Source organism: Musa acuminata, chromosome BXJ3-2 (assembly GCF_036884655.1).
Source record: "Musa acuminata AAA Group cultivar baxijiao chromosome BXJ3-2, Cavendish_Baxijiao_AAA, whole genome shotgun sequence".
NCBI lineage: Eukaryota > Viridiplantae > Streptophyta > Magnoliopsida > Zingiberales > Musaceae > Musa > Musa acuminata.
The window spans coordinates 23,555,197-23,695,883 of record NC_088350.1 but is presented as its reverse complement, the minus strand read 5'-3'; the positions used below and the strand labels follow the sequence as shown (position 1 = coordinate 23,695,883).

The window sequence follows — 140,687 nt, the reverse complement described above, 5'->3', positions numbered from 1 at the left end:
GTCGAACACTTGATGCTGTCCTCTGCAATCAGATGAGGTCAAGCATCTCGTGACTGTGATCGAGGATACTTTGATCCGTGACAAAGGACAGAGACAAGCTATGATCGAAAGTGCAAAGAATTTGCATGCGTGAGAATGCAGTCATCCATGGTCGATGCCCAAGAGAGTTCAGATGCACGCGTGGGACACAGGTGTTGCTGCCATAAGGTCTCCTCGCTGGGAAGGAGTAGGTGATGACTGCTGTATCAAGTCATAGCAGTGGGAAGACATCATTTTCGTTATTACGGCTTATGATATACTATGCGCAAAGCATCAGGTGGAGCTCTAAATTAGATGTATGTCCTGTCAATTAGCGCAGCATCAATCGTCGCCTGAACTGCTCCGGCGGTGTCCCCGACCGCGGGAGCTCCTTCCGGGAGGCTTCTCTGCTTGGTGAGGCTCATGGCATCTGCGACCTGCTAGGCATCGTTGACATACTTAAGGGCAGACCAGCAATCGTATGATAAGACCCTAAAGTCTTATCGTGGAAGAAAGGAGAGAAATGGGGATGATAATGATCGCTTCGAGGGGATCGGCCTCCTTGATCGCTTCGAGGGGATCGGCCCTCCTTGATCACTTCGAGGGGATCGGCCTCTTAGGGTTTGTCCAAAGACAGAATAGTATTTTTCATAGATTACTGAAAAGAAGCAGTTACATCCCTATTTATAGAGTTCCACCCAGAGTCCATCAAGACTTGAACTCTAATAATAAATAAATATTAGATAAACCTCTACTTGACTCTAACTGAACCAAACCGACTCAATAAACAAATGGACTAAACAGACTCAATAAACATTATTCAAAAGCTCAGAAAAAAGGGTCCTAACAGTTCTTCCCTCTTCAAATCAGCCTTGTCCTCAAGGCTGCGCAGCATCAATCTCTAGGAGCTTCTTTTTCAGCACTTTAGCCATAGACTATCTGTAACGCATAACAACTCGTTGATCAAGTAAGTATGATCTCCACTTTTTAATAGTATAAGCAACAAGTCGGTCTTTCAATGTAGCAATCGTTGCATGAAACTTCTGGCCCTGTATAATCAATTTTATCTTTGAACCTTTGCTATCACAAGTGAAAATCCGTCCATCAACGATCTTTACTTCGAATCTGTCATAGTCTTCAATGTGGTGGGCCAATCGGTCAACAGTCTCACTATCCATAAAATTGTTAGTGCTACCAGTATCAATCAAAACTATAACAGGCTGATGTTCCAGAGTTTCACCAACCTCAATAGTTTGCGGGTTAGAGTAGTCGGCTAATGCATGCATTGTATATATGGTAGGTCCAACATCGTCATTAGAATTTATACCTTCATGATCGGAGTCCACATTCTTAGCTTTCGGTTCCTCTCCAATTGGTTCAATCATCAGAAGTTGCCCTTGTTTACATCGGTGCTCCATACTCCATTTTTCATCATAATACAAACCCCTTGCTGATCTTTCCTTGCTAATTTTTTTCTCATGTAGATTTGCAAATGAGATCGCAGCTATCATAGTACGGGGTTGACGAGCCTTAACTTCACATCGGATCTCTGGAATAAGCCCTTCAATAAATGTATCCAGAAGTTGTCGGTTCGACCAATCTCTAGCTTGATTTGATAATCAACATTCTCTGATACCAAATGATAAGATCCTAAAATCTTATCGTAGGCTCTGATACCAAATGATAAGACCCTAAAGGTCTTATCGTCGGCTCTGATACCAAATGATAAGACCCTAAAGTCTTATCGTAGGCTCTGATACAAATGATAAGACCCTAAAGTCTTATCGTGGAAGAAAGGGGAGAAATGGGGATGATAATGATCACTTCGAGGGGATCAGCCTCCTTGATCGCTTCGAGGGGATCGACCCTCCTTGATCACTTCGAGGGGATCAGCCTCTTAGGGTTTGTCCAAAGACAGAATAGTATTTTTCATAGATTACTGAAAAGAAGCAGTTACATCCCTATTTATAGAGTTCCACCCAGAGTCCATCAAGACTTGAACTCTAATAATAAATAAATATTAGATAAACCTCTACTTGACTCTAACTGAACCAAACCGACTCAATAAACAAATGGACTAAACAGACTCAATAAACATTATTCAAAAGCTCGGAAAAAGGGTCCTAACATCGTACTGGTAGAGTTCCGCGTGGGTGAGCAAGATGGAAAGAGGAGGGGAGTAGGAAATCGGTCAGTAGCGCAGAAGATAGAAAGATAGAAATTGTAGAAAAAACTATAAAATAAATAAGATATAATTGCCTAGTTCATTTTGATAATGAGCTCTTAATAGCTATTTATACACACTCAGTTATACACATTCAGCATGGAGGATTTTTCTCACAGATTAGCACATAAGTAGGAAGGGTAATTTGCGAAACGGATGATCACTTATAAATGTTGTCTTTGTTCTGGTCCTGAACCAAGGATGCCCCGATGCTCAAATCCTTGACAAGAAAAAAGTTAGAAAAGAATTCAATTGAGGTATTATTTTGTTTACAGAATAACTAAAATGAGGTTTTTTTAATATTAGGTGCACATAGAACATTATTGAGTGTAAAAGTTATGATAAATGAACTAAAGGAACCATAATGAGTAATAGGAATTCTTTTACCGTCACCGATGATGATATCTTCATTTTCGTCATAGTTGTTGTGGATGAACAAGTTTTGAAGATCAAAAGTGATGTGATGAGAGGCGCCTAAGTCCACAATCCAATTAGGTTAGGTAGGAGTTGGAGTAGCCATGAAATTCGCTTAAGGCCACTGTAATGGAGCAGGAAGTCTAGGGCGAGACCGACAGACTTTCGCGGAGTGTCCGACTTTATCACATAATTGGAAAACGACTCGTTGGTGGCTTGTGAAGTCAAGACGCGATAGCTGAGGATTATGAAAGTTACCACCTTGATATGGATAAGGGGGGTTTGTTCTGGGCCCCATAGGGCTAGTTAGCTAAATCATTGTTGACGTACTTATTGTACTGGTTGCTCTTCCTCTTGAATTTTTTATTGACCTGAGCTGTAATAGGTGATCCGGGCAACCTATCATCACGCTTCAAGTACGTCTCATAGTCGATCAACTTATCATAAAGTTCTTCGAATGATATTGGTGAGTCGCATGCCCGAAGTGCTGTTGTCAGTTCTTTGTATTCGTCTCCTAGGCCATTGAAGGTATGAATTATGACTTCTTCATCACTGAGAGAATGACCTATTAAAGCTAAATCATCGATGATAACTTTAATATTTTGTAGATAATCAGTAATAGTACTTTCCTCTTGTTTCATTTCATCAGATTGGAGAGAAGTCCGAGTATGCGAGTACGTGAACGATTTGCCAAAGTTGTTTGTAACTTGCACCATGCTTCTACAATAGTCGTACATGAGGGTATCAACCGGGCAATGGATCCAGCAACGGAAGCTTGAATAGAAAGTTATGCCCGTCAAGATGCATAGTTGCCGTCTTTGGATAATTTGAAGAGAATGAGTGCTGCAGCATTGATGGTGACAAGACTTTGAGAAGTGCTCAGAGTGCAGAAACAAGGACAAGAATATCGGAAGAGGAAAATTAAGACATCCCATATTTTTTTATGGTGGTTTAAGTGATCTTTACAAAAGATGTAAAGATATAGGAGGGAGAGAGGAGGAGAAAAGCAGATCGATGTGCTGCAGAGGAGGTTGCAATGATGAACTGCAGAGGAGGCTGCAGAGATGCACTGCAGAGGAGGTTGTAGCGATGCAGCGATGCACTGCAGAGGAGGTTGTAGCAATGCAGCGATGCATTTAAAAAATAATAAAATTATCTTTTTATTCTTTTCATTCGTGTCACCTGATAACATATATGTCAATTTCGAGCGATAGTGTATGAGGTCATCACAAGGCTGTTCATTTGCCGACATCATGCCTACATGGATCAGTTTTGCGGAGATCCACTGTGTCAAACGTAGACAAATAGAACCTACAAGAATGCATCGTAGTCTTAGGTGCCGAGGTGGCTTAACCTTTTGCTCAAACTATATCTAACAACGAATAAGGAACGGTGTTGGCTAATGTAATCAACAAAAATAAAATTTAAAATTTTTAGCCATTCCTATGTTATGACGGGTGATATGTCCTCCTTGAAAGACACCTACGATATTTTAGTATAACAAACTTTAGAGTTGGTACTTAGGGGATATCAATGTCGGAGGAATTTGATTAAGTTATCCTTAAATCTCTAGGGCGACATTAGAAGACTAATCAATATTAGTCTTACTAAATAATTTAATGTATGATCCTTTCATAATACTTTCTTTAATAAGTGGTATACATTTATAATGTGTGAAACACAATGAATTGAGAGAGGTCTTCACCTTATCAATTCCTCCAACCAGGATTGATGGATTTGAACCCCTAACCCTTTTGGGTTCAAGTCTATCAAAGGTATCTATAAATTTCTAAATTATGTATGTTCATCAGGTTGATTGGAATGATTAGAGGTTACTTGATAGATTTATATTATTTTTGAGGTGCTTGTTTTGGAGGTTACTTAATTGGAATGTCTGTCGTTCAAATATCTAAAACACTTCACGTGTTTATTATTCAATTTTTTTAAACATTCAAATATATATTTTTTAAGTAGTCATCGGTTATCTTTTTCTCTTTTTTTAAACGTGGCTGATCACATGATCACTATTATATTGTAATTCTAAGAAAAATATGTCCATCCGTTATTATATATATTAGAAGAAAAGGATGGATAAGGACTCAAATTTTTTCTTTCATTAATAGCTCCAATATACTTGTCAACTTGATCATCGGAACGACATGGCATGCGCATGAGTTCACATCGACTGGATCCACAAGTTACGTATTTGCAGGCAACCCAAAGGTTAATCTAATGTACGAATGACATGATCAATCTTGTCTCGAAACTTAACTCGTGGTAATCAACTTGTGGTAATCGGCCGACACGACCAATTCAAGTTGACCGGCACGTTTGTTTCGTGAAGCTGATGCAGTTGATGCTTACATGGATACAACGGTATACGAATGTTACCAAACGTGTCATATCGAGGAGGAAGAAACGTCATCTTCATTGGCTGATGGAGAAACACGTCAGTAAGTAGTACATGCTACCACTGTCATGCCCGTGAACCACAAGTTTTTTTGACTTCGGGTTGCGCATGTCATATCAATAAGTAGTAAGTGCTACCACTGTCATGCCGTGAAACACATTTTTTTGACTACGGGCTGCGTATGTCATATCGCTGTCATATTAATGCGTAGATGATCGGTGTGTTGTCCGTCATCTTATACTTGATGTTGTAGCACAGTATAAAGTCACACCCCTTCCTCTTCCCCCGATCCACGCTCAAGTACTATACCCTTCCTCTCTTGCTCTTCTTTGTTTCCCAGCTCATAGGCAATATGCCGGCCACCAACGACGTGCTGCAACTGACCGCAGAAGAGGAGCAGGAGGCGTGCGCGCGCGCCCTGCAACTGTCGTGCGGCGCCGTCCTTCCCATGGTCCTCAAGGTGGCCATCGAGCTCGGCCTCTTACAGATCATCGTCAAGGCTGGCCCAGCCACTCCACTGAGCTCCGAGGAGATTGCCGCCCAGCTGCCGAGCGAGAACCCGGAGGCTGCAGCCGCTTGGGTCGATCGGATTCTCCGCTTACTCGCCGCCAACAAGATCGTCGGCTGCGTCGTCGAGGCCGGCGCCGACGATCGCCGCTCGCGGAAGTACCGCATGGCACCCATCTGCAAGTATCTCACGGAGAATGAGGATGGTTCTCTAGCTAACCTGCTTCTGATGCATCACGATAAAGTCTTCCTGGATTTATGGTATTATTCTCACTCGTTACTGGAGAGAGAACTCACTTGGTTTCAGTAAAAAACGCTGAAGTTTCTGATGGCAGGCACTACCTGAAGGGTTCGGTCTTGGACGGCGGCCTCCCGGTGATGGCCGCCTACGGGATGTCGTCTTTCGATTACCAAGGCACCGATCCACGGTTCAACAAGATATTCAACGAGGCCATGCGGGGCCACACCGCCGTTAACGTCAACCAACTTCTCCGCACCTACGGCGGCTTCGACGACGTGAAGGTGCTCGTCGACGTGGGCGGTGGCGTCGGTGCCACCCTTGGCATGATCACTTCCAGACACCCCCACATCAAGGGCATCAACTTAGACCTCCCGCACGTCATCTCCGGCGCACATCCCCTGCCAGGTCTGCTTATGTTGATCCCTTCGACCATAAACACCAACCAACCTAACTGAGAAGAAGAGTTATTCTCTGGTGGATCTCCGTTCACGTTCATGTTTGGTTGCAGGAGTGCAGCACGTTATCGGAGACATGTTTGAAGCTGTTCCCAGTGGAGATGCCATTTTCCTCAAGGTAAGGATGAACTCTTCTGATCACTACAATAATTCTAATTTGGTTTGTCAAGGTAAGACGACAGGAAGTTGTAGACCCTTTACCTGGGAAAAAGATCATGACACCGACAAGTTCTTATCATGAATCTTGAGAGCAAAATCGCTAACGACGCCCGACCAAAGAGGTAAATCCAACATGACCAACCCTGTGCAGTGCAGAGCGCCAAACCCCACCTGACCGACCCTGTGGAAAGCAACCCAATCAGCCATCCTGTTGACCCACAAGTCAATTTCAACTGTACGAGATTGACATGATTTCCAATCTCTTTCCTACAATTTGAGACTCACATACTAACCTAAAATATCGCAAAAAACACCTTAATCAGTGACTTGGGTTCATTCCGTGCTATTAAATCAAACATAAGTAACTACACTTAAAACTCTACTCAATTTTACAGTTGTAGTCTTATCTTTTTTTAATATATATTACCAATTATTTTGATAAAAAATGTATTTATATGACCGGCTATTATGTTATGAAGTTATAAAAGTAGCAAAATCATTTGATCAATTTTGATATTTTGATCACTGTGTGAAACATGCTACCACTATTTTTCTTTTGGCTTCTGCATCAATCACATGTCTCTGCCAATAAATTAGGGACCATGGACAGTCCCACTTCAACCACCTATGATCTCGATTGATTACAGCAGTGCATCAACATTGACTATTTTTCTTTTGGCTTCTGCATCAATCACATGTCTCTGCCAATAAATTAGGGACCATGGACAGTCCCACTTCAACCACCTATGATCTCGATTGATTGCAGCAGTGCATCAACATCGACGAAGACTCTGATGAAAAGAATAGAAGATAAAGAATAATTACTGAAGAAATTTTATTGAAAAAATAAAAAATACTTTAATACATTAACATATTATTGAAAGTTTTATTGAAAGAATAGAAGATTTTTCTTCAATAGAATAGAGAGATTTTCTCGTGTAGTTAGGGAAATTTTATCTTCTATCAATAACTATTGCAACCCAAAAAAATTCATGTCCGCGAAAATTGATTCTGATTCCGTATAAGATATTTTCTTAATTCATCGAACCTTTAAATTAAGAGAGAAATCAATCGGGGATATCAATTGTTTATCTTTTGAATGATGATTATAGTGAGATTATTCCGACTTATCGTATGTTATTATGGAAACGCAGTGGATTCTTCACGATTGGACCGATGAGCATTGCGCGAAATTACTGAAGAATTGTTGGAAGGCTCTTCCTGAAAAGGGGAAGGTGATCGTGATGGAATGCATTCTTCCAGTAGTTCCAGAGGCGACTCCGAGAGACCAGTACATCTACCAGTTAGATATTTGCATGTCGACCTACAACATCGGGGGCAAAGAGAGAACGGAGCAGGAGTTCCAGGCCCTGGCAATGGATGCCGGGTTTTCCGGATTCAAAGCTCTTCCTATGTTCGCTGGGACATGCATCATGGAATTCACAAAGTAGACTAGGGAATTTGAACTCTCGGCTTGATTGTTGTGCTTCAAGATTCTGTTCTTGATAGAAACTTTTATTTACTAAGTTAAATAATAAACTTCCGATAAGACCCGTTGGATCGAAATGCTCTACTGCTTAGCAATGTGGCTTGATTATTGTGCTTCAATATTATCTTCTTGATGAATACTTTTTATTTGGTATGCTTCAAGATTCTGTTCTTGATGGAAACTTTTATTTGGTGTGCTAAATAAACTTCTGATAAGATCTGTTGGATCGGAATGCTCGACTACTTAGCAGAGAGAGATATGCTTCCCAATGTGACAATCGAGGAACTAAAATTATTTCATCGATGAAATATGTAACTCAAATTATTCAAAGTTAATATATATTGAGTTAGGCATCGATTCGATCTAAAAATTTAAATAATTAAATTATGAGTTAGATTTAAATATGTGTTACTCGACTTTCTCAATATTTATCAACTTGGTATTAATATTTTAGTCTTTTCTTCAATTTCTTCTCACAAATGAATATTTTCTAACATTATCTCCTATGTCGCTCAATTGTCTGTCTTTTGCTTGTAAGGATAGGTGGTGTGGACAAAGTCAAATTAGTCAGAGTTAATATATCGATCAATTAAATAAGATTGTTTGGTATAACGATTGCACGTAAGAAAAAACTATAGAAGTTATAGTTTCCTTTTATAGTTTTCTCATGTTTCTTATTGACTAAAATTTAACATATGATAAATAGAATCCAATTATTGTTTTTGGATATTTATTTAATTATCTATATATATATTTAAATTATAAAAATATTTATTTTTCATATGAATTTATGATTTATATTTCATGATTACAATTATCATATGAGTTTTTTTTTTTCTACTGATTAATGTTCAATAATTATTATGGTTATTATTTTATTATTGAACTGTTTAGACATAAATTAAATTAAAAAATCTAATGAATATTATTTTAATTTATATCTCTAAGTTTTATCTAATTGATAGCTTCCAAGATGACCTGGGGTGATAGACTTATGATATTTAAATTATAATGAAGGTCATATCATTTATAAAATATTTTAAACTATATTTTATATTATTATATTAGTTTTGTAGTCGTCAAAATGGCATAGATTAATAACTGATAAAATTATATTAAAGAATTAATTCTAAATGATATTTAAAAAATAATATTTAAAATGACACAAATGATTATAAGATTTAAGAGAATATATTTCAAATAATTATGTGACGAGATATGATGATACTATTTTAGATATCCTTACAGTTTATAGTTATATACCTAAAGATACTAATCATATTTTTTTTAAAAATATATTGACTATGATTCGAACTTATTTTCTTATGAAGGATTACGTACACTTTTTCTTATAAAAAAAAAAGTGTAAATATTTTTCCTTCATTCTTTTTGATTGTTTGTCCCGCTTGATTTACCCTTTTCATTTGGTTGATTGATATGTCTCGAGTAGTTTGAAGAGTGGTATCTTTCATTAATAACCTTCAAATTTTTTTGATAAGTTCGACATGCTGCCTAACCAAAACCTCAAACATTAAATGAGTTATGGAAAAAATCTAAATGTTGACCTTCATGAAAATGGCGTCTCCTCCACCCGGAATGCTCTCAAACATGTCGCCGCTGACGTGCTCTACATCTGCATGGAGCCAACGCATCCCAAGTTTATGAATTCTTTTGCTTCGTTGTAAGAGGTAGGCACTATGACAGTGACGAATGTCTGATATAAATGGCGAACCTGGGTTGGTCGGTGCGCTGGCGATGACAAGAGGGAGGTCGAAGTTGACGCCCTTGATGTGCGGGTGCCTGGAGGTGATCATTTGGAGCGTGGCGCCGGTCCCGCCGCCGACGTCGACGAGCACCTTGACGTCGTCGAAGCCGCGGTAGGTCTCCAGCAGTTGCTTGATCAAGATGGTGGAGTGGTTCCTCATGCTGTCGTTGAACAGCTTGTTGAACCGTGGATCGCCGCCGTGGTGCTCGAACGCCGTCATGCCGTGGGCCTTCTCGAATGGGATGCCCCCCTCCAACACCGCATCCTTCAGGTAGTACCTGCGATCGTTGTGGAGGCAAAACCAATAAGCTGATTAATCCTTCGGCCAACTTTTTAGTGCGAGAAGAAACGAGTAAGAGTAGACGTTGTTGGCTCCGTCGACTACCAGCTCTCCATGGTGACCTTGTCGTGGACCATCAAGCAGAAAGCGGCCATGGACACGCCGTCCTCGTTCTTGGTCAGGTACTTGCAGACAGGCGTGGCCCCGTACTTGCACGAGGGGCGCCCATCGTCGCCGGATTCCACAGAGCAACTGACGACGCCGTTGGCGGCGAGCAGGCGGAGGATCCGGTCTACCATATCGGCCGCCTGTGGGTTCTCGGTGGGCAGCTGGGTGGCGATGTCGTCGGGACTCAGCTTGGCGCCGGGGCCAGCCTTGACGATGATCTCGAGGAGCTCGAGCTCGATGGCCACATTGAGAATCATTGGGAGGCAGGATCCCGTCACCAGCCTCATGGCGAGCAAGCGTGCCTCCTCCTCCTCCTCGGGGCTCAGCTGCTGCACCACTCCCTTGGTGAATCCCATCCTTACAAAGAGAGATGATGATGAGGGAGGCGATAATGGAGGAGCTCTATAAACCCGGATCAAATTGATAAGGGAGTAATCGTTGGGATGAGATTTATATGCGTCGAAGCACCGAATATCTTAGCGTAGAGGTACGCAAAGTTCAAATGTCTTGATGCATGCATGCCATTGGCGAGAAGATTAAGAGCTCTAGATTTATTGTGTCATATTTTTCTTGCAATGCATACTTTATGTGTAGCAGTTTAGGCAACTATTTTGTTTTCACAGAAGATAGAAAAAGAAAACAAAACAAAGGAATACCTGTATACTACAAGTAGGAGGATTGCTCACGTTGCTTGATCATGACTACGAGATCGCCAGACTATCACGGAGATGACCAAAAGGCTCATTGAAGTCAAACGTGGATATGCTGACTAGTCACACGTATGATATATTTATTAAATAGTAAGGGTTTAAAATGTCAAGTGAAATATTTTGAATGTATATTTTATGTGTAGTAGTTTAGGCCACTATTTTGCTTCGACATAAGATAGAAAACGAAAACAAACAAAAGAATATTTGTATACTACAAGTAGGAGGATTGATCACGTCATGACTACGAGGTCGCAATACTATCACGCAATGACACGCTGACTATTCCTACTTTATGCAATGTTGGAATAAGTATATGATCGGTACATCTTATATTAGTACTGTGATGATGTATCAAATATATTTATCAAAGACTAAGAATTTAAAATTTTAATTGATATATTTTGAATATATTAGTTAGTTTAATTTATAAAGATTTTGATCCATAGTTTATATAAGGTTCTAAGTTCCAATTTTATCTTTATTTTATTTTTTATTTTAAAAAAAGTAAATACTTATCGATCATATCTATCCATCATATCCATGCATTAATACTGATCGATCATATCTACCCATCATATCCATCATATAAATTTCTAAACTATAAATATGTTCATGAGGTTGATTGAAGGCTATTCGATAGATTTATATTACCTTCGAGATCTTCGTTAAAATTCATATCGTTCGAATATCCTTTATACTTGTGCTAAGTTTCCTTCAAATCATCGGCTCTTAGCTCTCTTTTTTATTTTTTATTTTTTTTATTTTTGGAAACATCGCTGGTCACATGCCTACTAGTATATTACAATTCTAGAAAAAAATATGTCCATCCGTTATTATATATATTAGAAGAAAAGGATGGATAATGATTCAAATTTTCTTTCATTATGGGAACGACATGGCATGGCATGGCATGCGCGTGAGTTCACGTCGACTGGATCCACAAGCTGCGTACAGTGCCGTATTTGCAGGCAACCCAAAGGTTAATCAAATGTACGAACGACATGATCGATCTTGTCTCGAAACTTAACTCGTGGCAATCGGCCGACACGACCAATTCAAATTGACCGGCAGGTGGGTTTCGTTAAGCAGTTCCACTTCGACCAATTCAAATTGACCGGCGAACTTGATGAGCTCGCGGCTGAGGGGTCACACTAGATCGGAGCTCCGAGGAAACACCCCCCGCATGAAGAACCTCGAGCTGAGCACCCCGCCGCGACCTCAGAGTGCCATTGGCGGTTATTCAACGACCCGGGCTGGTTGTCGCCCAAAGGAGCCCTAGCCGACCCGTCGCCCATGTCATCCGAGGCCTTTCAGGACCTCGCTCATCATGTTCGAGCTCTGACAGGTATGGTACAAACCATTATCTCGCTCGTTTCTCATCCAGCGCACCCGCTTGCGATCCAACCACTGCAGTAATAGGAGTCGCCCGTTCGGGCCCACACACCACTTCCGGAGCTCCCCACTCCGCCTTGGGTCCAATTGGCCCCACTCGGGGATCGAGTGATGGCAAACCCGAGCGGTCGCTCGGAACCCGAGGCATTGTCTTCGGATTCAACGGACTCCCTGCGAGCCCAGCTATGCTTTGTCAGTCAGCGGCTCGACGAAGTGGAGAAGGAGATTCGCAAGTCAAAGGGAGAGCTTGGGGAGGACGCACACCAAGGGTCTCCATTCGCGCCCGAGATACAAGATCAGGCAGTCCCCCCGAACTTTCGGCTCCCCTCTCTGGACGCATATGACGGCGCCACTGACCCAGCGGACCACGTAACCGCTTTCCGTGCCCAAATGGTGCTATATGGAACCTCTGACGCTTTGATGTGCAGAGCGTTTCCCACGACTCTGAGGGGGCCAGCCCGCACATAGTACAGCGGTCTGAAGACCGGGATGATCGGCTCCTTTGATCAGCTCGTCAAAGACTTCGAGCTTAACTTCTTGGCCTACGCCCGGCCAAAGCCGTCTGTTGCACTACTCCTCGGACTCAATCGAAGGGAGGACGAGCTCCTCTCCCATTTTGTGAATCGCTTTACAACACAAATCTGGGGGTTGCAGGACGCTCATTCTTCTCTGTTAATGTAGGCGTTTATGATAAGCTTGCGACCTTCCAGATTCCTCTGGTCCCTCATGGAGCGACCCCCCACCACGGTACCAGAAATGCTCCAGTGGACTAACCAGTACATCGCGACGGAGGCCTGGGTGGCCGTGAGAAGGGACGACTTTTGGCAGTGGGCTCCATAGAAGAGGTCAAGCACCCGTAGTGGCTATCCGATGTAGTCCTAGTGAAAAGAAATCTAGGCCCCACCTTAGTCTCTTCCTAGCGAAGCCTGCCTGCGCCGTGCTCCTCGGCCGCAGATTGCCTGAGTCCATGCCTGCGCTGCCATCCCGCCTGAGCCATACCCCTCGGCCGCAACCCGCCTACGCTGTGCTCCTCGGCCGCATGTCGCCCGAGACCACGCCTGTGCAGCCTGCCCGCCTAAGCCATACCCCTCGGCCATAGCCCGCCTGCGTCGTGCTCCTCGGCCGCATGTTGCCCGAGACCACACCTGCGTGGCCTGCCCGCCTGCATCGTGCTCCTCGATCGCGTGTTGCCCGAGACCACACCTGCGTGGCCTGCCCGCCTGCGTCGTGCTCCTCGGTCGCGTGTTGCCCGAGACCACACCTGCGCGGCCTGCCCACCTACGTCGTGCTCCTCGGCCGCATGTTGCCCGAGACCACACCTGCGCGGCCAGCCCGCCTGCGTCGTGCTCCTCGGCTCCATGCTCCCAGAGACCACACCTGCGCGGCCAGCCCGCCCGCGTCGTGCTCCTCGGCTCCATGCTCCCCGAGACCACACCTGCGCGGCCAGCCCGCCTGCGTCGTGCTCCTCGGCTCCATGCTCCCCGAGACCACAGCCTCCGCTCAGCCTGCTCTACTGAGTGTGCTCCTTGGTCGAACACTACCCGGGGTCACCGCTGCACATCCAACCCTTCTTAGTTGCTAAACTCTATGATTCCCACACCCCTGGCAACGAACCAGCAAGATGCCCGGCTGGGACAATTTCTCAAAGCCGAAGCCATGCCTCAGACCCCCCTTTACAACAACCGACGCATAGCTTCCTTCGGGGGGAAATATGATGAGGGTAATAATGGTGATAAGACTCGGGTTGACGTCAACTGTCCTAGATGACGCCTCGGTTGACCCGACACCACTTGGTCAAACGGACGGGAATGCCGATTGAGGCACATTAAATATCTTGCTCAGGCTCGGTCCTTCACGCCATGCCAACACCAGTGTCAGACGCTACCAGGAGTACGAGCCTGCCCCTGCAAGAGGGCACATCAGGAAACAGTAAGCTTCCCTATAAATACCCTCGCATTCTAAATGGAAAAGAAGGAGAGGACACCAACAAACCCCCTGTGACTTTTCACTGACTTGATCGTCGAAGGGGTCGAGTCGAGCTCTCCCGACCCGACCTGTGTGCAGGTGCGAAGGCGGAGGCCTCCCGCTAGATGCCCAGGCGAGGAGCCCCCTCTCGGAGGACATGGCGACCCCGTCCCGATCGAACTACCGTAGCCGGCTACCTCAGCAGTCTCGAGGAACGTCCCAGGGAGATCCCCGTCATTCGGACCCGAACCAAGCCGCGTCGGCCCCGAGGCCACGGCTTAAGGTTGTTGACACTAACAAAGCTGTTCCCATTGGAGATGCCATTTTCCTCAAGGTGAGGACGGACTCTTCTGATCACTACAAGAATTCTAATTTGGTTTGTCAAGGAAAGACAACAGGAAGTAGGAGACCTTTACCTGGGAAAAAGATCATGACACAGACAATATCTTATCATGAATCTTGAGAGCAAAATCACTGATGACGCCCGACCAAAGGGGTAAATCCAACATGACCAACCCTGTGGAGTGCAGAGCGCCAAATCCTACCTGTCCGACCCTGTGGAAAGCAACCCAATCAGCCATCCTGTTGACCCACAACTCAATTTCAACTCTATGAAATTGACAGGTCTCTTTCCTACAATTTTGAGACTCACATACTAACCTAAAATATTACAAAAAACACCTTAATCATTGACTTGGGTTCATTCCATGCTATTAAATCAATCATAAGTAACTACACTTAAAACTCTACTTAATTTTACAATTATAGTCTTATCTTTATATATATATATATATATATATATATATATATATATATATATATATATATATATATATATATATATAACCAATTATTTTGATAAAAAATGTATTTATATGACGTGCTATTATGTTAGAAAGTTAAAAGTAGCAAACTCCTTTGATCAATTTTGACATTTCGATCACTATGTAAAACATGCTACCACTATTTTCTTTCTGGCTTCTGCATCGATCGCATGTCTCTGCCAATAAATTAGGGACTATGCACAATCCCACTTCGACCACCTGTGATCTCGACTTATTACAGCAGTGTACCAACATCGAGAAAGACTCCATGACTATTACAGCCCAAAAAAATTCATGCTGATTGATTGTATCGAGGACGAAAGTGATTCTGATTTCGCATAAGACATTTTCCTAATTCATCGAACCTCTGAACTAAGAGAGAAATCAACAGGGGATGTCGATTGTTTATCTTTTGAATGATGATTATAGTGAGATTAGTCCGACTTACTTGTCCTGTATTATTATGCAAACGAAGTGGATTCTTCACGATTGGAATGATGGGCATTGCGCCAAGCTGCTGAACAATTGTTGGAAGGCTCTTCCCGAGAAGGGGAAGGTGATCGTGATGGAATGCATTCTTCCAGAAGTTCCAGAGGTGACTCCGAGAGATCAGTACATCTACCAGTTAGATATCTGCATGTTGGCCTACACCATTGGGGGCAAAGAGAGAACGAAGCAAGAGTTCCAAGCTCTAGCAATGGATGCCGGTTTTACCGGATTCAAAGCTCTTCCTGTGTTCGACTCTCTCAATATTTATCAATGTGATATTAATATTTTAGTTTTTTATTTTCAATTTCCTCTCGCAGATGAATATTTTCTAACATTCTCTTTCTATTCATATGTCACTCAATTATAAGGATACATGGTGTGGACAAAACATATACTAGTACAACTCAAAAGTTACAACTCAAAAGTTTAACAATTAAATTGTAGGCTAGACTCATATATATATATATATATATATATATATATATATATATATATATATATATATATATCTGAAAGGTATATACATTGTGGGATTATTCTTTTAGTTCTATTCTAAATCTGAAAGGTATTCCGTATCTTTTCAATCTCTCATCTGAATATCCTGCACCATAAGTTATTAGGCTCATCTTGACTCATTTTTTCTTTTTTAATTTTTTTTCTCACTTTGACTCAAATATCTTTCTTTCTCTCTCTTTTTATTTTACTGATATACCTTTTTTTTATTCGTTTTTTTTTTTCAATCAACGTTATTTGTCTCTTTTTTTATCATCAATTATCTCTCTCTCTCTCTCTCTCTCTTCTCATTCAAGGTTTTTTTTTTTAAGCATCCTTATTTTTATCTCACTCCTTTTTGTTTTTACAAATCTAATTTAATCCAAGAGGTAAACTGCTATATTTTGAATTAGACTAAAAAATTTATCATCCAACTCGTTCGATATTTACCAATATAAGATTTTTTTTTTAGTTCTATCACACATGAATATTTCTTAATAAATGAAGTATTTGAACATCATAAGCTAATAAAATTAATGTTTTAGCCAAATTTTGTCAAGGCTTTGCTGTGAGTCATAAGAATGATCGGTCCAACAGTAGTAGTGGAAGTTATTTATATTTCGCTCATGAAATGATGTTAATCATTTTTATTTATAATACATGAATGATTTGTCGGTATTGACGATCTATTTTTATATCCAGTCCATCTTATTGCTTGATTAATGACAATGAAAGATTCATCGTGTTTAATCGATGAACAACTATCGATAGTTTTTTGTTGGTAACAAAATTGTTGAGGGCAGCGGACTTTGATGGTTGCTTGCCCAACGGACTTTGATGGTTGTGGCACCTCGCACAGCGGCTGCGGGGGGCAGTCGAGTCACGCGTAGATAGCAACTGTTGCATCTTGCGTAGCGGTTGCGGCATCACTCCTAATGACAGTCATGCACCACAGTGAACTTGTTAGAAATGATGGGCATGCGACTAATTTCTTAACTCGTGATTTGACTTTGTCGGTGTAGTTGGCTGGTTTGACAGTGTGTGATTGCAACTTCTCATAGAACAAATGTACGTAGCTATGTTCTTCGAATTCAACACAATAATAAAAATGCATAATAATCGAATATGGAAATATACATACATACATGACATAATTGAGATATTATACATCTTTTCTATTTTCTTTTAACCACATGAATTAGCAAATAAGATATTATTAATCTTCTTTCATATTCCTTTTATCTTTAAATCCATCGATTATAATGATCCTGTGATTGATAGAAAGAGAGATAAAGACGAGTCTAGTTCTCTTTATAGATCGATATCACTATAAATCTCGGATCTCGGATCTAACGATAGTGCACTCATAGATCAGAGAAAATATTTTTTGAAAAGTATTGAAAGATACGCATGGTACTCTTTAGATCTACTATTATTTGTTTTCGGATTTTTTTACATTAAAGTCTTCTACTTAATAATAATATATTATATTTTTTTATGTTTACAAAGTCATAGTTTTGATATTAAATACTTTAGATCTATTTCTTATATTTCGCTCATGAAATGATGTTAATCATTTTTTATTTATAATACATGAATGATTTATCGGTATTGGCGATCTATTTTTATATCCGATCCATCTTATTGCTTGCTTGACGATAATGAAAGATTTAGCGTATTTAATCGATAGACAACTATCGACAGTTTCTTTTTGGTAACAAAATTATTGAGGGCAGCGACCTTTGATGGTCGCTTACCCAATTACAAAGTGTAAATATTTTTCTTTTAGTCCATCTATCAATTATCAATTAGTATCAAAATAGTTTTCTTTGACTCCATCTCCTCAATCTTAAAGTGTACTCTATACATCGAGCTGATTACTAGCCTTTGCTCACACTTATGAAGCATTCGAAGTGTTTGCACTCCTTGCATTGAGTTAGCTACTATGATTCACTTTCCCAATACTATCGAACTTCTAGAATGTAGGAAGTTTTCACCTCAACTTGGAATAAGTTTCTATTAGTTTTGGTCACCTTTGGGATTGTACCATCTTCTTCATCATCTTTGCTACCTATTTCTTTGAGTTGCAAAGGTACAACATCGCGTACTGCCTACTTCGTTCCTTGGTCGAGCACTCTTACATCGACCCAAAGTCTTTTACTTTCGGCTATCTTATGAGAAGTTCGTTAACACTGATCTTACAAGTTCCCTAGCCTTTGCCCTTCAGCGTTGTCTCAGTACTTGGAGTTTGATTCTCTACCTCCTCGACCCCTTTTATGAATAAGCGCTCTCCCTCTATGAGAACAAGGGGTCGATAACTTCACGAAAGTCTCGTCTCCGCGGTATCATGGTGCTACCATGCCTATGACCCTATTATCCATCACATCGCATTTGTGTCCCTTTTTTCGCAATTAATAAATCTGTCTCTGTGGCACTGTGGCACTCCTTCTAGTCTACCTTTATTCTAATCGATGCTTAGTTTTGGGTAGTTAAGTCTCTCTGGATTCGTTGTCACTTTATTACCTCTTTCGACCCCCTGCTTTAACACCTCTGTGTTCTCCGAGCAATTTCTCTTGGTCGATGGAAAGATAGACTGCAACTCTCACACATGACTTCCGCTATCATGTTGTAGGGTTTACATTGATTTTGTTCTCTTTAGTTTCCTTGGTAGCAATGTTCACTTACTCGGCATTGTCCTTTGACTTGCCGAGCTCTCTCTTAAGTGAATATGAGCTCTAGAACAATCAAACTCTCCAACTGCTCTAATCATACCTCTGTATGATCAAGTCCCCTCCCATAAGATTCACTAGTACTTGTATTCGAAAGTCTCTCTCGATGGTATATATTCCCCATATACTGATGACTAAGGATTTTATTCGATGCAAAATTTGATCCATGCATGGAAGACCCGCCTTTGTGATACCATGACATTTACTCCTTAAATCCATCGCTTTTCTTGTCGTCGTATTATTTACCGAAGTGGAGCTCTAAATAGCTCTCGATCATAACTATGTATGATCTTGTCCCTCGCGGGATAAGTTTCAAGCGTATCGCATTGCCACGAATTGTTACACCATGATCAACTATACTATGTTGCCTCATGATGACATCTCCATTACATTTTGATCATTGCAGGATAAACTCGAATTATGATCCCTCAATGTGTGGCTTTTGTCAACACATCACAAGGCCTCTTCTACCTTCAATTGTGTTCACTCCTTTGGCAATTAACATTCGTCCACTCGCTCTCGAGTCACAGCTAGATGAAGCACAACTCTAGGATAGTCTGTCACCTAGTAACTCCCAAAGTCCACTAACTTTGCTTAAATTGGTGCACCATTGTCTAGATCATTTATAGAATATTTTAAATTATATTTTATATTATTGTATTGGTATTGTAGCTGTCAAAGTGACATAGACTAATAACTTATATAATTATATTTAAAAACTAGTCCAAAATGATATTAAAAAATTATATTCAAAATTATATAAATAATCTTAAAGGAGAGAATAATTATGCGATGAAATAGAATAATATTATTTTGGATATATTGTAGTTTATGATTATAAACCTAAATATAATAACAATATTTTTTAAAATATATTGACTATGATTCGATAGTCTTTTCTTATAAAAAATAGTTTGAGTAGTGAAACTTATTGTTTATATAAGAAAGGTGAGTCGTTCTATGCTAGACCTATTATATATTGTATATGTGAAATTAGATCTTGAACAAAATTTAGTTATGAATATCGGATACACATGGTCGTTGCCTTTACGATATTGGATTGTTTATGAACTCAGCATATGGAAGAATTTTAATTTTGTCAGATAATTACACTTATCCCTCCAATAAATTTTTTCTTTTTTTTAAATGCTATTTGAGTTTGAGCAAAACTGATTAAAACCATTTCGAGAATATTTTTTCTTATCCCTCCGATAATGTTAACAATTGTAGGATAAGACCAAACAAAAAGAACTGATTAAAACTGCTATTTGAGCTCGAGCAAAGTTGATTACAGTCTAATAAAATTTTAAAAATAATTATTAAATTATAAGCTGACTTTATATGATGGTTAGGTCATGTAGAACTATTATAAATCCTATTCAAATCTCTGTTTGAAATGTGAACTTTTTCCAACAACATACGAGCAAAACCTTCATAAACATATAACTTTTGGAATCTTATTACAGCACTGTCGCAAAGTCTGATTTCAAAGCGTAGCAAAGTCCATTCGGAGGTCTCTCGACCTCGTGGTGGCTTACTATAGCAGCAGGGAGCTGAAAGCAATACATAAGGCATGTATACCTTCTACTCTACTACAGCAGCACATGACATAGATCATTCTTTTATCTACTTTGTGAACTCCATAACCCAAGAATAGAGAGATATGTAGGTGGCCTTGAACCCTGTAAACCCTGCTTCCTTCGCCATTGCCTCAAACTCTTCCTGCGTCCTCTCTCTCCCTCCAGTGTGTATCATCATCCCGATGTCCAAGGGAAAAATACCTTGCGATCTGGAATCGGGCTCCGGAATCACGGGAAGCAAGTATTCCACTACTATAACCTTCCCTTCCTCCGGCAAAGCCTTCCAACAGTTCTTTAGTATTCTCGCGCACTGCTCATCAGTCCAGTCGTGAAGAATCCACTGCAAAATAACGTCGATAAAGACTAATGAGTTGTCAAACTTGTTGCGAATAGATGCATAACTCCGCGTCTCCACCCTATGAGGAAGCGGAGGACGATATTTGTGCCTTGTGTGCTTTTTCTTTGACTCCATCTCCTCGATCTTAAAGTGTAAATATTTTTCCTTCATTCTTTTTGATTGTTTGTCCCGCTTGATTTACCCTTTTCATTTGGTTGATTGATATGTCTCGAGTACTTTGAAGAGTGGTATCTTTCATTAATAACCTTCAAATTTTTTTGATAAGTTCGACATGCTGCCTAACCAAAACCTCAAACATTAAATGAGTAAGGAAAAAATCTAAATGTTCTTCATGAAAATGGCGTCTCCTCCACCCGGAATGCTCTCAAACATGTCGCCGCTGACGTGCTCTACATCTGCATGGAGCCAACGCATCCCAAGTTTATGAATTCTTTTGCTTCGTTGTAAGAGGTAGGCACTATGACTGTGACGAATGTCTGATATAAATGGCGAACCTGGGTTGGTCGTTGCGCTGGCGATGACAAGAGGGAGGTCGAAGTTGACGCCCTTGATGTGCGGGTGCCTGGAGGTGATCATGTGGAGCGTGGCGCCGGTCCCGCCGCCGACGTCGACGAGCACCTTGACGTCGTCGAAGCCGCGGTAGGTCTCCAGCAGTTGCTTGATCAAGATGGTGGAGTGGTTCCTCATGCTGTCGTTGAACAGCTTGTTGAACCGTGGATCGCCGCCGTGGTGCTCGAACGCCGTCATGCCGTGGGCCTTCTCGAATGGGATGCCCCCCTCCAACACCGCATCCTTCAGGTAGTACCTGCGATCGTTGTGGAGGCAAAACCAATAAGCTGATTAATCCTTCGGCCAACTTTTTAGTGCGAGAAGAAACGAGTAAGAGTAGACGTTGTTGGCTCCGTCGACTACCAGCTCTCCATGGTGACCTTGTCGTGGACCATCAAGCAGAAAGCGGCCATGGACACGCCGTCCTCGTTCTTGGTCAGGTACTTGCAGACAGGCGTGGCCCCGTACTTGCACGAGGGGCGCCCATCGTCGCCGGATTCCACAGAGCAACTGACGACGCCGTTGGCGGCGAGCAGGCGGAGGATCCGGTCTACCATATCGGCCGCCTGTGGGTTCTCGGTGGGCAGCTGGGTGGCGATGTCGTCGGGACTCAGCTTGGCGCCGGGGCCAGCCTTGACGATGATCTCGAGGAGCTCGAGCTCGATGGCCACATTGAGAATCATTGGGAGGCAGGATCCCGTCACAAGCCTCATGGCGAGCAAGCGTGCCTCCTCCTCCTCCTCGGGGCTCAGCTGCTGCACCACTCCCTTGGTGAATCCCATCCTTACAAAGAGAGATGATGATGAGGGAGGCGATAATGGAGGAGCTCTATAAACCCGGATCAAATTGATAAGGGAGTAATCGTTGGGATGAGATTTATATGCGTCGAAGCACTGAATATCTTAGCGTAGAGGTACGCAAAGTTCAAATGTCTTGATGCATGCATGCCATTGGCGAGAAGATTAAGAGCCCTAGATTTATTGTGTCATATTTTTCTTGCAATGCATACTTTATGTGTAGCAGTTTAGGCAACTATTTTGTTTTCACAGAAGATAGAAAAAGAAAACAAAACAAAGGAATACTTGTATACTACAAGTAGGAGGATTGCTCACGTTGCTTGATCATGACTACGAGATCGCCAGACTATCACGGAGATGACCAAAAGGCTCATTGAAGTCAAACGTGGATATGCTGACTAGTCACACGTATGATATATTTATTAAATAGTAAGGGTTTAAAATGTCAAGTGAAATATTTTGAATGTATATTTTATGTGTAGTAGTTTAGGCGACTATTTTGTTTCGACATAAGATAGAAAAGGAAAACAAACAAAAGAATATTTGTATACTACAAGTAGGAGGATTGATCATGTCATGACTACGAGGTCGCAATACTATCACGCAATGACACGCTGACTAGTCCTACTTTATGCAATGTTGGAATAAGTATATGATCGGTACATCTTATATTAGTACTGTGATGATGTATCAAATATATTTATCAAAGACTAAGAATTTAAAATTTTAATTGATATATTTTGAATATATTAGTTAGTTTAATTTATAAATATTCTGATCCATAGTTTATATAAGGTTCTAAGTTCCAATTTTATCTTTATTTTATTTTTTATTTAAAAAAAGTAAATACTTATCGATCATATCTATCCATCATATCCATGCATTAATACTGATCGATCATATCTACCCATCATATCCATCATATAAATTTCTAAACTATAAATATGTTCATGAGGTTGATTGAAGGCTATTCGATAGATTTATATTACCTTCGAGATCTTCGTTAAAATTCATATCGTTCGAATATCCTTTATACTTGTGCTAAGTTTCCTTCAAATCATCGGCTCTTAGCTCTCTTTTTTATTTTTTATTTTTTATATTTTTGGAAACATCGCTGGTCACATGCCTACTAGTATATTACAATTCTAGAAAAAAATATGTCCATCCGTTATTATATATATTAGAAGAAAAGGATGGATAATGATTCAAATTTTCTTTCATTATGGGAACGACATGGCATGGCATGGCATGCGCGTGAGTTCACGTCGACTGGATCCACAAGCTGCGTACAGTGCCGTATTTGCAGGCAACCCAAAGGTTAATCAAATGTACGAACGACATGATCGATCTTGTCTCGAAACTTAACTCGTGGCAATCGGCCGACACGACCAATTCAAATTGACCGGCAGGTGGGTTTCGTTAAGCAGTTCCAGCTGATGCTTACAATGATATAACGGTATCCCAAATGTAAACATTCTTTCCATCCAACCATTTGTTTCGTATCATCTTTTCATGGGTGTGATGCTCGGAGGAGGGAGAAACATCATCATCATCGGATGAGGGAGAAACATATCAATAAATAGTTCACGCTAGCAGTGTCATGGCCGTGAAACACAATTCTTTTAACTACGGGTTGCGTATGTCATATCGATGTCATATTAATGCGTAGATGATCAGTGTGTTGTTCGTCACCTTATACTTGAAGTTGTAGCTTAGTATAAAGTCCGACCCCGCCTCTCTTACTCTTCTTAGTCTCCCAACTCATAAGCAACATGCCGGCCACCAATGACTGCAGCCCAACCTCTTGTCCGAGAAGACTGTATCGAAGTTTATAATGGTTCTATAATTAAATATTAAAATAAAATTATAATTTTATTAAATTATATATATTTATATCTATGATAAGATAATCAGATAAAAATTAAAATTATCAGATCTGACAAGGATGATAAGTTTTATGATATCGTCTTGATGAATTGAATCATAATTTTATGTCTTTTGTTAGATTATTAGAATAACGAGGTATTTGTGCTTAGTATATCTTATCAAAAGTAACACAACAAAATGAGATTGTTGAAAGACGAAATCATACTCTTATGGATATGGTTATAAGTATTATGAGTTATTCTTTTATACTCGAATTAATATGAGTAGATACTCCAAGGATGATTATATCTTGAATAAAGTTTCTATTAAGTCAATTTCATTATATATTTTTTTGTTATGGACTAGTCGAAAACTAAGATATTTATATATTTATAATTATCCTACACAGATAAGGATCTTCAATTTATATGAAAAATAATTAGATTCAAGGATTATATTTAGATATTTTATTATTTATCTAAAAAAATCATAGGAATATTTATTTTATTAACTTTATCGTAGTACGATGATAATTAAATTTGGTAATACAAGATTCTTAAAAAATAACAAATTAGTGAAAATAAAAATTTTAAAATTTAATCTTGATATTGAAAAAATACATGTTGATACTCTTTTATCATTTTATATTCAAGTGATTATTGTTTATTAAATTACTAAAAGAATTGATGTGGGTGAATAATAGAATAATATTGATGAACTCCTATATGATGTTGATATCAATCGCTAATGATCTTATAAAATAATCACAATCGATAGTTCTAAGAAGATCTCAAAGAAAAATAAGACCTATCATTATATAGTTTATATAGTACATTTGAAAAAATCATATTGTGAAATAGGAATTAAAAAGTTCCTCATTGTAACGATTATAAAAAATAATATAATATATTAAAAAAAAGTTTCGATCAATGCACCAAAATAGCTTTTAAGAAACTCATCAAGTTGTTTTGTTATCTATAAACATTATTCAATGAGTAATATCAAACGATATAAAAGTTAAACTTGTGACCAAGAATTTTACTCATAAAGAATATATCGATCATAACGAGATAATTTTTATAATTTTTTAAATAAACTTGTTAAGAATCATCATAATATTAATAATTCATTCTGATTTTGTATTATATCATATGGATATAAAAGTAACTTTTGAATAAGAATCTCGATGAGAAGATTTATATGGATTAAACTAAACAATTCATAGAGAAAAAAATTTTATATATAAATTTTAAAATATATTTATGATCAGAAATACAAACAATGGTATATAAAGTTTCTTGATATCATTACTTTTTTCGAATCTTAAAAAAAATGATGTCGATCACTATTTATATATAAAAATTAGTGGGAGCAAGCTTATTATATTGATCTTGTATATAGATAATATTTTACTTCCAAATTGTGACCTTAGTTTCTTGTACAAGACTAAAAAATTTCTCATCAAGAATTTTAAGATGATTGATATGAATAAAATATTTTATGTTATTGGCATTGAGATATTTAGGGATAAATATCAAGAATTATTATAAATATCTCAAAAATAATATATTAGACGAGTCTGGAAGAGATTTAGTATGCAACTTTATTTAACAAATAACAAACGTAAAAACTTTCAATCAAAATAAATATTTTTAAAAAATAACTTAAAAAATTATATAAAGAAAAATATTTCTAATGTATATACACATTATAAATCCTATTCAAATCTCTGTTTGAAATGTGAACTTTTTCCAACAAATACGAGCAAAACCTTCATAAACATATAACTTTTGGAATCTTATTACAGCACTGTCGCAAAGTCTGATTTCAAAGCGTAGCAAAGTCCATTCGGAGGTCTCTCGACCTCGTGGTAGCTTACTATGGCAGCAGGGAGCTGAAAGCAATACATAAGGCATGTATATCTTCTACTCTACTACAGCAGCACATGACATAGATCTTTCTTTTATCTACTTTGTGAACTCCATAACCCAAGAATAGAGAGATATGTAGGTGGCCTTGAACCCTGTAAACCCTGCTTCCTTCGCCATTGCCTCAAACTCTTCCTGTGTCCTCTCTCTCCCTCCAGTGTGTATCATCATCCCGATGTCCAAGAAAAAAACACCTTGCGATCTGGAATCGGGCTCCGGAATCACGGGAAGCAAGTATTCCACTACTATCACCTTCCCTTCCTCCGGCAAAGCCTTCCAACAGTTCTTTAGTATTCTCGCGCACTGCTCATCAGTCCAGTCGTGAAGAATCCACTGCAAAATTACGTCGATAAAGACTAATGAGATGTCAAACTTGTTGCGAATAGATGCATAACTCCGCGTCTCCACCCTATGAGGAAGCGGAGGACGATATTTGTGTCTTGTGTGCTTTTTCTTTGACTCCATCTCCTCGATCTTAAAGTGTAAATATTTTTCCTTCATTCTTTTTGATTGTTTGTCCCGCTTGATTTACCCTTTTCATTTGGTTGATTGATATGTCTCGAGTAGTTTGAAGAGTGGTATCTTTCATTAATAACCTTCAAATTTTTTTGATAAGTTCGACATGCTGCCTAACCAAAACCTCAAACATTAAATGAGTTAAGGAAAAAATCTAAATGTTGACCTTCATGAAAATGGCGTCTCCTCCACCCGGAATGCTCTCAAACATGTCGCCGCTTACGTGCTCTACATCTGCATGGAGCCAACGCATCCCAAGTTTACGAATTCTTTTGCTTCGTTGTAAGAGGTAGGCACTATGACTGTGACGAATGTCTGATATAAATGGCGAACCTGGGTTGGTCGGTGCACTGGCGATGACAAGAGGGAGGTCGAAGTTGACGCCCTTGATGTGCGGGTGCCTGGAGGTGATCATGTGGAGCGTGGCGCCGGTCCCGCCGCCGACGTCGACGAGCACCTTGACGTCGTCGAAGCCGCGGTAGGTCTCCAGCAGTTGCTTGATCAAGATGGTGGAGTGGTTCCTCATGCTGTCGTTGAACAGCTTGTTGAACCGTGGATCGCCGCCGTGGTGCTCGAACGCCGTCATGCCGTGGGCCTTCTTGAATGGGATGCCGCCCTCCAACACCGCATCCTTCATGTAGTACCTGCGATCGTTGTGGAGGCAAAAACACTAAGCTGATTAATCCTTCGGCTAACTTTTTAGTGCGAGAAGTAACGAGTAAGAGTAGACGTTGTTGGCTCCGTCGACTACCAGCTCTCCATGGTGACCTTGTCATGGATCAGCAAGCAGAAAGCGGCCATGGACACGCCGTCCTCGTTCTTGGTCAGGTACTTGCAGACAGGCGTGGCCCCGTACTTGCACGAGGGGCGCCCATCGTCGCCGGACTCCACAGAGAAACTGACGACGCCGTTGGCGGCGAGCAGGCGGAGGATCCGGTCTACCATATCGGCCGCCTGTGGGTTCTCGGTGGGCAGCTGGGTGGCGATGTCGTCGGGACTCAGCTTGGCGCCGGGGCCAGCCTTGACGATGATCTCGAGGAGCTCGAGCTCGATGGCCACATTGAGAATCATTGGGAGGCAGGATCCCGTCACCAGCCTCATGGCGAGCATGCGTGCCTCCTCCTCCTCCTCCCCGGGGCTCAGCTGCTGCACCACTTCCTTGGTGAATCCCATCCTTACAAAGAGAGATGCTGAAGTGGGAGGCGATAATAGAAGAGGAAGAGAGGAGCTCTATAACTCCGGATCAAATTGTTAAGGGAGTAATCGTTGGGATGAGATTTATATGCGTCGAAACACTCAATATCTTAGCATGGAGGTAGGTACGCAAAAGGTCAAATGTCTTGATGCATGCATGCCACTGGCGAGAAGATTAAGAGCTCTAGATTTTTTATGTCATATTTTGCTTGCAATGCATACTTTATGTGCAGTAATTTGGACACCTATTTTGTTTGGACAGAAGATAGAAAAACGAAAGAATACTTGCGTACTACAAGTAGGAGGATTGCTCACGTCGCTTGATCATGAGTATGTGGTTGTTAAACTATCACGCAAATGACCAAAGGCCTCATTCAAGTCAAACGTGGACATGCTGACTGGTCACATATATGGTGATAGTATACAAGTTGTACCTATCAAAGATTAAGAAATTATAATCTTAACGATAGTTTGAATGCATGCTTCAGACGACACGTCGGATGATTGCTCACGTCTCTTGCTCATGAGTCCGAGGTTACCAAACTATCACGCAAATGAACGAAAAACACTTGAATGAGTCACATATATGTTGATGGTAAACCGGATAACAAACACAAGAATACTTCGAGGAGGACTGCTCACCTCTCTTAGATCTTGACTGTGAGGTCGTTCAGACTATCGATAATGCAGATGACCAAAAGGCTCTTATTGAAGTCAAATGTGGATATGCTGATTACTCACACATATGGTGATGGTGTAGCAGATGTACTTATCGATTGATAGTTGATATATTATGAATGTGTTAATTAATTTGGTTGGTAAAAATTTTAATTAATCATCCCATTTTTATCACTTATTCTATGCTAAAAATAAATAAATAAATAAATAAATAAATAAATACTGATTGGTCACATCTCTCGATCAGAACGTATTACTTCAGGTGGCAACACAATTGGAATAAGTTTAGGGATGCTTGCTGACTTTGAAAAACGTGTTATTTACTTTTCCAAGTCAAGCAATATCGAAAGTCAATCCTATGAAGGGGGATAAGTACTTATTGTATAACTAGTTGGAGTTGATTATCTAAAAGAATATTCTTTCTTCTTCTATATATATTTTCAGCAAGGAGACAGGATTGCAGCATGCATTAGTTATACAGATCTATGTACTTGTCCTTCTGCCACACCATTTGCATGATTGAATGGTGAAAAATAGTTCGGATGTTCTCCAAACTATATTTAAAATAAGGCATCAAGGATTTATCTCAATGGCTCCCGAGTTAACATCATACTTTTTGATGGTTAATTTTGAAAGATAGTGTTTGGGGTCATCGCTTTTTTATCCTTTGAATGCTTATTCAGAGAGTTCTGCATCTTGTCAATTCCACCAAATGAGGATTGGTGGATTTGAACCTCTAATCCCTTTGGTCCAAGTCTACCGAAGATATTTATAAATTTATAAAGTATAAGTATGTTTATGAGATTGATTGGCATGGTTGAAAGACTATTTGATAGATTTGTATTACTTTCAAGATCATTATTACAATTTCTATCGTTTGAATATTCTCTTCCTACGTAGCATGTGCTAATTTTCATTTGGCGGAATTCTAAGAAAAATATGTCCATCAGTTATTATATATATTAGAAGAAAAAGGATTGCTTGCAATCTCTTTCCTACAATTTCGAGACTCAAAGACTAACCTATAACATTGCACAAAATCATCCTAACCATTGATTTGTCTTCCTTCTATACCATTGAAGTAGACAAAAGTTACTACACTTAAAACTCTACTTAAGTTTACTGTTTTAGTTTTATCTTATATATATATATATTGTAACTGTTATTATTAAATATCTTATTTAATAGTAATATAATCATTCTCATTAAGATTCATAATTCATTATCATGAATTTCTTCATTTATTATGGTTTAAATGATTTCAGTTTTTTATTCATTATACATAAAATCGTTATTATTAAATTAAATATTTAATATCATTAAAATTCTTAATTATGGTCCAAACGTTATAAATTTGAGTTAATTCTTGAATGTTATGAGTTGGTGATAATATATGTTTTTGATGGAAGAACATCTATATAAACGAGGATTTTAGTCCCTGAGCTCAACATCTCTTTGAAATAAAAATGATTTCCTACATCATCTAAACCGAGAGTTCTGAGTCGAGAAGTGCCAAAGTTCAAGAAAAAACATCTGCAAAAATTCTTGACAACAATGGCCGAAGATACGCTATTTCATTTCCGCATCAGTTTTTATTGTGTTTCTATTATTTAGAAACACATTTTGGTATCAAAGATTTCTTACATATATTACCAATTATTTTGACAAAAAAATATATTTATATGACCAACTATTATGTTAGAAAGTTATAAGTAGCAAAATCTTTTTTTTTTTGGATCGATTTTGATATTTCGATCACCATGTAAAACATGCTACCACTGTTTTCCTTCTGGCTTCTTCATCAATCGCATGTCTCTGGCAATAAATTAGGGACTGTGTACAAGCCCACTTCAACCACCTGTGGTCTCGACTTATTACAGTAGTGCACCAGCGTTGACAAAGACTCCATGACTATTACATCCCAAAAAAAAATCATAATTATTGATCGTGTCGAGGAGGAAATTGATTCTGATTCCGCATAGGACATTTTACTAATTCATCATACCTCTGAATTAGGAGAGAAATCAATCGGGGATATCAATTGTTTACCTTTCGAATGATGGTTATAGTGAGATTAGTATGACTTACTTATCCAACATTATTATGTAAATATAGTGGATTCTTCGTGATTGGACTGATGAACATTGCGCGAAGTTACCGAAGAATTGTTGGAAGGCTTTTCCTAGAAAGGGGAAGGTGATCGTGATGGAATGCATTCTTCTAGTAATTCCAGAGGTGACTTAGAGAGACCAGTTCATCTACTAGTAGGATATCTACACCATCGAGGGCAAAGAGAGTGCAAAGCAGGAGTTCCAGGCCCTAGCAATGGATGCCGGGTTTATCGGAGTCAATGCTCTTCCTGTGTTGGCCGACACGTATCACGAAATTCACCGAGTAGACCAAGGAATCTATTCTCTTGCCTTGATTATTGTGCTTCAATGGCTTTTATAGCCGCCTCCCGCACAAAGTTTCATGAATCCTATAATCAAATCCTCAATTTAGGCATAACTTTTTTTTTTATTTTCTTTCATATTAATAAAATTTATAAAATAATTAATCAATATTTCAAATAGATAATATCATTTCTATCAACAAATTAAATAAAAATAAAAATTAAATAAAATATAAAAATATAAAACATCTTATCTTATTTGGAGGACTCATCCTCTTCTATTTGAAGTAAATGTTTCTTCTTCTTCATTCTTCGTCAAGCAAGCATAAAGAAGAAGATGTTACATACTATTAAAAGATATATTCCCTTATTTTTCTGAAAATTAATTTTTTTATTCCTTTAAATGTTTGATATTTTATTTTTATATTAAAATATTTTTATAATTATTCACATTATATGTAATTATAAAATATTTTTTATTCCTTTAAGTGTCTAAAATTTTACTATTAGATTAAAATATGTTATAATTATTCATATTATATGAAGTTTCCTAAATTTTCTTTTATCCCTTTAAAAATTTAGAATTTTATTATGGGATTGACAATTATTCATACCATATGCATTTCTAAAATTTTTATCTTATATGCATGATATTTGATTTCTATTAGATTTATATGATTAGCAATGCTATTTCCTCCTTATATAATTTTATCTAGATGTTTATTATATTTTAATGACTTAATACTAATGAATAAATGTTTTGATTATATTTTTACAATATCATATTTTGAAATTGAGGAAATCAGTTAGAATTTGGATTGATATTGGCCATTAGGATAGGTCTAGGCTATGTCGTTGCTCACAGACTAGGTCCAACCAACAGGTTAGGCTAAGTCAGCATACTAAACTCAATTTATAGGCTAGCTCAACCTAGTCTAACATGGGTAGTCATGTGTGGTGCACATGATCAATCCACGGGCTATGGGCTGACCCAGCTTAGCATAGTGCATGTATAATCATGTGTAGTACACATGATCAATACATGTACTATTCACCACCCGCGCTTGGGGGTAGTTATTCATGTGGTGCTATACGACCTTTGGATCAATACTTGGCATGTCTCCTGGTGACCAAGCGAAGACGTCGATGTTTTTTGTCAAAAAATTAATAAGTTGGACTTGTTCCTTCTTTAGGAGCTCGAACTCGACCTTCACGACTTTGTCTGACCAACTTTTGTCAAGGGGGGTCTCCAATATTTGCTCGGTCGACTCTGGACAAAGTGGCAATTTGGAAGTGTCTTGGGTTTAGACACGGGCGGCTCGGGTTTTGGCTTCATAGGGAACGGGATAGTTACCAAGTAGCATTGCCTTGACTCCCAAGGATCACTCCTTACTTCTCTAACCCCGGTGCAAGTTGGAAACTTTACTGTCCGGTGATATATGGAGATAACGGCTCTTAACTTGTTGAGGGTCAAGCGACTTAGAATGACGTTGTATGCTAAAGGGAGTTTGACCACCATGAAAGTAACCATCATAGTCTTGGACCTCGGCTCCTCGCCAATGGTGACTGGTAAGGTGGTAGTGCCGAGGGGTGAGATAGAATCTCCGGTGAACCTGGTGAGAGTCGAGGCCATAAGGGCGAGGTCTTTTTAGATCAAGCCGAGCTTCTAGAAGGCATCAATGTACAATATGTCAACTAAGCTTCCTGTGTCTACTATTATCCTTTTGATTCGAGCGTTGGCAATCCTAACCGAGATCACCATGGCGTCATCGTGGTCGGGATGCTCACCTTCCCCCATTAGAAAGGTGATCTCGAGCCCATCTTGTTGCCGGGGATGCTTTTCTACAATTGCTCAGGCATAGGCTTTTCATCTTGATGCATTGTCTCCTCTGGAAGTCGAACGTGACATCGATCTATTTTTCAACGGGGGCTAGGGGGTGTGCAGAAGATTCTCGTTGCTTATTGATATAGTATCTGAGATGTCCTCTATGGATGAACTCCTCAATCTGGTTCTTTAGATCATGGTACTCCTCAATGTCATGGCTATAGTTGTGGTGGAACCGACAATACTTGGAGTGATCTCTATGCTCGCACGAGGTCTTTATCGGGTTGGGCGCCCTTAGGAGCCCCCTCTCTCTGATTTGGAGGAAGATCTCCATTCTGGATGAACTCAAGGGTAGGGGAGGTGGCCTCGAAATCGATGGCTCGAGCTGGTTGAGCCTTCTTCTTAGTGGGCTCGAGGGCTATCCTTGGGATTGCTCCATACAAGGTCTCTTGTGCTCTTCGTGCTTTCCCACCACTATGGCTTCGATGCCAATGTATTGGTTCATGCATTGGAGTATTTCGAGGATGGTCGTCGCAGGCCGCTCGACCAATGACCAGAAGAATATGGATGGTTGCATGCCTATCAAGAATTCTTGCATGATCAGTGAGGGGTGGGCATTGAGGACTCCTCGAATTTCGATGACGAAGCGAGCGATGAACTGAGAGAGGGGTTTGTCATCCTTCTGACTTCGGCTGAAGAGCATGGCTATGGATGGTTTTGGTAGTGAATTGGCTAGGAAATTGAGATTAAATTCCTTTGCGAGCAGGTCAAAAGATTAGACCGAGGTCAGCCTGAGTCGATTGTACCACATCCGAGCCGAACCCTGGAGAATGGTTGGGAAAGCCTGGCACATTAGGGCATCGGATGTACTATACAAGATTTGAGCATGGGGAGGTGGAAGTTCAATGGTATCAGTCCATCCTAGATTTCCTGCACAAAGGGGGACCCCACCGAGGAGGCCACCCCGAGCTCTTCTTTGGACTTGTGGAACTCCTTTTGGACCTCGTCCAAATGATGATTGACCAAGCGCAATTGAGCTTAGAGAGAGTCCACTAAATCGAATGATAAGTTGTTAGGTTTAGGGTGGTGCGTCGGAGACCTAGGGCACTGTGCTTTGGTGTTGGCCTCGGGTTCTTCGATTACTCCTTGGGTAACGGATTAACGTCTGCTACTCTAAGTTGTTGAGGGATTGGAGATGGCTCTCGCGGAGTGGTGGTTGGGGTCGACGGGTCCCTTACCTATAACGACGGTTGAGGCAATGCCGACTGCTAGGCAAGTTGAGGGACAAGGGGGAAGATAGCCTGCATCATCCCTGCTAAAGTTTGGACTTAGTGCATGAGACTAAGGAATGCCTCGACTGAGACAACAAACTGCCCTATGGTGGTCCCGGGAGGCGATAGCTCGGAATCATTGAACAACCACCAATAGCGGCTTGGAGTCACGATCAAGGTATTCTCTTCTAGTCTCAAAGGAAGCGGGGGCTATCCTTTGAACCCGAAGGTCAGGTGAGTTAGGGTGGCTCTTCTCCGAGACACTCTCCTGGGTTGCTCAGCTGGGGGCATTCTTGCAACATCGAGCCCTCTTTTTAGTGCCAAAATATTGGTAAACCTGTATGCCTTGGCTAAGGTGTCAGCACAACTTGGTTGGATCTCGGATGCGTAAGGTTGCCCATGCGGATGCTTGGGTAGTGGAAGTGAACGTCGGGTCGGGTTGAGTTCGAGCCTCGTCTCCCATGCACGGATACCTCTCTTAGCGAGTTGTTTGCTTCTCCTTTACAGGGCTCCTGCATATAAGCCGAAGTGGAGAGGGGGATTTCTCAACTTTACCCCTCCAAAGGCTAAGTTAGAGTTGAGTAGAATAAAAGAGAGTTGAATATTCAACCCTCCTACATTGGTCAGGAGGTTATCTTTTATACTTATGAGAGGGGAGAGGGTCATACATGGTCCCATAATAGCTGCCATCTCCTCGGGAGGATGGTATATACCCTGCGGTTGAGCACCAATTGACTCATACGGGTCGATGTCGTTCCGAGTTTTGTAGATATCTCCATGGTGTTCGGCGTTGGACAGGATGGCTTTATCCAACGGACGACCGCCAACTGACCCATACGGGTCGACATCGCATGACGCCATTATGAGATTTACAAAAATGGATCTATGGTATTCGACGCTAAACAATGCAGAGGTCATCTGGTTATCTCGTTCGGGTCCGAGGTGTCGCACTACATCAACCTAGAGGTCCTTTGTTTACTGCCACATGGATTTATTGGATTCAATGCTTGTTCATCGACATGTGTCACGGAATTCACCAAGTAGACCAAGGAATAAACTCTTGACTTGATTATTGTGCTTCAAGATTATGTTCTTATTGGAAACTAAACTTCCAATAAGATTTATAATTCAAATTGATTATGGTTAATATATATTAAGTAGACATCAATTCAACCTAGAATTTTAAGGAATCAAGTTATGAGTTAGACTCTCTCAATATTCACCAATGTGGGATTATTATTTTAATCTTCTTTTCAATCTTTACTCAAATATTTTTAGCATTCTTTCCCTATACTTATGTTTGGTATGGACAAAGTTATACTGATCAAAGTTAAGAGTCAATCATCGATTCAACCCAAAAGCTTAACATTTATTTTGTAGACTAAACTCAAATATATGTTGACATTTACTAACGTGGGATTATTCTTTTAGTCCTCTTTTCAATCTCGTCACATGTGATAGTAAAAGATACAACCAACGTGAGACTATTTTGACTTAATTTTTTTCAATCTAAAAGATTGAATATTCCACACTATAAATTATGACTCTTGAGACTATGTTGATACTTTTTTTATCATTTTATGTTGTTTATCAAATCACTAAAAAAATTAATGAGGATGAATAATAACATAATATTGATGAACTCCGATATGATATTAATGTCGATTGCTAATGATCTTGTAAAACAATCACAATCGATAGTTCTAAGAAGATCTTAAAGGGAAATAAGACCTGTTATTATATGGTTCATATTGTATATCTAAAAAAAATTATATTATAACATAGGAATTAACAGGGTTCCTTATTATTTTCACAAGTTATAAAAACTAATGATTATAAAAAATAATAAAATATAATAAAAGAAGAGTTGGGATGAATAGACCACAATAGTGTTTGAGAAACTCATCAAATTGCACAATAATTGTAGAAGCGTTTGTTTTCTAAACATGATTGAACGGGTAATATCAAATGATATAAAAGTCTAACTTATGATCAAGGATTTTACTCATAAAGAATGTATCAATCATAACAAGATAATTTATGTAATTTTTTTAAATAAACTTGTTAAGAATCGTCATGACAGTAATGACTCATTATGATTTTATGCTAAATCGGATAGATGTAAAAGTAACTTTTGAATAAGAATCTCGGGAAGAAGATTTATATAGATTAACTTAAATGATTCATAGAGAAATTTTCTTTTTGATATGTAAATTTAAAAAATCTATTTATGACCATAAATACACTCATAGACAATAATATATAAAGTTTCTTGATATCATCACTTCCTTCGGATCTTAAAAAAAATGATGTCGATCACTATTTATATCTAAAAATTAATGGGAGCAAGCTTATTATATTGATCATATATATAAATAATATTTTGCTTGTATGTCATGATGTTGGTTTATTATATGAAACTAAAAAATTTCTCATCAAGAATTTTAAGATAATTGATATGAATAAGATATTTGATGTTATTGGTATTGATATATTTAGAGATATATCTCAGGAATTATTAGAAATGTTTCAAAAATTATATATTAGATGAGTCTTAAAGAGATTTAGTATACAACTTTATTTAACAAATAACAAAAGTAAAAAATTTCAATCAAAATAAATATTTTAAAAAAATAACTTAAAAAATCATATAAAGAAAAATATTTCTAATGTATATACACAATTAAAAGTCTACTATATGTTCAAGCCTATACTAAATTAGATATGAATTCTATAATTGAAATATTGGATAGTTATTAGAGTTACCCAAAAATAAAACACTAAAAAATTATAAAAAATAATAAGATATATAAAAGAAAAGAAAGATTATATACTCAATTAGTAAATATACCACTATGAATGATACATTTTATATTGATGTTGTGATGATGTCCCAAATATATTTAACAAAAGATCGAGGATTTAAAATTTTAATTGAGGCATTCTGAATGTATCGGTTAATTTAATTGATAAATATTTTGATTCATAAAGTTTCAGGCTCAAATCCCATATTTATTATTTATTTTTTTTAAAAATAAGTAAACATTGATCGGTCACATCTATTCATCATACCTTTTGTTCTTTTTAAGAGACAAGCTTGCAGCAAGCATTACTTATGCAGATATATATACATGCCCTTCTATCATACTATCTTCCATTACCATGATTCAATGGTGAAAAGTAGTTCGGATGTTCTTCGGATTATATGTAAAACAAAGCCGAGAGGATTTATCTAAACATCTCTTGAGTCGATCTCAAACTTTTTGGTCGTCAATTTTGAGAGACTTGGTATGGGTCTATCCAACATCAGACTGTCGTCCATGTGCCAACATGGATCACTTCTACCAAAGATCCACGATGTAGATAAATAGAATCTATAAGAATGCATCGTAGTGTATGCCAAATTTATAGTCTTAAATGTATCTAAGGAACGGTGTTGGCTAATGCAACCAACAAAAAAAAGGTTTAAAATTTTCAACCATTCCCATTGTATGATGGGTGATATGTCCTCCTTGAAAGATGGCCACAACATTTTGGATTAGCAAGCTTTAGAATTGGTACTTAAGGGATATTCTATCACTGGAGGAATTTGATTAAGTTATCCTTAAATCTCAAGAGCAACATTAGAAGACTAATCGTTATTAGTTTTACTAAATAATCTCTTATATGATCCCTTAACTTGACAATATTCCTCTTAATAAGTGATAGGTTTATAATTTGGGAGAAACAATGAACCTTTTTCTTGTTTCCAAAATTATTTTGGATGATGATTGGAATCTTATATTACTTCAATCGTTTTTTATCTTTGTTTGTTCGAGAGAGTTTTTCACCTTGTGAGAATTGGTGAATTTGAACCCTTAACCCCTTTGTGTCCAAGTCTACTAAATATATTTATAAATTTCAAGGTATAAATATGTTCATGAAGTTGATTAGCAGAAGGCGATTCGATAGATTTGTTTTACTTTCAAGATCTTTATTAGACTTCCTATCGCTTGAATATCTTTTATATATAAAACACTTCACATGCTAATTTTCTTTTGAGTCATCGGTTCTCTATTCTTTTTTTTTTTTTTTTTTTTTAACGTGGGTGGTCACATGGTCACTATTATATTACAGTTCTAAGAAAAATATGTCCATCCGTTATTATATATATTAGAAGAAAAGGATGGATAAGGACTCAAATTTTTTCTTTCATTAATAGCTCCAATATACTTGTCGACTTGCTCATCGGAACGACATGGCATGCGCATGAGTTCACATCGACTGGATCCACAAGTTACGTATTTGCAGGCAACCCAAAGGTTAATCTAATGTACGAATGACATGATCAATCTTGTCTCGAAACTTAACTCGTGGTAATCGACCGACACGACCAATTCAAGTTGACAGGCACGTTTGTTTCGTGAAGCTGATGCAGTTGATGCTTTCATGGATGCAACGGTATACGAATGATACCAAACGTGTCATATCGAGGAGGGAGAAACGTCATCTTCATTGGATGATGGAGAAACACGTCAGTAAGTAGTACATGCTACCACTGTCATGCCGGTGAACCACAAGTTTTTTTGACTTCGGGTTGCGCATGTCATATCAATAAGTAGTACATGCTACCACTGCCATGCCGTGAAACACATTTTTTTGACTACGGGCTGCGTATGTCGTATCATAAGTCGTACACGGTACCACTGTCATGCCCGTGAAACACAAATGTTTTGATTACGGGTTGCGTAATGTCATATGATGCGTATGTCATATGACTATCATATTAATGCGTAGATGATCAGTGTTGTCCGTCATCTTGAAGTTGTAGCACAGTATAAAGTCGCACCCCTTCCTCTTCCCCCAAGACAAGCTCAAGTACTAAACCCTTCCTCTCTTACACTTATTTGTTTCCCAACTCATAGGCAATATGCCGGCCACCAACGACGCGCTGAAGCTGACCGCAGAAGAGGAGGAGGAGGCGTGCGCGCGCGCCCTGCAACTGTCGTGCGGCGCCGTCCTTCCCATGGTCCTCAAGGTGGCCATCGAGCTCGGCCTCTTACAGATCATCGTCAAGTCTGGCCCAGCCACCCCACTGAGCTCCGAGGAGATTGCCGCCCAGCTGCCGAGCGAGAACCCGGAGGCTGCAGCCGCTTGGGTCGATCGGATTCTCCGCTTACTCGCCGCCAACAAGATCGTCGGCTGCGTCGTCGAGGTCGGCACCGACGATCGCCGCTCGCGGAAGTACCGCATGGCACCCATCTGCAAGTATCTCACGGAGAATGAGGATGGTTCTCTAGCTAACCTGCTTCTGATGCATCACGATAAAGTCTTCCTGGATTTATGGTATTATTCTCACTCGTTACTGGAGAGAGAACTCACTTGGTATCAGTAACAAACGCTGAAGTTTCTGATGGCAGGCACTACCTGAAGGGTTCGGTCTTGGACGGCGACCTCCCGGTGATGGCCGCCTACGGGATGTCGTGTTTCGACTACCAAAGCACCGATCCACGGTTCAACAAGATATTCAACGAGGCCATGCGGGGCCACACCGCCGTTATCGTCAACCAACTTCTCCGCACCTACGGCGGCTTCGACGACGTGAAGGTGCTCGTCGACGTGGGCGGTGGCGTCGGTGCCACCCTCGGCATGATCACTTCCAGACACCCCCACATCAAGGGCATCAACTTAGACCTCCCGCACGTCATCTCCGGCGCACAACCCCTGCCAGGTCTGCTTATATTGATCCCTTCGACCATAAACACCAACCTAACTGAGAAGAAGAGTTATTCTCTGGTGGATCTCCGTTCACGTTCATGTTTGGTTGCAGGAGTGAAGCACGTTAGCGGAGACATGTTTGAAGCTGTTCCCAGTGGAGATGCCATTTTCCTCAAGGTAAGGATGAACTCTTCTGATCACCACAATAATTATAATTTGGTTTGTCAAGGTAAGACGACAGGAAGTTGTAGACCCTTTACCTGGGAAAAAGATCATGACACCGACAAGTTCTTATCATGAATCTTGAGAGCAAAATCGCTAACGACGCCCGACCAAAGAGGTAAATCCAACATGACCAACCCTGTGCAGTGCAGAGCGCCAAAGCCCACCTGACCGACCCTGTGGAAAGCAACCCAATCAGCCATCCTGTTGACCCACAAGTCAATTTCAACTGTACGAGATTGACATGATTTCCAATCTCTTTCCTACAATTTGAGACTCACATACTAACCTAAAATATCGCAAAAAACACCTTAATCAGTGACTTGGGTTCATTCCGTGCTATTAAATCAAACATAAGTAACTACACTTAAAACTCTACTCAATTTTACAGTTGTAGTCTTATATATATATATATATATATATATATATATATATATATATATATATATATATATATATATATATATATATATATATATATATATATATATATATATATATATATATATATATATATATATATATATATATATATATATATTACCAATTTTGACATTTCGATCACTATGTAAAACATGCTACCACTATTTTTTTTCTGGCTTCTGCATCGATCACACGTCTCTGCCAATAAATTAGGGACTATGCACAATCCCACTTCGACCACCTGTGATCTCGACTTATTACAGCAGTGTACCAATATCGAGAAAGACTCCATGACTATTACAGCCCAAAAAAATTCATGCTGATTGATTGTGTCGAGGACGAAATTGATTCTGATTTCGCATAAGACTTTTTCCTAATTCATCGAACCTCTGAACTAAGAGAGAAATCGACAGGGGATATCAATTGTTTATCTTTTGAATGATGATTATAGTGAGATTAGTCCGACTTACTTGTCCTGTATTATTATGCAAACGAAGTGGATTCTTCACGATTGGAATGATGGGCATTGCGCGAAGTTGCTGAACAATTGTTGGAAGGCTCTTCCCGAGAAGGGGAAGGTCATCGTGATAGAATGCATTCTTCCAGTAGTTCCAGAGGTGACTCCGAGAGATCAGTACATCTACCAGTTAGATATCTGCATGTTGGCCTACACCATTGGGGGCAAAGAGAGAACGAAGCAAGAGTTCCAAGCTCTAGCATTGGATGCCGGTTTTACCGGATTCAAAGCTCTTCCTGTGTTCGCCGGCACATGCATCATGGAACTCACCAAGTAGACTAGAGAATTTGAACTCTTGTCCTGGTTATTGTCCTTCAAGATTCTGTTCTTGATGGAAACTTTTATTTGGTGTGCTAAATAAACTTCCGATAAGATTTATTGGATCGGAATGCTCTACTGCCTAGCAATGAGAAATATGCTTCCAAATATAACAGTCATTTTCCTTAGGGACTAATTATAACGTTACGGTCCATTGGAGGAATCCCTATGTATACTACAACTACAACGATAATATTATAATTTCAATTAATCAAAGTTAATATATTTGAGCAGATATCAATTCAACCTAAAAAAATTAAACAATTAAGTTACAATCTATGTTACTTGACTCTCTCAATATTTATCAAGTGAGATTATTATTTTAGTCCTCTTTTAAGAATAGATAGTGCAACCAACTTAAATATCCCACACCCCAAGCTACTAAGCTCATCTTGGCTAAATTCTTTTTAATCATTTTTTTCTTTTACTTGACTCAAATCTCCTTCTTTCTCTCTATTTTTATTTTAATGATATGCCTTTTTTTTTTTTTCAATTATCCTAATTTCTCTATCTCTTTTTTTTAATCATCAAAGCTTCTTTTTTTAATCATCCTTCTTTTTACTCACTATTTTTTTTTTGTTTTTACAAACCTAATTTAATCCAAGAGGTTAAGTTGTTAGAGTATGAATTAGACTCAAATATATATATATATCATCTGACTCGATATTTATTAATATAAATCTATTCCTTTAGATTTTTTTTAATCTCTCATCACATATGAATATTTCTTAAGGTAATGAAATTTATGTTTTAGCTAAACTTTGCCCAGGCTTTGTTGTGAGTCGTAAGAATGATCGATCCAGAAGAAGTCGTAGAAGAGGACAAGTAATTTCAATTAGATGTAAGAAAAAAGAGAGAGAAAGAACTGTCTGCATGAACAACCCACATCAATGGAGAGAAGTAGGAGATTGCTCACATCTACCCACGATAATGTATCCTTAGGTGCCTAAATGAGACACAAGTCTGATAACATCAGATGTGAACTTGTAGATTTTGATGAGCCACGTAACATTGCCAAGACAAAACTTTTTGAGGTTCAAACACACAAGGCGACATTTACTCACTGAAAAGACAAGAGGTGCATGTGATCCCCTCCAACATAATTAACTGGATCAAATAATTAAGCGACATCTTCAAGATAGGTAGACGGAATATGATGTTCTCTGCTTTGAAATGATGTGCGTGCCACTAATTTCTTAACTCGTGATTTGACTTTGTCGGTGTACATGGCTGGTTTGTCTGAGTGTGACCGGAAGTTTTCAGAGAATAAATGTTCTCCGTACAGTGGAGGTAAATGGGTTGTGTGTGCAAATAAGGAAACAAAGAAAAAATATTTATGATATGGTACTTTCTATTTAGTGGAAGAATTTTTTATAAAACAATGATATTTTTTCATATAGTTAAAAGAAATCTCAATTGCTATCGTGAGAAATCTTAACAAGTACTCAAATCGATGGTAGATGAGAACGACCCGCTTGGGCAAAGAACACGTAGACAACAATAAGTGCTACTACAAGCTACAGCGTGGACAGCATAGACACTGACACAGAACGACAGCGAAGAATACGATCACTGGTCGCCGAGGAAGTGCCACAGTAGCCATAGGGAAGAAAGCGACTACAGCAAAATAGCTTTCGTTGTTTCAAATTAATGTTGCCGGAGGTGCGCCAAGGTAGAGGAAAGCAGGTGATCGCAAAGAAAGCCGTCGACTCAGGTAGGAGAACATTGGCAACGGTTAATGAACCTGCGATTTGGTTGACAGCGAAGAGAACAGGTTGCTGAGCAGACCAACGAAACATGGGAAGTCCGACATGAACAAAGGCTATGATGGAGAGATCTACCAGTAGTGAGTCGATGGTCGAAGGCTCGACGGAATCAGATCCGAAGATTGGATAGGCAACGATGGCTGAGAGAGAGGCGAGAGATCGCTCTGATACCGTTTGATATGATATTTTTTATTTATAGAGGAAGGATTTTCTCAATAGAGCAGCGATATTTTCTGGTATAGTTTGAGAAAAATCTGAGCTGGGAAAATCTTAGCTTATCTGCTGTCAGTTTCAATTCAACCTGTGCATCTGAGGTTGACAAATCGGTAAAGGTTGGGAAACGACAGTTGACTTTATCGCACGCGAGAAGTAGTCAAAGCCTTATTCAGCGTCACAACATTTCTAGAGTTCGTCAGTTGGCCACAATGATTTTGGAAGTGCAATTGATTTGGTAGACGATTAAGTGTGACATGATCGCTCTGCTCAAATGCATTTCTACAAAGTATCTTATTCTTTGTTTCAAACAGTAGCAAACTTTATTCAGGGCGTCTTCCAATAACGAAGGACAGAACTCCAATCAGAGCACAACGGCAGAACTTGTATAGGTACTGATCTATTTTGTGAACTCCATGAGCCAGGCATACATGGAAATGTAGGTAGCCTTCACAGGTCCTGTGAACCCTGCTTCCTTTGCCAACGCCTCAAACTCTTTCTGTGTCCGTTCTCTCCCTCCAGTCTGGATCATCATGGCCATGTCTACGGTAAAAACACCCTGTGCGATCAAGTTTGACTCCGGGATTATGGGGAGTATATATTCCACCACCATCATCTTTCCTTTCTCTGGTAAAACCTTCCAACAGTTCTTTAATATTTTTGTGCATTGCTCGTTACTCCAGTCATGAATGATCCACTGCAAATTCATTTGATCATGAAATCAGATATTAACGATAACAATGATAGTTGTTGTATGTGTTTAATTTTAGTTATCTTTTGACAGAGGGAATCCTCTGCTCCAAGTAAGAAAAACGTCATTAGCAGAAGTATTAACCTTCATGAAGATGGCGTCTCCTCCACTCGGAACTCTTTCAAACATGTCTCCACTGACATGCTCGACACCTGCAGCCATTGTATCCCAAGTATGTGAGCTAAATAATAGCCAATGGGTACTGTAACAGTGGCGCGTGGGTTGTAAGCTTTGGACCTGGGTAGGGTGGTGCAGTGGATATGACATGAGGGAGGTCGAAGTTGATGCCCTTGATGTGAGGATGCTTGGCGGTGATCATGTGGATGGTGGCGCCGGTCCCGCCACCGACGTCGACGAGCACCTTGACGTCGTCGAAGCCGCGGTAGGTCTCGAGCAGCTTCTTCATGAGGATGGTAGAGTGGTTCCTCATGCACTCGTTGAACAGCTTGTTGAACCGTGGATCGGTGCCATGGTGCTCGAATACCGTCATCCCGTACGCCTTCTGGAAGGGGACGCCGCCCTCCAACACCGCATCCTTCAAGTAATAACTGCGCTCATTGTCGAAGCAAAACCAACCTTCAGCCAACTATTAGTTTGAGAAGAAACGAGAAAGAGTAGTTGATGGCTCTCTGGATTACCAGCTCTCCATGTTGATCTTGTCCTGGTTCATCAAGCTCATGGCGGCCAAGGACACGCCGTCCTCGTTCTTGGTCAAGTACTTGCACACAGGCGCCGCGCCGAACTTGCACGAGGGATGGCCATCGTCGTCGGTCTCGACAGAGCAACTGACGACGCCGTAGGCCGCGAGAAGACAGAGGATCCGGTCCACCATGGCCACCGCCTCGGGGTTCTCGGTTGGCATCCGGGACACCACGTCGGCGGGGCTCAGCTTGGCGCCGGGGCCGGCCTTGACGATGATCTCTAGTAGCTGGAGCTCCACGGCCGCCTTGACTGTCATTGGGAGAATGGAACCCACCACCAGCTGCAGGGCGAACGTGCATGCCTTGTCGTCCTCCTCGGGTGTCAGCTGCAGCATGTCCTTGATGGATCCCATTCTCGCTAAGAGCTGCAACGGAGATAATGATGGACGAGGAAGAGGGGGATCAATTGAGAAGGGAGAGATCCTTGGGTAGGAATTTAATCGTGTCGAAGCACTCACCTACCCTATTAAAATAAATCACCTGAGTGGAAAAGTGGTGGAGGAAGAGAACGAAACCTAACTTTGTTGACAAGGATCAACTGTGGAAGGTGCACTTTTAGAATAAATACATTCCAAAAAGAAACATGGATTGACATGCACAATCCTCTGACGACAGGTGTGCAGTGGTCATCGCCTTCAAATAAAATGTTGACCATCCATCTAATAGCAGTAAAGCAAAGTACAGTATTGTCAAGACACCATATTTGAAGTTTCAATCATATGAAATGACTTATTTTCAGAAAATAAAAGAGGGTGTGATCTTCTTACAAAGAATTAATGTGATTGGTGCAGCACAAAAGGGTAAATCTTGTTGTGATGAACCCATTTGGATTGCTAAGCTGTTCATTCATCACGGCTCTTTGGACCTTCCTTCTCCACAAACCCATAATAGAATTGCTGTGCTGACCTTCACTGCATGTAGCACCAGAAACCAATGTGCCACAACCCTGTTCTTATCATTACGATCATGGTGGTGAGACCATTCAAAAGACAAAATCCAACACTAGTTTCTCAATTGCTAAATTATTCTGCCACAACTTTCCATGGTGCAGCATGATGAATTACATATAACTTTCACGTTGCACACATAGAACAGACATGCAAGTATGATATATATAGTAGCAAGTAGGAGAAAACACGATCAGGTTAAAGTTCTAGGATTAATGAGAGAGGTAAACTGCGACTGCAAACTTAGGTCATCCATTTCCTTCAAACCAAGGAGTCAAATTGGAGAACGAAGAAGACATTGATTCTAAGCTGTTCCCAGTCGGCTGGGTGTAGACAGTTCAAAGACCCCAGCCCAGCATGTAAGTGTTCTCCCCACCAGTGTTCCCTGGGGTGGCTGCTTCAGGAGGAACAAAGTGGTGATACCTGTCAAAACACAATCCTTGTCATAGATACTTACGAGTAGAAGCATAGAAGAACAGAAGCCACAACAGAAGCATACATCTGTAAAGTGGGTTCACATTCCATGGTGTTTGGCTGAAGACGGAAGGAGAATGGATCACTTTCGATCATGGCATTGGGTTCCCAGGATCCTTGAGCGGCTCTCAAAGAGCTAGTCTCAGCCTCCAGCTGCAGACACATGCAGATTTACCACAACCATGATAGTTAAAGAAAATGTCTCAGAATAAGCTTCTTGGTCATTGAAGCAAAACCTTAAATTTGAGCTGCCTGTTGATGTCCTCCAGATGACGCTCCTGCCGGGTGACAGACATAAGGATAGTAAGTAAGCACTCCACGAGGAATTTGTTCATGAAACAACATAATTAGCATCAAGTCAAAGCAGCCATTCCATAGCTTGTAGGTGTAAGGTTCCAATAATTATAAACCAATTAAGGATTTTAGGTAATGCTGTTTTCTGGAATATGTGGAACCATGTCAACTTTATAAGATTCGGATTCATCATCAGGTACAGATGAGCACTAAAAGTTGATGGCACCGAGGATTCCAAGAGAAGATAGTATTAGAAATCCACCACCAAAATAACCAGGCGTACACTGCATCACATATGTAATCACAAGAGAAGATGGTCCTCATTGTCCTTTACTTGCAAAGCTTAGAAAATTATATCACATAGAAAACTATAGCTAATCAACTTCAGAAACTCCATTACAGGATTAAATCATGAATAACTAATTAATTTAGTGCGGATTTTGGCTCATGCCTTCGGCAATACAATGGCTAATGAACATGCAAGCGACTTAGTGACTACATGAAAATTATCAGAAATGTCAGATTCATTGACTTGGTTGCTTGAAATCTGTTTTCTGATTCAAAATCGTGGTGTCTGCATTTATAAACAGCAGAATTAGTATGCCTAGATGTATAGTATAACTCATCTAGTTCGGCATCTGCTCAGGGTTTGAATATAACACTCTCTCAATTGCTGCTTTGAACAATGGAATAATGTTTCGCATTTTTAAGGACCTTAAACACATTATTATGAAACAAAAGTTACTTCTCTTTCCTCAGAAACATGCTCGTTCCCATGTTAATTAACATAAATAGGCTTAAATCAACCAAGCTGATGGCAAAATATCTTATTACTCTAAAAATTAGCATTTCTCACCAGTTGAATATTCTTAATTCATGGTTAAAAACAGTAGTTCATCCCCTTTTTTTGTGATAATAGGAAACTCCAAAATAGATCTGGTATCTTATATTACTTCACTAATGAAAACACTCAATAATCTATATGGGTTGGTCTTCAGTTTTGCTGAATCCCACAAGACTCAGATGGATATACTAATGGATCTCGAAATTTAAATCGATGTACATTAAAAACCTACCTAAGTTTGAACAAGCACTCATGCTTACAGAGGGTCCAAATCTATTTGGGTTATGCTTATTAGCTATTTCAAATGTAGTATTGGAAGAATAGAGTTATTAAGTCAATTAGTGTTGGTAAGTCCCAATAGGGGTACAATATAAGTTATATCAATTAATTTCTTATCGAAATGAAAAATAAACTTCTCATGTTTCGACTGCTATTATTTGTAAGCGCAATTGCAAGTCATTATAACACTTTGGTTAATAATAGGAGTGTAAAAAGATGAGAATTTGCAAAAAGAATTTCTTGCCAATATAAAAGGTTTAAAATAATTGATTTAATCAATTATACTCTATCCATTATTTTTCTCTTCTTCTACCTATTTTTTTTCTCACTTTTCTTTTATTCTTTTTTATGTTTTATGTTTTTCTGTTTATTTTTTTCTTGAAAGATATCGTATTCTATTTAATATATTAGTCTTCAGTGTTATATTAAGTATGATGCATCTGAGAAGACTCAGACCACTGTGATTGATTCCAAAGGAATACTCGATCGCAACACTAAGGAATTTAGCTACAGGGTATCTCTTCTGGGAGTCCGACAAAGGTAATTAACTGCTAGCTTATCGGTACCCCACATCTGCTCACCAGAATCATTTCATGATTTCCTTTTTGACGACGGCTCATTCACCTCCTAAAGAATAGTTCTAAGATAAACAGTAGGGGGAAGAAAAAAGAAAAAATAGCTGCAGAATACTTTTACAGTTCATTAAGAAATAAATAGGAAGCCTCCTAAAATTATGTTACTTTGGTGTTAGTATAGAAAATATGAAAGCATCATATGATAACAGAAGTTATGCTGCAATATCGAAATAAATCATATGGCCTGAAAAGAGAACAGGTATATATAGTTCTTCAAGGTCTATACACTCCAATTCTCTGTGGTTGTTAAGCATTCTCTGAGATGGTCTTCATTAACGAAAGAAAAAAAGAAAAGAAAATTCCTAGTGTTACCTACCTTGCATCTTATTATGACACAATAATAATGATTTTATTTGTTGCAGGACAAGATTAAAGCTCAATGCAAATAGAAAAAAGAACTCTGATTCAAGCTAGTTAGTAAGAAATGGATCATTAGATAAAGTATTTTAATCAATCGCATAATAGTATAAATCAAAGATACAACTTGGGTTTTATGTTTAAGCCTTCAAGATCAGCATAAACTAGGGTTGCTTACTCTTTTTTGAAGTTCTTCCATGTGGTCCAGCATCAGTTGTGTCTGCAAAGAAAAATAAAATCCAAATAAAATGCTTTTTTTCCAAGATACTTTTTCTTTGTGTTGCAGCAGTTCATGAGAAATGCACTGAATAATTTCATAAAAGAGCATTATATTTGCACAGAAATATTTGTATTCTTGTTGTATTTTGACAAATCAGAAGTATTGTAAAGGAATAGGAAAGAAGTCAATGGGAAGGATTAAGAAATGGAACATGTACAGAGCAAGTTAAGAGCCATTTAATGTCGTGACAAGAATAGAGACTAATTATATCAGCTGCTATATGTTGTGAACACATGGATACATCCTTTTCCAGCTAGGATGGTTTCAGAATGAATGATGACTTGAGTTACTAAGTACACAATCCACATGGCAACTAAGAAATTACTGTTGACCACCTAAATCTGCCATTCTCAGTGGACTAAGAAAAATAATATTTACTATTGACCATGAATTCTATCATTCACAGTGACTTTCAAGTACTAAAAAGCTTTACCCTTCTCTGCCTGGCTTGAGATAGTGCTGATTCAAGTTGTCGTTCAAGTTGCTGCAGTTCTTTCAGACTCAATGGCCCAAGGTCCTCTCCAAGTAAATTCCTAAACAGAATTAAGACATAGTGATTCTGTGGCCGAGGAGAAGTAATCACATCGAACAGGTTCAGATGCAGAAAATTACAGGTAAAGCAATCAATAAGCTGAAGCATGATAAGCAATGATCTAGCTTTGTTGGTGGTCATATGGAAGAAAACCAACCTATGGGATCGCTGTAGCGACTCATATTTTGCCTTCAACTTGGAGATTTCCTGATACGTGTTTCGTGCCTCCATATAAAAAAAATCAAACAAGATATGTCATATAAGACTCTCGAGATGAATCTGATAAGGATAAAATAGCAAAAAAAAAGAAAAAAAAATGGTCTAATTAATTTGAGGCAATGATAAAGCACCGCCGAGGAGAATCTAGAAATACATCACACAATAAGCTCAGTTAATTACTAGGCCAGTTTTTATTGTCTGGAAGTGAAATGAATTGAGACCTGAAATGTAATGATCCATCTGGACCTCTATTTGATCTCTCTTTTATGCTTGCAATTTAAAGATTAAAAGGGTGTGCCCAGTACACTTTTTTTGTGGCTATATCACTTTTTCCTTTATTTGAGCTGCAACATTTTGATGCAAAAGTGCATCATAAGATGCATAAGATGAAGAATTGGTTTACATATATTGAAATGCAGGCTAGAATCTGCAGGAAACAAGCAGCCAACTGCATCCATGTTCTACTGCAGAACTATGACCATATGCATCTGCATCTGCAATTGTAAATCTTGAAACAATATTTTTGTTGGTACATGTTGGTCTGTTCTTTTTTATATTCTATTTCTTTTACTTTACTTCATGATCATGTTTTTGTTGGAAGTTGATATACTAGAATAGATTGTTAGATACTTTCCAATTTCTAAGTTGCATAGTTAAATCCTTTTATTGGAAAGTAAGAAACAGCTATAATGTAAATGGGGCTTTCTTTACATGCATAGTTCATTAGGTTCATTTCAATATCCAACAAATACATCAAGAACGGAACAAATAACAATTCATGTATTCTTTATCAATATGATGACATATTATGTCAACTTAGTAGGTTTTTGTGCCTCATTTGACCAGCTTGTATATCTGCCTTTAGAATTTAGTAACTGAACTGCACATACATTTTCTTTTTATTTCTTGGAACTATGGAAAGTCTAACATACTATAGAAGTGGACAACAAACACTTAAATAATAAAGGTTTCAATCTGTTTGCAAAGATAGATAGCTGCTATATGACCATCTATGCAATGTAACTTTTAGGATATACATGTACTCCGACAAATTGACCATATAGTAATTCCACTATCCATACTAAGAAAGGTTATTTATGTAGAATTGAAGAAACATGGAAATACCAACCTGTGTCTCTTGGTCATCTGCAGGGAGTTGTGATGCGTACTGATAGCTTTGATATCGCTCGATTGTTTTAGTTATTCTAGTAAAAGAAAGCTTGTTAGTATATAGAACATAAACATAAACTGTGTCAAAGCTTATCTCACATGATTAACATTATATGTTGTACAACATTTAGAATTATGTATATAAGTGAGGTATGATTACAGCAATAAAGTTGAGAAGGCTGCAATTCCACGAAAATGTATTGATCCTTTTAATCACATACTACAAACCTGATGCAAACTTATAGACTCTACATCACCTTATGTAGAAATGGAACCGTGACAATCTTAAAAAGACAAATCTCTTTAAGCAAGTGTCGACACAATAATGGACCCTTTTGAAGTCTTGAGATCAATGGACCATGAACTAAATCTACAACAATAAATGATGAGCCACACTACCTAGGCCTTGATTCTTCTCGAGAAAGGCACCTGTGTGGTGCGCAAGGCAACCATATATAATGCCTTTGTATTGTCATTTCAAAGATATGGAGAGGACAATAAGGAGAAGAAGTCGAACACTACGGATCCAGGAAACCCGGAGGAAATATTCTTGCAGATGATTCATTCTACGTACATTGTTGTCATGGTAGCTTCCCCCCCCCCATAGTGACATGAGTCTGTTCCCAGAGGTTCACTAACACAGTTATCTGGGAAGGAGGAATACGCGCATGCACAGTCTTATCTCCCTCATTGTTTACAAACAAGGACGCTAAAATGGCTGCATGACCAGATTTCTAGGAAACACATGCAGCAGTCTACATTTTCTTATAGAACAAACATAAGAGAGTTCATCAGGGAAAAAGAATAAAGTTGAGCAGCAGGCTACGGACAGACAGTACCACAAACATAGATTTGCTGTGAAAATTGCTGCTACATGCTATTCCTGCTTTTTAGGTTATTAGACCTTTGGAACAGTGGTCAGGGGACTCTCAAATCAACAGAAAATAAGGAACGGTAAGCTGCTTTGTGTACCACATGCAGTAGTAATGCTCATGGAAGATGAATAAAAGCATTCCTTTCAGGCGGAGGTTCTGTAGGAAGTACCCTAACATGTACTGATCCGTAGTGAATGATACAACGGATCACCAACAGATGGAGATATGGTGCAGTTGATACGTCTAGTCTTGCTTTTACTTGACAAAGATCAGATTGACTCCACTTCAACTGGCGGACCTTCTTGAATCTAATTAACCAGTTCTAAATGACAGATAAGGAGTATGGTTATGTCGAAGTTTGTAAGTCAAAAGATCAGCATGTGTTTCAGTCATGAGCAGCAAACTTTTCTCAGGCACAGTGTTATACTACGAAGGCAAATGGCTGCTGTAGACAACTTTTGTTGCGAGCTGTTCTATCGGTCCATAGATACCATTTGCAAGAAGTTCTACCATGCACCTTTTAATGGAAGAGAAAACATCAAGGTATACTCCCTCCCAAGAATAGCTTTTCTATATACTATGTGTGAAGCTAGTTTTTGTATTGGCAACTGACAATTACTTGTATGTTATCCTCCCCTCGAAACTAGTTGTTCTTTGTTCTTGAGATAAAACATGCTTGTGTTTCTTTATGGTGAAGCCCCACTTGTAAATACTTAGTTCTTGGCAACCCTTGTTTTCTAGCCTTTGGATCAAAGATTACTAACATGGTTCTGTTACTTGATATTAGTCAGGCCTTAGATATAAATTTGCACTAACCACAGATAACATATTAGCATTTTGCTTCACCAAGATCGAAGATGATCAGTAAAACATATTTGAACTCATTGCAGACAAAAGAACATTAAACCAAGCAGTAGAGAAGCATTTAGGTTTCACAGTCAACAATATAAGCATAATCAGCAATCAACAGAAGAACAAGAATGCAGTAATAGCCAAAAGAAATTGTACGAGAATGGCATATTTGAAATGGCACATATCACTTCAAGTCTAGATAAGAAATGTGTGGTTGAACTACAGAAATCTTGCATAGTAAACGAAGGCTTCGTCCAAAAAATTTATATGGCAAGTATTACATACTGTAATGTGAGAAAAGAATAATCCACCACCATGCAAAATTTCTATCACACTATTCATGTAATTCTACTGATCGGTTTATACATTATGTGAGATATGTTATGTATGTTACAAATTGTTTAAATTAAAAAAAAAAAGAATTTTTTTTCAAAAGATTTATTTGAAAAGGTGGTTTCTTTTGTAGTTATTTTGATAGTCATTTTTCAAAGGTTGTGTCTTTTAAGAAAATATCTATAAATAGGTATTTGAGGATAAATCATGTAGACATATCTTTCATACTCTTATTCTTTACTCTCTACGTGATTAAATTAGATATTCTCTAATTCCTTTTTGAAGATTCTTTATTGTTTACTCAATACAGATCTTCTAAAGGTTTGTCATATCTACTAAAACTATTTGCATCAAACCCATAGCAATCTTATTGAAAAGAGGGTACAAATATCATTTTTAGAAAAGTATTTATACACGTTTCAAGCCTAAATATTTCCTATAATATTCTTGATCTTGTGTTTGTTATTTGTTTCCATAGTGTTTTTCACCTAAGGCAATAAAAGTCAAAGCCAAATGCCAAATGCATATAAGTTAAATGTCCTAATGGCTCTTACTGAGCATTACCAAAATGCTTGACATTGGCAAAGAGCTTTTCCTATTTCCATGAGATAATATAAAAAAATATTGACTACAAAATGAAGTTTATGATATGAGATAATGCCACTTTTTTTCATTCTGTATTAAGTAATAGATGGTGCTCTTATGAATTATTAATTATAGTGATACTTCTATCGAAATAACCTAAGACTAGAGACATGACATGTCAATTTCAACTAAATAAAACATGAGGATAACTCTATAATCATTCATCAATCTAATTGTAGAACTGTAATGCATGAATACAGTATATTGAACGAAGAGATTGTAATACATGAAACAAGTATGTTGAGTAATAAGATCCAAATATCCTAGAAAACCATCTATTCCTTGAAAAATAAAGGTGATGTCTGCTTCAAAATGAACAAAACATATGGTTTACCTAAAGATATGCAGAGATCTTAAACTTCATCAGTCAATTTGCCAAATTTGTTGGATATGTTAATAGTATCATTTTGCAAATATGAGTTTCGACCCAAAATCTAGATAATCTTAAAGTTTTGCCTAGCAATCTTTTATCCATCAATTAATTTCTAAAAGCATGCACCTCTAATTGTTCTTCCAAACTTCTATTATTAATTTACCAATTTATGTCTCCTAAAACAATACAACATTTTTGTTTTTGCATACTTACAGGAAAACTGAATAATTATTTCTGTCATATAGTTAGATGCAATAATTAATAATTACTACATCTAAATGTTTTGTCACCTAATTTATTTTACTGCATCTAACTCCTCCTTAGATGAATCTAATTAATAATTAATAATTAGATTCATCTAAGGAGGAGTTAGATGCAGTAAAATAAATTAGGTGACAGACAGCAATTAGCATCTATGATTAGTATTCAATACCTGGTTAATATCTCTTAAATTTATGATCAAGCAATTTAAATTTTCATATTGACAGATCTGATTTATTTTCTTAATGTATTATGAAGATATAAAATATCATTTTTTGCTTGAGGTCGAATTCAACTATTTATCTAGACCTCTTGGATTGCACTGAGAAGTGGTCTTAAGACATAAAAGAAAAATATTGAATCCAAACATTGGTATCTCTAGATGAATCTAATTCAATGGTCTTGTAACACAAATCACCTTTAGGTTGAAAGTCCTTAGCCCAAGACAACTATATTATCACAAATAATTAGGGATACCTTGCTTGATCAAGTAAAGATTGTCTATATTATTATCTTGAAATTCAAATAGACTTGCTTGGTGGTATTATGGACATTGAGGTTATTCTTCCTTAAATAGACAAGTAGATATTCTTTCTAATTTATCACTTGAAGTAAGAAATTATTTCATAAGCACATGACATATAAGAAACAAAGCAGATCACAAGCAATATGACAAACCTTCCTTTTATCTATCAAGAGATTGAACACATTATATCCTAGATACTTCAGAGATTGCTTAGCTTTTGACATAGCTTACATGCTTTGCTTTTGCTATTAAAGCGACTATGAGTTTAGATAATTAAGCAATAAAGCAAACTTGTCATTGATATTAAGTTCATTTCTTTATTTCATCTCACGTGACTTCTTAATTAGCTCATATTTCCTAAATAGAACCTTAGTGATCAATTTCTTTACATAATAAAGAGTGTTACCTATTGTCCTAGTTGAAGAAAAATATTGGTGATTTGAACCTAAGGAAGTCAAGAAAATAATAGTTCAAAACTATTATACATAAAATTGTATTTTGACTTCACCAAACATATTCTGCTTATGTTCTGAAAATTTATGCAATCAGGGTGCTACTCCTTCTTGAACAAATTAAGATAACAAAATTTTCATTTTTGCTTTTAGTCATATTCTAATCCTTTTTTTTTCAGATTAAGATGAAGTCTTCAAATTTGTTATGCTTGATAGTATTGTCATACATTTTATACATGGGTTTAAGATGATCTGAAATTCTTTAGTGTGTGTTATCACATGCTTTCTTCTTGAGTCCTAAATCATATCAACATGGTCGAATCAAGGGTAACATTAGAGACAAAATCTCATTCATAAAATCTAGCAAAATATGTTCCTTCGAGTTCCAAGCACTACACATCCAATACAAAACAAAACAAATGCAACTCCAAGTCATCATAGTTATTATGGTTCAACATTGTTGTTGTACAACGATATAAGATGTTAACAGTTATTGTAGTCCTCCTTCTTTACTTTTTGTTAGCTTGATTTAATTAATAAATTAATTAAAAATGTAAAGGTAAATTAAAATGTTTGTATTAGTTGGACTTGTGCCTAAGCCATATCATAGGCACCTAGGGCTATGATCAGGTTACCACAATAGGTTAGTCACATCATTTGATATATATATATATATATATATATATATATATATATATATATATATATATATATATATATATATATATATATATATATATATATATATCCAAATATTGTCATCTTTCCTTCTTGATAGATGCATACTATCTTTCAAATAATGGTGCCATATTAACTATTTTGTTGTCATTGCAAAATGAAGATGCATTTTCAAGATTTAAATCTGTCTCAAATATGCTTCAATTGTTATCAAATTTTATTCAAATTCTGATTTTGTAAATTTAAGCCAGTTAATTACTACCAGAGTTGTTTAACGTAACATTAGTTATAAAGCACAACATTTCTATGTAATCAACTAGAATGAAAATTTGTTTTAGTTTTAGTCAGGAATTTGAGAAAATTTCATTCAACCAAAGTAATTAAGATATGCATATATATTCCATGCGTTGCAGCTTCCATAATTTTCATCCAAAAATCATAAATATGACTGTGTGAGCAATATCATTATTTACTGCCTTGTAATATCAAAATTATTGCAGTCACTGTTATGAATTATTTGTATGAAAACATCAGATGTTAGTGAAAGATGCAGCATGAATAGTTTGTACTGTTTAAAGCAGGTTTAAAACATTTAAAGCTTTCATAATTATCATAGAAAAGCTTTTAAACATCTTTTTTCTCTTTATAGCTAAAAATGTTATTTACATCTTAAGCAAACTTTGAATCATATCCTTGTTACCAAGTTTTTCATAAAGCATTATGATGCCTTTGTGTGTTTATACAAGAATTAGCACTAACTTTTTAGCAATTGATCGAGGAACATTTATCTTAGTTCATTTTTCATATCTCAATAGTTAGTAAATGCATAAAAGTTAGTATGGAACATCTTCACCCAGCTTCCGTGAAGAAATGCTCATTTTATGTAATTTGTTGATGAAGAAAATTGTTTATCGCACGACTAGCTCTTAATCTTACTCTAAGGTCATATTTCTAATGTTACTAATTACTGTCATATTTGTTAGTGTCAAAGAATCTAATTGAAGTCCATATGCCTTGTTCTGCTTCCACATGTAGTTACTTTAGTTTCAGTTGCTTGTAGATATGAATGTTTACTATGATAATTTTCATCTTTAGTCGGAGGTTTGGAGTTGAAGCTTTGTACAGACCTACCTTACCTTATATCATTTGCAGTTGACTCCACATTCAACCATCCAGACTTTGATTATGAAGCATATATTGAAGTAGAATGCATCAAGCAAACCATACATTTGATTATAGGTAGGAAATCTCTGCCTACAATCAAGTATGAACTCTAATTTAACTTATTGTGCAACACAAGAATGGTGAATGCTTCAGTTAACATAATTATGCAAAAAGTTAAAAGCCTAAACTCATTTGTAATGCAATTTTCTTCACAAAGTTCCTCGGTTGTTTATATATTTAGGATCTACTTGTGCATCTATGAATCAATTAATATAATTCTAGTTAAAGTTCCCTAGGCTTTGATAGTTTTAACTTGGAAGGTCGATAAAAGTAAGCACTGTAACAATTATCATTTATTTGCAGTAACTAATTATTTGGAACGATAATAAAAGGCATAAAATATTAAGTCGCAAAAGTCGTGGATTAACTTTGATACATTTCTGAGTTTCTACTTCTCTCTGTTATTCTGTTGCCTATTCCTTCTCATGCTACAACTCACACATGAATCTCTTGCACTATATTGCTAATGAGTGCCCAATTATTTCATCATTTCTATACTGATGCTCCTCAGGTTAAGAATTTCTTTAGCTGTTGAATGAAAGATTGTCAAAAAGTGTAAGAAAAATATCTTAACAAAAGCAAAATTCTCGATAAGCTGAAAGACAAAAAGTCTCAAGTAATAACTGATACTGAGATATTAATGCACAGGCCAATAAAAGGAAAAGGGTCTAAGCTTGACCTATGCTTAATTTCCCTTGAACTTGCATCAAAGTCACCACCAGAAATCTTATGATGAGGATTGTTTACCTATCGTTTCAAGAGTTCTTGGAGGGCAGTAGTTCTTTGTGAACTATCTATAACTTGTTATGAAATAGACAATCATACATAAACTCAATTGTCCAAAAAAAGTTCATTTATGAACATATCAGCCACCATTTAGTTTGTGCGACTGATAACAAGATTGATTTTTGGGAACTATAATCTAAAGGTTTCTTTAATCTGAATATACAGAATAGAAAAGATTCTCATGAGTCTTGGTAATCCATTTTCTGCTTATTCAGTCTTGTGAAGCTTGCAATGCTTCACTAGAGGGATGTGATAAACTGAAGGAGAGAGCAAATCCTAGAGAAACGAAACCGACAAATATCCTTTTTGACTGCTAATGCTGAATCAATCTCTCTCATAATCCACTCGGTTTACTATCTTTTCCTGACTTTTTGGCTTCTAAGACAATGTTCCTTCAAGTGGGCGACTGTGTTTGGACAGAAAGGGATCAAACAATGGACATGAAAAAGGCACATGAAACCCCAGGAAACCAGAAAGACTAAGATTTGGGTAGATAGTTTACTAGTGTTCATCTACATAACATACATCTCATCCAGTAAACACTATATAAACAAGTAGGCTTCTTCTGCTACCTTTTAGGGTAATTGTGCTGTACCATCTGAACCAAGGTCCATCAAGCACTTGTAAAAAGGCACAAGATCTTTTCTTGAAATCCAAGTTGTTGGTACATCCTTTTTAACTTTGCTTTCGTCTTTGTACAGACTTCAATTTTTGTCTCAGATTTCTTGAATCCACAGAATCAAGAAGGGTTAGGAAAACAGCTCGAAATCTTGAAGTAGAAAAAAACAAAGAAAAACAAGGAAGAGAGACAACCAGCGAACAATGAGAAAAATACAAGGAAATCCAACCTAGAAAATGCCAAGAAAGGAATGGCCTAACCTCTCCTCCTCACGAGCTGTTGTGTTCTCACAACCATGGCTCTCCTCTGCTACCACGAAACCCCCATGACCTCCACAGACATATTTATAGAGAGAGACCCCATTGAAGAAACCATGTAAAGGAAAATAATCTAGACCGAGCAGAAAAGCAAGGGATGGCTTGTCGCCACAATGTTGGATCGTTTCTTAACAGGGAAAGGAGAAGAATACCAAAAGAAATCTTGACTACACATGTTTCTATATTCAGAATCTCTCAACTTTTTCCCATCTTTGATATGAGGAGAAAAAAAGAAAGAGAGATCAGGCAAGGAAAACTAATGGCACAGAAGTGTACTTACCCTCTTACATGGGAATAGCAATCTACTTTACCTACAAAATCTTTCCTTCAAAGAACACGCATCCAAACCAAGAAACCCCATATGCACCAATAAATGATCATTAAATATAGCGATTCCCTGCATCATTCCATGACGAGAGAGAGAGAGAGAGAGAGAGAGAGAGAGAGAGAGAGAGGCAAGCAAGGCGCAAAGAAAGGCAAGCAAGCATCGAGAAATTACTCTGAGCTGGCGAACTCGAAGAGCTTGCCGCGGCTGGAGAAGATGATGAGCGCGATCTCGGCGTCGCAGAGGACGGAGAGCTCGTAGGCCTTCTTGAGCAGCCCGTTACGGCGCTTGGAGAATGTCACCTGGCGGTTGATCTTGTTCTCGATCCGCTTCAGCTCCACCCTTCCCCTGCCCATCTCCTCCTCCTCACCACAACCACCACCACTGCACTTCTCTTATCTCCCTCCCTTTGCTTCCTATATTTTCCCACTTTCCCATCAAATAAAGAAGAGGGGGAAAAGTGGCAACCGAATGCTACCGGTTGATGTGGATGTCCTTCCTCTGACTCTTCTTTCTTTCCTTGTCTGTCTTCGCTGTCATCATTGAATGGTGCATGAGTGCTACGCAGCCTAATAATTCAATCCCCTCTAAGTGTTTTCGTCCTACTATTCACTTTTAACGGCCGAGCCGAGCGCCCAAACACACCAACTAATATCATCGTCTTCTCTGCGTGACTTCTCCTAAGCCGCACGTTTCCCGAGTTCGCTCTCTCTTCTTCCGGGCGCAGTTCGTATCAATACGACCCAGTCCGGCGAGGCTACGTGTCGACCCTCGTACTTGCTTCCGAATGGTCCCTCCTCCCTCCACCGCTCGCCCCGCCTTGCCGCTTCGACAACGACAGCGGCCCTCCGACTACGTGGCAGCGCGCGGGCTCGTTGCAGCGCCGGGTCCCAGCGGCGTGACGTGTCTCGTGCCCCTGTTTCCTGTCGGGCGGCCCAAATCGACCGGTTCCGTCTCCATAGATCCGGAGCAAATCTTAGCAGCGTCACATGTGATGTGTCTTCGCGCAATCCAGGCATCCTGCCGTCGGCTCCGTACGTGGGGAGTCGATTGACTCTTTTACCCCTATCTGATTACGTTTATGGCCGTCCGATGTCCTCAGTGATTCCCGCCAACATCTGCAGCTCTGACGGACCGAGCACGGTTAAAAAGAAAGACATTCGATCTACAAATTGTGTTAAGCAAGAAAAGCCTATGCCAAAAGATATTAAATGGAGTGTAAGTCCTTTCTTTGCTATTTTCTTTATATTTTACTTCGTTTACATTTGTTTTCACTGGCTGATTGGTTCATAAGAGAACAAAAGAGGAGAGATAGATGGAGAAATGGAGGAACAACTCAAAAACTTATATTCGATTCAATCTTCTATTCTCTCTCTACAATGAGATTCCAGATGAAACAGTGTCCGACTTCTAATAAGACTCTCCATCGGACAAGAAAGCTTCCCACGTACGAGATTGTGACATGGACAAGCTCCTAAGAGGCGTATAACTTAACCTCTAAATCTAAATCATCGTCTTGCAATATCTTGAGGTGTGGTCGTCCGAAATCACAATTTAAATATGTTTCATTAAGGGCTTCTGTTTACATGGTTTTGGAGTTTTTCCTTTGGGGAATACCTGCTGAATGATTATATATACAAAAATACAAATACATAATATCTTCTAAGAAGATCTTAGACGAACCAACTGGAATTCGACAAGATTTAGGTTTTTTGTTTTGCACGATAAACAACAAGTAATTGATCATTTAAAATTCTACTTCGATTATGAACTGGTCGATAGATGATGGTAAGTTTGTTCGGACAGAAGTAAGCATGCATAAAAAGAGGAGCCACAGAAGTCCATCCTTTGATATCTATCAGTGAGTGCACTTCATATGGTGGAGACCACTTAGGTTGCACTCGGCAGAGATCAAAAGGAATGACCGCAACTAAAGACTGTGGATGGAAGTCCGACAAGAGGTTATGTAGAGAAAACAACCAGATTACTTGAGAGAACTACGAAATCGCCTACTTTTGGGATGTCAAAAAGAAAAGAAAAGGAAAACAATATATATATCACAAAAAATCCTCTCAATCCCGAATAGAAGTTAGATGTGCAATTAACCTTTGGTTGCAAAGCATACGCTGAAGAGTATGGTTGGTTGTCTTAGAGGCCGACTGCCGTTAGATTTCGAGAACATAAGAGAAGAAGTACACTCAATCAAAAAGTTGTGTTGGTGTAGATCGTTATCGCTATCGTCTTCTCTTCTTCGAAATACGTATGGAGGAGATGCAGTGATGGTAGGTCGGCCCCTGCACTATCCATTAGGATGTCCCCATTCTACATGGGAGGAGCATGTCAGGATGGGACATGCCGTAATGAAACTGATAGGGAGATACCTTTACTTCTTTTTCTGATAGGAAGAGACTCGAATCCAGTTTCGAGGACATACATACAGACTGCCATGCTCAAGGATTTTGAGTCTTGTATTTCGTTGGATATAAGCTTTTAATGTGTTGGATTTTGGCACACTAATTAACGTTGAAGGGACACATAGTGGAGTGAATTATTTAGGATGGGAGTCTTAGAGAGAGAAAGTGAGTTTGCTTTTGCCCCCTTCTGCAAGGCTATGTTGGTAATTCTCAGACATGGGTATCTGCGAATAAGCTCCTGAAAAGTCTGCACCGGCATTGGTCACTGTGCCCTTCTTATATAGGATTGCATCGAACTCTTTTTTTGTTTTCCATTGACATGAAAATTCAGCAACTTAGTTTTCTTGAGGTGAATTGACTTAACCTTAGCATAGAATAAATTTGGTCAACTTATCTTCGAAAATGACGAAATTGTTTCTGGTCCAAATAGTGTCATGGTAAGATTACTCTTCTTTTATGATAAATGGGTGATTAAAGTTTCATAACAATAGGTGCATGAGATAGTTTTGCAACCTCCCGGAATGTATGAAAATGGATTCTTAATTATTTTTGTGACTTGTAATTAAAATTTTATTCTGAATCTATGCAATTTGAGAAAACAAATTGTACTTTTCATTGGTAAAATTATTCTTCTCATTACAAATATGGCAGAGAGGCATGCTATCAAATATTATATATTTTAAAACTTGAAGGGCATCAATATATTTTTTTTATCAGTTTGAGATGTTTATGCATGCATATGTTGACTCTTTACCTTTGACATTGTTCCTTTTTCCTCTGCCCATGTGGTTTGACCTATACCCAGCCTAATTTTGTGGCGCCAGATTCTGCAAAGGGTAAACTTTCCAACCAAAAATATATATATATATTATTTCCTAGATACGTCTTATTTTTATTTTATTCCTATAAAACATTCTTTCTTAACCATCTATATTATTTTACACTCGGCCTCCATCACATCACGTTCCAGGTTGTCATGTTTGTTTATTAGTTTTTGGAAACTACCCTCTTAATAATGTTATAGCTATATTGACCTCCACTTTGTTCCATCGTATCGATCACCTCACTGAAATGTCTTCATCATTTTTTAAGAATCAACCCTATGATAATGCTAACACTGTGCCAACCTTCACTCTACACTACCATGTCTATAGCATCACTATGATGGTATTTATAATTATAACTCTTAAGATCTCTCTCCCTCAACTCCCTCGATAGAGGCACGTGATTGTTTTTGTTCCACCATCTCCGTCTAGCCACGATGCCCCTCGCTTGATAAGAAGGAGAGGGATTAGAGTCAAAGGATCTTTAATCACCGAGGATATCAAAGGAGACGCCAAAAGAAGGATAGTGAGATGAGACAAATTATTGATGTAAGAGCCAACAATTAGAGGAAGGGGGAGGAGAACTTTTTATTGGTAGATTAAATAACAACTAGAGTAGGAAAGATGATCCTAAAAGTGGAGAAGATCGGTGAAGCACTATTGTTGCTTTAACATTGGTGAGGTGGGGGTGGAGATCAAAGAGATTGGGGTGGGTATTAGAGACAATGGAGGGGATGAGATGAGAGACTCCAAAGAAGGGGATAGAAGCAGTGGAGAAGCTAGAGGTGAGACTATAGGCATCAAGAAGACAAGAGTCATAGTCAGAGGGGTGATTGGGGCAACGAAGAGAGGCTATAAGGATAATCTCATCTTTAAAAAAATAAGGAATACTCTACATGGATATAATAAAAAAAAATTATATGAGAAAAAAATAAAAAATTAAAACTTTTTTTCGGAGACTTTTTCCTTCTGTAAATAGACCAAAAATTTTACATTTCTTCAAGTCTACTCATAATAATATTTGGCAACAAACAATGATTTTTCCTTTTTCTTCTTTAGTAATTAGTGGACAATAGAGTCTATTGATATCACATGTTTGTAGCTGAGAAACTGATTTAGAAGTAAGCTCTTATGCGAGGAATTAACTTACATATAGTTACTATCACCATTGAGGACCAATTGCCTTACATCTATCAGCTTAAACCCAATGAGGTAAGGAAAAACAAGTTTGTTCCATGGAAAATGCTTGAACCATTGGGGGATCCTACTCATTATTTTGTGATTGCTGATCATGTTAATTGTAAGCTGCAATCAATAACACATCTCTAAACCAACTATAGACATTTAAAATGGTTGCAATGATAAGTTAAAGGCCAAAATTTTTTGGGCCTCTTCTTCACTAGGCTTGACCATATTAGTCCCTATTGCTAACCATACTTGCCTTTCCACTGGATATCACTTCGTAGCCAATCTCTATAAAAGACAGCCTATGCAATCTTCTCACATGCAATGGTGTAAGAATCCAATAGCATCAAATATTCTGTCTTTGAGTTTATGAATGAGGGAAAGGAAATAGAAAGTCACATGTCATTTTCTTCTACTTTATGACAAAAGTGTTTGAGCAACCAGTTTTTCTCCACATCTCAGGAACAGTCTATCGGGATGCTCAAATCATTCCTCTGTTGATAATGAAGAAACATATGTTACATTAATAGAACAGTGGCAACAGAAAAGGTTTATGATTCTTGTACAAGCATGCATGTTGAACAAGTAGAAACTTTTGAATTTTCATGCATTCAATTACACGACTCAAAATTACTAATTTCCTAGCTTTACTACAAAAACCATTACTGCAACTATAGATAGTATCAGCAGATTGAGTTCCTCCAGTTTATTCTTTCAAGCAATCATTTTCGAAACCCTGCTGTGCCAAGATAAGAAATCTCCCCATCAACTTATTGTTTGCAGCTTCGCGTCATTTGTTTCAAGTCCATGGACGTGATGCTGGTGATGGTGTCATGATATCTCATTTATCTTCCCTAATTCCTGGCCTGCCAATTACTAGCTCTGTTTCTACCTCCGTGATTTCTTGGTTGCCATGATTCTTTGGACCTACATCTCTAGTAGAAACTAGCTGAAGTTGAGGTTCTATATGGCGCTTCAGGAAACAAAAAAACAGTACGCATATCAAGTTAGAAGTCGATTGCATAAATTGCATCATGTACACAGCTCTGTATTTTTCAGAAAAATTGGGTTTTATCATCGACCTCCTAATTGATGAATTTAAATTTAGGTCAACTTTAATTTTGTTAAGTGGGAAAAATAACATGAATTTAGATGAATTGACTATCTACAAAACTCATGAGAAGTGCTTTGTGTGGCTTCATACCTCCCTATGTAGTTTTACATTCTCCTCTAGGAGAACCCTCACCTGCACTCAATTAGCAAAAGAAGAAAAAAGAGAGGCTTAGTTATTATTAGGTATTAGAATCACTGGAATCTGTTGAAAACTTCAACACTGCTCTCTCATTAAGAAACTGACTTACCTTATCTTTTAGTTGTGCAATTTGCTCCGTTAACACGTATTGCTATAAAGAAATAGCATCTTTGTCAGTATTTTCAATTTTCAACTAATGTCTCAAAGAAAGCAAGTGAAATGATAGTTGTGCTCTACCTTCCTTCCTCTAATTTTATGTAAGCTTCGTTCCATCTGAGCTTCTAATTCACATAATTCTTTTAATGAACATGATTCTAAACCATCGCCCAGAAGTTTCCTGAGGCAAGCTTAAACCCGAGATTAAAGAAACTTTTCTTGGTGATAGTAATCTCCTTTCCTACTTCTGATACTAACATAAGATGCAACTCAGACTCAAGTTCAGGTAGTTTACCTTTTTTGAGCTTCAATGACTTCAATCTTCTTTGCTATATCTGTGGCTTCAGATATCCACTGCTGCAGCATTGTCAGTACTCTTTTAAGATTTCCAAAATAGACAAACAGATAGAACAGAGTGCTTCTCTTCAAACAGAATCTTCTTACTTATTTTTAATGTTATTTGAACTTTTTAAACTACAATAAACAGTATTATACATATTCTTATTGATGCATCTCCTCATGCTTGGTTCCGCAGCTGACATATCTTAATTCATGTCAATGACTTGACAATTTCTTGACCATTTAATTTTCAACCTATTTGTTATATTATTCAGGTAAGCTAAAACAATGAATTGATTACTTATATGACTACAAATTGTATCAATTATATCTCATCACATTAAAGCCAGATGTTTCAAGAGGAAAGTTCATCAGAAAGTCAAGGATTACCTGCATATCGCTGTCTGTTCCTTTATCCATGATATTGGCATCCTTTGTGTGCATCTTATACCGATCAATTGTCCTTTCCACACTAATAATTTTCCAGTGCAGAAGAAAAAGGATAAGCTGTATACTCTTTGGAGATGTAAGCTAAAATAATTTAGAAAAGTAGTGCCCTTGAAGCAAGTAAAAATAAGTATAATATAATCAGAATGATTAGTGTGAGTGCTGAATGAACTCTTAATGAGCTAAGAAAGCCGCCATACAATGAGCAAAATCAAAATTATCCTCTACCAGATATCAGAAGATAAATAGGATTTCATTAACTGACGTTAGATATTAGGTCAAGAATATGTTGCACACCACATGTACAGAAATGTATGTCGTACGTCATACTTGTTGAGTTGGTAAGCAATTTTCAGTTAAGTGAATCATCGTTCTGTGAGAGCAACTCTTAGAAGAAGATGAGTTATGCACAAAAATTCCGGAAGGTTTTCAGTTTCTTTGTGATGCAAGAGGTTGATAGCTGTAAAATGGAATCATTTTGCTAAATGAAAACTTGAGAAGGAACTTAAATGACAGAACAAAATCTACATAATATGATTTAAAGTTGGCAGGTCAGCATGACAATCATAGGATAATAAGTCATCAACAACTACTTGCATATCTAAAACAAATAATATTATATGCTATAAATGGAAAAGTTATAATAACATCAGGGATACATGGACAATTACAAAAACTTGTCAAAGGTAAATATAATTTGATCTCTTGCATAAGATAATCTCATAATAAAGAGACCTTTTAGGTATTAGGCACTTTTATAAAACTCATAAGACATTTCTTTTAAGGGTGAGCCTTGTTGTAATAGTTGGGCTACTCTTTTGCAAATTAAGTGAACAAAATTTAAGCCATGGAAGTTAACCCCTTGTTTGCAACAGTAAGATGATACAGATACTGCCTGATAGAAGCCTCAATGTACTGGGCCATTATTTTTTCATAAGACATTCGCTGAAGGCTTGCTCTAATGGAACCTTCAAGTCTGATATGACCAGAGAGAACTTGGACTTCAAAAATCTAAGCCTCAATGACTCTGGAGTCTTATGTGTTCTTTTGATAACACTTCCATTCATTGGATGCCAATAATGAGTAGATGTAATTTTAACTGTTGTTGCTTATGATTTTTCTGTGAAAAGTAATTCTATTACACTAAAGATGGATATAAAGTGCTCCTGAAGCTTCAGCGCACAAACTTTGAAGCTTGCAGGTTTGGTAAGTCAACTTGACACTAACAAAATACTAGCCTTTTTGAGCCTACCGCACCTGAGTTGTCCCTTTGATGATACTGCTTCCTTCATTAGGTGCCAATAATGAGTAGATCTAAGTTATAGTGCCACCGCAATAGATTCTATTAAAAAAAAATTGTTACAGTATGCTCCTGAAGTTTCAGGGCACCAACGCTATGCATGGCAGTAGGCAAAGAAGAGAACCAGGTATAAGCAATTCACAGGGCTCTTACATCATTGCCAACCAATCAGCTGAACATGATCAACATATTGACATATCAACCAGCTCTAAGCTTCGTGAAACATAATTCATGACGAGAGCATACCATGACAGTTAGATTGATGCTGCAAGGCAAGACATTTTTTTTTGCATAGATTTTGGATATAGTGATATCGTGTTCATTCACCAGCTCTTCCTATATATGCTTTGTCTGATTGTCTGGGAGCGAATTACTGCTTTTTAGGGTCAAAAGTTGATTTGTATCTGCAGCTTTAATGATTGATTACTCTTAAGTATTAAACGTTTTTAGGAAAATTTCTTGAGAGTTGGCCTCGAGTCAAACGTGAATCTAAATGTCTAAGTGATAATAGACAAACAATAAAATATTTGATGCAATTGAATTTTGACAGTTAACAAAGTTAACTGAACTGATATGGTAAAAACTGGGCCAAGTCTAGCAAAATGCTCTAATCGTAGTACCATGTACAACTGACTCAAGATATGTTCATATTATGTCTAGGTTAGGAGAATTTGTCGCTGAGGTTACATCATCTCAAATCATGATTAGATTCACTACTTCACTACAATATTGAATATCTTGTGTCACTAATTTTTTTAATAGTGTTTTATGATGTTGCCAGAATCTTATTTGGATGTTGTCTTATTGCAAAACTTCAAATATAAAATGGTTTGGGAAAGTTATTAAAGAATTAAGAATTTATTTTTAGAGTGTTTTAGATATCTCTTTACATTACATTCATCAGAAAAAAAAATTCATATTTTACCTTTTCCAAAATTTTAGTTAGGATTTTCGTCCATGAAATCTAATAATAGAGGTCCATAAAATTATTGCAGCTTTTATCTATTATTGATGAATGAATATTGTTCAGTCAGTTGCATTATCCTCTTGATTTATTTATCTATCTGACATGTTTGCTTATTTATCTAGTCTCTTTTGGTACGTTCCATAGTGATAAGGAGATACTTACTCTCAATCAACTCGACATATGGTGACACAGTCAATAGGGGAAGTGGACCCTAGCCAGCAATGCAGCACTTAAGCTAAGTCACAATATAGAATTCAAGGAGGAATATTCGACTCATGGAATATTTCTTAGGCCAAGTTCACCACAAAAGCTTACCAATTTAATATAAGTTACAGTTTATTTGTGACTCAACTTTTCATCTCGAAATTAACTTAAGTGTTAGAGGGACCTCGTTTGAACTTAAGTGTTAGAAGGACCTCGTTTGATATTCCATGTGACTACAACCTTTGTATAGATCGATCATCCAATGGACATTTGAGTCATCTCTTCAGTCACATCAAATGACTTGTGCACATTATTCTAAACCAAATTGAGTTGATTTGTACATTACGAACCTTCATCCCATCAAGCATAATCCCTTTTTAACTTTTTTTTTTCATCACCTGGTTGTATATTATTGTCTTATTTTTATCCTATACATACTATAGTTTATTTTTTTTCCTTACTTTACACCACAAAACAGTAGTTTCTTTGACGGTCATCTCCACCTAATTATGTCCGAGCCTATATTTGTATGAATTGATTGTGGATGAAGGAAAACAGATTGTAGTCTTCGACTTCTAATAATTCTCCAAACTGATTCCATTTGGCAACTTTTACCATCTACTGCTAAAAAATATCAGAACTCTTATTTGATGCTGATTTTTCTCTAGCCATCTCTCTCCCCACAGCTTAATCCCTTCTTATTTCCTAACCCATTAAAAAAATCATTAATAGACCTTTCCTAGCATGGCAAAAAGTGTTTCACTGTTTTGTATATTGGATGAATTTGGATAAAATGTTTTTGCAAATTATTTCCAATATGCCTAATGATCCAAGATAATAATCATTTTATAGGAGTACCATATTTGTAACCATAAGATTAGATGTATCCATAAGATTAGATATACCCATCAACTAATCCAATGCACAAGGTTTCTACCAATGTAAGACCTAACAAGTATTGGCATACTTGACCTTGCCCTTATAAATAGAAAGTTTTACCATTGTACCAAATCTCACTCTTCTTGTATTAATTGTTCAAGCAATTGAAATTTTAGTTCTCATCCATCTAGCATTACTTATCCCACTAGGTTAGTGTTTTTGCATTTAAGAAACCTCAAAAGTAAAACCACTAAATATAACCATTAGGATATATATCTATTTTGCATTAGATTTAAAGAAAGAAACATCATCAGTACTGAATCCTACAACTTTGTGGCAAAATTTATTTTGATTACTCTCTCTAGCAACTTTCTAAACTTACCAAGTAATTTGGGACTCAATCAAACAATTGAGATTATGATCTCCCTCCATTATTAACTTACAAGTAACATTAATAATTAAATCATTTTGTTCCTTGCTATTAACAAACATGGCATAGCAAATGCTACAGTAGTCCCTAGCTTAGTAACTTGCAACTACTGTACTCGTAGTTACAATGGCTGTCTCGTTACTAGCATATCTCCTCTCTTACCAGCATATATAATCCACTTCTTCTCTTCTTTTATTTCTTTCTTTTGTAAAGCTGCACTCATGATTCACCATCATCAGTCTCTTAAATCTCAGTCAACACACACAACAAAACTCATAGTTCTCTTTCGATGTATCAAATTCTGATAAGAAATTACATTGAGATGACTCTCAACATACGATTACCTTGTCCTCTACTCCTTTCATCAGATAGATAGTAACCACATCTTGGACACTATAGCATGCTAGTACTGGTGATGTCAAATTACCCAAAGGATAAGCTAGAAAATTAGTATGTTGTCCTTACATATTTGCAAGGCACTTTAAAGTGGAAAATTGGGATCTAATGTATGATGAGTTTATAATCTTTTCTATTGTTTCATTCACAATAGCTATATAGGTTGTTGCACCCTGATACCCGCAGGATCATTAAACAAAACATCCAAATTTAATGAACCATTGCTTTCTAAGATTGATTTCTGTATCATCATAAACATGTACAGACCAAATGATCTTTTCCTCAGCTAAACGCAACATCACTAACAACACGAAATGAATCCAGTCAATTCATTTCAATTCGACCTTTTTTATTTCTTGTTTACTGATACAGTAACTCCAACTCAAGTCGTTATGGGTGGCAAGTGAGATAATCAAATAAACCAAATATGTTCCGTGAATGGAACATTTTTTTTTGCAAAGGGTAAGTGATGAAAGTATAATTTGAACTTAGGACCTTTTAATAAACCAAAGATTATAATTTCATACCATATCAGAGTTATATATGTATATATGTATACATGTATGTATATGTATGTATACATATATATTTATACATATATATACATATATGTATATATATGTATATATATATATATGTATATATATGTATATATATATATAGTTTAAAAATAAAAAAAGGCGACATCTCTCGTCTCTTCTCTCCATGAGCGGTTTCTTCTTCCCATGTGCGATTTCTTTTTTTTTATAAACCAAGAATTATAATTTTGTACCGTATCAGATATGTATGTATGTATGTGTATGTGTGTGTATGTGTCTAGTTAAAAAATAATAAAAGAGGTGACGTCCCTCGTCTCTTCTCCCTATGCGCGGTTTCTTCTCCTACGTGGGGAGAAAAAAAGAGGCGATCGTCGCCTTGTTTCTTCTCCCCACATGGGGAACGATTTCTTCTCCCCATTGAGGCTTCTTCTCCTCGCACAGATGAGAAGAAGTTGCCGATGATGCCGAGGCCTCGTCACCTCAGATGAAGAGATGACATCTCATCTGCGGTGTCCGACAAGGGAAAGCGATGACGGATTGGGATCATCGAGAGAGAGCAACACCGGATCTCTAGGTTTTCCTTTTTCTTCTCTTCCTCTCCCTCTTCTTCCTTCTCCCTCGGCTAATGGTACCACCCGGTAGCGGGCAGTCCGCATACCGGTCTACTACCCGGTAGCAGGTGGCGATGGTTGAAATCAAACATTTTCGACCGATTTCGGGCGGGAACGAGACAGAAATAGCCTCAATCAATGGTACCGCCCGGTAGCGGGCAGTTCGCATACCGGTCTACTGGCGGACCGGTACGTACCACCCAGTATAGGCAGTATCATTCAAAATTAAAATCCTTGTGATAAACTGTCAAGATCTTTATTAACTAAATTAGCAAATACCTTCAAATATATCATATGAGGTTTTGAATTCTCAACCTTTGATAAGCTGGTTTGGTATGCTACCACTACCAGACCAATGTTTAAGGTGTTCGAATGATCATTTTGGCATGCAAGTAAACAACATCATTAGGTGTCAAACTACCTATTCAGCTGCATTCGCATATTAGCAACATCAAAGATTGGCAGTAACCTTCTTTAAGAATCTAAATGATTGAAATGAACAAAATGGAAGACCAAAATTTCTAAGTATTCAGAAACTGGTCATTCTTAAACCATGAACATTAGACTCCTAATCTTTTGATAAGACAATAGAATATTCAACAGAAAGGAAATAATATTATGATCTGATCATCCAGAAAAATGTATGATATTTATGGCATAAATATGACTAGAAAAGACAGAATCTTCTAACAAAGCAAAAGCAAATAGGATGAAACTATTAACAGATAACATACTTTTATATACCAAAATAAATCATATAGCCAATCTCATATTTTAACTATCACAGATATCAATCAGAAAGTTATCTTGTAACTTGTAATTCACGAAGGGCACACTTCAGATTAGAAAATAAAGAATTACGTGAAACTCCAAGTAAATAATTAAAAGCTCAGTTTGCAGCTATACGACCATCTGGTGATCATATACACTGTTCTAGAAATCATTTATTGACAATTTATTGGACATATATGCAATAAAATTCACAAACACATTTTATCAAGATAAGGATGAAGTAACAAGAAAGTGATAATATAGTCAACGACATCAACAATCACATTTAAAACATATAGAAATAAGTTAACAAGAAAGTAATAGGGCACTCTTGATCATGTCAATGAGGTAAACAGCATGGCCAATTTGTGATCGCGTATTTGGTCAACGCAAATATTTATCAAGCCAGGATATTTTCTTCGATAGATTGGATGTACCTTATTAACTCATGAATTTATCCAATTGGGCATAAACTATTTCACTGTTTACACAAGATGCCCGTGTGAGTGTTCGTGCATAGATCAAGACAAGCATCTGAGAGGCAAAACACATGTTTTTTTCATATTCGTCTCAGTAATGAAGGACATAGGCGGATAACATGATACCTAATCTATTCGAGAAAGCAAGCAAATTCCTTCACAAAGGATTGATAATCAAAGGACCAAGTAATCGTCGCGGTATAGTTCCAGCTAAATTCTTGAGAGAACAGTTTTGTCTAGTAGTTGAAAGAAAACTATAGGAACAAAGCTCTCACTCATTTAAGTTTGCCATTTCACAGAAGCTAAGATCAGAACAAATTTCACAGAAGACTTGGGGTTGCATCGACACGCAGCAAAGGGCAAAGGGCGTTTAATGGAGGATGTGATTCCTAAGAATACAAGAAAGATAATGATCAGCTGTGATTTTGCCGCCATCGTAGTCAATGATTTTTAGCACAAACCTCCTGGATTTCAGAGATGAATAGCGGTGACAATTGATCAGATGTGAAGCGTATGGAGAGCAGCAGGACAAAGATTGTTCAACCTCTAAATTCATGCAAGAAGGCAGGCAAAATTTTGGAGAAAAGAAAATAAAAAGAAGTTTGACCTCTAATGTGCTTGAATGTCTAAAAAATTATACATCATTCTACTTGATCCGCAAATCAAACCGGACATAGTGCCATGGCATCGGTCGGGTTGATTCCGACATCAAATCCCCTTTATACGAAGAGGTATCCTATTCAAGCTAGCACTGAGAAAACCAGATCCGGGGAAGTCATTAATGGGCTTTCAACCTCTTAAATCGAGGCAAAGACAAAAGATGACAAGACGAATCAATTGGGGGGCATATCGACACACGACGATGAATACAGCGAAGAAACATTGCGACGTACACTTGATATGACCTAGTTGTACGGTGCAACAATTAATAATAATGGCAGTGCCCACATGAACCGGAAGATGTAAAAACAGGATGAAGCGAACAGGAAAAGAGGAGGAGGAGAGATGGTTGGTTTTGTTGCATAGATTTGTAAAGTAGCGATTTTCCTATGTTCGGAAAGTAATAAAAACCCTCGCTTTATGGGAGAAAAGAAGAGAGGGAGGAGAGAGGATGAGGCGACCTGGAGCTGGAGAACTCGTAGAGCTTGCCGCGGGGGGAAAAGACGATGACGGCGACCTCGGCGTCGCACAGGACGGAGAGCTCGTAGGCCTTCTTGAGGAGGCCGTTGCGGCGCTTGGAGAAGGTCACCTGCCGGCTCGCGGCGTTCTCTATCCGCCGCATCTCCGTCTTGCCCCTCACCATCTCGATCTCCTCCTTCCTTCCTCCTCCCACTCGTGTCTCCTCCCTCGGCCTATTTCATCAATGAAAGATTAGGACGGGAGGAGGATGCGGAGGATAAGAATTAACAACAATAAGAGCTGTCCCAACTCACCTGTTGCCACAGAATGGGAAGAAAACGGGAGCAAAAAAAGAAAGGCGACTGCCTTGATGGAGAAAAAGTATTGGAGGAGGAGAAAAGACGAAGACTTACTCTCTCGCTTGGTTCCGTTTTCCTTATTAGGTCGTTTTTGTCATCGAGAGAAAAGGTCATGTAGCATGGACAAGATGGAGATCGCATCCATTCTCATCGAGTGAAAGGAAAGGGTATCACCTACCCATCCGGTGATTGGAACCTCTCGCGTCACCTGGTAGCGATCCTGTGTCTCGGCCAAGCGACAGTACGAGATAGGAGTGGCGATGTCGTGGAACCCACAGCCAACGAACGAACGAGAGGGGCGCTATTCCTGTGTTTGGGACTCGACCGAGACACGGGAGCGACTTGGAACCGGGGAGGATCGGCTGTGCGGGTTCGGACGGGGAAAAGCGAGAGCTTCGCGGGCACGACACGTGGTCCGTGGGCCCGCTTCGTACGAGGACGGGGCTCGGCCGTACCTAACCGCGCAAAACGAGGCGGCTCACTGATGGTCAGTAAGGACACGTGGCGGCTGTCGGGTGGTCGACATCACTTGGGAAGGGACGAGTCAGTCGGACGCGCTTCCACAGCACGCAACCGGACGCCAGCTGCGGGGCCCAGCTTTCCACTGACGAAGAGGGGACGCAAGTCGCCGTGGCCGTGGTGGCGACACCGTAGTGGTAGAGGAGAATTGCTTTTTAAGAGACCCTCAGATCATTAAGTATCGGCGACATCAAAGTTCGTGATGCGCATTGATTTCTTCGACCATGATGGGTTCCATATGTGGAACGACGATAACCCGTCTCGCGGTTCAGGTTGGGTCCCTAAGGCTTTAAAGCGCCTAGCACGGAGATGTACTACCTTGGTTCCACGTCTCACGCATCCAGCGGAATTCTCGGCGAACACAACAAAGAAGTGGTTTTAATGTTGATAAAGTTAAGTGTTCCGGGAGGTGGTGATGTAATTTTTTTCTTGTTCTTTCCCAATTTTGGTTTTGCCAATTCTGGACGTCTTCTGAGGGGCACCAAATCAGTGGACTTTTCTTTGTTCTGGATGATCTTGGTCAGGTGCGATAGCATAAACAATACTGGATGTAGAGAATCTTGGCAATCGCTTACGTGTTTGCACTCGAGCGGTGGGATCGTGTCGTGAAGTCTGTCTATAGGATAAAATCTGAGAGGATCGGGAGGTGTTCCACGTGGAGATCGATTAATGTGCTTCTCATTAGATGCATGATTTTGTTTCTTTCACATTAAAAAAAAAAACAAGGAAATAGCACGTTTGGCAAGAGAGTAATCCGTGATTCGTATATTGCAACACCGTTGCTATAGGGACATACGGTAAAATAACAACCTAGATGATAGAATCATCATAGCTGTGGGGTCGAGGGGGCGAACCGTTGGTTTATGTTGCGCTCAACGTACGAAATTATACAAAACACAGCAGAAGCACGGCAACGCAACACACAAGAGTAGTGCTTCGAAAAATCTATATCAAGAATCCTATGTACATACGGCAACGCAATTCAAAAGTCATGTGCACTGTTCTCGTTGATGGAAACGTTAGATCCCTGCAAACATAAAAAAATTATAATCATATTTTTATTATATAAAAAAATTTTAATGTCAAAAGCAAGAGGTGAGATCAAATAATTGTAAATTAAAATGTACATACCTATTGATCTCTATCTGATCTATAAAGACATTGTCATCCAATCCAAAGGTTGTAGAAGGAGAACTTGACTATCTTCTTCTGTCTTCCTATTCTTTCACAGGATTATTATAAGCGATGATGGAATAGGATCTAAAATGTGATAAAAGAAGATTTATAATATAGTTATAGACAAAAGAAAAATAATCTACAATATATAATTATGAGAATCCCTCTCATCAAGATCATCTCTTTTAAGATAATCCTATCATGGTTAAACTTCATTTCTATTAGTGTAATTAGAATTCAATCATATCTATAATATATCTTACCTAATTAAATAAGATAACATAATCTAATGTTCTCCCATTAAGTTTCTTAATTAGTATAATATAAAAAAAATTTAAAATCAAAATAAATAAGATAAAATTTTATTTGAAAACAATCTTAATAAATTAAAAATCAAAAGTTTTAAAAATCATTTTACATGTATGCATGAATTTTATAAAATAAATTAATTAGTCTAATAAACATAATAATACTATATTAAGTTTCACTATCAATACGAGTTACAACGATTGTATATCTATCATTAATGTCAAAATCTCTTCTATATATCACAACACTATTAATTTTTTAATATAAATCACAATGACTCATGTAATGTATCTTATCAAAATAATCTTGTTATCATATTCAAATATAATATTCATATATATAAATATAAATAAGATATCAAAAATAAATAATTTTAATTAAATAAATAAATAATATTAATAATAATATCCACTTAAATATACATCATCATCCTCTTTATGAGCTGCTCAAAAGCTTCTTTCTAAAAATATATTCTTTAAACACTTATAAAAGTAGTGTTTAGGTTCTCAATTGACACTTATTATTTCTGGATTCTTTTTCTAATCATTAAATATTTTATCTTAATATACTTCGAACCACTAGAATACTTATCATTCTTAGAGAAGAAAATTGTTATGATATTATCATAAATATCTCCAATGACTTGATAATTATGTCGACTACACTAAATCATTGCTCCCAGCTGTTTAAAGCCGACCACATGGACCACCTACTGTTGAGCTTTGTTGAGAGAAATGTAATTATTATTTCTTAATGTCTCCAACCAATTCTTGTTTGATCTTTTAATATTTCTCAACTTTAATCTTTTAATCAATGTAGGGAACTCTAGGTTATTCATGTATAACATTAGCCTTTGCATGTAACTCTGTGTTTCCACCCAATCCCGAATCATATATCACATCCTTTTTTTTATATATATTTTTATAACTTCCATGCACTTAATATTTCTCACTGTTTTTGGGCCCTTAATTTAAGTCGTCTAAATTTCCAAAAATGTGCAAATTTAAAAATCCATCTCTAATTGACAACACGCTGAAACACTATTAGGTACCATTTCTCCTTAAACAAATTTTAATAAGAATTACTCTTCTACATCTCCTGTAAACCTGCAGAACATTTTCTCCACTTATATTTTCCTTTCCTGTTTACCAAGTCCAACTTTATGGTAGTTCTGGTTCTCTTAATCATTTTTCTGCCCACAAAGTTTTTGTAAGCAAATTATGTTTTCCTCTTGAAAACAGCATGTCTCCTAATTCTAGTTCCTTGCATGCAAGAATTCCTATTCCAAGTTGCCAATGTTAGCTTGCTCTTGACTTCATTGCCTGATGCGGTCCAAAATCATAATGGAACCATTAGTCAAGCACTGCATATTGTGGCAAGGCTCATTTCCAGATGACGTCCTAACCCAACAAAAACCAAATAATTCTTTTTAAGAATTTGAACAGTGATGATTTTACTTCTATGGGATAACGTACCGTAACATGTATTTGTTAAAGGTAGAGTTTCTCTGATGTGACAAATTTACACCAGCTATTAGCCACCTAATACAACCCTTTTTTCTTTTTACTCTTAAGATTAGGTCTAGCTGCAAAAAATGATATAACATTTGCATATAAAGAAAAGTTCTTAACAACCATAATTTGCAATAATGATGTGTCCATAATATAAAAGTCAACCTCCTTAGTCAATGCACGAGAACTTTCAAGATCATGGCTAGTCTAGGATTATGCATAAAATCATTCTACACAGACAGGGTCTAAAAAATGTTTAATGGAAAGAAATCCATTTTTACTATGCCCAACTACAGAAACCATCTTGTGAACTGAAAAAGCCAAGTAGGACAACCTTCAAGTACAACAATAAGAAGCCCCATTGTCCAAACCAGTTGTGCTCAAATACATGGACTTTTTGAGCTTAATTGAGGCAAATATTACTGATCCAACAAGAGATACTAATCCTAATTAACTCATCTCATTCGGCCAGTAAATCTATAGCTCTCCTTATACATGTTTATACCCATTTAAGTAGTTTTCCCTCATCTTGACCATACTCGCTCAAAGCTTTCTATTGTTTGTGTGGAATTATTTGCAAACCAATCTTCTTATAGTAGCAACACATCCATCTCAGCATCCTATCTCAGTAACAGTAAACATCTTGTATATATCATTTCTAACTGCTCAACATTCTAATCCATAAAACATAGAATTTGACTATGATGAACATATATTATCCAGTGTATCAATCAGATATGGCAGCATGCCCATGCTTGAGGTTTCAATTCTATATTCAAATCAGGGTCTACATGGAACAAGAAAATTTTGCTCCATTAGTTATGTGGCATGAGAACCATAATATTACCTATATAAAACAAGGAAAAGGAGAGCCTGACATAGAAGAAATTATTTCCACAGCACAATGATCTCCCTCAATGAAGCTACTAGAATACCTAATCCTATAACCAGAGTCGAGAAATTTGCACTTCTAGCAAATAATGAGATATCCGTAGACAATGAAGCAAATTGATTTATGGAAATTAATTATGCTCAAATGTGAGACTTACAGAAGAAGAGAAACTAACAGTACAATATATTCCTCTGTGAAATACGCTCAAGTTAACAGTATTGATATCTTGTAGATGTAAATTCTTATCTTACTTCTTGTTCTTATAATTAACTAAAGCAAGAAATGAAGATGTAACCAATAGCATCTGTTCCTAATGCAGCATCATAATTATTTGACCCTGCTTTTATCAACTATGCAACAAACTACTGCTAGAAGCCAAAACTGCAAGACCCGACGTGGATGTCATGCATTTCTGGAAAAAAGAGTTTTCATGTATGCCTTTAGACCATTTTTTAGTATTTGAATAAATTACTGAACTTTGCTGCATCACCTAGGCAAACACATAGGTATGTCATGATGGTCTGCTAGACTTTTGTAAAGGAATACCATATTTAGAGAAGCCGGGCAGTAAAGAAGAAGAAAACTAAATTCCATGCCAAGAACTTCTAAACCAAGCTATTATGACACTACAAGAGTGTTTGCACAACTCTCTTAATCAAGGTCTAACCAGAAAATGAAAATGAAAATTTTGACTGTAACATTTCAGAACTTCAATTTAATAACTAAAATTCTCAATCAACTTTTAAACAGAAATATGACTCGCTGGAAGTCAATTTCATACTTAAAAAGCTCAATCAAGTTCTAAACAGACAATGACTCACTGTATCATTTTGAAAATCATACTACTCGAGCATAGAATAGTTTAAAATTGCTCAATCAATTTTTGGACAGAAAAATGACTCACTGGAAGTCAATTTTAATACTTAAAAAGCTCAATCAAGTTTTAAACACATAAATGACTAGCTGTATCATTGCAAAAATCATACCGCTGGAGGATAGGATAGTTAGTCTATTAAGCAAGCAATGTTGCTTGACATTTTCTACCTGCGAATTCAGATATTGTGGCATGAGATTTTCTATTGCAGCTGGGAAGGTTCTATTTCAAATGAGTTTCTTTCTCTTCAGCTGCAGCAGCTAACATAGCCCCATTCAGTAAGTCCTCATGACCACCTCGTATTTCATACACAGATTTGCTAATTGTGAATGTATCAGCATCATGAGAATCGTCCTAGTAGGAACAAAAGAAATTTTCATCGCAACATAATGGAAGCAATAAATTTTAACTAATGATTAAATTATATAACAAAAAGTCAAGTTTAAAGGTACTGCAAATGGGAACAATGTAAAGAAATGCATCAAACAAGCACTCAGAAAAAAAAGAAAAAAAACTTATAAAATGCCTTAGGAATCTGGCAAGATTGACAAAGTGTACACTTCTTGCATCTGATGATATCATTGCAAGTAATTGGTTTTGTTCATGCCTAACAGAAAAAATGAATCAATAAAATCATATTTGAATATGGTTATTTTTAACTGGCATCAGAGCAACATGCAGGTGTGCTTTCTAAAGAAATAAGGAACAACCTAGGCATTGACATAATTGACCAAATTCATGTGTAGGCTTCTTTTCAAACCTAAAAGACGGAAAAGGAATATTAAATACCTCAGAGTTAATCCGTGCCTTTGATATGACATCACCTTAAGCAATTGCTTCAATACCTGCATTCAAAAATTTACAGTTCCCATCACCAATGACAAGAAAAAACAGTGAGCCATACTAAAAGGAGGCAAAGAATGTAACAGAACTTCAAAGGCTGAAAAAAATTACCTCTGGAAATGGTGGCTCAACGAAATTCCAAGTCTTTTTCAGAACGAGCTTAACTTTGCCATAGTTGGCGGTCGACTGATGGACGAAGAGCCAATTACCCCAGGTGGCAACTTCGTTTTCTAACAGCTTGCTCGGAACACTGATGATGGTCTCAATTTTCAGACCAACTGAAACCGCAGCACACAGTGTGTGCGGCGTCAAATTATATTCATGCCTGCACACAAAGATCACATTATCGAAGACGCACAAATAACTTTGAAAGCAAAAGAAAGAAAAGGAATAATGGGGTTTAAAACGAAACCACAATGCCTGCAGACAGGCTCTGTGACGACAACGAGGTAATCGTAGGCTTGCTTGTAGAGAGGGAAGAAGGTTTGCAAAAAGATACGGTCATCGGCACAGGCCCAAAGCGGCCTGTTCACGTGATCCGACTTCAGCTCCATTTGGGTAAAATCCATCTTCTTAATCTCCCTCTCGCCTTACCCAAACAAGAACTCTACAATCATCACCAGGAATATAATCGGTAAATCTACCGAAAGAAATCGGTTAGTTAGCACAAATCGAGTACCATTGGGAATCCTCGTGGAAATCACTGCCATAGTCATGGAAGTCTTCCTCTTCCAACATATGAAGAGCCCGATTGACAAGCAAAATCAAGAATCAGGAAGAAAGAGAACAACGATTAGGGTCCCATAATATCAACCGATTGAACTCGCCTTGGATGAGGAGGTCTTCTCTTTCATCATCAGCCGGTTTCTGTCTCCGGTGTCGAATTCGAGGGAGAGATTTAGAGAGACGAAGGAATACGAAAACAGATATTTGAAGCGGGGAAAAGATCAAATTAGGGTTTCGGACGGATCGAACGAGGGCTGGGTAGTTACCGTCCGCGGCCATTGGCGATGGCGCGTTCTCCGGTTGAGGTCGAGTGCGACAGACGGAAACCGGTGCGTCGGACTCGGGCAGGACCGCCTTAATACCGGGGATTACTTGTCGCCTGCTACCACGCGGGACCCACGACTCGGGTGGAACTCGGGTAATTGCTGACGTAATTTCCCGAAAAGCAAACAAGTAAACCCTCTTGCGTCATCAAACGTCGCGAGCCAACATGTCCCAGGTGGCCCCCTTCCGAAACCCCCCCCTGTCAGTTCAGGTACGATATCGGGTAAGTCATTAACGAGTAAGAAAGGTATTGCTTTTTAGAATTTTGATGTAATAAAGACCAGTTATGGTGGTACTAAATATGTAAAGACATAAAAAAAAAGTGATGACGTGTTTATTTTCCATTGGTCAGATGAACATAAGAAGACCACTAATTATAATGTGAGAAATATTTGCTACATTATTTGATCTATGAATAATGTACATCCAAACCATCACCAATATGATATAATATAAAAGAAAATTATGATATAGGAATTTTTTATGATAAGTATGCCTTATCAGAACTGATAGTAATTATAATCACTAATACATCCAACAGTAAGTATACTTTTGTCCAAAAGAAAGCAAGAGTAGGGCTCCAAACCATACTTAAAAAGCTACTATTTGTGAGAGAAATATTCTGAGTAATCAATACTCCGACGAACATCCTCTCCTCAGCCTCATGTTGATATGAGAGGTATAATTAATTGGGCTCCACTTATCAAGTTTTGATTGGGTTGAGTATTGATCATATCGAATACTTGATGAAGATGTGTAGAGAAAAAATTATGAGTGATCATCCTAATCTAATCTTCTCTTTAACAAATCTAAAGAAGTAAGATTTACATGCGAGGATTTAACTAAAGAAAGTCATAGTTTTTTGTAGTTCATTATTCTGACATAGTGAAGAATCTAAATGCAAATCCTATACTCTTAATTTGTTTTATTTATATTGCCTTTTAAGATTTTATATTTTGATATTAAGTTCTCCTTCCATAGTTGTGAATCACATCTCAGGAAGGGGACTGCAAACGTTCAACATTGTACGTTGTAAAAGAGATAAGATTTGAGGAGGTGGCGTTGGCGATGGATCATGTGAGTGCTTGACCCCTTGAAAGATACATTAGTTGATATGAACACAAGTCTTCTCAAAAGGCTTTGTAACATTCACGCTGTCGCTAATTACTACAGCAACCCATGTTCCTCTTTCTTAATTACGTTGATAGGACCAACACACCCTTGTCATCTTTTTCCTTGGGAGACATGGAGACATAGAGAGAGAGAGAGAGAGAGAGAGAGAGAGAGAGAGAGAGAGAGAGAGAGAGAGGAATTATGTTCAATGAACAGCACTATAAACACTATAAACACAACTCATGCACAATACAATATAATTTTAATGTCTGAATACACATCGTCTTGCTCTAATCATCTACATCTATCACTGTGTATCTCGCACTAACAGTAGTCGAAGTAAAAAATAAAATAAAATATTTAGAGATGGATAATAGTTTTAAAATTTCTAAAATCATCGTCTAAGAGGATAAAAAATCCTAATACGATAATAAATTAACATGAAAAAAATTATAAAAATTAAGATTTGATCATTATGTAAATATCATATATATCTTTACGTCTTGATAGGAAGAAAATAAAAAAGAAAAATACCTTGTGAAAAATACAATTTATAAATGTGATAAAAATAAATATATAAATTCTTTACGAGAGAATATATTTGAGTAAAGATAACTCAAGACTTTTATAATTAATCTTATATAATAAAGAATTTAATTTTTTTCCAAAAAATATCGAACTATGTTAATCTAGTATCAACTATCTAATATACTATTTATCTATTGAGCTTTAAATTTGTATTTATTTTGAAAGTATTCTCTTCCTCTCAATTAAATATGAATAGAAGAAAGGAAATAATCAATAGGAACTAAAGTTTGTGATCCGATTAAAGGTCGAACACTTTTAATATGGTGAATTACTCAGACATCATGCTATCAATTAAGACAAAAGATAAATGATACAATCAAAGTTTTATTGTGTGTGTGGGTATTATAATATTGGATAATTGACAAAGTAAGCACATTATTTCGGATATTAAAAGGAAAAAAAACTGGTGTAGATGGAACCCATGCACTCGAAACCATTTGACGAGCTCAGCAACGGGGAGGTATGTGTGGGGTCATCCCACGAAAACGAAGAGACGTGTGCAATACGCAGCACGCATGGATTGTGACAAATCACATGTGCTTCTTTTCACCCTTACTTAAAAGCTACACATGCAAAGGGACGTAAGAGGAGTTACCAAATCAGAGCTCTCTCTCTCTCTCTCTCTCTCTCTCTCTCGCCATGGCTGTTCAAAGAGAAGTGATGTGATGATGATGCCAATTGGATGGAAGATCCTAAGGTGAAAAAAATAATCTAGTATCTAATTTCCAAGTAAAAATGATGAGAAAATCAAAAGCATAGGGAGACTTGTTGACATGTTACTATCAGAGATTAGAAGTTCCAATTTGGGATCTGTGACTTAATAGCAAGACCACTTGGAACTAAGCTACAAAAAAAGATGACAAAAACAAGAGCACAGGGGGTAGAATAATATGGCCATAGGGTAGAAACATGAGAATAATACAAGTGGAGGAGAAGGAAGGGGGGTGGGGGTTGAGAGTGGCCTGAGATGAGCCTGCGGTCCCATGAGCTCTAGTCTCCTTCAGTACTCCTTTTAATGGGGATTAGTTGGGTAGAGAGGACCACATCCTCGTCCCCTCTCTTCCACTTCCTTCAATCCTATCTTCGTTGCTGCTGTTCATGTTCGTCACTCCTTTCTCTCTAGATTTCTGTGTTTTCTCCGGCTGAAGGCCATGGGAAGGAGCTGAGAGAAGATATGGCAGTAAAGAAGACAGTCGAAGAGAAGAACTTCTTTGGAGAGGTAGGGTTTGTGGCCACGGAGACAGCAGAATTCTATTGGGAGTGTTGAGGCCATTAACAAAAGCAAGGAAAAGTTGGTGTTTATCTCAATAGTTAAAAGGACCAAAGATCTTCCCCACCAATTGGCCAACTACTAGCCTACCTTTTTCCATCTCTCTTTTCCTTTCATCATCTTCTTCATCCCTTAACTTTTAGATGCTTCCGAACCCATGCGAAGGATAAGCCACTCATGCTCAGTCTTCATATCTGATGTGAGGGTTCATTGAACTGTTTCTTTTCTGGTTTCCGCAGGAGTAGCTGCTGCATATGCTCTCGAGGGAGTCGTCATCCCAGAGCTTCTGTGTGATGGCCCATCAGTCCCACTACGGTGAATTCTCCACCGGTGTCGACGCCACGATGCAGGGCTTCGATCACCACCACGAGCTCTTGGGCGTCCAAGCCGGGATGGAGACGCTCGGGGTCCCTTCCAAGCAGCAAAGCTCTCGCCTCGCCGGAGGCTTCCTTCCCCGAGACTTTCCTGAAGCATCAAACAAGCATCGACCCTCGGCGAGCCCGTGGCCGGTGGACGACCCCTCTTTGGGGTCTCTGTTCCCGTGGGAAGGAAGGGTCTCCGTTCCCTTCCTCAACGCCAGGCACTCAGATGCAGTGGCCGTACCTCAACCTCCGCAACAGTGCGTTCCCGGAGATAGGTTGCAGATAGGATCAGCATACCTTCAACAACAGCAGCAGCTCTTCGTGCAGGATGGCCGGGTGGGTTTCCATCCACAGCAGCCGCTTCAGTTAAGGAACTCGAAGTTCCTGAGACCAGCTCAGGAGCTGCTGAGTGAGTTCTGCAGTCTCAGAGGGGAGATCAGTTCCAAGAGGAGGCCTAACAAGACAAGCCTCGAGGATGAAGAAAAGGCTTCTCTCTCTTCGTCATGGAATCAATCCTTCCATTCCATGGACCTTCTGGAGCTCCAAAAGATAAAAGCTAAGCTATCGTCCATGATAGCGGAGGTCAATTCTTTCTTCCAATCTTCCCTGCCTTACCTCTTTCCTGAAAATTCATGATCTTGATATTTGAGTTATCATGGATGTAGTTAATCTTCCACTTAATTTGTTGGAAACTTTGAGATCTCTGAGATTCATATGTGGGACTGTAGAACAATCTGCTTGGAATGCTTCTGCACAGGAATTAGGGGCAGACTTGCAGTTTGTGCTCCACCAATTGCTTTTGGGAGACTCTAATCCTTTCTCTACATGGACACCTGACCTACCACTTCTTGCATCCCACTCACTAATTGGATCCCACATTTCTCTGAAGTACTATCCCTACTGTAGTTGCTATACTGTTACTATTAAACCACTTACAGCTATATTTATCCTTATTTTTACGTAAGAGAATAATTACATGTCAGTGCAGTGTCATGAACCAGGATGAACCATCACGTACTGTGTGATTGAGTTCTGCATGCTTTCAATTCAGGTAGACAAGAGATACAGAAAATACTGCGAGCAGATGAGGACTGTAACAGCGTCGTTCGAGGCTGTGGCTGGGAAAGAAGCAGCGAGAGTGTATTCGGCGTTGGCACATAGGGCCATGTCGAGGCACTTTAGGTGTTTGAGGGATGGGATAGTAGGTCAGATTCACGCAGCCAAGAAAGCAATGGGGGAGAAGGATCCGACCGCCGCGGGGACGACGCGGGGCGAGACGCCGAGGCTCAAGCTGCTCGACAAGTGCATACGGCAGCAGAAGGCGTTTCATCAGGGGATGATGGAGCAGCCCCCATGGCGGCCTCAGCGAGGCCTTCCCGAACGCGCCGTCTCCATTCTGCGCGCTTGGCTCTTCGAGCATTTCCTCCACCCGTAAGCTCTTCTCTTCTCCTCTCCCCATTGCTGCAACGTATCAATACAAATTTAGTCACGAGAAACCGAACTCGAACGTGAGCTTCACACGTGAACTTGAAACCTATCACTTGTGCAACAATATACAGGTTGTATGAAAAGAAAACCTTAGAACCTAACATTGATTCTGATACATATTTATCAGATTGTGTTTGCATGTATGTGTGGTAGCTGTTGTTGTACCAATTAGGTAGACATGCCTTCTCTTGCATCTCCCACAACCCTTGTTAGGACAGTAATAAACTATAAATAATTAGCTTGTGACAGAGAAGTTAGCTGACCATCTAAGCACAAAAAACCTTGCATCAGATCACTCTTAACTTTCTTTCTGCATCAGGTATCCAAATGATGTTGATAAGCACATCTTAGCCAGGCAAACTGGATTGTCAAGAAGCCAGGTAACCCTTGTTGAATTCTGTGTTCTGCATGAAGAAGTGCATATAGCTGTGTTATATTGTTTGATCATTTGTGATTTGGAACCACTCCAATTCCAATTGTTTGACCCACAGGTCTCCAATTGGTTCATAAATGCAAGGGTGAGGCTGTGGAAGCCAATGGTTGAGGAGATGTACCTGGAAGAGACGAAGGAGCTGGATAACCAGTCTAACCAAGCAGCGAATGGACCTGAAGACAGTGACAACCCCAACTCCAACCTCAGCTTCGACCAGAAACCCTTGCCGGCGCAGCTACTCGTCGACTCCGAATCGCTCTCCTCCATCATCAACAGCGGCCACCACGGCCATCAAAGGAACGATCTGATCAGCAGCACTCACCACCAGGATTTTGGTGTGGTTGGCGACTTGGACTTCTCCTACAACGGCCGCAGCAGTGATAACTCGAGGGCTGGTGTGTCCTTAACGTTGGGTCTCCAGCAGCACAATGGGGGAGGCATGAGCTTCTCTCTGCTGCCGAACTCTCAGCCCTCACTTCTCTTCTCCAGAGAGACCATTGATGGCGACCAACAGGCTCAATTCTCCATTTTGGATGGGGAGGCAGAGAACCTTCGTTACAGGAACCTGATGGGAGCTCAGTTGCTGCATGACTTGGCAAGATAGAAGGTTCCTTGGAATGGTGGAAATATATGCAAAGAAGAACATCAACCAGTAGATGAGTTGTATACCTGTTTTCTCATTGTTTTTGGCAAGTAAGATAAATCTGTGCATGCACCCTCCATTTGTGGTGGCTTCGTCAATGTTGGCACTTCATGCCACCAATAAATAAAGATTGTGGATATATATTGCAATGCCATACATATATCCAGGCATGTATACTTGACAATTTTGGACATACGTATTTGGAATTAGAGATGCATATATAGTAGCTAAATGACCACAAAAGAAAAGCCTCATCAGGCTCAAAGCTGTCACTAGCAGTTCCATGTATCTGATGTCTTTTCCTTGGTCATATATGGTGGTAGCTTCTGTTTGGTCCTTCTGAAATATCATCAACATCAAAAGCCTAACAGTTACCATTTAGATTCTTGATGGAATAATATAAGGATGATTAATTCAACATTCTGCAGGAACTTCAATCTGTGTGGATGCATAATAGACCTAAAAGTTGATAAGCTGAGTACAAGCTTGAACAGAGTGGTTTCAGCCAATCGAATGTATCGCAGAGCCACAGGAACAAACTCTAGTAGACAGTCAAGCACTTGGCCAACCAAAATTTCGGTCATTATGCAACTATGATCTCTTCGACATCATTCATTATTATCCTCCTTATAAACCTCTCTCCAATCAATGCAACACTAGTAGCATGTGCTTCATGTACAGTGGACAATCCTAAAATAGATTGACAGCATCTATGTTTTTAGTACCCAAGTGATATCTTCATTATTGTGTCGACATGCTTTGACCACCACACAGTTGAGATGTGGTGAAATGGAAGCTTCTGTGGTTTTGCTGCTAAGATTATACACAGGCAAAAGCGCACACACTGTGTGATTCATATGATGTTTGTCGTAGTTTAAACAAATCACAAGTAGCCAGAAATGGAGTTGATTCACCCAATCAACATACTAAAGTTGCTATGCCAGAGCAGATGCAAAGAATCTGCAACCATATCTGAATTTACTAGATCAAATGCCGATTATTTTTCTTGGAATTGTTATATGGAACTGAACTGATCTGGTTCTGTAGAACACAGCTGAGATAGCAAACTGACCACAAAAGACGACACAAAACAGGTGAGCTACAAGAAGGACCTCTCAACACGAATAAGAATTCAAGTTGATCCTCCAATGAGGAATTTGATCACCAATTATCCAATAAACCAACTGGAAACATCAGCATGAGATGAGTCTGCAGAAAGACTTTTTCTTCTTCTTCCTTGCTGATGAAGGGATGCTGGGGACAATGCTGAACATCCGTTGTATGATTGATGATCCCATCAAGCCCCACTTGTTTAACTGATGCTTGTGGCAATTGGGTGACCTTCCCTCTCCAAGAAGAGACTCTGCATTCGAGTCATTGCCCACATTCGCCATTGTAGAGAGTTGATCCAGTTGCTCTGAGGAGTAGTCCTGGTTGTGGTTATATATGCATCACCAGTTCCGAAGCGAGATGCTTCATGGTCGCTTCTCATTCCAATCATAATGTAGGCTTTCATAAAAATAGGAAGAGATTTGAGGTAATCAGAAAAGGCTCTGATGAATAAAAGCATAGAAGCGCAAGTTTGTGTGTGTTTGGGAGGCATCACACAATGGTTTGTCTCCAGTTTGGGGTCAACTTCGACAAAACACTCCATAATTTGATTGATGAGAGGCTAACAAATTGGTTGTTCGGATTCACTCATGTGAGATTTGCTTATTCTTAACGCTTGTGTGTAAATATTCTATATTATGATCTGATTTGTTGTGTTTAGAGATCTCAAACAAGATGGTCTTCAATTATGGTGGATTTGGTTCATGTTTACAGGAAGCAGCCATGAAGGTACCCAAATGTACTACTCTTAGCATGGCTTTATTTTCTTCAAATCAATCCATTCCATTGCTAATGTTGATTCACGAGACAAAGATGTTTGTCATGTCACCCAGCACTGACTATAGTAGTCCCAGATAAGCATCTAGTGCTGGCTGTTAGCTTGCAAACACTTAAGAAATGATACTGCATTTGGTTTATGTTTGTCATGTTACCTACCAGTGACTTCTTCTTATGTGTAAGACAAAAGAGTGGGCATATAACTAAATCTACTAATACATCATGGGCATATAACATCATGGGAATAAGTTCCAATAGATAATTAAATCTACTAATACACTTCATGCACACAAAAAAACAGATTAAGAAATGAGAGTGGATAGACCTCTGTGCATGCACCATTGGGCTTGAAACTTTCAACTGCCTGTTGTTTTGAAGCATAATATCAATCATTCTTTACTTCTTTGTTTCTCAGCAGAGTTCGAGTTCATTTGCATGTGACATGTTGGAAGATCCTCAGAAGAGAGTTCCATCCATTACAGCCTCTCCATCTTGTTCATATTTCTTTAAAGCCATAGGCTTGCAGAAGTCAAGGCTTTATAATTAATTATTAATTTAAGGTAGGGAGACAGAAATCTACTTCTTTATGATCTCAAGGAGCTACAGAAACTGGAAGCCTCATTGCAAGAATAAAATATCATATGTTCTGCTCTAGAAAACCTTGTTCCATGGGTATCCATAGCCTCCTGTTAGTGGCAGTAGTTGCAGACAGAGGCAAACCTAATCACTTTCGAAGTCCAGCTTCGACTGATCCATGAATAAAACCAGGAGTTGCCAACAGAATACAAGCAGACCCAACCTTTCTGAATTATGAACACATGAATGTCATCTGTCATATTTGAACTAATGGAAGAAGCCACAACAGATCAGAGTTATCCTTCTGTATGGAATCAGAGCCAAATTGAATTAGAAATAGGAGAAATTTTGCTGGCATGTCTCACCACCAGTATCCAGCCTTGCAGATATTTTAAAAGATCCTGGTTGTACTGTATGATCCCTATATATAGCTTGAAACTGAAGATGACAGCATACAGAGAGTCCCAAAAACCACCAAAGTCTGAAAGCCTGCAGCGCTGCTTGCCAGCATTTCTCACCATGAGCAAGATATTTACTGCTTTTCTTGCCACTGCTTCAGTGAATAGGAGGTCAGGAGGAAGGCGACTTATACCACGGCGAGGACAAATAAAGAGTAGAATAGCAGCCACTGCACTGCACTCCATCACCTCGATGCTTCTCAGGGCCTTACCTCAACTTCCACATCACAAATGATGGGTTCTGTGTGTAACTCTTCTAGGTAGACACCTTTCTTTTGGCATTTGCTTTTTGTCATGTTGGTGATGTAAATGATCAATGATAAAGAGTTTTACATGAAACCCGTGATCAGATCTTGTGCTTGGGGCTGCATTCTGTTTGTTCTCTGAATTTTTGTGCCATGAACTAAATCTTGGAGTGCCTCTGAACTGTGAAGCACTAGCAAGCTAGCAGTGGAGGTTGAATTGACTTCACTACAGACGACCAAAAAAAAAAGCATTCAAGTTAGTATTCAATTGTTGCCGTTCCTCGAAGACATGGATTTCTTATCCAATCTAAAAAAAGATAACCAACATCACATAAAACTTCCATGGAAACAACCTTCTCCAAAAAAGGAACAAGAAAAAAAGTTTTTCCTCCATACTTACCTGATGAAAACACAACCTCACAATTGGCAACGCAATCGAAGAAACCAGAAAGTCATTATATGTTCGTAAACAATCTATAATGTACCTCCTCTACCAACCAGGTGAAGCATAACCTCTTATGATAGACAAAATCGAGAACATCAGCAGAAAGTAAATGGTATGCATCTTTTTCAGCATTATGAGAGTTTTTAATGACATGTCTCCCCACCAGAAAACCAGTACCAAAGAACTGTTACTCCTTGATAGACCAACCTAGCTCACATTTTAGCAGGATCCTGTTAAATGATCTATATAAGCATGATGATAGAATAGAAAGTCTAGGCTTCTGAAACCATCAATGACCTAAAACCCTCATCATAACTTCAATCTGGCAGTTAGTAATTATGGTGATGTCCTTAGCAATACTTTCAGTGGTCCAAGATCACATGTGGGGTTGGCTTATACCAAGGAGAGGACAGGTGAAGTCCAAAAGCAGCTATTCAAACGCACTAATTACATCCATGCTACTTAGTGCCATACCACATTTCTCAGTAAATGACCTTGTTGAAGAACCATTTTTCACTGGAGCCATTAGTGTAAATGATCAGAGGTGGAAAGTAATGCCACATAATTATTCTGAAATGTTACAATAAAATTAATTCACTTTTCCTTGAGGTTGAGTTGCACGGATGAAAATTTTCTCTGCTGTTGCTGCTGCTGATGTGTTCATCTTTGGGTTATTCATCCTCAGAATTCTCAGGGAGGCTTGAATTGCTGGTGGATGGCCTCATGCCTGTGTTTTTGGAGAGATTTCTATACCATGTTCGCTGTGTACGAGCAGCAACATTACCTGATCCATACCTAAGAAAACATTATAAGATATTCTGCTAGCATTTATAATCTTATTTTTCACTTGTTGCAGCTGGAACCCCAAAAATAAGAGGATATTTAACAACAGAAAAGGCACACAAACAATTGTTTTCTAGTTCAGAAATTTTACACCACTAAAAAGATTACCAAGTGCTCCATCATGGTGTAAGCAATCAAATGATGACAACATTCAGCCAGCAGATGTTATACAGTCAACAGATGATAAACAAGAAAACAGAAACATCGAGGAAAATCTAGTGTGGTTGCAACATCTGTTGACACAGATTGATGCATCTTGATAACAAGATCCATCATATTGGTCCTTAATTAAAAAAACTCAAATAACTAGTAGGTGAATGCATGGTCTTCCTTTTACCCATGAATCACACAGCGTACCAATTTGAGCTATAAATGGATGGGATCAAAACAATTCAAATATGATCCAATACCTAAACATTGCTGACCAAATTCAACAATAGATTGATTAGCTAAAAGTGACAATGTCCTAATAAGATAAAACCCATTAATTTCCCATTATAATTAATTCGCATCTAGATTTCCATCATTGCATCAAGTTCCAACTCCCAACAATGTCTAATTGTAGGTATATTATTTAAAAATTGTTTAAGATAGAACGCATAGTTGCCTAATGACATATAAGCATAAATAAATTGGATTGAGGTTGATCCACATTCAATGCTTTTATTGGTCGCATTATCAAATCACAATATTGATATAAATTCTGATTAAGTTAATCGGATTTCAAATAACATAATTTATTCATAGGTTGGGTACAAATCCGTTGAGGTCCAATTGTGGAGTCTTGCACCTTTATCTAACCAACCTCTGGTTGTCATAAGTTGTGATTGTACCAGGCCAACATCATCAATCTTTCTGGTTGTCATAAGTTATAAATTCTGGTTGTCATGGTTGGCAAGCACCAGTATGGTGATCCTTATTAATGGCAGGGTTTCTTTCTTCTTCTATCTTAATAACATCATCAATCTTGTTCTTTTTTTGGGCATCCCTCTAGGAATCCTTTGTGCCTTCAGCTCAACTACAGTCGGATGCACCGGATAAACTTCCTTCGCGACCCTTAACCCTTAAGTAAATGACACCTTAAGAAGTCCCAGCGACTCCTCTTCATTATCATTACAAGTTGGATATGAAATGATCGACGACAAAAGTATTCCAAAACAAAATTACTTTCTTGATATTGGCATGGCTTTCCATAATATACTCCAATAGGAACAACTTATTAGCGAACTTTCTGGGCATGTCTACCATAAGCTTGCCATCTGTTTCTGTTCCTCCTTGCAGTCAAAACAATAACCACTCTACCAATCAAGATAATAGAAGATGAAAATAATTTCTTATCGTGAAATTTCCATGGTAAAATTTAGCAACTTCGTCCCTCGGAAATCATCATTAAAACACATAAATTTATCTCGCATTCTACTTCCAAATCACCATGATCCATGTAAACGGTGTCTAATCACAAAGGACTACCTCTCCAACCAATGCCCACCCGCCGAACCGACTCAAGAATCAATAAAAATAAGAAAATAGACCTCTCTTCCCTTCATCCCTCCTGATGAAACAATACCCACTGGATCAAAACCCTCCTCGGAGAAATCAATGGAAAATTTTCCTAATGCAATATGTTTCGCATTCTAAAAATTTTGCACTCGTCGATCGAAATCAACTGAAAGAACACGTAGGTAAAGAAGAGGAAGGAAAGAACGCGCGACCTGGATGGCGCTGTGGCAGATGCCGTCCTTGAAGAAGCGGTTGATGTGAACGATGGCGCCGTAGGCCTTCTCCGACCGCTGTCGGTCACATGTACACATGCGCCGCCACTTCCTCTTCCTCTTCCTCCTCCTCTCCCTCTCTCTCTCTCTTAAGCCGCCGCCATGGCTTCCGTTTTCTGTTCACCGTTCCGTTGGGTCCGTTCACGGAGTTTAAAGACGCATCCCCCAAAATCAATACCACGTAAGTTCACTCATTCTACGCGTCTTTCATAAAATCCTAACCTGTGGGGCCCAACGTAACCCCTCCAAACCTTTCATGTCTCGCAGAAAGTTACTGAACACCGTATCGGGTCCACAATCCGTTTCCCGTCGCCAGTCGTCGTGGATGAAATGACGATACTGCCCTTCATATCGCTTTCTCATGGTCTTGTCACGTCTATTGCATGTGATTAGTTCCTAATCTAATCGCTCTCGGAAAATTAGGTCGATTTCGGATCGGAACTCCCACGGAGAGAGCTCTTCCCTCAGCAATGATCACTCCATGCGATTTCAAGAATCTGATTCCCTTTTTTGCTTAATTCCGGCAGGTATAGCACTAATCTTCGTTTTATTTGGAATATCTTCAGTTCTTTTGGGGTGTCCAAATAGCATTAGAGCTGATTTTGCGGGGTTCAATCAGGGGTCTGGATCCTGTGAGGAAAGGAGTTCATTTCAAGTATGATTGATCTAGTGTCGTTATGGTACTTCGGACAGGATTAGGGTTCTTTTGGACTCCTTTTTCTCCTGAATTCGAAGAGATTGGCGGTGATTCTGGTAGTTGTATGTAAAAAAATGGGTAATATCTGCTGTATGAGATCTGCAGTAGTTGGAGATTTTGGGAAGTTTGGCGATGGGAATATGGGAGTATTTGACTGGATCTTTAGTTTTGTATACCTGAATTATTACATAAAAAGGATGGCAGCATTTTTTCCTCCTTTTGGTTAATTATTATAAAAAATTTGTATTCTATTCCAGTACAGCCTGCATTTTCTGACAGAGGAATTCATTAAAGACATATGATGTAGCTGTAGTTAGCATTAACGGTTAGCTAGTTAGGACTTGAGATCCTGAATTATGAGATGGAAATACCTTACCATCTTTAGGAATTACAGGTCCTGTTATAAACATGTGTTGCATCATTATGTTTGCTGCATCTTTTTTTTTTTTTAGAGAAGATACTTAGATTTTATATGATGAATCTGAAGTATGTAGGTCTCATATCTACGATGCTGAATTTGTTTTAAGAACTTAATTGAGTTGGCTAATTTGTGGGGACCTTACTGTATACTTAGCTGGTATGATTCTTGCACTTGCATAGTATTTCTTTGCTTCAAGAGTGACAATTGATATCTGAATTCTTATTACTTCGTTCTCATTAAACTGTACTCACTATATGATGTGGGGGCCTTACTGTTTACTTAGTTGGTAAGATACTTGCTCCTACTTGTTATTGCTCTTTTTAAAGAGTAATGATTGATATCAGAATTTTCTAAGTCATTTCTTCATTCTCATTAAACTGCACTTGCTATATGATGTGGTATGTTTGGTTAACAAAATGTCTTGCTCTTGTACCCTTTGGGGTTGGAGCTATGAAACACAGCAATTTCAAAATGCATGTTGTGTCCATGTCAGATGTTGACACCTACCAGACACTTCATGATATGTATCAAGTAATTGAAACATATAAGGACTCTCATTACCATCTGTATTCATTTTTCATGTTTGTCTATATGTCGGATTCTTCGATCATCCATATAAGGCTTCTAGACTTGTTGAGCATGATGATGCGCATATAAGTTGAACTTTTAATCAACTCCTTAATTTTTGTGTTAACACAACAGAGCCAGAGTTGTTGATATGCACATGAGTTTGACTTTTGGTCACAGTTACTATGAATATAGTAGTAACTCCGATTGGATTAAAGACCTGAAATTTGATATCAAATCATTGGAAAACATCTAGTGGATTATGTATAGAGATCAAGAAAAAAAGTAATTGGTGTAACATTGAGTAGAGGTGTAGAACCCGCTGTAGGGTGCAAATACTCTAATAATAAGATGATTTGTTTCCTTATTGTATCTGATTGATTAAGAGCACTCTCACGATAGGATTTTGATGAGAGTTTTATACCCATCATGTCACAGCAATTCTTTTACCATGTATAACTGCTGCTTATGTATATATAATATTTTTCATGTGGAGCAAACAATTGGGTCGAGATACTGATGTACATACACATGGTTTGGCTTTTATGCAGATCTGTGTGATCGAGTATTTTGATCCTTACAATAGGACTTGTGGTTGGTGCTTTGCTATTTTGGTGTTATTAATATGGGGGAGCATCTCTGCTGCAAGAAGTCAAGGAAAAAAGCCATCAGAAATGCCTTAGAAATTAATCATTTCTCTATCCTGCTTTCTCCTGTTGTATCCTTTTGGGATTGCATTTTTCGCAAAATTAGATACTCCTTCAGACCTGAATGGGCGTAGGGTTAAAGGATTAACTGCTTAAGTAGTTTTCATTTTTCTTACAAGAAGAGAAGTTTATGAATTATTAGGTCTGGAGTTGGTTTCAGAATCAATTTCCTCTCATATTAGTCATTTGAAGATAAGCTGAATTCAGTATATTAGAGGTATAAGTAGTTATGGAGAAAATAAGATGTGGTCAGGTAAGCGCGGCCATGAAGAAAGGAAAAAAGAAGCAGGCCAAGGGTGAGCTGGATCGTCTGAAGCAGGCTGAGAAGAAAAAGAGGCGCTTAGAGAAAGCACTTGCAACTTCTGCTGCTCTACGATCTGAATTAGAGCAGAAGAAACAGAAGAAGATAGAAGAACAGAAAAGGCTGGATGAAGAAGGAGCCTCAATTGCTGAAGCAGTCGCTCTTCATGTCCTAGGAGGGGAAGATGCCGATGAATCCTGTCATTTCATGATAAACAATACCAGTAAGCATAACCATTGGGAGTATTCAAGTAATATTGATATTTCCATGGATTATCAAAGCTTCACAAATTATTCTATTGATGGATGGGGGTTGGGAACCAACGCATATAATCCTTCATGGAAGTGGAACAGTTGGGGGATTGGATTGCCATTGCCTCCTCAATTATTTACGGAAGATGTTCAATCACCACATTTTCACAAGGCAAGTCAAGGACCAGATATTTCTGCAGAAATTTTGGCCGCACAGGCTGTTTCATCACTGCAAATTGCAGAAGATCCACATGCAGCTCAATTTGTTGGACAAGGAGCTGCAACCATTACTAATAAAATGCTGGGAGGCAGCAGTACCAGTGACAAAGTCAACATTTACAGGAAGATATAACATAATTTGAATGAGTTTGTGAATAGCTATAACAAAATTTCCTCTCTAGTGAGAATGTATTCAGTTTCCAGTGACTGGTACGGTGTCTTGCAAAATGCTTGTGTTCTTACGATGTGTTTGGAGGAAATCTCCATTTTTGTGCACTCTGTACATTGTTGCTTTCTTGTGCAAAATGGAATTACCTCACAGTTTGACTCCATCTATTTATTATTACTGTCAACTTACTAGAGTTCTTTTTCTTTGGACAGTGAATGGGTTTTTATGAATTCTGGAAATCATTAATATGTTTCTGATCTCACTTCAGCTTGGATCTCTAAGTTGGATTTGTAGTCACGAAAAGATGGGTGCTCAAACATATTAATGATTTTTCTTGAACTATTTTCTCTATGCTATTGAATTAAGGTTTAGAGATTGTTGCTCGACTACCTCTATGCTAACGGATCAATTATCTTAGGACAAATCGTGATCCTAAATTTGCTTCACAAGTGTGTATTTAAGTGCTTATTGATAGATTGAATCCTCTTGCACATGGATTTCATCAGCTTCCATAGGAGTTGATTGCAACTGAATCAGGATTCCCCTAAGGTTCAGAGAGATTGTCCAGTAACATATGCTTTTTGTAGGATACAGAGACATTGTCACTCTTCACAAAGAGTGATTCTGGTGCTCTAATAATCATCGTTACGTATATTTTTTATTCTTTGTGAATTGCAAAGCCTCATTATTGGAATCAAAAACTCTGTTTGTAGGAGCCTCGTGCTTTGGGTCGTCCTTTTCTATCACTGACCTATGAATTTTTGTTGCATATCCTATATGGTGTGGTTGAGATGCAGCTCTTTTGAGGAACCTTCACTTGTCGAGGACATGGTTGAGCTCCGAGGCACTCCCAAGCTGAACTTAGGGGTCACTATCAAGCAGTTAGTGTAGCTTAACTTGCATCCAATACGCAAGGGAAAGAGTACAAGCGACGTTTGAGTTTAGAATGCTGTTGAGATCAATAATTAGATACCTATGTTGTTTCCATGATTCAGAATTGTAAATGACTTACCTTACCAATAAATAAAACAAAAAACGTATATCTTATACTTACATAATCTTAATTCATGCTTTATAGATCTATGAAATCCATCTATTGATAGCCAAGTAAATGAAATTGACATGAAAGAGATGCGCAATGCGATCTATTTATGTGCACTCAACAGAGTCTTGACCCACAAGCGTGGCGGGTTCAGCTAATTCCTAGGAAGCGTGCCCGCATGCGGCGCGCATGGCCGACATCATGCACCAATCGATCCGCCCGCGGCTTCACCCGCTTCAGCCTCCGTGAAAGGATTCCGTCGGGCCCCACTTCGTTCCTTCAATTAGGTGACGGGTAGGAACCAAGAAAGCAATATTCTGTTATCCGCCGTAATCACCACCATGTAGAGTGGAGCGAGGGAGGCTTCGTCTTTGGAGGTCATGCTTTGCTTCCCTTGAACCCTTTGGTTGACTCCATGGAGGCGCACAACCAATAAGAACACATCGTAGACAGCACTACAGAACACTGTAAGGAAGTCTATATAAAGTGGAGACATGGGTGTCTTGTAGTGCACCCAAGGAACAATATCTGCACAGAGTGACTTGCAGACCGGAAGTTTGGTGGTTGAAGCTTGAAGTGCGTGTTAGAAAGGGGAAGAGGAGAAGGACGAGGAGCTCTCCAGCTCGTTGAGTTTCCCCATCATAAAGATGTTGAAATCATCCAGAGGTGGGTTTTGGGAGGAGCTCTTCATTGTCTCCGGCAACTTCGGAGCGCAAGTCATGTATGGAGTGTATATGGTGTTCTTGACTGGCGTCTTCGCGGCCGGCGTCAACCCGTTGTTCCTCGTCGTCTTCGGAAACTTGGTCACCGCCGTCGTCGTCCTCCCCTTCGCCGTAGTTCTCGAGAAGTATGCTTGCAGTCTCAATCCTTTCGTGCTTGACGCCAAACTCACACAGAGTGGTCTCCTGTATTGATCAGCTGCTGCATGCTTGCAGGAAGAAGTGGCCGCGCAAGTTGAGTGCTACTCTGTTATCCCATTTCTTTCTGCTCTCCTTAGGAGGGTAAGTGTTCTTCCCTATCTAGTTTAGTTAGCATCATCGGGAATTAGCAAGAAGAAGAAATAGAAGTAAATATTAAGCTTAGTTTTGAATCTCAACTGTTCAAACATGTCCTTTACGATTTCTCACATCAGCTCTGCTCTTGCTTCTGCATTGGTGTCTGTTAGAGTCAAAACTACTGACATATGATGATTCTTCTGCAACTCATCAGGGTAACCATATTCCAAGCTCTGACATTGGTGGGAATCAAGAAAGCTTCTCCAGATATTGCCTCTGCAATGCCTAACCTGGCTCCTGGCCTCATCTTCATCATTGCAGCCTGCCTCAGGTACCTAATCCTCTGTAAAGTTTTCAGTGCCTTTTTTTCTCATGCACGATTCTGAAGGCAATGCATGAATTCTTACAGCGGATTGGGTGGCCTTGCAGGTTTGAGAAGTTCGACGCATGTTGCTGGTACAGCAGAGCCAAGATCATGGGGACCTTGGTGTGCTTGACTGGGGCTATGGCCATGTGCTTCTTGCAAACCCCATCTGAATCACCTAGTTTAACATCTAATCTATCAGCTATCTTGTCCAAGCCCTATACATTGGACAAGGCCATCTACAGTGACTGGATGCTAGGCTGCTTCTATCTCTTGACAGGGGTTGTGTTCTTATCTTGCACCACTGTTTTGCAGGTAAGTAGCTTCATCATCTTACTTGTGTTACATCATACAGATCGATAGACCTGTTACCTTTCAGTTGAGTAGAACAAAATTGTATGTTCCTTGCAGGCTGCAACTATGGTTGAATTCCAAGCACCTTTATCTCTGGTTGTAGTGACCTCTGTGATGGGCTCCCTTCTCACTGCACTGTGGCAAATCATAAGTGAAGGCAACATCAGTGTTGGTCCTTCCACCCTAAGCATTGCAAGAATTGTGGGAGTTGTCCTGCTGGTACTGGGCTATTCTCTGTGAGACACTCTTTAACATTCTTTTTGAGAACTGTAATTGAGGATTCTTGTTCTTATGACACGCAGGGTGGAGTTCTGGTGGGTGTATGTGTTGCATTCCAGACATGGTGTATCAGTAAGAAGGGTCCAGTTCTGGTTGCCATCTTTAGCCCCATTCAAACAGTCAGCACTGTTGTTCTTTCAGCTGTACTCTTGAGACAGATGATTACTGCTGGAAGGTATGAGCGATTCTTGGTTGGATCCATCTAGCAATTCTGCAAGTGATCTTTCTTGCAATCCTGTTGGTGCCAAAGAAATAATTGACGGTAGAGTGTAATCCTTTTGCAGCCTGGCAGGAATAGTTCTCATGTTTGCAGGACTCTACGCCGTCTTATGGGCAAAGAACAATGAAGATTTCACTTCGGTCGATGTCAAGGATGACCCGCAGCCGCATGTTGAAGATGTTGAGAAGCCACTACTGTCTTGAACGTGATCTGTTGTGGCCAATTCAATGCAAGTAGAAATAGTGAAGGATGTATAGAAATGGCTGAAAAGATGCATACTATAGCTGAGCCTGTAATAAAGTCAAAGATCTATCAAATTTCAAGGGAAAAGAGATTGGAATTTGGTGATGCCTCGATAAACGAGATAGATGAGCTTTGTGTTAGATGCAATCATTTCAACCAGTAATTGTTGTGCACAATCCTATAGCTGTAGAATCTGAGACACCGATTCCTTGATGCCTTCTGATGGAACTCATTATGTCGAACACCTTGTTTACAGACGTCTGATACAAGCTCACAATCACATTAATCTACAGGATGAGCAAGAAAAGCACTACGTGCTGATGGCTAGAGGTAACCGGAATGCGGTGATGTACTGAAGATAGGCTTATCCTTGTCCACTACGGTGCTTCCTACACCTGCGCTACTGCTACTGCTGCTGCTGCTTTTTCTCCGGGGCTTCGCCTCGCCGAGCATGGTGAGCACGTCCCTCGTCGACGGCCGGTCCTTGGGAAGCTTCGCCGTGCACAGCACTGCGATCCGGAGCACTAAAACCATCTCCTCCTGCACATGCTTGCATTGGCCTCCGACGCTCGGATCGAGCACTGCCTCGACTCCGCGGTCGCCCCTCACGTTGTCGCGAACCCACCCGACGATGTCTTGGCTCTCGCCGAACTCCGGCTCGATCGGCCTCTTCCCTGTGACGAGCTCCATGAGAACCACCCCGAAGCTGTAGATGTCACTCTTCTGATCCACCTTGGTGGTGTAGCCATACTCTGCCACGGAAAGAACAGCATTTAGATGACTGATATGTGTGATGTTTCGACGAGGTCGGAACAGAGTGAAGTAAGAGCAAGCATGCCTGGAGCGATGTAACCATAAGATCCGGCGACCACCGACACCGTCTCGTTCGTCCTCGCCATCATTTTGGCGAGTCCGAAGTCGGCGATCCTCGCCTCCAGGTTGGCGTCCAGTAAGATGTTGTTGGACTTGATGTCACGGTGAATGATGGGAGGGTGGCAGTCATGGTGAAGGTACGCGAGGCCCTGTGCGACTCCGACTGCCACATTGTACCGCGACACCCAGTCGGGCAGCACCCGGCCGCCGGCCTGCGGCCCGTGCAGCGCCTCCCACAGGCTTCCGTGCGGCATGTACTCGTATAGGATCATGGTGTCGGTGTCGTTGCGCATGTAGCCAAGCAGACGCACGATGTTGCGGTGCCTCAGCTTCCCCAGTACGTTTACTTCTCCGGCAATGTCGGCCCTGAGGTTCGAGCTTCCGGGCTCGGGCGATCCCGTCCGCCAGAGCTTCTTGACTGCGACCGCCGCGTGCGGTCTCTGCAGTTCCGCCTTGTAGACGATCCCGGTGGCGCCCATGCCGATCACGTTGGCCTCCTTGACGCAGGCGAGTATGTCGCTGCTCGCGAAGCTGAGCCGCTGAAATGCGGTCAGCCTCCACGGCCATTCGCCGTTCTCTACGTCGAACCGCCCTCCGCAGCAGCTGCCGTTGACGTACCACTTCTTGTAGAGATGCTGAGCTCCCAAAAGAACTATACAGAAGGCGAGGACTGCAGAGATCCCCGTCATCCACCCCGCAACAATGTGCGTCAGATGAGCACTCTTTCGTCTCTCGGGCCACCCCACGTCGGCATCCGAGCCACATGGCGCTAGCACGCCACCGCAAAGGCCCGAATTGCCGGCGAGTTCGTCGGGATTGATGGTCCTCAGGATCCCATTACTCGGGACAGGTCCGGAGAGATTGTTGTAGGACAAATTCAAGGTTTCGAGAGCCGGCGAGCTTCCGAAGTTCTCCGGAATAGAGCCCGTCAGGAGATTGTTCGACAGGTCAAGGATTGCGAGCGCCGGCATCATCGCGATTGCAACGGGGATCTGCCCGGTCATCCTGTTGCCATGTAAGTCCAAGCTGACGATCCTCTGGCACGAGGCGAGGCTCGCTGGGATGCCTCCGGTGAGGCGGTTGTTCGACAAGTCGAGCGCGGCCAGCGTCGGGCAGTCCTGAAACTGGTCTGGGATTCCTCCGACGAGCAGGTTATCGGACGCCATGAAGCTCTGCAACGTGGGGATGGAGAAGATGTTGGAAGGGATAGACAATTGGAGGTGGTTGTGCGAGAGATCGACGAAGGAGAGCGACGTTGACATGGAGATGTCGCCTGGAATTTCGCCTTCGAGATCGTTGCCCGCTAACTCCAATCTCTGGAGCTTCGGCAGCTTCCCGAGCCCGCCCGGTATGGTGCCATTGAGCCTGTTGTTCTGCATTCTCACGCGGACCAACGAGAAGCACGTCGACAAGCCGACTGGGATCGGCCCGGAGAAGGCGTTGTTGAAGAGAATGAGCTTAGTGAGGTTGAGGCCATCGCATAGGCTGCTCGGGATCTCGCCCGACAGCGAATTCGAGGACGCGTCGAGCCACTGCAACGACGAGCTGCGTCCAAGATTTGCTGGCAGGGGACCTGTAAGCGAGTTGTTCCAGAGCTCGAGCACCTCCAGCCGCCGCAAGTCCCCAAAGCCGGGCGGCACCGGACCCTTGAGCCTGTTGCACATAAGGTTCAGGAGCCGTAGATTCTTCAGCTGGGCCAATTCCGGCGGTATCGAGCCGGAAATCTGGTTGTCCGAGACATCAAGCATCACCAAGGCCGACAGGTTTCCGAACTCCTTCGGGATCTCGCCTTCCAAGTCGTTCTTGTACAAGTACAGAGTGGTCAGCTGCTGCAGCTTCCCCAGTTCCGGCGGGATCGCGCCGTCGAGATTCCCGACGGCCAGGTCGAGGTACCGAAGATTGAAGAGGTTCCCGAACTCGGCCGGAATGCTCCCCTCGAGCTCGTTGTATCCAATTATGAGCTTCTCCAATGATGTAAGCTCACTGAGCTCCACCGGAATCTTTCCGGTGAGGTTGTTGCCGGAAAGTCCCAGGAACTTGAGCTTACGGAGGCTCCCGTAGGACGTTGGAATCGATCCCTGGAAGAAGCTCCCCCGGAGGTCTATGATCTCAAGAGACGTGGCATTGGATAGATCTTCCGGCAGCGGACCGACGAAGTTGTTGCCTGATGCATTTACGATCGTCAACGCCGGGGAGGAGCCCAGGCCGGTCGGGAATTGGCCGACGAAGGCGTTCGCGCTGACATCAAGTTCCCCGAGCAACGAGAGGCCGGAAAGCGATTTCGGGAACGAGGAGGAGAAGGCATTGCAGCAGAGGTTGAGGGTGGTGAGGTTGCGGAGGCGCTGGACGTCGTCAGCGATCAACCCGCTGAGGTTCATATGCGAGAGGTCAAGCTTCTCGACGGAGCCGAATGAGTTGCATCCGACGCCGGTCCAGTTGCAGTGCATGGAGTCTCGAGGATCCGCGGGAGATCTCCAGTCACGGAGAGCATCCAATGGATCAACCAGGCCCGACTTGATGGCAAGCAGGGCGGAGATCTCATCGTCTGCAGTAGCGCCAGCTGCACTGGAAATGGCAGCGCAGGAGAGCAGCACGGAGAAGAAGAAGAAGAAGAAGGAAAACAAGAGAAGGCCAATTGGCTGCTGCATTTTGCCTTCTCTTTCTTTCTCCCTAACCGTGCGTCATTGCCTTTGTTCAAGGTCCGCTCCCACACTACAAACGGAGGAAGACAGGAGAGATGGAATCATGGAAGAAAAGAGTTTATAAGATGGTGGAGAGTAGATGGGATTTTGTCGTTCGACGAAATGACACTATCACTCCTCTGTCTCCCTGTTTGCTTTTTATTCCTTAGCTCGTGAGATCTCGGTTTCTGCAACAGCTGATGTCAAGCAGAGTAAAAAGGTTCCAAAGTTGGGACACTCGAACATGAAGAGGATGTATTTAAAGCCTTGGGGGTCTTAAGCTGGCGTAAAGTAGAGATTATTCCCACACTTGGAGTAATCTTTGTTCCTTTATGCTTAGAACCTACTGCAATGGTGAATGAAGGCTGACACAAAAGTTGTTAACCTTGTTGAATAGGAATATGTATTGATAAAGAACACTCGATGCATTCATTCCAGGAACAATTGGCAGACAAGCAGCAAACCAGATGACGGATTCACTACTTGGTCTCAGCACCAAGAGAGTTTAGCAGCAAGCCACTACTGTTTGCCAACACTTGTACTCGGTCAGTGGTAAGTTTGACAGAATCGATTATTTCATTTCATCTAATTTCAGATTTCAGAAATAAGAACAGAATCATCATCATAATCCATTCTCATTGATGTGACATACGCTACTATGACTCCACTTCGACTGAGTTGATTGCATTAAGGGACAACAAACTAAGTGTATTCCACGGGAACATATGCATGTTAATGACACCTCATCCTCATCGATGTGCAATAATAATAGGGGGAGGAGTCCACCAACAGCACTACCTCAAGCCACATGCACACATGGCCGGTGCCAGTATTCAAATGGGCGAGGCCATGTGAAGGGCTCTCCGCCTTTGCATCTTCCTGCCATGGGGAAAGACTGTGGAAATGCCATTATTGAGCATGATCCTCCCATCTCTGTGTTGGCCATGTGGATTTTGCCTGAAACACCGCATCCGTGTTGGCTTTTCCAGCCATTTACTCTCGGCTGTTATCAGCAATTTGGCGAGTGCTGCCAAGTTTAGACTTGACAGTACTGCTAATAATTGATTGAGTAATTGGGCATGGAGAAGAGAGAGAGAGAGAGAGAGAGAGAGAGAGAGTTTCCAGCTTTTGAGTGCTGGAAATCTGAGCTTGCTGCACGACGAGAGTTCCAATGCCCATTCCGATAGCATGCAACAAATAAAGCTCTCTGGAGCTGTTATGATGTTTGTAATGAGTTAGTAATTAAGCTTTCGTCCACTAATTTTTGTAGGTATAAATATTTTTTTAAATGATAATCGATGAGAAATTACTTATCAAAGTTCAAGCTAAATTAATTATCATCTTAAACAATTTAGATATCAGATCATCGATCTATGATAAGTAGAGAGAAATAAAATAGATCTTACGGTAATAATGATAAGTCAAGTCATGCACTTGGGATAAGTCGTATATTAATTTGTTGTTTATTATTAAAATATTTTTAGATGTTTATTGTTAGTGATTATAAGCCCAAATTATAAGGCCCAATAGAGTGTGGGATTGATTCATCTAGAATGTTTATTTGAGCCCATTTACTTGTCACTTGGGCCGATTTAATGAGAGAAAATAATCTTTTAACCCTAGATTGATTGTCCTTCACTAATAGCTTTCTTTTTTATGCATCTAATCATGTTTAACAAATTTATATTTCTTGACTTCAATAATATCACTCCTTACATGCACTGTTCTTATCTACTGTTATTTTAAAAAAATTAATTAAATTATTAATTACCGGATGAAATCAAGAAATAACCTATTGTGCATATAATCATGATTGATCTTTCTTTTAGATCAAACTTCCAATTAACTTTTTTAGCTTCTAGGTCAAATTCTTACTTATCTTTATTAGCAATAAAAGAATTAGTAGATCTATATAATACATCTATTCCATTCAAAATAGGATTAAATTGATGATTTATGTAAGTTTTGTAATTTTGATTTATACCGATGTATCGACCATTGGTCGATATGATGTACCAAGGCATACTAACCATATGTTAAAAATAAAAAATAACTCCAAAAATATCTGAAAAATAAAAAAAAATGATAATAAAAATTTTAAGTTAGAAATAAATATAAATTTAACATAATTTTAGTAAAAATAATCTAAATTAAGAAAGAATAGTGACATATCTTTTTTAAGTTTTGAGAAATAGCTTTATAGTACGTTTCGAATCGCCCTTCCGTTAATATTGAATTATCTATAAAGAAATAACTTGAATTATTATATTTTTTTTAATAATATAAAATTTAATATTCAAATAAATTAAATAATCAATCAGTAAATATACTTGGTTCTATCAATAAAAAAAATAATAAGACTCCATTGCTGATGGATCGACATCATTAATCCTATGTATTTGTATATCAATTTGATATGTTTGTCAGACCAAATCTCATGACATTATATATATATATATATATATATATATATATATATATATATATATATATCATATGTCATTGGTACATCAATGTAGTGATGATCATAATATAATCGTCGTGAATCACACGTGTCCAAGGTGACTCTTAAAGCAAGTACAATTATGACATGTATTAGCATCGAGTATGGAGAATGTCAGAACTTCTACTTTCGCCACTGATGTGTTGTTTTATATTATAAGATTGATCATTGTACTATTACTCAAAGAAGTATGACCAATTATCATTTGTTGGCCATAAGATTTTTCATAATATGATAGTTGTGAATACGATGAGTTTACTCTATATCTACATCATGTAGGTTATGTCGTATCTACTCAAAATCATTCATTATCTTCTCTTTCCCATTTCATATATAAACTTAATCAATATCTTATCGAGTTATATGATTTGAATCTTGGTTGGCATATATAAAATATTGCTCCTCTGTTCATGCATCACCCTCAAATTTTGTTGACAAGACTATTGCCTCTCCGACATTGTCACCATCATCAGTTGAGACACTATTGTCCACAATAATACAATATATGTGGATTGAGTGGGTTATTGAATGTGATTGAGAATGTGTTTCATCACCTGACTTGATTCTTTCTAATAGTGCAATTGATACTACAATCTTTTTCTTTGTATGTTAGGCGAACAATTGTGATGGTTAGGTGTCTTTAATTCCTCGAAGAGTCTAACTCGATATTATCCAACTCTTTCTACCATGTTCTAACTAAGAGGGATCTTCCTCTTAATCCTCATAAATTTAATTTAATCATAGCTTTGTTGAGTTTAGGAGAGTGAAAATATGAGAATGAAAGAGAGATATGAGAATGAGTTTGAGAGAATTGAAGAACTTGTAAAGTTGACTCCTATGATACATAAGAGTATATGTACATAAAAATATATATAATAAATAGTTTAATGAGAAAATATATATGATAAATAGTTTAATGAGAGCATAAAAGTAGTATCTTACAATGCAAAGTAAGTTGGCAAAAGTAATAGTGTTGTTGATTCAGTTGGCATCACAGATTAACAAACCTTCACAACCAAAGCATCAAGATAGCTGCTAAAGTCATTCACTAAAAATCATATCCATTTCGGATAGGGCTCGTGTATCATGAGTCATGATCATAATACTGGTGATAGTTGTATTTTGATCTATTACATCAATTATAATACCTCAATTTAGTTTCATATTAGAAGTTAATAGAGATCTAAATTTACCTGAATTAATGGGTGAATTATAATTAATTTAAATTTAATTATTATAATCAATTATTTAAATTTAATAAATTTATGAATCAATTATCTCGTAGGATCAAATCAATTAGTTTCATAAATGATCTAACATTAAAAATATCAACAGGATATGACATGATATAGAGCCATCAATAGCTGGAGTCTCATAGGCTCGAAAATTTATCAACAAAAGTCAACACCAATTCAACATCCTTGTCATTCTCCGAGCCTGTATAACTAAAGTAGACCTAAAACTTCAAATTAAAGCCCACCTAGGAAACCTCATCATGTCTCAAGTGAAGCATCATTCTTTTTGTCAGTGTGTTTCAGCTAAGTGTGAGGTTGGCTGATTGTTTATCATTCTACCTCCAAATAAGTTATAATCAAGTGATATGTAAATAGTATAAATTAGGGATAACAATTTTTTTTTTATTTTTAAAGAATACTTATTAGATTACATGATCATATTTAATTAAATAAGATATATTCTAAATTTGATTGAATTATCATTATGATTATTTACTAATAAAAAGAAAATCTACGTAGGATATTTTAGAAAATCATCTTGATGGAAATGGCTCATAATTATTTACTCTAAACTCTCTGTTAAGGCCTCAACATGTGTGATAAATATAAGAAGAAAAGAGAAGTAAGGTTTAGTTTATCCAATAGATCTATATTGTTATTGCTTAGGTATCATATTACAAAGTGTATTATTGGTTCAAATAAAAATATCTGAATAATATCGAAAAGTATGCATAATAGTAGTATGATTATTGTTCTATGGTTATTATATTGCTTATAGTAGTATGATCTGATCTACGGTTATTATATTTTAGTTCCTAGAATTAAAGTAATTTTTCGCATAATGGTAGCATGATTATTATTTTGAAATCAAATATCTTAGATCATAAGAGTATAGAAGATTTGTTTGTTACCATTATTCACTTGCGAAAAGGTGTTATTTTATTTTGATCATACAATGCTTTAGTGATCCATTTGTGTTAACAATCTGCTTTCCTATATCGTTCATCTTGTCGCTTACTTACAAACGATATAAGGTTCCTCGCTTTATGCAAGTAGAGTCGGGCATGACATGTTACCCATGTTTGGTCGACGGGCTATCGTGGGTAGCTTATTGATAGCGGCAATATTGTGGAGGGTGGCAGCCTATTATGGTTGTCGACCCTGCCGAGAGTAGTGGTTGCACATGCGACGGTGCTACTGCCATCAGCTACTATTATGAGCAGTAGCAAAGGAACTCATAGGTGGCAGTGTTGCGTGCAGCGATTCCTATTGAGGGAAGCAATGACGCTACATATGGTGCTTGCCAATGTAGGCAACGATTACTTTAGGTATCCTCGCTATTATGTGAAATGACATTACGATGTGTGGTGTTTGCTCAGCATCGAAGAAAGGAATCATGATAAAAAGGGGAGGCCTTGCAAGTGGGCTGGGTTGGTAGGACTTGGCTACATATGGCATTGCATGTGAAATAGGAGGGTGATATTATTGAGGGGTTATTAGTTGTAAGTGGAAATCACGATTTATGATTCAGTGTCGATGGGTTACAAGGGACGATATAATCTAGGTGGTGCCATGTAGAGGTCTTGGTGCTACTTCCAATAAAAATGCACAGGCTAATGATTGGCTCGTCGCTATATTGGGTGGCTAACTAATTTTTAAAGAATACTTTCTAATCTAACAAAAATAGATAAAGATAATTTTTTTTTATAAAAAGTGATAGTTTTTGGTATGGCTAACTAATTTAGATACTCTTTGTAAATAACAAATGATTCTTTAGAAAATATGCTATGAAAATTTATATTTACATGAATTTAAGAAATATTGATACTCTAATTAATTAAGATAAGTGATGATGATCAAAGTACCACCACATTATTTTGATGGTCGAAGATGACATGAAGAGTTTTAGATCACTACATCAAAGCTATATGAGTCAAAATGCTTATCAAAGACCCATTCTACACATATTTTTTTATTAGATTATAATAAGATTTGAGCATGAGACATTTATACTAAGCTTCGGATTTAGGCTTGTATCGGTCATCAAGGGAATGTTATACACATATCTTAAAGTATGAGTGGTAGAGGATATTGAAATGGACACATATTTCTATCTTATATATCTCTAAAATGGTGGACACATATTAAAAGGGGGTGTATAACATAGACAATGGTGGACACTACTTATCCTATGGATCTCTACTTATTATTCTTCTAGAATGATATTCATAGCATTCATCTAAGAATGAATGAATACTTATCTTTATCCTATGGATAGGGACATATTTCCTTTCTAGAATGGGGCATATGCTACTCATCAAATGAACCTCCCCCCCCCCCTGCTTACAATTACCAAGAACCCTAAGCAAGAGGCCTAAGTGAGGAGAGAGTCCTTAAGAGTGAGAGACTCTTCCCTATCTTCTTTTCATTCCCTCTTTCCCATCAGATACCTTCTTCATCTTCATTATAGTAGTATCATCGCCATCATAGCAATGATGCCACCACTAAAATGAGTAACCATATTAATCATCGATGTAGATCCTATCAACAACCACTACCTTAAGCTACACCACCTCAATCGCATCATCCGCTTGGCTCTCATTTCAATACTAAGGCTAAGAGTATTCGATTGTTTTATTTGTATTAGGACTATTTACGAGAGAAATATTTTCTACTTTTGAAGCTCATATAATGTATTAATTTAGATAATATGATTTTATTATATTTGGTATAAGAGTAGCTCTTGACAAATTTTATTTTTGATCATTCCATCTGTCGTGAGCCTTCTAACCCTACTTGATTACTTTTAAATAATTATTTTATACTTATTTTATTTTGATTTATTAAATTATTACTTAAACTAATCAAAGTTAATCAAGTTATGGTTAGGAAAATGAGTTAGCATTATCATTGCTATCACTCGTTATTCGTAAACTTTTTAACTCTATCACCTCTCACCATACTCTTTATTTTTACTTATCACACACTACGCCACTTACCCTCTGTATCAGTTTGGTCTCAAGGTAAGTTGGTCCAATCATTTTTAGTTCTTATACAACTTATTTTACTTCTTTTGGTCATCATTTATATTTAGTAATCTTTAGTTTTTATTTTTAGTATTGATCTACTCATTTTTCACATCTAGATATCTCCAAATATGCCCAAATTTGTCTCACTTGAAGCTCTACGAGTCAAAAACTATCCCTAAAAATTTGAACAAAAAAATCGCTTGTAGCCTCTCCATATAGTTTAATATCCTAGCATTGTCATAATTGCCCATATTGTGCACATTCTACCAATATGACTATCCATAATGAAACTATTTACTATCCTAATGAGCCCATCAACCTGGGGCAACCTATAATGAATTTAGATCAGATTACATAATTGTTAGCTCAAATTAATGCCAAATTTGAGACTATAGATGCTCGTCTAGTTTATTATAAAAAACACTATCAAACATTCAAAGAGCGCTTAATCACTCTTGAAGCCGCTCGGTTGCCACTTAGGTAAAATGATCATCCCAATGATGACCTAACCTTTAGTCTAACAGAAAATTGATTACAATCCTAATGACCTAGGTAATATGCTACACCACCTCAAAAGGCATTTTTGCATGTATCCTATAATGGTAAAATAGTTTGAGAGAATAAATATAATACTTCAAGTTCCATATATATCTTACATATATGACTAAGTAGGATATCACTTTTTAATTCAATTACTACTACCATACAAGTTAGCGATCTTAAAAGTAAAATATGCTAATTTACTAAATAAAATGATATGATTTTCTTATATACTATGATTTTGACATATACAAAATTATAAACTCTAACAAAATAAAAATACACACATAATATATCTAAATTTTTTATATATAGAAATATCCACAGGTTATCATCCTTATTTGCATTAGCATGGGTCACACATACTCACTTTTATATCCAATCACTTAGATAGCGTACCAATAATCTTATCTACAAAATAAGATCTATAGTGAGTAATAACTTAATAAAGATAAGCTTTTATAACTTTATTTAGGTGGGTATGCATATAGAATATTTTAAAATTATATGTATAAGATATTTAATGATAAACATACTGACTTCATTAACAAATATAATTATATAACATAGCATATGCAAAATAAAAAAAAGTAAAATTCTACATCAAAATAACTCAAAATGCTATACATCGTGGATTATAGCATATTTATGAACTTATATATATATATATATATATATATATACTCTCACATCATATGTTATAACATATACATAGATTGCACATCATAACATATTCATACAATCTGTATGTCATAGAATATATATGCACTCTAATATTGTACATCGTCATAAATGCATCTATAAAATATATTTTTATCATAATTCATATATTTTTATGCTTATGTAATATATACATTAACATTAAACTTATGCCTAGCTCAACATATTCATATCCTATGAGATATATTTTCCAAAATATATTATAAATATAATAATTTATATGACTATTATTTTATAATGAATTAAACTTACACTTACCAGATTTAACTCAAAAATAAAGATAATAGTGAAAAACTATATTCCGATTGGGTGTGTTAGGGAACAGTAAATCTATCAAATCGGGAGTATAGGATTAAGAAATGTTTTAAATAATAACCCTATCTTTTAAATTATTAATTTATAATAATTCATAGAAATAATTCATAGAAAAATTTTGATAATTTTTTTTTTCTAAAATAGACTATACTAAACCTAAATTTTATCTAAATTTTACTATTAATTTTTTAATAATTCACTCTATAATCAAATGAACTAATTAGTATCAATCAAACTACTCTATAATTCTAAAAGTAATCTTACTTCATAGAATTATCATGAAAATTTGTAAAAAAAAAAAAGATAATATAAAACTATATACATATTAAATTTTAGATTAAAATAGAATCATTTGGAGACTAAACTATCCCCCAATCTAACTATTAACACATATTATGTTCTATTGAAACAGGGTTAGGACTAACTAAATTTATATATCTCATATCTTTGTATATAAAGATGGTATTAACTCTATATTCCAATCTAATATTAAAGTTATATTAAAGGCTTTAGAACCATAAATTTAAAAATAAAATATTAATTTAAAGTATTTATTACTCAAAAATAAATGAAAAATTAGTTTATAATTTATAAAACTAAAATCCTAAGTATAACAAGGGAGGAATTAGGCTTTAGAACCAAGAACCTTAGGTTTCAATAAAGAAAGGGTTAAAATATAAGAGAAAAAATAAAAATTAAAAAAATTTATGTGTTGAAGAAGATAAGATTGAAGTAAATAGGAGCTAGTTTTGGAGAGTTGCTTAAGAGGCAACCAAGAGGTCATGGGTTCAACCCCATTAGACCTCCTCTCCAAGTTATTTTATTTTTTTCTTAAAGTTACCTAATTTGAGCCTAATTTAGTTCCATAAGAATGATATATTTTGATTTAAATTCATCTTTCAATCTCACTTATAGATTTCAATATTTTTAGCGTAATACTATTCTTTAATTTTTATTTTTTTAACTCTTTATTACTTTAATTATACCTAAGTAGCTTATTATTCTCCGCATGATATTTAAAACTTAAATTTTCTTAAACTCATTCAAATTTTAAGATTTGCTAAAGACTTATTATAATTCAAGGGCCATGTCTTTTTGTTATTTTATATATATATATATATATATATATATATATATATATATATATATATATATATATATATATATAATTTGTACTTCTATTTACATGCAAGTTATAATTCAATATATATAAGACTTCGACACTATAATAAATAACCAAGTTTAAAACACTCACAAAATGCACATAAACCGAAGTACTAAGATGATGAGAATGATAATCTAGTTAGTGTATATGATAATGAGGGACCACCTAATGCTACCTTATGTACTATTATGATTATGCATTATTTTGGCTCAACTCAAAACTTCTAAAGATTAGCATCGCACTAGTATATTTCACACATATACTAAGTGTAATGATCATAATTGTAAGATTGTCATAGATTGGGGCAATAGTCTTAATATAGTATCCTAAACCACCATAGTCAAATTTAAACTTAAATGTAAATCATACTCGTAACCCAACAATATGATTTGGGTAGACAAAACTAGCACACTTATTATCTATAGATGTTTAGTTTCTATTAATTTAGCTACATATAAGGACCTAGTTTGATATGATATGCTTCCTATGGATGTTTCTTATTTGATAAGTCTTAGTTATACTACATGTATGTCATACATTATGGCAAAGTCAATACCTACTACTTTGAGCATGATGGGACGAAGATTAAGTTGGTCCTATTGCCCCCTAAGGAGATTATAACTAATACCTTTAAGAGGATAATTTTATTATTTATACTTATATCTAAGTCTTTGTACATTTTGAAGTTTGATCCTTTCTCTGCTTAGCTAAAAGACTCGGAAATTGTTTTTGCCTTTAAAGAGACTCCTCTTGAATCTAAGACAAAATTGCTCCCTAATGTCATAAAAATTTTAAAGGATTTTTTTGATATAACACCTAAAGAACTTTTTGATTAATTACCCCTACTACCAATAGAATCTCACTTGGCATATAGAGCTCAAGAGGCAAGTTGATGAACCATTTCACAGTTCATACAAGAAAGCCTTAATTCTTGTTCTCATTCTCAACCTTGTAAAGGAATATAGCTAAGCCTATTAAGTATTACCATACTTATCAAATAGCTAAAACTAAAAAACATAACACAGGCCTATACACACTAGTACCTGTCCCACACTCATTTTGAAAAGAAATAGTTATGGGTTTTGTATTGGGTCTCCCTCACACTATTACGAGATAGATTATATCTTTATTCTTATTGATTGATTTTTAAAGATGATATGCTTTATCATTTTCTTTAAGACTTTTGATGTCTCTCATATAGTCAAAATATTCCTTAAGAAAGTTGTTAGGTTGCATGATTTTTCCAATTTCATTATGGTATAAAAATGTACATTTTATCAGCTATTATTAAAGACTCCATAGAAATTTCTAAGGACTAAATTTAAGTTTCCTCGATATATCATCTCCAAATTGATGACTAAATTAAAGTGGTCAATAGGTTGTTGGGTGACTTGCTTCGATATTTGGTAGATGATCATATAACTAATCGAGATAAGATATTACCTATAACCGAGTTCTCATTTAATAGCACCATCAATTACTCAACTGGTGTTAGTCTATTTCAAGTTATCATTAGCTATTAATCTAGAAAACTTATCGATCTTCGTCTCTTCTCACCCACTTTTCTCTCTCAGACGTTATTGAATTTTTTCTTAAAAATATTCATGAGTTGCATGATGAGACTGGATAAAAGATTACTTAGAGCGATGAATTATATAAGTCAAAAATAAATATGCATTGTAGGTCTTAATCTTTTTATGAGGAAAAACAAATGATGATAAGATCCAACCTAAGGGATATCCCACTAGGGCCATAAAAAGTTATATGCTAGGAGCATGGGTCCTTATAAAATATAACAAAGAGTCAGTGATGATGCTTATATCCTTGAGCTACCAGTTGACATGGGCATCATCAATGTCTATGCCAATACCTCTAATTCCAAAGTGAAAGACTTACCACTCTATCATGAGCCACTAGAGCCCACGTTAGAGATATAATCACATGCACTAATGACAACGAGATTATTCCTCTTCTTCTATGCTAGTACCACTAATTCCATAGTTCTCTCTATACTTGATTGTTTGAGAGCAAGTTGAGAATATCTTGGATGACCAACCTATTATCTCTCTCGTTGACCAAGAGTGTAAATATTTGGTATGATGATATGGATAATCTAACCTTGAGGACATATGAATTTTAGAAGAGGAGTTACAACTAATAGACCCTAACCTCCTGGAGTAGTATCTCAAATTTCATTCACCAATCGTAATTTTTTTTTTATCAGAAGAGAGTTGATAGAGATCAAAGTACCACCATACCATTACAATGGTTCAAGAGGACATGAAGAACTCAAAATTGACACACCAAAGTCATATATGCCTAAATGGCTATAGAGGGTCAATCATACATATTTTATTTTTTTATTAAATTATAGTAGGATTTAGGCATTGGACGCATTTATATTAGGCTTTTGTCTTGGGCATGTATGAAGCCATCAAAAGGGGATGCCATATATAAATAAATATATATATATATATATATATATATATATATATATATATATATATATATATATATATATATATATCCACACACACCTGAGTACCTTGGAGTGGAGACATGTCTTTATTCTATGAATTATTAACCCCCACTCTTATACGTTTAGGGTTTATGACATTCATGCAAGAGTGACACTTGTTCTTATCTTATGATTCATACTCGTCGCTCTTTTAGAATGATGTGACACTCAACCAAAAGTGAATATTTATCTTCATCTTATGGGTCCCTATTCACTTCTCTTCTAGAATAAAGTATATATCACTCATCTAAGGAATATTCATCATTATAAAAGTATTATAAACTCCTTCTTCCCCTTTAATTGAGTGATTGTAGCTATCAAAACTCTTATATGAAAGGCCTGAGTGAGAAGAGAGTCTTTAAGGATGAGAGGCCTTACTATATATTTTTTTTATTCCCTCCTTTCCATCATCCGTCTTCTTTATCTTTATCGTAGCAGCATCATTGCCATCATAGTAGTGACTGTAGGGAAATCTAGGGTCGACATCACATGTATAGCAGAATAACAGAAAATAAAAATCTCCAAATTTCTTATAAATTATATTTATCGTCGAGCAAAGATTGATATGCAAAATTCATAAAACTGAAAACTACGTATATAAAAATTGTGTTACCTAGGGAGATCGTATATCCCTGAAACCCTACAGATCTATAGGAGATGATGAAGGAAGTCAAGTACCCTCCTCTCCAGCAGTGATCTACACAGTAGGGCTGCAACGACGTTTTTCAAATCTTCAGGCCTACTATTTGAGGAGGAGAAGAGGAGAGGAGAATAGAAGATGACAACCAAGAGAAGCTCTAGCCTATGAACCTTTGATTCCCTCTTATTTATAGAAACCCCCTATCAACTTAACCATAATGGATACTATCCTATTGGGCAGTGGATCTTCATCCAACTATCCAAGCCTCTCAGATTAGTGAATCTTTATCCAATAATCTCTTATTGACTCTTATTGGATCTCATCCATAGGATCGATCCAATGATTCAATGGCTTATTGGATATCCAATAAGATAAGGGCTCTAGTGGATATCTCATATCCGAACTTCTATTCGTTGTAATACCTATCATATTCGTGTGACCCTTAGGCTCAATATTGAGCTGGCCATCATTTATATCTATTAGAACTCCTTTTTGCTCGGTGAATTATTATCTCCATAATAATTCACTCGACACATCAACTATTGACATACTAGGCCACTACGCCACAGTCCCCAAACGATACAGGAGAATCCAAACCATTGGACATGTCTGTCCTTAGCTACAATATATCTATAGTTCCCCATCTATTTAATTTCCCAAAGACCGTATACCAGACATGATACTGTCATACTCATTCAATTTCTACTCGAGTCTCTCTCTAATCAGATTCTCCTTAATAACTCTTTCTCTCTCAATCTGAATGACCCTGGCCAGAGATTTATTTGAGCAAGAACATATAAGATATTGCTCTCATGACACCGAGAGTGGATAATACTCTATCGACACTCAATAGTCCTCGTAAGATTGGCTGCTACTCTCGATGATCGATTGTGCTATATCTAAAATTTTCAAGAATAGAGTAATCATATATGACATCCTTGTGTCCGAAGTCTAAGGACCAGATATATCATTGGGACCATAGAATCACTATTTAACAATAAGGCATCATCAACCATCCAACATTCTATGAGCGGATCAATTAGTGAACTCATTCTCCAATGAGCATATGCAATATATCCCTAATGTCCTCACATGAGCAGCTACGAAACCAACTACCTTCATCATATGTACAGGTATACAGTACACTAGTCTGTCCGGTTATCTCGATGTCTCTCTTGAGTAACTTATTACCGAAATTATTTAGGATCTGTGTTTAAAGGTAAATCAGTCTCATTATTATGATCTCATCACGATCTGATTCTCATTCCACAAATCAATGGATATCACAATATATATGTGCATATATACAACAAGTAATAAAAAGTGATAAAATATCAAATAATATAATGAACAAAAAGAATATGTATCATGTCACACGTGTCATCACTCATCTAATTGATTTGCATGACACCTATGACTAGTAGTGACACCATACTAAAAGAAGCATTCATATCAGCCCTCGTTGACATCCATCACCTTAAGTATCATCGCCTGTATCGCACTATCTACTTAGTCACCGGTTTAACCTCCAAGTTTAAGAGTATTAGATTATTTTATTTATATCAGGACTATTTATGAAAGGATTATTCCTCCCACTCAAAATTTATGTTATCTATTAATTTAGAGAATAGAATTGATTGAACCTTTTATTGAATCTAGTTTAGAATTAGCTTTTGGCATACTTGCTTATCCTTCTACGTATGATGAGCATTCTAATCACTTGATTACCTTTACATAGTAATATTATTTTTACTTATTTAGATTTATTCAATCATTGCACAAATCATGATCGGAAAGATGAGTTAACATCTACATTGCTACCACCTATTCTTCTTTAACTTTTTGACTCGATCATCTATCATCACTTTTTTTATTTTTATTTTTCTCATCATACATCACACCACTCACTTCATACACCCCATCCATCAATAGGAGTCATAAACAAAGTTAAAAAGAAAGATTTATGGAAGTAGTACATCGGCTATCAACATCTATACTATGGATTGTTCTAGTAAAACAAGAAAAAAGAACATTTATATTGATAATTGGTGTTGACGAAACAATTCAGCGATACATTGACATGTTGAAGTCAGGTGGACATCCAGTGGATCAAGAATTCTCAGAAACATCAATTTTAAATCTGATGGTTTGGTTGATAGCATGTTTGGAAAAGGCTTGATCAACCGATAGGAGATTCGGATTAGAAATTACTGAGATTGGAATCCCTTGTTTCATAAAGTAATAAGAGAGCTACAATTTGTAGCATTAATTACATGCTCAACAATATCATACAAGCTTTCTCTGCTTTGTAACATCTTGGTTTACTCCCAATCAGAAATGAACAAATACATAATAATGATTTAAGTTTTGGATGGTGACAAACTTTTATAATAATCACTATTATTTTACTATCTTCATACCTATGTTTAATGCCTCCATGATTGTTCTCAAAGAGAAAATTAACTATGAGGCGGCCGCAAGATCCATGATGATTGGCAATGATTAGTTCATGTGACTCATTCCATGTACACATCTAACTTTGGACTATGTGACATGTAGTCAAACCAGTGAACAGTTTTTGAAGCAATTTAGCATCCCAAATCTCTTGCCTTTGATTGCTGAAACGCAAGATTAAATGGGATCAGGAACCTTGTATTCTCTGGCTAAGACGACAAGCACAATAGATACAACACTATATATATTCTTTTAACGATGATTGCCTTGACCAATGCACTGATCACATGTTCATCCCTAGCTTGACCTACTATTTTTCCATGTGATCAATCAATCTCACGTACTTCAACGCGGTCCATAGAACTCTAGATAGTTCATGCTTGAGGAATAGGTCCTTTAGATAGTTCTTGAACACACACACATTTGTCGCTTAAGATAGGTCCTTAAGAACTATTTTGGCTTAAAAAAGGTAGATGATGGGTGCATCTTTCATTTGTCGCTTGAGATCCAAATGTGCTTTAGATTTAAATTCGATCATATCAAAGATCGATTGGTGTTGGAAGGTAAATTTGTCCCTCGATAATGAAAACACAGTAAAACAGTAGTCATTAATGATGATTAGTTGATTAAACTCCACCATGTGAGCCGAAGTTTTTGCTAAACTGATAATATTAGAGTACTAAACCCGACAAAGTTGTCGAAATAACTAATCTTTTAGGCTCTTTATCGTGGCACGATTGTTTAGGAACCGTAGATTGATCGTTGGATCCATCGATTATTATTTATCTTGGAGCACTGTGTTAGGATCCCTACCTATAATCTAAGCACCAAATTAGTAGGTTGTCCTGTTCATGACTCATTTGTCTTATTTGGAGAGGATTAGTACCAAATGATGATTCTCTCAATAACAGTTGCAGCTGATTAACTTCAATTAGTTGTTGTCCTTTCCATTGATTAAAAGATGAACTTGTTCCATGTTATGAAGTGTTGACAATGCAAAGTCATATAGTAACCTGCATTAGGAGGCTTCTATTTAGTTATTACTAGCTGATAGTTAGCAATTCGATGAAGCCTATGGAGACTTATTTGTCATTTAAAATCATCATTTCTTACCCCCTGAAAAAGTACTAAACAATGATTCAGCAAATGAATGTCTTACCAAACAAACAAGAGATTTCTTGTGATGATAGAACTATAAGATTTAGGGTCTTAAATCCAAAGAAGATTATGTTTGTTGATTGTTAATTAGTTCACAAAGCTTTGCGTATGTGTGAAAAATGCAAGAAATCAAATTGACACTTAATGCATGCACCTTGGAAGTGGCATGATAACCACAAACAAGGAGGAAGAAGGCCATGGATCACAATCTTCAAGTCCTAGAAGATAACATTTCCATTCCAAGGCACCAGCTTCTATGAAAGACAAGATTATTTCTTAAAACAAAGGTCAAGAATTAATGTTAAGAGGTTCAAATCACATAGTTTAATATTTTATATACCATGTGATGATGTACCTAGCTAGGAAGAAGGCTTTATGACTAAGAACATTACTCAATCTCAACCATCCCATGCTCCAAGAACATCAAAGAATCTCCTTCTCATGATAATATTAAGAACTTACGTAGAGCAGAAACAATAAGATATGACCATGCCACATGCTATCTTAGCATGCCTTTTCACTGACACTCAACTGTTTTCCAACTGATCATATTAACTGAACCAGCTCACTGGGAGTTGGCCAAATGTTGGGGTTGTAACCATAAGGAATAAGCTCTAGTTTCTTCATTCATATTGGTTTCCCTTGATGACTCCAGAAGGAGAAGGGGAGGAACAGTAATCTATGAGTTCTCTTTGGGTTTTAAGCAAATGATTATTTCTGATCACATTATGATGATCATTGGACTGGTCACTTGATACTGATTCGACTCAAATCATAAGACAAACAAGCTGAATTTTGTGTGGTTTAGAGATGAAAGTATTCTGGTGAAATAAGCTCATGCCTGAAGAAGCTACCGAGCATCAAATCTTCTTCGGTTGTTTCTTTATTCTGATACGAAGTCGAAAAATCAAAAGAAAAAAGCTTATTTATGATGCTATTTTTGACTAAAAATTATCAAGGTGATTGAGCTTGTAGCCTGACATGGAAAAATTCTTATAGTACATGTGGTACAAAGCTATCGGTTTATTAGGGTGGCAACCCCTTTTTTCCTGTGGCTGAACCAACTTGGCCAGTTAAATTTGATCCACTGTGTTGATCACAACTCTCTCTCTCTCTCTCTCTCTCTCTCTCTCTCTCTGTATGTGTGTGTGTGTGTGTTAAAAATCAACCTTAAGATCTATTGGTGAGTTAGCCTTGTTATGATCCAACACCAATCCAACCTAATCAATCTGTTCTATTCAGAATCTTAAATTCCATAGCCTGCTTCAAATGTTGAGTTTGCATCTATGCTTATCCATCTTTTGCTGAGAATATAAAATTAGTGGCTGGCATAATCTTCTAATAATTGTGACTGACTACTTGTGTGATCAAAGCCATTCCTTTTTGACATTCAATCAATTCTAGAGCCGAGTGTCGATGCCATTACCGGCGCGCAATTAGTTAAATCAAATCGACTTAAAAAAATCACATGATTAAACCATACAAAAATCAACCAGTGAAACACAACTTACAGCTTTGTGCTAGAAATTGAATCCTACGCTACACTTTTCTTTTCCTTTTTCTTCACTAGGTAGGTTACACTTTGATCGCTGCCTTGTATATAGTAATGTGCAGCAATCATTGTAGATGAAAAGTTTGAGCTGACTAAATGTCTACAGCCCATGCATGATATAATCATTGCAATGAGCTTTAACTAAGTGAAAGAAACTTATCATGAAAATTGAAAGGCTTGAAAACTATATCTTTAAGGTACATGAATAAGACCGGAATCCGCAGGACATGTGTAAACATGGAGTATATATGCCTTTCCTCTCCACCTTTGGATGTTCTTTTTCTCTAAAGGATCCATGCAATAGATTCGGCCGAGAAAACCTCGAAGCCATTGCAGGAAACCAGAGAGAAGTTCTCCATCACCTCTTTACAACTTTTGTCATGCGTGTGTAAGAAGACCCTATCCATAGGATTCTGCCTTATATATAATAATCTGCTGGTACCACCTCCTTTCTCTCGTGCCCACTGGCTTCCTATTAGATTAGTCCAAAGTTGAAATCTGCATGGCTTCTGCAGCTGAGAGCTTTTCTTTTTTACTTCAAAAAGCGCGATTACAGCGGCGTTACAGAAGGTGAGGATTTGATGTGTAGCAGCAGATGCATGCGTGGGTGTAATAAAGAGATGGAGAGAGAGAGACATGGTGATGACAGTTCATGCACATCCCTATCTGACCAAGCTAGCTTTGATGAGGATACTGATGGCATGCAGTCTTCTATCACCTTTGGATGTTGCCCTTGGAGTGATCCAGTTCCAAGCTTTGGTTTAACAAGTGGCCAAGTGCAAAGTTGGCAGCATGCATTCCCATGCCCTAAGAATATAAGGACTCGGGAAAAGCCAAATGCCCTACCCTACACTTTTTTTTTTCCTTCATTGACATGAAAAGAATAGAGTACCCTTAAAAGAAAAGCCAAGGGCTACCTCCATGCACATGCCTCCCCACCATTAGCTTCACTCTCGGATTATAGAGACTTGGGGGGTTCACCATCACTCCAAGTTACTATTCAAATCCTAACATCCGGGATCATCATTCTCGCAACAATAAATGAACCTTGAAGGACCCTCCATAAAGCCTTTATACGAGAAACAAAGACATGATCTAATGCACGAGATGCCTATCATTACAGGGTAGGAATATTATTTCCGTGACTTGAGCACTGATCCACGACAACTCTTTTAATCATTTCTGAGATCACCGCTTCAGCCTCCACACGCGGAACACTTTATTAATGATAGGGAATATAAGAATTAGGGCTTATAGGTCAACAACCTACTGCATATATAAAGACGATTAAAAGAAAGTTAATATTTTCTTAGTACAAATCATAAGTATCTTAAAAAGCAGGTCATCAAACTATCTATCCAATGCTTCCTCACATCATATCATCTTAGAAAGATTAAAGATTTTAGTCGATTTCAAGCTTATTAATATCGAATTTGATTGTCTGCCTCGTCAGTGACGTCGTATACTAACTGAGCATCTTCTCGAGTGTGACTGTGTCCGGCTTATAATCAAACGAGCACCGATCGAAATCACAATCGGATGTGCACGTGTCATTTTCCTCGGTCGAGATCGAATCTGTTGGGTGGGAGGGTAGGGTTTCGCTACAAGATTCTCTAGTCCGTTCTTTGTTTGCTTTGGTGGGACGTTGGTGCAGCGGGGTGGGTTAGGAAAGTTTCACGGGCAGAGATGGCACGAGCAGTGCGTCATGGGCCGTGGGGAGGAGCCAACTGTAAAGGCCAGGCTGCCTCAAAATCCGTGCGCCCCGTGGGGCCCTCCCCCCACCCTCCTTTTCCTTCGTGGTCCGCAGCCGTCCGACGTGGTGGCGATCGCACCACGTAGGAAAGACGCGATACACGGGACAGCATAGATACTCGACGTCGGCCCCACGCCATGCGAAGATTCCCGTCGGAGTCGTCCCCATCCGCTACTTTTTGTGTCGTCTGCCAAGTGGGACCCTCCTCCCGTGGCCTGCTCTCATTGGATGTCCACAAAACCCCCCCACATTTTCTTCCGTTACGTGGCCCCAAGACGTCCCCACCTCCAAGAATTGGAATCCCGAATCTTTTTCTATATTTAATATTTCATCATCATGAGAACCCCAAAAGAAGGGGCTCTACTGCTTAAAAGATTTATAGATTCCTAACAGTGAGACGCGTTCTATTGATGTCATTTTTGTGATGGGTTGGATGGCATGATTCGTCTTGCCGCAGCAAGTACTCGAATCAAAACTCCTTTTCGCTTATCCTTTTCCCCTTGTCATGTATCTCCTCTTCTCCCTTTCGGTCTTCCTTCCCATATCTCCTAATCATTTTACGGCCTCATGCATCACTCTCAAACTTTTCTCTCGCCTTGGAATGTTCCCTCTCCTCCCACATGGCTTCGGCAACATGGTGTGTTAGTTCAATGCCCAATTAGCATGTTTTCAGGTCCAATTAGATATGTGGAATGGAGAGAAGTTGCAGAATATTTGGATTGGCAAGCTTTCAAGTTACCATGATCAGGAAAATGTAGTGCATAAGCAATGGCCACTGGTACAGTAGATTGATTACCGTCTTGGTGAAGGTAACAGGTGCGTGTGATAGTCCACGATAAACTGCTTAGGCTGCTGTTGATTGTGCAAGCAATGGCTAATATGCTGCCAAAGAGTCCATCAAGAGGAAGATCTATTTGCCGATTTCGAAACAGCAAGCTGCTTGTGAGAGAAATCATTACATGTAATTTAGAAGGCAAAAGTGTTTGACGAAATGGCACGGAAGAAGAACGTTTTTAGTTCTTGTCCCGTAGCAGGAAGGACTGTTCTCCTTGTCAGCTGCAGGCTTCTGTTAGATGCATGAGAAGATTAAGAGACGCTACGTAAGCACTGTCCTCTGGCGTGGAGATCATGTGAAACCCTCCCTGTGCTGGATTTCAAAGTGGATACTGCATTGAATGCTCAAGGATGCATCGATTCTATAAATCGCTGAAGAGTTTGATCAACACAAAACTTGGAGAAGCACGAAAAAGAGTATGTAAGTTGGACAATGGCAACCAGCTCAAAATCCCTGATCGATCAGAGAAAGGCAGCAAATGCTTCAGAACACAATATTCTTTCTGGCCATCTGAAAGTGATGGATAAAACATCAAGTTGATGGAGAAAAGAATCAGTGTCAGATGCTGAACAGCTTTCTTTGCTTCAGCAAGCAATGCTAACTTATGTCAGGTCCTCAAAATATGCTGCGCGTTCGGTCATGCGTTTTACTCGTCCAAAAATGTAGAGTATGCATTTTGGTGCTCCGAGAGGTTGGCCCGTAAATTCTCAGTACTGTTTCTGAGTCCTGCAATAGAAATATATACAACTTCGATGTTTCTTTTCCTTCTTCTTTCAGAAAACATATCGAGATTAAAACCATGTCTTGGAGATGTTAAACAAATGGCGTAGACGGCGAAGGTTATGATTTGGAAGGACCTCAAAACACTCCTCACATGCAGCTCTCATGGCAAGCTCAACTATTTATATATACTCCCCTCCGGTCCTCTCAACCTCCCCCACTTGACCATAACGAGCTTTATACTACACTCCCTCCCCTCTTCCATTTGCGAACTATTCCTGCTTCTCGTCTTCGTCCCTCACAACTCTCGACCATATTTCATCATACCAACTCCGCTAGAACCCTTCACGTAACCCCACTGGTTCTACCGAAAGAGCTTCTCCTCCTCGTCAGTGGAATCGTCTCGCTGATTCTTTGATCATGGCTGGTTTAGCTGAGCATGAGAATCTCTTTAAGAGAAGGTGCAAGTGGGTGAATGGACCGCTCATCGTGGGAGCAGGTCCTTCGGGACTCGCTGTGGCGGCATGCCTAAAGGAGCATGGCGTCCCCTTCGTGATCCTCGAGAGGTCCAGCTGCATTGCCTCCCTCTGGCAAAACCGCACCTACGACCGATTAAAGCTCCACCTCCCGAAGCAATTCTGCCAGCTTCCCAAGCTCCCTTTCCCTGATGACTTCCCCGAGTATCCCTCCAAGAACCAGTTCATAGACTATTTGGAGTCCTACGCCCGGCACTTCCAGCTCAACCCACAGTTCGATGAGACCGTGCTCTCTGCGAAGTACGATAGCACCTGCGGGATGTGGCGGGTGAGGACCGCCATGGGACGCCGCCAGGCCGTGGGCAGGAAAGCCGAGGCGGAATACATTTGCCAGTGGCTAGTCGTGGCTGCAGGCGAGAATGCAGATTGCGTGATCCCGGAGATGGAAGGACTCGAGAAGTTCGCCGGGCGGGTGATACATTCAAGCGACTACAGATCCGGTGAGGCGTACCGGGGAAAGCAGGTGCTTGTTGTCGGCTGCGGAAACTCCGGCATGGAAGTCGCCTTTGATCTCTGTCATCATAACGCCTTCCCCACCATGGTGGTGCGTGACTCGGTGAGGACAACGTTACAAGAACTACGACTGTATTCCCTCGTCATTGGCTTCACTTACATGGACTCTGTTTACTGATTCAAGTGATTTGTGCAACAGGTCCATGTGCTACCACGGGAGACATTAGGGAGATCGACGTTTGAGCTCGCTGTCTCCTTGATGAAATGGCTTCCGTTGAAGATGGTCGACAGGGTCCTGTTGGCCCTGTCATGGATGACACTTGGGAACATCGAGAAGCTCGGCATAAAACGACCTTCTCAGGGTCCTCTGGAGCTGAAGAACACGCAGGGCAAGACACCCGTGTTGGACATCGGTGCCCTGAGCAAAATCAAGAGCGGTGAGATAAAGGTTGTTCCTGGAGTCAAGAGGTTTTTGCATGGCAAGGCAGAGCTGGTGGATCACACGATCATCGACGTCGATTCGGTCATCCTGGCCACCGGTTATCGCAGCAACGTTCATTCATGGCTGCAGGTTAATCAAACTTCCTTTTTCTTCCTTCCATGCGGTGTAATCCTTGTCAGAGGAGATCAAAGTGGTTCACATTTTTGTTCTTCTCCCAATTCTTTTGTTACTATTAGCTTGAAGAGAACATGTAATTCTATGTGCTTCTGCATGGCATTCCACATGATCTAATGGTCATGCAAGTTTGCATAATATTGGGATCCTGAGAACACAAATTAAATAGGAGTGGGCATATGAACAAGAGGTGGCAGTTAATGTCATTTGCTTTGCTCTAATCGCTGAAAGCTTACACCTTGAGGTTTTGATTTTGTGCAGGGAACTGACTTCTTCAACAAAGATGGTTTCCCAAGGCATCCATTCCCAAATGGATGGAAAGGGAGCTCAGGGCTTTATGCTGTTGGATTCACGAGGAGGGGGTTGTCTGGTGCATCCCTGGATGCTGTGAAGATAGCAGAGGACATTGGCAGGGTGTGGAAAGAGGAAACCAGGCAGGCCAAGCACATAATTGCCTGCCACAGAAGATGCACCTCACAGAACTGATGAAGAGCTTTACAGCTTCTGCTAATCTACTTTCCTCACAATGATTGCAGTGTACAACTGAATTAAGAAAGCAAAGGGAGACGGCCATCTCTTTCCCACAAGCCCAAGTTTTGTATCAGGAATGGGCTCTTTTGTGCATACACCATAGTTTATGATGAGGCTTCTTTTTCACTTTTGGAGTTTCTTCCCAACAAGTCAATGCCTTTTTAGCTGGAGGAGGCAGTGCTCTTTTCAGCTGTTCCACCTTCCTAACACAAACATCATGGTCAACTGCACTTCCTCCTTTGTGTTCCCTTTGTTGTAGCAATCTATCCACCTTCATCATTTCCCAACTAATAGAGTTAAACATCTGTGTTACTACCGTTGCTTGAAAGATGAAGCCGAACCCTTGTTGTAAGTCCATTGTGATCAAATGCTCTCATGTGTGCATCTGAAGTCTATGATCCATCCCCAGGCATATGCTTCTACACTGCCCTGGTTGGATTTTGCTGCAAACCACTCCAGTCCCATGATCACAACATCATGATGTTTTGGTCAAAATATGGTAGAAAAAGAATCAGAAAAGGAATCAGAAAGGATGAACTTGTTGCTATGACAATTGCAGCCACTAGTATTGCATGACTTTTGGCATTTCTGGCCCATAGATGTAATGACCTCAGTCTTTCATTTGGAAGTAGCAGTTGACAGGTAGTTCTCATGGCTAATGAACCATCACAATGAAGGATGCATGTGATTAGTGACTGTATACTTCAGTTTTGTGAGCTTCATGGACGTCCTACAAAGTACTCTTCCAAGTGGGCACTGAAACATACTGGTGATGCAGGCTATCTTGGATTCCCTCTCCGTGAGGTATGATAGAAGTGTAACATCTTTTTGCCTTTGGATCACTGTCTTCACCTGTTTCTTTCCTTCGTGGAGAATCCACGAATTGGCAGTGCCTGAGGCAGCCTTTTCTGCACTACCACATGCCACAGAAGGCCATGAACACATGGAGAGGCCACCACCACCACCACCTTTCCTCTCTTCGAGGCATCTGCTTGCACCCTTGCAGCCAACATGAACAAGAAGAATGCATGGATATCCCTTGAAGAAGATACCTTCTTCCACGAAAAAGATCCAGCAAAACAAAATTACCACCCGATTCAACAATGGGATATGTCGTTGATAATGTTCAAAATCCATCGAGGAGGATGCATCGCATTTGATGCCCTCGTTCACGTCAAGCCGTAGACCTTCTTTAATAGCAAGAATCCCATAGCCTTCAGCATCATGTCCTTCAGTGAATCTGCCACCTGCGAGCGCATCAATCCAAAGTTGGGAACCTCTCTTCGATGCTGCATTTAGATACTTGTCGGATTTAGTTCTCGGTTCCACTTTATCAATTCCTATCGATGTGTGCTGTAGTTTACTTTAATCAATTCATGATTTTTCATAATAATCTTGAATAAATTTTAAGATTTTTGATCTTCCTGTTTAGTTTAGTTTCGTCAAAAAATCTATAATTATTTCCATCCATTTTTCTTCATCTTAAATCGAACCATTGTTCGTAATCCAGGATTTTATTTTCTCGTCGATATAATCGATATTTATCTTTTTTATCTTTTATCAATGAAGATCTTTTTATCTGTACAACTTAGATTATCTATTCAATCATATGAGTATTTGTCTCAAAATTTGATTAATTTAAGACGGCTGGGTAGGTTTGTGATACCTATTATTGTATTTTAAATAATTTGAAGGTATATGTGAAGTCATTCTTATTTAAGTGGAACGTCAAATTAGCATTACATATTACACATTAGTGTATGTATTTATTTATCTCATTTAGCACACTGATATCATTCTAAATTAAGCTAGTAAAAAATGCTATCTGTCTAGCAATATATCTATATAATGAAATGTGTGTGTGTGTGTCAAAATGTTTTTCTTTTTATTTTTGCCTTGATTGCTTAATTTTGAAAGAGTACTAATGTCAATTAATGTTTCACTATTCTTGTTCCAACTATAGTTAGAGAGTGACTCATAAGGTATATATATATATATATATATATATATATATATATATATATATATATATATATATATATATATATATATATATATATATATATATATATATATATATATATATATATATATATATATATATATATATATATATATATATATATATAACTCATAAGGTGTAAAAATTAAGTTTAAAATTAAATTTAAAGAATACATTAAAAAATCATATATATGTAATTTTTAATTTAATAGTTAAATTAAATTTTATATAAGACGTGGGAGACGTGTGGAATAAAGGAAAAATCCCTTTAAATTGAAGCCCTAAACCCCTTGGCATTTTGCCTCTCTCTTCTTTCCCCGCAGCCCGCTCTTTATTTCCTCTGTATCTTTCGAACCGAAACACTCGGAATTAGGGTTCTACAGTTGCATCCCGAAGAGAGGTGCGGGAGGAGATGGCGAACGATCAGGAGATGAGCGGGTGGACTGACCTCCTCCACTCCTCCACCAAGCTCCTGGAGCACGCCGGGCCCTCCGCCCACTTCCCCTCTCTCCAGGTCCTCCCCCATTCCTCCGTCTGCTCTTTTAATCAATTCGCCCGATGTCTTATTTCCTTTTTCTTTGGAATCCTTGTAGAGGAATCTCGACCAGTTGGAGTCTCTCTCCAAGAAGCTCAAGTCTAAAACGATCCGCGCTGAGGCCCCCTCCCAATCCATCTCCGCCACCAGGTTTCTCTCCTTGTCATCTTATGATCTTGTCCCGCGTCTCTGATCGCCATTCCGTTTCCTTTCTCGATGTTTTTCGCGTCCAGGCTGCATGAGTATTGTCTCTTGGAGGTTTATGTGCTTGTTTTGTGTGATTGTCTGCGATACATTCTGTATTGGGCAGGCTGCTCGCTCGGGAAGGGATAAATGCAGAACGGCTCGCTCGAGACCTGAAGTCCTTTGAATTGAAGGTGGGTACCCAAGGTTGCCATATGCACTTGTCGTTTGATTTCCATTCTTTCTTTTGTGCAGTTGACAAGGAAATGATCAATTGGAGGTACATCTTGCTCGTTTCCTTTTTGTTTTAAAGACGTATACTAAATATAACCTTGGGGGCTGTATGAATGTTTGCATGCAAGTCCCGTTGTTGCATTGCCACATGAATCACATTTTCCTTGTGAAGTCATCTAGATGACAATAACCTTCATTCTGATGATCAATTCGGCCGAAAAGCAAGTGTTGCATATTGTACTTATGGCATCCAAGAGTTAGTATTCAAGAGGCATTATGCTTGATGAAAAAGCAAAAAAGCAACATGCTGATCAGGTGCCGTTGATTGACGAATTTCTATCACCAATAGATGACTATATCTGTGCCACCAAAAATTATTTTAATTCAGTGTGTTAGTTAGTATGGGTACTTACAAGTGGATCATCACCTAAGCTAGCTCCACCTTAACATACTAACTCTATCTATTCTTTCATTGTTGTGATTGCTTCTCATGAGTTTCATATGTGGTGTGGCACTGTTCCTTGTATAACTGATGTTAAATAACTTGACATATAATTTAGGCAGCTTTATGTGATGAAACCTTTTGTTACATTCTTTTACTTCTCTTTTTTATTCCTATAGACAACTTTTGAGGATGTTTTTCCTTCCGAAGCAACAACTGTGGAGGAGTATTTGCAGCAGGTATCGTCTTCTTTTGTTTAAACTTCATCTGGTCCTTGTAACTTTTCTTTTTATCTGCTATGACATTAACTTTTCTTTTTATCTGCTAAAATGTTATGCCTTTTCATGGATTTCATTCGACTTGACAACCTTACCTTTTTCATGGAAGAATAAATGTGCATACTAATCTGGTGAATTCATTTTTAATATGCATATTAAGGTTATAAAAATTGATAATTAATTGATATCACTATATTTTTTGAATGAAACTATGCAAACTAAGAACTAAAGTATACTTAAGATATGCAATTATAAATATTAGCAACTATCGCTGACAAAAAGATGGGCATATCTTTTCTAATGTTAATTAGAAAATAAAAATGCATGTCCAAATGAAGCATGGAGAATGCTGTAACGTCTTTTGACGTTTATTGTAGAGTTATGGTCGCTTTTAAAAGATGGAATCGATATTAAACCATATTTAGATTTCTGAATGCTGATTCTAATGGGGAGCAAGCAATGCTGGCTTCTGTTTTCTTCTGCTTTTGCTACTTTGGTAGCTTGAAGATGCAGTTTGGGTCTTAATTTCTTACTATGCAAAAGAAATTTCTTCATATAAAAAATCATAGTTCTAATCTTGTTCTATAAGGGCATGATAATTCATTTTTACCTTCAGTTTGGCCTGGATATATTATGTATTGCAAAATGTGCATCATATTCATATCCGGCAGCTAAATGATTTTGTCGGAAACAACTTTATTAAAATTGGGGCTACTTCTTCCTTGGAATATGAGTCTCTTCACCCAGTCTTTGTGTAAACAATTTTCAGGAGTGCCTTTATCTACCAAAATAAGCAAAATCTATTTTAAAGAATAAAGGTAGTTCTGCATCTGATTTTCATTGATGGATAGAGATTTTTACCAGTTGGGTGAGCCTTCTTCTGTGTAATGTTTCTCTTCCTGTTGTACTCTCTTCTCTCTCACCTCTGTTTCTCTGCACCTTAATGCTTTGTGGCTATTGCTGTACTTCCTACTCTGCTTCTTTTTCACTTGAATGCACTGGTTTTCACATTTATTTAAGAATTTATTTATTCATTAATTCTTCTCATGATTTTCTTTCTGATAAATAATTTATGGAGTTAATCAAGTGTTTGTTTTTAATAGATTCATGAAATGACAATGGTTTCATCCATCCAAGAAGCTCAAAAGGACAACTTGCGAAGCTTCAATGATCACATGATGCGAGTTCTGGAGGTTAGTATCACTTTTTTTTAAATACTTTTTGAGCTTCAATAATTATGTTTCTTTATGTCAAATGGTCTTGTTGGTTGCGACAGTATAAAAAGATTAAATTGTTGCCCTAATGGTGTGAGATGTACTGTTGTATATAGTATGCAAAACAGGATACATGATGTATGACAAGTTGGTATAGAATTTCCAGATTATACTGATGATATTCTTGCGAATTGGGACTATGGGAGTTGGATTATCTGTTCTAATTGCATATACAGCCGAGGTATCACACACACACAAATATATATGATGTACACACATGCCATATCCATGTCACTGACCACAACTGTGGTAAAGATGATAATTAATCACATGCTGAAGCTCTTATCCAATGCTCTGAACCAAGCATGTGAGTGTCACATTGACACCGGGAAGCTAACCTGGTGTAGCATGCTTTTGACAGATGGCTACAGACTCATCATGACATGTTTAGAAATATTAGGCATTATGTTTATGAAAGCTCACTGCCTTGATTTTTGGTCGAATAGATGTTTTCGTATATGATGAACAAACATTTTATTCATATAGCTGCTGATTTAATATATGAATGTTTAGATGCTAGTATGTCAGAGAAATACATTCTCATATTAATTGGAAAATAAATGAATGGGACTAAGATTAAATAGGAAAGATGCCTAACTATGGATGCCAAAAAAAAAAAAAAAAAGCTGAGTTAAAGAAACTTCAATATTGGTGATGCTTATGGTCAAACAAACTGTAATTGTTGACTATCCCTTAAAATGAATGAGGTTATTGGCAGAATCAGAGGCCCCTGAAGTTTTGGACTTTCCTTAATAGTATAATGATGTTATTGGTCTCCCTTCTCTCTCTTACCTCATTGTAGAGGTTATTGTGCAAGGTAATTTTGACCCACCACTGTAGGTAAAAGAATTTGAAGCTGCATGCTTATTATTCAAAGAGTTCTAGAAGGGAAAAATTTGAGTGGCAAGGGACCCTAATTGATCTCAAGAGATTTTGGTTCAATCCTGCATAAAAATAAAGCATTATGCAGCTGGTTGTTGTCATCTTGTCTCTTTCTAAGAATGCTAACTAAATTATTATGGTACAATTCGTTGATTTCATTTTCGAAAGGGTCTGGTTATTTAGGATGTCTATGCATTAAGAAAATGTTTTCTCTACTTTTTCTTCCTTCCTGATATTAGCCCATTAATTTTCTTCTAGTTTTATTCTATACTCATTGCTGTGAGAATATAGAATTTACTGAAATTTACATGCTAGATTGAAATTTACCCTAGGATGATTTGTGATTATTGGACATTCTTGTTACTACCTTAGGATTGGTGAGGTTTCATATATTTAAACTTCTCTATCAGAGAGGTCAATTTGACCCCCTGAACACAGGTTTATGTAGAGCAGCCACTAGACTAATATGTTCACCTCATTGAACTGAAACATAAGGGCAGTATATCCCAGCACTGTTGAAACTAGCAAATATAATTTCATTATACTAATAAAATTCAGGATACTATAAGTTGATATATTTTGACACTGATCTATTACTCTATCTGTGAGCCATCTGCAGTCCTACTAGCAGTCTCCTTAATTTTTTATTGCAAGATGCAATTTTTTTCCTGTGAGACTCTCCTGCTTGCTATTATTAAAATCATGCAATGATGACAAATAGCTTTAGAGAGTTTTGCTTATGTAGTATGACTTTTTGTTCTGTACGTAAAATACAAACTGGGTTTATCTTAGGTTATTTACTATTAGTTGTAAACATTTTGCTATATGCATGCTACGATTTAGAACATTCTTCAAGGGAAAATAATAACTGTGTTGATTGAACAAAGGCCTTGACTTTGATATTCATACATGTTTAGGGGATGGACCATTTCTCTCCTTTTGTTCAGCTTCTTTAGTCTTGATAAAGTTAAGTGTTTTGTAGGAGGATTGGCAGAAGGAAAAGAGAGACTTTTTGCAAAGCTTAAATCGACTTTCCACATTACCTAGGGGAAACAGTAGCATTTTGAGCAGTGGATTCTCCATTACTGTTCAGATGCCACCTCAAGCTTCCAGCCCTCATGTCTCCAGGACTTCATCAAACATGGAAGTTATGCCTATGGCTAATAAGTCAATAATTGAGAAAAAAGCTTCAGTATATGCTGAAATCTTGCGAAACCTCAATGATGCAAGGGGACGTGGATTGCATTTCAAAGTAAGATACTCTTTTGTTCACCAAAAGCCCAGTGGTTTTATCACTGTTAAATATTATTAATGAGAGGTTGCCAAGTTTATGTGTCTGTTTCTGGAAGTTAGCACCTCTAGAATAGTCTATTTATGCCACATTGACTAAACTTTCATGCTTAATGACTGGTCTTTCTGTTTACATATGACTTGACTTGACTAAATTAATTAATTACTATGTTCTTGTTAGCCTGCTACAGCTTTCAGGGATGCTTATGAAAGTATGGGCCTTGATTTTTCTGGTATGAGATCAGTTACCATGCAAAAAATCTGGCATTTGATTCAGGTATGCCTTTGCTGTTATCTGGTGTAGAGAGTGCTACTCGTAATAATTTCCATCCTGTACTTATTCTACAGAATTTTAGATAGGACAAAATAAATGAAATTGTGTTATGTCCCTAGGATGTGTTCATTTCTGATTTCTTTGTATTATCTAATTTTTGAATAATTTTCATGGCAACACTACTATTTTTAGGCATTGGTTGGTGAATATTCCAATAATCGGCAAAAGTTTTCAAGAAAAATGTCCCTTGTGATTGGAGCAAGACGTCATCTTGAATGGGGCCATGAGAAGTATATACTCGATATGATTAAAACCCATCCTTCACAGGTATAATTCGTTTTTGATCAATTATTTTTTATTAATAAGTACTTAATAAAGTATTTATTGCATCAATAATTTATCAAAGTACAGTACTATGTATTTTGGATGTTGATTTGTTTATCTGATGAGTTTGCTATTTGGCATTGAAATCTGGATATGTTGTTTGTTTTTGTTATGTGAAAGTTCATAACTTTTAAACTCTGATTGCTACTTTTGCAAGCATAATTTGACAACAGCTAGTCAGCTAGGAGCCTATCTTTAATTTAAGTAGTAAGTTCCTTTCAGGTTTAGAGAATTCAGAATAATATGATATGGTTTATGACTTCCATATTATTGTCATTCTAAGTGGCAAGTTGCCTGCAGATTAGAACATTATGGCATGGTTCATGGTATTGGTACTGTTGTTTTTCTTCTGGAGGCAAAACAGATCCCCTGGTTGAATCATAATGACTTGCTTTAATTTTGACTCTATCCCCGGGTAGTATCTGCATAAAACGCCTCCTACTCTTTGAAACATAACCATGAATTACATCTTCACTGTCTAAGTGGATCTGGGCTGTTGGGAATTACTTTGAGAGATTTAAACTTGAATGAGTAAAATTTTTTTCTGTTCCAGGTAACTTTCTTGAAGTGTCAACTAACGGAGGAAGAGTTGTATTGTTAAAACATTATATAGAATTGGATGAAGACAAGGTTCGCCGTACCGTACCGTACCAGCATTTCGACCCGGGCTCGGTACCGGTACGGTACGGTATACCGCTCGGTACACCCAGGTGTACCGAGTACTGTAGCAGTGTTACAGTGCTACAGTGCACTGCTACAGTGCTCGGTACGGGCGGTCCGCGTACCGCTAGCCTGTCGGACCGGTACGTACCGCCTGTACCGGGCGGTACAGGCCGGTACGGCAAACCTTGGATGAAGATTCTTCATGTGCATTTTACTTTCTTTGCTTCATTTATGTGATTAAGCTTGTTATATAACATTTGTCTGCTTTTGATGCCATAGGTCATTTTCATGGTAGTTCTTGAGAGCTAGTCATGGTGTGAGGTTTTTTATTTGTTATTAATATGCCTGATCTTGTGTTTTGACTGCATACTTCCCTTGTTGAATTTCAAAAAACAATTACTTAGATTTCATCTTTGTTGTTTATCTAAATTCTGAACTTGTTCCTCCTCAAAGCAATGTAAAAGATGTTTGCCTCTCCCATGTTCTGCCCTCGAACCTTACTTTTCCTCAGTTGACAGTAGTTGTGTTGGTGGTGAGCTGTAGCATTAGTTGTAATGGTGTTAGTACTGGTACTGAAGAGTGGTGGTAATGATCATGGTGGTGATGGTTCTGGCGATCATGATGTTGTCTCAATGGTGGAGTTAGTGCTCAGGTTGAAGGAGTAATACTGCTGGTTGTGATGGTATCGGCAGTGATTAGTGGTGTGGTATCATCAGTGGTAACAACAGTGACAATGGCAGTGGAAATAACAGTGTTGGCAGAGGCGATGATGATGGTGGTGCTAGTAGTCTTGGTGACTATGGCATGCTGGTGGTAGTAGCATGTGGCAGCTGAGGCAGTGGCCGCAAAAACAGAATTGGTGGGGATGATGATGATGGTAACAGCAGCAGTGGCAGTAGCAATAACTGCAATCGTGATGGTGAGTTGGTGACGGTGGTGGTCTTGGTAAAGTGATGAAGGCTGGTTGTGGTGGTGACAGTAGTGGTTGTTGAAACGAGTGAATGTGTGGGCTTAAGAGTATTGGAGAAGCTTTGGCAACTTCAAAATTAGCAACAAAAGATTTTCTTATTCAAAATCAAAAATATGTAAAACTAATTTCTGAGTGAAGATTTTTCTTTTGTGGTAGCAAGCTAATTTACTATATATATACATATATATAAGCATACATATATACATATATATATGCATACATATATATATACACACACAGTTGGAAAATCTTCAATAATAAACATGTCTAAAATTTCCTAGTGCTCATTTGTGCATCATTTACTACATTTCCCATGTCTAAGTTATCTATTTGTTGTCTTTATCTGCTTTTGGTAGTTGATGGGTAATATCTTATCTAGACTTGAAGATTGCATATACATTCTATTATCTCTTTGATGTATCTTTTTTTAATACTAGTGTAGTTATATTGTGATCAATTTTTTCTTTAATATCATGATCTATTTGACTAGAATACGTTTGTTTTGCGGTGATAGGCTGCTCTTGGTGGAGCTGTTGGCAATTTGGAAAAGATTCAAGCATTTCTCCGGGTTCATTCTATTCACCTCTCTTTATTTTTTCATATGGTCTCCATGTAAGTGGTCCCTTTTAACATCTGTCTATTAACAGGTGCGGTTAAGGGACCACGGTATGCTGGATTTTGACACTACTGATATTCGTAGGCAGCCCCCAATTGACACAACTTGGCAACAGGTGACTTTTAGCTTGGTTATTAGCTTTAATGAGCTGAGTGATTTCTATTCACATCTTCACTTCTGTTTTGGTGAAAACGAGTCACTTGTTCATTTGATATCAGAGCCAAACATGAATGCCAAGGATGTGATAATAATGTTTTGTGGAGGTGAAGTAACATGTTTCAATGATATAAATGAATCAACTTAAAGTAACATAGCAAAAGAGAAAAAAGAAAAAGAGAAAGACATGCTAATAATCATACTTAAGTTCATTCCATTTTGCCGTGAAATGAGTTTGATGAAAAGATTTGTCTCACTAACATTGTGTATAAATAATAGTGCAAGTATTTTTTTTATATATCTTAATGGACTAGCAATTCATATAATATAACTACAAAGGTTTATGCTTGTGGATATTTGTAACTGGAAGTTATGAGTTCTGGTGTAAAATTACAAGCTCTAGCAGTCTTGATTTTTTTTTTCTTGAGTTGAACTTAATTTTCAAAACTCAAAATGGATATGATTCTACCTGAAGTTTAGCAACTGTGAATGAATTTGACTTTATAGTTCACCTAATGCTCAGCTGCACATGAGCTTTATTAGTGTCAATTGAAGGCATTAGTAAGAGTATTTAAGGTTCTCATGTGCTTATACATGTGCATATGTTTCAGTATATATATGCATACATTTGAATATTGAGTTTATTTGCTCAATGGATCTGCATCTAGTAGCTTAATGTTTATAAATTACTATTCACCTCATCCATTTAGTACTGCTTGGAATAGGAAAAGTTGCTTTTTTTACTTTTAATGTCCTGTCTATGCGCACTTATTACAGTTTGTGTGATAAATTAGACTATTCAAAATCATGGTTCTTTTACTAGCTTGATGAACTAGTATGGAGCTAAACACCAGACAAGATCAAGTATCTTAATTCTTAACAATAATTGTGGCAGTGGTTAACCATATACCCTGAAAATTGATAACAAGATTGTAGCTAAATTCTGAAAACCAATGTTGCTATATACTCTAGGGACTGCTAATTTTGTTGGTAGGATAATTTTGAGTTCAATGGAAATATGGTGGTGTTTTATGGATAAGAACTTCAAGTTGTTGAAGTTGAATAAATGGGTGTGTGTATATAGTGAAATGAAGTTACATCAGACTTATAACAGAAACCACGGAATTGTTTCACGATTCAAGAGAAACTACAATGGAATTATTTTATGCTTTTTTTGTTAAAATTAATTAAAGATATAGATGAAACATCTGAAGTTAGCACTGCCAGGTGGATGATTTAGAGAGATGCCTACACAATAATAAGGGAAACATATGCCTTTGAGATAATAATAGGTGCCGTGAAGCCATTTAATATACAAGGAGCTCAGGGCATTTACTGACATTAACACTTGTAGCCATCAAGCACTGTGAAGAGAATTTTTTTATGTTTTTGTTTAGGTTATGGCATTTAATAGCTTAGCCATCAAGCAGTTTGAAGGTATTTTTTATGCCTTATGTTTTATATTTGTAAGGCATTAATTTTAGTTGCTGTCTAGATTATGCTTATGCATACAAGACTGTTGCCATGTGCTATTGGTCTGTTTCCATATTCTTTACGTCCAACTTGTGCTCATTTATTGGGAAGATTGCTCTTGGATAAGATTACATCACTGTTGAAGAACACTTTGCTGCTTTTATCCTTCCAACCTCAACATTGTGTTCAGAATGATTATCTCAAAGGTCCCTCAAATTGATGGTTGATTTTTCTTTTTTTGAATTACTGAAGTTAACACAAATCAACAGCAGTGATATATATTCCTGAATTTATAATTGCAATTAAACATCTAATTTTTCTTGTCATCCACTTGTGAAAAGTATTTTCTTCCTAACTCTTGCTAGGTATACTTTACCTAACAACTTGATTTTTATGCAAATGTCCTTTTATTTTGTATTGGACTGTATTAGCTAATTATATTTGGTCTTGTTTCTTTTATGTAGATTTATTACTGTTTAAGAACTGGTTATTATGATGAAGCAAAGAAAGTTGCTGAATCATCACGTGCTGCCCACCAATTTGCACCCCAGGTAGCTACTGCTTATTGTTGATTGTTGAATATCTCTTAGTTTAATTTACTAAGAATGTGAAACTGGCAGCTTGCAGAGTGGATTGCTTCCGGTGGTTCGGTGTCACCAGAGACTGCTGCTGTTGCATCTGAAGAGTGTGAAAAATTGTTAAGAATGGGTGATCGAGCAGGAAGACCAGGTTATGACAGGAAGAAGTTACTACTTTATGCTATAATTTCTGGCAGTCGACGCCAGGTAGAGAGGTTGCTTAGAGATGTGCCATCACTTTTTGGCACTATTGAAGACTTCTTATGGTTCAAATTGTCAGCAATACGTGACTGCTCTGGTGGATCCTCTTCTATAGTACTAAGTGAGGGTTTGGTGCCATATAACCTGGATGATCTTCAAGGTTACTTGAACAAGTTTGAGCCATCATATTATACGAAAAATGGGAAAGACCCCCTGGTTTATCCGTATGTTCTACTCTTGAGCATTCAGTTTCTTCCAGCAGTTCTATACTTGTTTAAAGAAGTGGGAGAGGAGGGCTACAATGTTGATGCTGTACATATATCAATAGCTTTAGCTGACAATGGAGTTCTTTCAGATGGGATTGGAACTGACCGTAAGATAGGGGTTATGGATGCTTGTGCAGAAGTTGCTAGCATAATACGACAATATGGTTCAGTCTACTTGCGTCAAGGTAACCTTGAGTTAGCTTTGGAATATTATGCACAAGCAGCTGCGGCAATGGGTGGAGGAGAAGTGTCATGGATTGGAAGAGGCAGTAGTGATCAGCAAAGACAGCGAAATATGATGTTAAGACAACTGCTTACAGAAGTATTGCTACAGGATGGTGGTATCTCTCTTTTACTTGGTCCAAGAGGCACTGGGGAAGAAGGTGCACTTAGTAAATATATTATGGATTGGAATAGCCGACAACAGTTTTTGCTTGAGGCAGCTCGTCAATGCCAAGAAGCTGGGCTTTATGACAAAGTATCTCCTTTTTTACACATATTGACATCTCAGTCTGTTTTCTGCTATATCATGCCAATTTTTTTGGAAATAAAGAGAGTATTTTCATTAATTAGCATCCTTGTATAATCAAATGTTGCTGACATAGCTTTTTATGCATTTACTGGATTGTTAGTTCATTTGCTTGCTGTAGCTCTCTTTCATAACCAAATCACAACATAGATCAAGAAGTTGGCTGGTTAAAACATTACTTCTTAACAAATGATCTGCTCAGATGTTGATGACTAGAGGCTTAATTTTTTCGTATGTTAGATAGCATCTAGTATTATGAATTCGATGGGAGAACCTGGTGTATGAACCATTGTAAAGTGTCAGAGCTAGTTTTGTCACTTGGTAATTACTAGTGGTTTTCCAGATAATGTTTACTCTAACAAAATGGTTGATGTGCTAAAATTAAAAGTGGCCACGGGCTGCAAAACACAATTGCAGCAGGTGCCAGAAAAGGTTACATGATTTGATAGTATGTCATATACATACTTTTGGGGGTTGCTGGAGTACGATATGAAAGCAGTGCATGTCACTGATGATACATTAGATGCTACATTACTAATGGCACTGTTCCTTTTCTTGTGGAGGTCCAATTGAATCTGTCAAACACAAAGTCGAAGGATAGTGGCAGTTAACTGTTGATTAGTTCTGATGTCTGTACTTTCTAAAGTGCTAGTGTAGTTGCAGAAAAGATTTTCTTCTTCTGTTTCATTGGAGGCAGAGGATAGGTAACGAAGGGGGTCTCTTCTATATACATTCTAGATCAGTTGAAGCATTTATTCAGCTTGTTAGACCATTGGGACAATTTAAGTTTTCTAAGAATGTTTCAGCAGTCAATAATCTATTAAATAATATGATCAACAACAGTTTCATATCATTCTGGGTTGCAAGCCTCCCCAATTTGTATTTACTAAATAAAATGATATGATTTTCTTATATACTATGATTTTGACATATACAAAATTATAAACTCTAACAAAATAAAAATACACACATAATATATCTAAATTTTTTATATATAGAAATATCCACAGGTTATCATCCTTATTTGCATTAGCATGGGTCACACATACTCACTTTTATATCCAATCACTTAGATAGCGTACCAATAATCTTATCTACAAAATAAGATCTATAGTGAGTAATAACTTAATAAAGATAAGCTTTTATAACTTTATTTAGGTGGGTATGCATATAGAATATTTTAAAATTATATGTATAAGATATTTAATGATAAACATACTGACTTCATTAACAAATATAATTA

General features: G+C 38.1%; 15 protein-coding genes and 1 long non-coding RNA gene across 25 annotated transcripts; 7 read left to right on the top strand and 9 right to left on the bottom strand.

The window, feature by feature from the left end:
- Positions 1-5,346: 5,346 nt before the first annotated feature.
- Positions 5,347-7,994, top strand: LOC135630956 (flavone O-methyltransferase 1-like). Its single transcript, XM_065138286.1, has 4 exons — positions 5,347-5,834; positions 5,909-6,219; positions 6,323-6,387; positions 7,583-7,994. Exons 1-4 carry the CDS (start codon positions 5,419-5,421, stop codon positions 7,877-7,879), a joined length of 1,089 nt encoding a protein of 362 aa, XP_064994358.1. The 5' UTR covers positions 5,347-5,418; the 3' UTR covers positions 7,880-7,994.
- Positions 7,995-9,402: 1,408 nt separating this feature from the next.
- LOC135630957 (caffeic acid 3-O-methyltransferase-like) lies at positions 9,403-10,614 on the bottom strand. The gene is made up of 3 exons (XM_065138287.1): positions 10,068-10,614; positions 9,650-9,960; positions 9,403-9,550 (listed from the first exon to the last, which is right to left on the bottom strand). Exons 1-3 carry the CDS (start codon positions 10,484-10,486, stop codon positions 9,471-9,473), a joined length of 810 nt encoding a protein of 269 aa, XP_064994359.1. The 5' UTR covers positions 10,487-10,614; the 3' UTR covers positions 9,403-9,470.
- Positions 10,615-20,845: 10,231 nt separating this feature from the next.
- Positions 20,846-22,068, bottom strand: LOC135630913 (caffeic acid 3-O-methyltransferase-like). Its single transcript, XM_065138212.1, has 3 exons — positions 21,582-22,068; positions 21,164-21,474; positions 20,846-21,064 (listed from the first exon to the last, which is right to left on the bottom strand). Exons 1-3 carry the CDS (start codon positions 21,998-22,000, stop codon positions 20,988-20,990), a joined length of 807 nt encoding a protein of 268 aa, XP_064994284.1. The 5' UTR covers positions 22,001-22,068; the 3' UTR covers positions 20,846-20,987.
- A 3,572-nt stretch (positions 22,069-25,640) lies between these two features.
- On the bottom strand, positions 25,641-27,581 carry LOC103971944 (caffeic acid 3-O-methyltransferase-like). The gene is made up of 4 exons (XM_009386112.3): positions 27,077-27,581; positions 26,659-26,969; positions 26,492-26,559; positions 25,641-26,142 (listed from the first exon to the last, which is right to left on the bottom strand). Exons 1-4 carry the CDS (start codon positions 27,496-27,498, stop codon positions 25,849-25,851), a joined length of 1,095 nt encoding a protein of 364 aa, XP_009384387.1. The 5' UTR covers positions 27,499-27,581; the 3' UTR covers positions 25,641-25,848.
- Positions 27,582-38,498: 10,917 nt separating this feature from the next.
- Positions 38,499-40,933, top strand: LOC103971953 (flavone O-methyltransferase 1). The gene is made up of 4 exons (XM_009386123.3): positions 38,499-39,010; positions 39,085-39,395; positions 39,495-39,559; positions 40,525-40,933. Exons 1-4 carry the CDS (start codon positions 38,595-38,597, stop codon positions 40,819-40,821), a joined length of 1,089 nt encoding a protein of 362 aa, XP_009384398.2. The 5' UTR covers positions 38,499-38,594; the 3' UTR covers positions 40,822-40,933.
- Positions 40,934-43,057: 2,124 nt separating this feature from the next.
- Positions 43,058-44,736, bottom strand: LOC103971889 (tricetin 3',4',5'-O-trimethyltransferase). Its single transcript, XM_009386040.3, has 4 exons — positions 44,231-44,736; positions 43,830-44,140; positions 43,677-43,744; positions 43,058-43,538 (listed from the first exon to the last, which is right to left on the bottom strand). Exons 1-4 carry the CDS (start codon positions 44,644-44,646, stop codon positions 43,242-43,244), a joined length of 1,092 nt encoding a protein of 363 aa, XP_009384315.2. The 5' UTR covers positions 44,647-44,736; the 3' UTR covers positions 43,058-43,241.
- Positions 44,737-45,278: 542 nt separating this feature from the next.
- Positions 45,279-59,006, bottom strand: LOC103971880 (agamous-like MADS-box protein MADS3). The gene is made up of 8 exons (XM_009386029.3): positions 58,765-59,006; positions 50,284-50,359; positions 49,093-49,160; positions 48,837-48,936; positions 48,302-48,343; positions 45,951-45,992; positions 45,740-45,867; positions 45,279-45,663 (listed from the first exon to the last, which is right to left on the bottom strand). Exons 1-8 carry the CDS (start codon positions 58,944-58,946, stop codon positions 45,579-45,581), a joined length of 723 nt encoding a protein of 240 aa, XP_009384304.2. The 5' UTR covers positions 58,947-59,006; the 3' UTR covers positions 45,279-45,578.
- A 4,485-nt stretch (positions 59,007-63,491) lies between these two features.
- LOC135630802 (MADS-box transcription factor 50-like) lies at positions 63,492-73,400 on the bottom strand. 4 transcript variants are annotated; one of them, XM_065138012.1, is made up of 8 exons: positions 73,316-73,400; positions 72,905-73,135; positions 65,151-65,232; positions 64,717-64,778; positions 64,503-64,602; positions 64,375-64,416; positions 64,218-64,259; positions 63,492-63,986 (listed from the first exon to the last, which is right to left on the bottom strand). In XM_065138012.1, exons 2-8 carry the CDS (start codon positions 73,084-73,086, stop codon positions 63,855-63,857), a joined length of 642 nt encoding a protein of 213 aa, XP_064994084.1. In that variant the 5' UTR covers positions 73,087-73,135; positions 73,316-73,400; the 3' UTR covers positions 63,492-63,854. The 4 variants fall into 4 exon arrangements, with proteins under 4 accessions (XP_064994084.1, XP_064994083.1, XP_064994085.1 ...); XM_065138011.1 differs by having other exon boundaries at positions 73,217-73,355; XM_065138013.1 differs by having other exon boundaries at positions 64,717-64,775; positions 73,217-73,355.
- Positions 73,401-74,524: 1,124 nt separating this feature from the next.
- LOC103971841 (general transcription and DNA repair factor IIH helicase subunit XPB1) lies at positions 74,525-80,441 on the bottom strand. 5 transcript variants are annotated; one of them, XR_010494379.1, is made up of 7 exons: positions 80,065-80,435; positions 79,806-79,974; positions 79,497-79,710; positions 79,332-79,387; positions 78,713-78,896; positions 74,912-74,997; positions 74,525-74,807 (listed from the first exon to the last, which is right to left on the bottom strand). XR_010494379.1 is itself a non-coding variant. In XM_018822216.2 (6 exons), the coding sequence occupies exons 2-6, from the start codon at positions 80,099-80,101 to the stop codon at positions 78,818-78,820; spliced, it is 555 nt and encodes a 184-aa protein (XP_018677761.2). In that variant the 5' UTR covers positions 80,102-80,252; positions 80,378-80,441; the 3' UTR covers positions 78,497-78,817. The 5 variants fall into 5 exon arrangements, 3 of the variants coding, with proteins under 3 accessions (XP_018677761.2, XP_018677763.2, XP_018677760.2); XM_018822216.2 differs by lacking the exons at positions 74,525-74,807; positions 74,912-74,997 and having other exon boundaries at positions 78,497-78,896; positions 80,065-80,252; positions 80,378-80,441; XR_001976749.2 differs by lacking the exons at positions 74,525-74,807; positions 74,912-74,997 and having other exon boundaries at positions 78,497-78,896; positions 79,798-79,992.
- Positions 80,442-83,085: 2,644 nt separating this feature from the next.
- On the top strand, positions 83,086-86,558 carry LOC135631307 (homeobox protein BEL1 homolog). The gene is made up of 5 exons (XM_065138866.1): positions 83,086-83,355; positions 83,646-84,350; positions 84,820-85,199; positions 85,576-85,636; positions 85,748-86,558. The coding sequence occupies exons 2-5, from the start codon at positions 83,661-83,663 to the stop codon at positions 86,291-86,293; spliced, it is 1,677 nt and encodes a 558-aa protein (XP_064994938.1). The 5' UTR covers positions 83,086-83,355; positions 83,646-83,660; the 3' UTR covers positions 86,294-86,558.
- A 736-nt stretch (positions 86,559-87,294) lies between these two features.
- LOC135631308 (uncharacterized) lies at positions 87,295-92,719 on the bottom strand. Of its 3 annotated transcripts, XR_010494344.1 has the most exons (4): positions 92,499-92,719; positions 89,899-90,727; positions 88,545-89,724; positions 87,295-87,841 (listed from the first exon to the last, which is right to left on the bottom strand). It is a non-coding gene; the product is annotated as an uncharacterized LOC135631308 (long non-coding RNA). The 3 variants fall into 3 exon arrangements; XR_010494343.1 differs by lacking the exon at positions 87,295-87,841 and having other exon boundaries at positions 88,430-89,724; XR_010494345.1 differs by lacking the exon at positions 87,295-87,841 and having other exon boundaries at positions 88,430-89,724; positions 90,542-90,727.
- A 206-nt stretch (positions 92,720-92,925) lies between these two features.
- Positions 92,926-96,053, top strand: LOC135631116 (uncharacterized). Its single transcript, XM_065138542.1, has 2 exons — positions 92,926-93,085; positions 94,795-96,053. Exon 2 carries the CDS (start codon positions 95,180-95,182, stop codon positions 95,852-95,854), a length of 675 nt encoding a protein of 224 aa, XP_064994614.1. The 5' UTR covers positions 92,926-93,085; positions 94,795-95,179; the 3' UTR covers positions 95,855-96,053.
- A 1,324-nt stretch (positions 96,054-97,377) lies between these two features.
- LOC135630954 (WAT1-related protein At4g16620-like) lies at positions 97,378-99,486 on the top strand. Its single transcript, XM_065138283.1, has 7 exons — positions 97,378-97,779; positions 97,868-97,933; positions 98,142-98,258; positions 98,357-98,606; positions 98,703-98,864; positions 98,948-99,099; positions 99,209-99,486. The coding sequence occupies exons 1-7, from the start codon at positions 97,580-97,582 to the stop codon at positions 99,345-99,347; spliced, it is 1,086 nt and encodes a 361-aa protein (XP_064994355.1). The 5' UTR covers positions 97,378-97,579; the 3' UTR covers positions 99,348-99,486.
- A 51-nt stretch (positions 99,487-99,537) lies between these two features.
- On the bottom strand, positions 99,538-103,047 carry LOC135630953 (MDIS1-interacting receptor like kinase 1-like). The gene is made up of 2 exons (XM_065138282.1): positions 100,226-103,047; positions 99,538-100,139 (listed from the first exon to the last, which is right to left on the bottom strand). The coding sequence occupies exons 1-2, from the start codon at positions 102,906-102,908 to the stop codon at positions 99,712-99,714; spliced, it is 3,111 nt and encodes a 1,036-aa protein (XP_064994354.1). The 5' UTR covers positions 102,909-103,047; the 3' UTR covers positions 99,538-99,711.
- Positions 103,048-124,313: 21,266 nt separating this feature from the next.
- Positions 124,314-126,850, top strand: LOC135631001 (probable indole-3-pyruvate monooxygenase YUCCA5). The gene is made up of 3 exons (XM_065138358.1): positions 124,314-125,170; positions 125,267-125,638; positions 125,945-126,850. Exons 1-3 carry the CDS (start codon positions 124,499-124,501, stop codon positions 126,167-126,169), a joined length of 1,269 nt encoding a protein of 422 aa, XP_064994430.1. The 5' UTR covers positions 124,314-124,498; the 3' UTR covers positions 126,170-126,850.
- A 1,655-nt stretch (positions 126,851-128,505) lies between these two features.
- LOC135630916 (nuclear pore complex protein NUP93A-like) lies at positions 128,506-139,690 on the top strand. Its single transcript, XM_065138215.1, has 12 exons — positions 128,506-128,730; positions 128,810-128,901; positions 129,062-129,128; positions 129,790-129,849; positions 130,992-131,081; positions 133,027-133,296; positions 133,516-133,611; positions 133,801-133,935; positions 136,140-136,193; positions 136,273-136,356; positions 138,335-138,421; positions 138,491-139,690. Exons 1-12 carry the CDS (start codon positions 128,629-128,631, stop codon positions 139,499-139,501), a joined length of 2,148 nt encoding a protein of 715 aa, XP_064994287.1. The 5' UTR covers positions 128,506-128,628; the 3' UTR covers positions 139,502-139,690.
- The last annotated feature ends 997 nt before the right edge of the window (positions 139,691-140,687 follow it).

What these genes read in the sequence shown, in the direction of transcription:
- LOC135630802 (XM_065138012.1), bottom strand. Translation starts at nt 73,086, where the DNA reads ATGGTGAGGGGCAAGACGGAGATGCGGCGGATAGAGAACGCCGCGAGC. An exon ending in GTCATTGAAGCTCAAAAAAG is followed by an intron (nt 64,603 to 64,716) that starts GTAAACTACCTG and finishes AGCTTGCCTCAG; the next exon opens with GAAACTTCTGGGCGATGGTT. An exon ending in ATAAAATTAGAGGAAGGAAG is followed by an intron (nt 64,417 to 64,502) that starts GTAGAGCACAAC and finishes ATTTCTTTATAG; the next exon opens with CAATACGTGTTAACGGAGCA.
- LOC135630954 (XM_065138283.1), top strand. Translation starts at nt 97,580, where the DNA reads ATGTTGAAATCATCCAGAGGTGGGTTTTGGGAGGAGCTCTTCATTGTC. An exon ending in TTCGCCGTAGTTCTCGAGAA is followed by an intron (nt 97,780 to 97,867) that starts GTATGCTTGCAG and finishes GCATGCTTGCAG; the next exon opens with GAAGAAGTGGCCGCGCAAGT. An exon ending in TTGTGGGAGTTGTCCTGCTG is followed by an intron (nt 98,865 to 98,947) that starts GTACTGGGCTAT and finishes TATGACACGCAG; the next exon opens with GGTGGAGTTCTGGTGGGTGT.
- LOC103971953 (XM_009386123.3), top strand. Translation starts at nt 38,595, where the DNA reads ATGCCGGCCACCAACGACGCGCTGAAGCTGACCGCAGAAGAGGAGGAG. An exon ending in CGGCGCACAACCCCTGCCAG is followed by an intron (nt 39,396 to 39,494) that starts GTCTGCTTATAT and finishes GTTTGGTTGCAG; the next exon opens with GAGTGAAGCACGTTAGCGGA. An exon ending in GAGATGCCATTTTCCTCAAG is followed by an intron (nt 39,560 to 40,524) that starts GTAAGGATGAAC and finishes ATGCAAACGAAG; the next exon opens with TGGATTCTTCACGATTGGAA.
- LOC135630957 (XM_065138287.1), bottom strand. Translation starts at nt 10,486, where the DNA reads ATGGGATTCACCAAGGGAGTGGTGCAGCAGCTGAGCCCCGAGGAGGAG. An exon ending in AAGGTCACCATGGAGAGCTG is followed by an intron (nt 9,961 to 10,067) that starts GTAGTCGACGGA and finishes CAACGATCGCAG; the next exon opens with GTACTACCTGAAGGATGCGG. An exon ending in CAGCGCACCGACCAACCCAG is followed by an intron (nt 9,551 to 9,649) that starts GTTCGCCATTTA and finishes GGCTCCATGCAG; the next exon opens with ATGTAGAGCACGTCAGCGGC.
- LOC135630953 (XM_065138282.1), bottom strand. Translation starts at nt 102,908, where the DNA reads ATGCAGCAGCCAATTGGCCTTCTCTTGTTTTCCTTCTTCTTCTTCTTC. An exon ending in TTATGGTTACATCGCTCCAG is followed by an intron (nt 100,140 to 100,225) that starts GCATGCTTGCTC and finishes TTTCCGTGGCAG; the next exon opens with AGTATGGCTACACCACCAAG.
- LOC103971880 (XM_009386029.3), bottom strand. Translation starts at nt 58,946, where the DNA reads ATGGGCAGGGGAAGGGTGGAGCTGAAGCGGATCGAGAACAAGATCAAC. An exon ending in TTCGAGTTCGCCAGCTCAGA is followed by an intron (nt 50,360 to 58,764) that starts GTAATTTCTCGA and finishes TTCTTTTACTAG; the next exon opens with AATAACTAAAACAATCGAGC. An exon ending in TGGAAGAACTTCAAAAAAGA is followed by an intron (nt 45,993 to 48,301) that starts GTAAGCAACCCT and finishes GTCACCCGGCAG; the next exon opens with GAGCGTCATCTGGAGGACAT.
- LOC135630916 (XM_065138215.1), top strand. Translation starts at nt 128,629, where the DNA reads ATGGCGAACGATCAGGAGATGAGCGGGTGGACTGACCTCCTCCACTCC. An exon ending in CCCACTTCCCCTCTCTCCAG is followed by an intron (nt 128,731 to 128,809) that starts GTCCTCCCCCAT and finishes GAATCCTTGTAG; the next exon opens with AGGAATCTCGACCAGTTGGA. An exon ending in ACATGATGCGAGTTCTGGAG is followed by an intron (nt 131,082 to 133,026) that starts GTTAGTATCACT and finishes AGTGTTTTGTAG; the next exon opens with GAGGATTGGCAGAAGGAAAA.
- LOC103971841 (XM_018822216.2), bottom strand. Translation starts at nt 80,101, where the DNA reads ATGACTATGGCAGTGATTTCCACGAGGATTCCCAATG. An exon ending in TTCCACGAGGATTCCCAATG is followed by an intron (nt 79,975 to 80,064) that starts GTACTCGATTTG and finishes TGTTTGGGTAAG; the next exon opens with GCGAGAGGGAGATTAAGAAG. An exon ending in GTCACAGAGCCTGTCTGCAG is followed by an intron (nt 79,711 to 79,805) that starts GCATTGTGGTTT and finishes CTTTGTGTGCAG; the next exon opens with GCATGAATATAATTTGACGC.
- LOC135631307 (XM_065138866.1), top strand. Translation starts at nt 83,661, where the DNA reads ATGCTCTCGAGGGAGTCGTCATCCCAGAGCTTCTGTGTGATGGCCCAT. An exon ending in TATCGTCCATGATAGCGGAG is followed by an intron (nt 84,351 to 84,819) that starts GTCAATTCTTTC and finishes CTTTCAATTCAG; the next exon opens with GTAGACAAGAGATACAGAAA. An exon ending in CTGGATTGTCAAGAAGCCAG is followed by an intron (nt 85,637 to 85,747) that starts GTAACCCTTGTT and finishes TTTGACCCACAG; the next exon opens with GTCTCCAATTGGTTCATAAA.
- LOC135631116 (XM_065138542.1), top strand. Translation starts at nt 95,180, where the DNA reads ATGGAGAAAATAAGATGTGGTCAGGTAAGCGCGGCCATGAAGAAAGGA.
- LOC103971889 (XM_009386040.3), bottom strand. Translation starts at nt 44,646, where the DNA reads ATGGGATCCATCAAGGACATGCTGCAGCTGACACCCGAGGAGGACGAC. An exon ending in CACTGCACCACCCTACCCAG is followed by an intron (nt 43,745 to 43,829) that starts GTCCAAAGCTTA and finishes CAATGGCTGCAG; the next exon opens with GTGTCGAGCATGTCAGTGGA. An exon ending in GAGACGCCATCTTCATGAAG is followed by an intron (nt 43,539 to 43,676) that starts GTTAATACTTCT and finishes ATGAATTTGCAG; the next exon opens with TGGATCATTCATGACTGGAG.
- LOC103971944 (XM_009386112.3), bottom strand. Translation starts at nt 27,498, where the DNA reads ATGGGATTCACCAAGGAAGTGGTGCAGCAGCTGAGCCCCGGGGAGGAG. An exon ending in AAGGTCACCATGGAGAGCTG is followed by an intron (nt 26,970 to 27,076) that starts GTAGTCGACGGA and finishes CAACGATCGCAG; the next exon opens with GTACTACATGAAGGATGCGG. An exon ending in CAGTGCACCGACCAACCCAG is followed by an intron (nt 26,560 to 26,658) that starts GTTCGCCATTTA and finishes GGCTCCATGCAG; the next exon opens with ATGTAGAGCACGTAAGCGGC.
- LOC135630956 (XM_065138286.1), top strand. Translation starts at nt 5,419, where the DNA reads ATGCCGGCCACCAACGACGTGCTGCAACTGACCGCAGAAGAGGAGCAG. An exon ending in AAAGTCTTCCTGGATTTATG is followed by an intron (nt 5,835 to 5,908) that starts GTATTATTCTCA and finishes TTCTGATGGCAG; the next exon opens with GCACTACCTGAAGGGTTCGG. An exon ending in CGGCGCACATCCCCTGCCAG is followed by an intron (nt 6,220 to 6,322) that starts GTCTGCTTATGT and finishes GTTTGGTTGCAG; the next exon opens with GAGTGCAGCACGTTATCGGA.
- LOC135631001 (XM_065138358.1), top strand. Translation starts at nt 124,499, where the DNA reads ATGGCTGGTTTAGCTGAGCATGAGAATCTCTTTAAGAGAAGGTGCAAG. An exon ending in CCATGGTGGTGCGTGACTCG is followed by an intron (nt 125,171 to 125,266) that starts GTGAGGACAACG and finishes TTTGTGCAACAG; the next exon opens with GTCCATGTGCTACCACGGGA. An exon ending in ACGTTCATTCATGGCTGCAG is followed by an intron (nt 125,639 to 125,944) that starts GTTAATCAAACT and finishes GATTTTGTGCAG; the next exon opens with GGAACTGACTTCTTCAACAA.
- LOC135630913 (XM_065138212.1), bottom strand. Translation starts at nt 22,000, where the DNA reads ATGGGATTCACCAAGGGAGTGGTGCAGCAGCTGAGCCCCGAGGAGGAG. An exon ending in AAGGTCACCATGGAGAGCTG is followed by an intron (nt 21,475 to 21,581) that starts GTAGTCGACGGA and finishes CAACGATCGCAG; the next exon opens with GTACTACCTGAAGGATGCGG. An exon ending in CAGCGCAACGACCAACCCAG is followed by an intron (nt 21,065 to 21,163) that starts GTTCGCCATTTA and finishes GGCTCCATGCAG; the next exon opens with ATGTAGAGCACGTCAGCGGC.